The 104625-nt window shown below is 57.7% G+C and overlaps 2 protein-coding genes across 4 annotated transcripts; one reads left to right on the top strand and one right to left on the bottom strand.

Moving 5' to 3' along the window:
• The first annotated feature begins 705 nt into the window (after window positions 1–705).
• AP2A2 (adaptor related protein complex 2 subunit alpha 2) lies at window positions 706–64458 on the top strand. 3 transcript variants are annotated; one of them, XM_032639877.1, is made up of 23 exons: window positions 737–813; window positions 844–998; window positions 25854–25922; window positions 34274–34416; window positions 35777–35970; window positions 39402–39531; window positions 42578–42679; window positions 46333–46441; window positions 47759–47909; window positions 48770–48938; window positions 50089–50226; window positions 51326–51508; window positions 52090–52187; window positions 52578–52809; window positions 52917–53090; window positions 56170–56330; window positions 58941–59023; window positions 60522–60611; window positions 61277–61400; window positions 62356–62472; window positions 62566–62635; window positions 62780–62914; window positions 63699–64458. In XM_032639877.1, exons 2-23 carry the CDS (start codon window positions 932–934, stop codon window positions 63774–63776), a joined length of 2817 nt encoding a protein of 938 aa, XP_032495768.1. In that variant the 5' UTR covers window positions 737–813; window positions 844–931; the 3' UTR covers window positions 63777–64458. The 3 variants fall into 3 exon arrangements, with proteins under 3 accessions (XP_032495767.1, XP_032495768.1, XP_032495769.1); XM_032639876.1 differs by having other exon boundaries at window positions 706–998; XM_032639878.1 differs by having other exon boundaries at window positions 773–998; window positions 47762–47909.
• Window positions 64459–66584: 2126 nt separating this feature from the next.
• On the bottom strand, window positions 66585–90442 carry MUC6 (mucin 6, oligomeric mucus/gel-forming). Its single transcript, XM_032641240.1, has 41 exons — window positions 90399–90442; window positions 90108–90247; window positions 88575–88770; window positions 87707–87858; window positions 87140–87250; window positions 86826–86933; window positions 83616–83678; window positions 83011–83251; window positions 82815–82941; window positions 82430–82520; window positions 82240–82349; window positions 81859–82066; window positions 81550–81672; window positions 81012–81132; window positions 80766–80904; window positions 80574–80678; window positions 80378–80450; window positions 80153–80290; window positions 79731–79892; window positions 79558–79652; window positions 79331–79463; window positions 79008–79257; window positions 78878–78930; window positions 78677–78786; window positions 78061–78212; window positions 77774–77915; window positions 77577–77687; window positions 77039–77224; window positions 76723–76962; window positions 76302–76458; window positions 75974–76117; window positions 75679–75741; window positions 75309–75430; window positions 74974–75103; window positions 73859–74674; window positions 72811–73096; window positions 70490–72625; window positions 70036–70354; window positions 69275–69632; window positions 67062–67164; window positions 66585–66762 (listed from the first exon to the last, which is right to left on the bottom strand). The coding sequence occupies exons 1-41, from the start codon at window positions 90440–90442 to the stop codon at window positions 66585–66587; spliced, it is 8736 nt and encodes a 2911-aa protein (XP_032497131.1).
• Window positions 90443–104625: the final 14183 nt, after the last annotated feature.

Below are 104625 nucleotides of genomic sequence, written 5' to 3'. Positions count from 1 at the left end.
CTGGTTCCAGGTACACGGCCTGGGTGATACCAGATGAGGAAGGATCCTCTTCAAAGCCATTCTGCTTCATGAAGGAGAGCTCGGCAGGGCCCCTTGCTCTCCAAACAAACTCCCTGGATTCTGTGCCTGCCTAGGGCCCTGCAGTGTGCTGCAGGTGGGCCGCAGTGGCCGTCCTCACCGCCACCTCCCCAGGCTGCAGAGGTTCGTGGTGCCAACAGTGGCAAAGGGTGTGGTAGGTCAGTGAGGAATCGGATTCAAGACTGGGCCCTGGTCACCTGGTGCTGTCAAGGGATGGCGGTGGAGAGTTTTCTCGGCTCGCCCTCTGTAAAGAAAGGGGCTGGCTCTGCACAGCCCAGGTGATGTGCAGCAGGCCGGCAGAGCTCTGATGGAGACTGGTCCCCCGAGGCCGGCAGCAAGCTGCCACAGGACCTCGGCTGGGCAGGGCGGTGGGGTCAGGGCGGCGGTGCGTCCCGGTCAGGGGTCGGGCGCTGAGGTGTCTGCTGGGAGTCAGGGTGCTGGGGATCCGGCTCGGTGGAGCCTGGTGGGCGGGGTCGGGGCGTCGGTGGCCCGGGGCAAGAGAACCCGCAACTCCCAGCGCAGCCCCACCCGCGACGTCGGTCTTCTGGGCAGCCCCGCGCCTGCCTTTACGGGCCCGCCACCGACGTGCTCGCCCCCGCGCCGCGGCCGCCATCTGTGGCCGCGCGAGCGAGCGTGCGCGTGCGTGGGGCTGCGAGCGTGCGTGCGTGCGCGCGCGCGGCGGCGGCCCCGAAAGCGGCGCTGCAGCCTGGGGCGGCTCTGCTGAGGCGGCTCCTCCCCGCTCCCGCTCCCGCTCCCGCTCCCGCTCCCGCTCCCGCTCCCGCTCCCGCTCCCGCGGCCCGCGGCTCGCTCCTGCTCCGGGCCCGCCTGCCCAGGCCGCTCCCCGGGCCCGAAGATGCCGGCCGTGTCGAAGGGGGACGGGATGCGGGGCCTGGCGGTCTTCATCTCGGACATCCGCAACTGTGAGTGGCGGGGAGCCGGACCCGGCCTGCGTGGGGTGGGGGCGCAGGCCGGGGTGAAGGGCTGGCCGGCGGGGGCCTTCGGGGACTAGGGTCCGGGGCGCGGACCTGGCGGGCGGGGGTCCGGGGGTTGAGGGCTGGGGTCCGGGGCGCGGACCTGGCGGGCGGGAGTCCGGGGGTTGGGGGCTGGGGTCCGGGGCGCAGACCTGGCTGGTGGGGGTCCTGCGGTTGGGGGCTGGGGTCGGGGGCGCGGACCTGGCGGGCGGGGGTCCGGGGCGCGGACCTGGCGGGCGGGGGGTGGGTGGGAGGCGAGGTGAGGACTTGTCGTGGGGGCGGGGTCAGGGGTGCGGGGTCAGGGGTGCGGGGGTGAGGGCGGCGTTCCGCAGCCGCGCCGGGTCTGTGGCACCGCCGAGGGGCTTCTGGCGAAGGCGCCCCTCCCCAGCATGATGTCATCTCGAGCAGTCGGCCCGTCTTTCTAGCAATGGAGCATTTAACCCAGCGATTTCCAAAACAGCGTGGCTTTTCCCTGGGAGTGGGACTAGCGAAACCCGCGTCTTGCCGGGGAAGCAGCTCCTTGACCTGGGTTCTGGCGGCTTATTAGGCCCTGATTAAAATGACTCGTTCCCGAGGGAATCTGGACACCGGGCGGTGGGGGGTTGGGATGGCTTAGGGGAACTGCTGCTCTGCTCGCTGTCTTCCATCAGGGACAGGGTTCTTAACGACATGTGTCCCCTCTGAGTGGAAAAATCCACCCCAAAAAGTGCAACGGCCGGGTGGCCGGTGGGTGCACTGTTGGTCCACCGATACATTTGACTTTGGTGCGCAGAAACTCCTGTTGCTTTTCAGGTAGCTGTCCCCTTTATCTAGTTAAAAAAATAGACACAAAGCCAGCTTCCTGTCTGGTTTTATTTCTTGTTTGTTATCCACCAGACGTTTGTGGATTTCAACACCTGAGGTTTCGTATATTTTAAAGAATGCTTGTGACTTCATCTACTGGTAAATGCTGTTGTCCTGAACCCTCCCTTGATCCCGTCATCTCCTTAGACTGAAATGGAGGACCCAGACTGTGGAAGGTTAGATTTTCTGTCCCTTCCCTTTCTCTGCAAGAAATCGGTGTGGAAACACACCCTGAGGTCTGTGCTTTTACAAGTCGGGCAGTATCCTTTCTCTCTTTCTTTGCTGTGTAATGTGATTTCATAGACAGTAATATTTGTAATCGTAATGCGTCTTGGAAAGCTAAGTGTGGGTGTGCTACTGCTTCAGGAGACCCCTTGGGCCAAAGCTTAGCCGCCTTAAATTAGCCATCACATCTGTCCTTCCATTTTGGAAGAAAATTGCATTGGGCAGGTCATTGAGATTGAAACCCATTTTCTTGGACAAGTGATCATCTACAAACTAGATGTGTTCTGTGCTGGGTCTGCCACATAGTGGAGACTTGGCTGTTGACTGAGTGTAGACAGACTTTCTCCACCCCGCACGGTGGCATTTGGGGCTGATGACTCGTGCGGTGCTGTCCTGTGCTCTGCAGCATCCCTGGTCTCTACCGCCTAAATGCTTCAGTTGTGACAACCAAAAATGTTTCCAGCTGTTACCCTGCAGGGCACAACCCCTGCCCCCGCCACGCCCAGCCTGAGCCCCTGGTGTAGACCCATGAATAAGACAGTGTCTTCCTTGACAGAGCTTCTGCAAGAAGATGCGCCTAATCCCTTGGAGGGCGTGGGGGGGGCAGCTGTTTAATACGGCCCCTCCTCAGAGCCAGCTTTCCTCGCCGTCCTGTTACCCCCTCATCAGCAGCGGCGCTGTCCTCTCCCCTCAGAGCAGCGTCAGCAGCTCGTGGCCCCGTGGCCTGCCCCCACCCCACAGTGGAAGTCCCACGGGGTGGGGGCCACGTCTGTCTGGCCCACCACGTCACTCTTCCCGGCTGGCAGTGTGGCGTGAGACGACACCCAGTGGATGAGGAGACAGCGCCCAGCTGGGGCCTGCTCTGGCCGAAGGGCATCGGCGGCCGAGGCCGGAGGGTGTGCCCACGGCAGGGAGGAGGAGCAGGTCTGGCTGGAGGTGGGATCTGACAGCGAGCCCTGGTGGGAGCTGCCCCGAGCCGAGCCCTTAGTAGCGGGGAGAGGGGTCCCTGCTGCCCCCTGCCCAGCCGGCTCTGCTTCCCTGTTGTGAGGGTGAGCCAGGTGGCCGGGTTCTGTGGGGAGAGGGCAGCCGGGGCCCTGGCCACGGAGCTCGGTTTCCTCCACTGACACGGACGGGTGGGTTTGGAGCTGAAGTATCACTGAAGCATTTCAGCTCTAAAATCGCAGCTCCCTTTTCCCTTTCTGCACAACGTAGTCTCTTAAATGTCCCCCTTAGGAGTGAGCTCTGCCTCGGGTTGTGCCTCCCTTTGGGATCCGCTGCGGTGGACGGGCTTGGAGGGCTGCGCCTCTTTGCGCTGGTGGCAGTGACTGTGCCCCAGGGTTTGAGAGGTGCCCGTGTCCTCGTGTTCCGTGGAGCTTTGTGGCTCAGGTAGAGAACCAATTCAGTGCCCCCAAAATTAACTTGGGGACTTCCCTGGTGGCACAGTGGTTAAGAATCTGCCTGCCAATGCAGGGGACACGGGTTCAGGCCCTGGTCCGGGAAGATCCCACATGCCGCGGAGCAACTAAGCCCGTGAGCCACAACTACTGAGCCTGCGCTCTAGAGCCCGCGAGCCACAACTACTGAAGCCCACGCGCCTAGAGCCCATGCTCCGCAACAAGAGAAGCCACCGCAATGAGAAGCCCGCGCACCGCAACGAAGACCCAATGCAGCCCCCCCAAAAAAAAAAATTAAGGTTCATTTTGCTCTTTCTTGTCTGTACATTTAAAAAATGCTGACTTTTTGAAAAAATTGCTCTTCTTGCATATTTTCTTTTGCACTCTTCTGCATAATTTACATTCCTTAGAAACCGATTTAGGAAGTATGTGACGAGGCTCCTGGGAGGGACGGACCACCAGGCTGGGGGAGGAAGGAAGGCTTTGGTCTGGTTGAATGTTTCTGCCAAGGCTGGTGGTTGCTGCTTCTAGGAAATACCTGTGTATTCTTCCCTGTGTTTCCCTTCTGGCTCTTCTGAAGGGGTGGGGGTGGGTCACTGCTTCTCTTACGAGACGTTGAAATGTCCTGGTGATAAGTGTTCTCATGCCACATACTCAGCATTACTTTTCTTTCCTCTTAAAATGATTTCGCTCTGTTTTCTTTGGCACCGACACGTGTCAGGATTTTGTAGTTGTGGAATTATTGGAAAGGCTATCTTTGTGGGATTAAAAGGCATTTCTGGGCTTTAAAAAAATCTAATAGACCCGAGGGTAAGATTCCGGAATGCCGTGGGAAAAGGCGTTTTGCGTTACTGTGACCAGAGAGAGGGGCTCTGGCGGGAGCTCTGAGCAGGAGGGGCTCTGTGTTCCTTGAATGTTACTTGCAGGTTCTTGGGCACAAGGCCGGCCTCCCAGAGCTCAGATTTCAAAACTTCTAAGCTGCCAAGGATGGAAAGTCTTTCTGTGAGTCTGTGGCAGACTTGTCTGGCGCTGCGCTGCCACGAAACTGTGTGGTCCCTTCCCCGTGAGCTGGCCTCCGGGACGCCCTGGGGGCCCACGGTCACATGCTGTGCTTCCTCCGAAAGGCTGAGCGGTTCTGAGTTCCGGGACAAGGTGGGCCTCAGGTTTTGGATAATGGGTGGCATCTGGGCTTGTTGTGGAAATGCTGCTGGGGTTCTGAGAAATGGAGCACGCAGCCCTGGTCTCCTGAGGTGCTTGCAGACAGACAGACAGACAGGGTGGGAGGTGAGTTCCTATCAGCACGTCCGTGTGTATCGAGCACCTCCTGTGCTCAGGACTCCTGCGACAGGCACGCACCCCTCCCGTCCTGCCCTCCCTCTGGTCAGCACGGGCGTTGGACACGGACGCCGCATTGGGAGCTACAATGTCCATGCCTTCTGTCAGCCTCTGGCGGCTGCAGCGCGGAGTAAGTTAAATGACTTCGCTGCCAGCTCAGCACGGTAGACGGGATGATACTCACTGCAAAACAGAAATGAGCAATTTCCACTAGGCCACGTGACGCCTAAAATGTTGGATTACAAAACTGTATTTACTGATCTTGGCGTTTTCCCTCTGCAGAATCGTCCTGACTTTGGTATGAAGGTTGACACAGTTGAAACGTGTCATTTTATTAGGAGGAGAATTGCAGGATAGGTTCCAGTGGGCATTCCCTCGTGGAGGTGGGAGCTGAGGCTGTGTGAAGAGATAAGCTCTCGCCCTCTGTGCTGGAGAGAGGGTTGTAAGGGTTCAGCCAAGGTGCGTTGAATAAAGACCTTGTAAGGAGGAAGCGGCCCTGTTTTAAAACGGGGCCTTGGAGACCGACTTGGGAAGAGGACCTAGAAGGGTATGGGGATGGCGCTGTGGGGTGCCAGCAAGGGAGAGGCGAGGCCCAGCCTAGCCCCAGGCGCTGTCACTGCCCACTGGGCACAGCCTCTGCGCAGCACTGTCGGCAGGGCAGCGGAGGAGGGCCAGGGCTCGTGACCACCTAGATGAGAGCGAGGGAGGTGGGGCCACCGAGGCTTCTGCTGGGACGGCGGGAGACATGCAGCTGTGGGGTGGGCCCGTGGTCTGGCCCTTGCAGTTTGTGTGAGTCGGGGTGCGACGGATTAAGGAGGGCGGTGATGTGCCTGCAGCTGCCCTGTGCCCAAGAAAGAGAGGAGCCCCTATGCAGGGAGGCTGACACCCTCTTCCCTGGCGCGGTTCTGGCCCCGTGTAGCTCCCTTAGCCTCCTGGTACCTCAGGAAACAGGGAGTGGCTGGCTGACTGCTGGATGTGTTCATTAAGGCAGAAACTTCTGGCCAGTGGTTTGGGTCAGATCCTGATTCTGTCCCTTTTTCTTTCTCACCTTTGCAAATTGTGGCCCTAGACAGCCTGGAGTCTTCATTTTGCCCGACATTTAAACCCAGTGAGGGAATTCCCTGGCAGTCCAGTGCTTTCACTGACGAGGGCCCAGATTTGAGCCCTGGTCGGGGAACTAAGATCCTGCAAGCCATGCAGCGCAGCCATAACAAACAAACAGACAAACAAAAAACCCCCAGTGAGACTTGCAGGGGTTTTGCGTTCAGCCCTCTCCTTGTATTCGGGACGTTTCCCGTGTGCGGTTCTTTCCACCTACCCCCATCTGCAGGATTGCTTAAAAGTGTGGAGACCAGAACCCAAATTGGGTTGCTTGGCTTGTATTTTGCATTGCAAGGTCAGTTTTTTTTCCTTTAAAATCCTTTCTGACGGCAACAGAAGGGTGACGTGAGGATTAGTTATTTTGTGTACTTAGAGCACCTTGAGCTCCTTAGGGCGGGCAGTACTGTGGGGATTTGTGTTTTGCTTTTTCCGTGGCCAGCCTTCCTTTGTGTGATGGGGTTGAGAGGGCAGTTATGTGTTTCTATTGCCGTTTGAACAGCATTGAAAAAGGGCACTATGTTGATGTTGAACAGTTTTTTAAAGCACAGTAGGAAAAATAGAGCAAGAAAATGAGTATTTTGGAATACTTCTGGATTGCATTTATTGCTATTGAAAAATGCAGTTCAGTAGCTGTTTTGGGGGGGAGGGAGTCTTGTAAGGTACAACCAGATCAGAACCTTCTTTTGAACCTCACTGTGCCTGTGAGAGCGAGAGTCTCCTGGGATGGAGCGCGTGCTGACTTGGGCCAGGTAGTCTGCATAAGCCCTCCTTCCCTGGAGCACATTTCTCACAGTCTCAGGGACTTCTGTCAGTTAGCTTGCAGCTTCTGTTCAGTTCATTCCCGGGTTCAAACTTCCGTCGCCTCATTACTTTGCTACAGTTTGAGTCGTCCTTGCCTGGAGTAGCACAGCCAGCTTTCCCAGCACTGAGAACTTGGAGGCAGAGGGAGGTGGGAGGGTGATTGTCTGAGGGTCCGTTGGTGCTGAGTGGTTCAGTTCCCGAGGCTTGGCTTTTCTGAGGTTGTCGTCCATGGGGTGGGGCCGTAGGTCCCTTGCGTCTATGGCTTCCTGAACTGTCTTACGGGAAAGCTGGTCACAGAGGGAGGAGATGCTCTTTTGTTGGAGCTGATGTCTGTCTGATGTGCATTCTCTGATGTAGCATTTGCTGTAGATCCAATATAAATCTGCTTTGTAAGTAGCCAAGGAAACATTGCTTTTCATATTATGTTCTTGTTGTTTTGCTATAATTTTGATACAACCCCAAGAGTGAAGGGTATTTTGAAGGTGTGTATTTCAAAATTTATTTCTTTATTTTTCTGGATTCTATTTTTTGACATAATTGTTTAATTCATTCATTCGAGAAATCTTTTGGGTGCCCATTGTGTGCTGGCATTATTCTAGGCACCGGGGATTCAGTGCTTAACCAAATGGACAAAATCCCTGTACTTTCAGAAACTTAAATTCTTGTGGGAGTAGACAGAATAAATGACAAGATGGGTTTTTCTCGTTTACTTTGTCCGCTCTCACAAGAATGTGCGTTCTAGCCTCCTGTGTCCGTCTCCTCACTTCAGTGACACCTCTGGGCTCCATTTGGGTCCCCTGTCCCTAGGCAGTGAGCCGGGCAGTCGTAAGGCTCCTCTTGTTTGTTTCCTGACTCTCAGTGACCGCTGTTTTCCATAGTCTGTTGTCCAGTGTCTGAAAACTATTGTTTCATATAATTTTGTTCAGGTTTTTAGTTGCCTAAGGTGGGAGGGTAAATCCTATCCCTGTTTCTGGCCAGTAGGTTTTGGGGAGTTAGATAGCCAAGACGAATTCAGAGGCAAGGTCTGAGCTAGAGGTAAGACTACAGCTGCATTGTTTATAGGTGGCTTTTGATACCAGGAGACTGGGAAGCCGACCTGGGAAGCTGACCGAGGGGGTGGAAATATCACAGGCACTTTACCTTTGTTTACACATCGGATCTTCATGATGATACTGTATAGCAGGCACTAAGTTCCTTCCTGTTTCATGGAGGAGGGAGCCAAGGCCCAGGAGCCCAAGGCCCTGTCTCTGGAGTGGTTGAGCGAGGACCCAGACCCAAGCTGCTGGGCTCCAGGTCTTTCCTCTGAACCACAGTGCTGGGCCAGCTCTCCAGGCGGACGGCCAGAGCTCCCAACGTGCCAGCCCTAAGCAGCTGGGCAGCCTGGGCCAGCGAGGAGGGCTGGTCAGGTGGGTCACAGGAGAGGACTGCGCAGGGCTGAGCCCGACGGGGTGGTTTACAAGAGAAGAATTGGGAAATGAGAGTCTCAGCTCTCCCGGAGCTTTGCTGTAAAGAGGTGGTGACGCAGAGGGTAGAGGGCAGGTTGGCCCCTGTTGCTGCCCTGACACTGGAGCATGCTTTTAGCAGCGCTCAGCAGCACCCCTGTAACAACTCGTGTTCTGCGCATCAGAAGTGGGCACGGCCTGGCAGCGGGGTGCTCTGCCTGTCTCCCAGGCTGAAACCAGGGTCCCTTCTGGAGACTGGGTGACGCTGCTTCCACTCGGTCCCGCACGCCTTCTCTCGCGGCCCCTCCCCGGACCCCTCAGGGGAGTCCCTCTCCAGATTTGGATCTCCCTGACCTCTCCCTCCAGGCAGGGAGAGCCTCCGCTCGGAGGGCTCTTGCGAGTAGACTGGGCTGCTTGCATGACCCGGGTCATTCCCCAGTCTTCGTGACATCTGCAGAGTTCCTTTTGCCCTGGAAGGTAGCTCACGGGATCCTAGTATTGGGGTGTGGGTGTCTTTGGGGGGGGCATTCTTCCTATCACAGTGGGGTCAGGAACACTTTTTTAAGATTAATTCATTTGCTCAGCAAATTACTGGGTTCCTGTTTTACACAGTGAGCAAAAAAACAGATAAGAGTACTGCCATGTGGCTTACGTTCTAGCGAGGCAGACACTATAAATAAGTACAATGTGCAGTGCATCGCATACTATATTAAGGGGAGAATAAAGGGAAAAATAAAAGGGGGTTGCAATTCAGATAGGGAAGCTGGGGGTCAGGTGTCCCTGGAGTGCTGGTGGGCAGGTGGGGAGGCCACAGGGGCTGGACTTCAGAGCCGGGGGACGGGGAGAGGTGCATGGTGGGGATCTTGGAGCCGGTTAGGAGAACTCTGGCTTTCACCCTGTGTGACAGGCCGAGCCAGTGCAGGGTGAGCAGAGGCGGGACTTACCTCTGGGGAGAACTCCTGACTGCTGGGTTGAGAAGAGCAGGGGAGACCGGTTGGGAGGCTCTGAACCAGGCAAGAAAGGTGAGGACCTGCTAGGAGGTGGGAGGTAGACCGTGTTTGTTAGCTGATGGGAATGACAAGGGCCAGGGGGAAAGTGGAGGGGCAGAGGTGCAGGGGGAGGTGGTGCTGGTGAGGGAACAGGCGCCCCAGCCACCAGTGATGGGGGAGGGAGGAGGTGTTGGAGGAGAAGCTGTGAGGGGGCCCCTGGGAAGAGCTGACAGGGCCTCCCTGGGCTTCACATGTGAGGCCAGCCCAGCAGAGCTGGGGGGTGTGTCACCAGGCACGCTCAGATCTCCAGGCTCACCTGCCAGTTGACCATGAATTGGACTCAGCAGGGAGGGGTTTGGCCAGCAAGTGCTTAGATGGAGGAGAAGTGTCGGGGCTTGGTTTATGTGATGGGATTGAGGCTGGTAAGAGGGCGTGAGGACGGGGAGAGGGACAGAGAGAGAGTGGGTCGTAAGTCCTGGGGGCGCAGTTGGGTTCAGAGTTTGCTTACCTGATGTAGTGAGCTGAAAGGACGGGCTATGGGGTCCCTGCAGTGGAGCGTGGGGAGGGTGACGGTTGGCGCGGTGGCCCTGGCGGGGCCAGATCTTCTGAGGAGCCAAGATCAGGGCTAGTGGGTTTGGGGGTCGTTCATCTTGGAATGGCAGGGAGAGGGCTAGGGTTATAGTAGGTGCTTGGGCAGGTCTTCCGAATTATATTCATTTTTGCTATTTTCTTGTCCTCAATTAAATGTTTAAAAAAATGAAAATCAAGAATGTAGTTTAAGAAGTTAATTATAAAACACTTGACCCTCACCTCATTCCCCCATTCTTAACCTTGGAGTCAGTTATTTTCATTTTTATCCATCTCTTCTAATATTTACTTAAAAAAAAATGTGATTATTCTAAATTACATACCATTCATGGGTGTTTTTCCCCATTTAGTCATTATTTATTAACTTCTTACTGTGGAAGATGAGGATTTAACTTAGCTAAGCTTTCCTTTTCCCATTGTCTAGTAGGTCACAATATTTTATCTAACTAATCTGTAATATTTAATTAATGTCTGAAAATATTCTTCTTAGCTGAGAATAACGGTTTGACTCTTTCTCTAATTGAACTATATTTGATTTACAATGTTGTGTTAATTTCTGCTATACAGCAAAAGTGATTCCGTCATACATATATATTCTTTTTCATATTCTTTTCCATTATGGTTTATTACAGGATATTGAATATAATTCCCTGGGCTATACAGTAGGCCGTTGGTGTTTATTCATTCTATATATAATAGTTTGTATCTGCTAATCCCAAACTCCCAGTCCATCCCTCCCCAACCCCCCTGCCTCTTGGCAACCACAAGTCTGTTCTTTTTGTGACTCTGTTTCGTAAATAAGTTCATTTGTGTTGTATTTTAGGTTCCAAATATAAGTGATATCATACGGTATTTGTCTTTCTCTCTCTCTTTTTTTTTTTTTTTTTTTTTTTTTGCGGTACGTGTGCCTCTCACTGCTGTGGCCTCTCCCGTTGCGGAGCACAGGCTGCGGACGCGCAGGCTCAGCGGCCACGGCTCACGGGCCCAGCTGTTCCGCGGCATGTGGGATCTTCCCGGACCGGGGCACGAGCCCGTGTCCCCCGCATCGGCAGGCGGACTCTCAACCACTGCGCCACCAGGGAAGCCCTTTTCCTCAGTTTTGAAGGCATGGCTCTACTCTTAGTTCCTAGTGGTTTGAAATGTTGACATGCTGTGCCCGGCTGTGGCATCAGTGTCTTTATTCATTCTGGTAATTCATGTCCTTCGGCTTGGGGGAAATGTTTTTGTTTTATTTCTTTGATAATTTCTTTTCACTTTCTCCTTTTTCAGTAATCCTCTAATAATAGTTGAAATGTGGACCTCTTGGCTTACATTTTCTTACTGTCTTATCTCTCGTCTTCCATCTCTTTGTCTTTGTGGTATTCTGTTCTCTGTGACTCCGGCCCTTCTGAATTTTTCTTTCTCCTGTCACTTTTACAATTTGAGGGCTTTCTTTTTTTTTATTGAATTATAGTTGATTTACAATGTTGTGTTAGTTTCTGGTGTACAGCAAAGTGATTCAGTTATACATATATATTCTTTTTCATATTCTTCTCCAACATGGGTTATTACAAGATATTGAATATAGTTCCCTGTGCTATACAGTAGGACCTTGTTGCTTATCTATTTTGTGTATAGTAGTTTGTATCTGCTAATCCCAGACTCCTAATTTATCCCTCCCCTTCCTGCCCTTCCCCTTTGGTAATTGTAAGTCTGTTCTCTACGTCTGTGAGTCTGTTTTTTTTTTTTGTAAATAAGTTCGTTTGTATCATATTTTAGATTCCGCATACAAGTGATACCATGTAATATTTGTCTTTCTCTGTCTGACTTACTTCGCTTACTATGATCATCTCTAAATCTGTCCATGTTGCTGCAAATAGCATTATTTCACTCTTTTTTCATGGCTGAGTAGTATTCCATTGTATATATGTACCATATGTATATCCATACCTCTGTTGATGGACACTTGGGTTACTTCCATGTCTTGGCTATTGTAAACAGAGCTGCTATGAACATTGGGGTGCGTGTATCTTTTTGAATTAGAGTTTTCTCTGGGTATATGCCCAGGAGTATGATTGTGGGATCGTGTGATAGCTGTTCTCCATAGTGGCTGCACCCATTTACATTCCCATCAGCAGTGGAAGAGGGTTCTCTTTGCTCCATATTTTTTTTTTTTTTTGGCCCCACGTGCGGCATGTGGGATCTTAATTCCTCGACCGGGGGACCAGGTATTGAACCTGTGCTCCCTGCATTGGAAGTGTGGAGTCTTAACCAGCGGACCGCCAGGGAAGTCCCCCTTTTCTCCACATTTTGAGGGCTTTCTCTCTCTCTTTTTTTTAAATTGAAGTATAGTTGATTTACAATGTTGTGTTAGTTTCAGGTGTACAGCAAAGTGATTTAGTTATACATACATATATATCTATTTTTTAAAAGATTCTTTTTCTTATAGGTTATTGCAAAATACTGAGTAGTGTTCCCTGTGCTATAGAGTAGGTCCTGTTGGTTTTCTGTTTTGTATATAGTAGCGTGTATATGTTGATCCCAAACTCCTAATTTATCCCTCCCTGCCCCCCCGAGGGCTTTATTATTGTCTGAGTGCTCCCTTTTTGGTGGCATCTGGTTCTTAAAGCTGTGTTTTCTTTTGTTTATAAGAATATTGATTGTTTTGGAGTTTCCTTCTCTACATAGCCTCTTTACTCTGAGTTCTTTTCCTGTAGGTCTGTTTTGGTCTCTGGCTCGTGCTGTGAGACCATCCTGGATGTCTGGTGGTCAGTGTCTGTCCTCTCACGTGGACCAGTGTCAGCCAGCATGGGTAGGGCTTTGGTGGAGGCCTCACTGTGTGGTGATGGGTGAGGGGTCTCTGTCTCACGGAGGGAAGCTGTGTGTCAGACGTATTTTTCGGAAGCAGTTCCGGGCTCCTCTCCTGCTCGGTGGGGTCAGGGAGTGTGGGGGGTGTGGCTGCCGTTGTTCTGAGTGTGGGTGTCCCACCGTGCAGGGAGTCTGTCGCTCACTTGTGTTTTTCTGAGTGTGGGGTCTCACCCTAGCACGTGGTGGTGTCACCAGGCCTAGAGCTCCTGTGTTCCTGCTTTTCCAGGGAGTAGGCCTGTTGTCTTCTGCTGGGATTAGGGGTATAGGTGGCCTGGCCCTGGGGTCTGGTGGAGGGGCCTGCGGCTCCTTACGTAGACTTCCAGCTCGTCTTCCTGATAGCCCCCTCCCGAGGCACCTGGTTCTGTGACGGACAGGGTTTGCTTTTTACTGGTTCTCCCTCTTGCGGGCGACCGGGTCCCAGTTTGCTGTGTCAGGCTGAGTCAGTTAACCACTTGGCCATCTCCTTCCAGTGTCCACAGCTGTTGTGGTGACTGCTCTTGCACTCTTGTCATACAGTTTTCTCCTTTTAAATAAGTTTTTGACTAATTTTATATGTTACACACACACACACACACACACACACACACACACACACACACACACACACACCCCAACCGTGCAGACCTTCATAACCTTTGGATTTATACTACTTTGGATTAACCACTCCTTGAGGGAAGGTCTTGGGAGAGAATAGTTTCACTTTCTGCACTTTTACCTTCTACTGCCTAAGTGGAACAATAATACCTTTTATTACAAAGTTAATTTGGGCGGGTGGTTCTCACTATGCAGTTTGTTTGGCACGAGTTTCTAAGCAGAACTTTAAAGAGAACCTGTGACTCTGTGGCACTAACTTCTTCCTTGACGAAGGCAGGCAGGGTGGGCCTTGTTCTCTGCTAACAGAACACTGCCGGCTGTACTTCTGCACACCTACTTCTCATGGTTCAGTTTATAAGGCTCTGAGACCCAGAAATCAAAGCAGGGGAGATAGGCGTCTCATAGGATTTTGTTTCATAGACGTGGTCTGTGTTAATGAGGCAGTTTCTTGCCGGTAGTGGAATATAGTAAATGGAAATTTGTTTCTGTGGTGAAGTCAGTGGATTCTTTTATGGGTAATGATGAGTCAATCCAGGAGAGTTTGGATACCTGACTTTTCCGAAGAGTTACTTTAAACCCTGAACTGAAACTTTTAAAAACAGAAATATTTTTAGAATATACTTCATCATGGTGGAGGATGAAAGGGAGACTGCCTTAGGTAGGGTATTCATACAGGGCCTCTCTGAGGACGCAGTATGTGAGCTGGGTCCTGAGGGGAGAAGGGCTTGCGGTAGTCTAGGGCTAGTTCTGCTTCAGGACCCGAAAGCCAGGTGCAGCTGGAGCGTCATGAGTGAGAGGGAGAGGAGCAGAAAGGAGCCAGATTGCTGGGCCTTGGAGGCCCTTCCCTGGCAGGAAGTCTGAGTTCCTCTTAGGTGTCCTGGAGGAGGCGTCTGAAGAGGATCAGCTGAGTGACAGGTACACCTGTATATGAAGATCACCCTGGCTCCTGTGAGGAAGTAGATCGGAGGAGGCCAGAGCGGAAGGTGAAAGTTGTTACAGTCCATACAAGAGACGTTGGTGGCAGTGGAGATGGTGAGAATAGTGTATTTTTCTGGAGGAAAAATGGACAAGACTCCTTGATGGATGGATGTGAGGGAGAGGGAGGGCCTCAAGAGAGTTTTCTGTTGGAGGTGAAAACGTCACCCGCATAGGTGGCAATTCTGGTGCTCAGTAAATGTTAGCTGTTTCCTAGCTCAACTGCATAAGAGCTCTTGGGGCAGTTTTTAGCACAGGTACTCAGATGTCTGCTGCTGTCATTGAGCACACACTCTACACTGGGTGTGCATTCCTCGCCGGATATCTATTGAGCACCTATTAAATGCCAGGGGCCATAGTGGTGAATAAAACACACAGAACTGCCGGCTCCTGTGGAGCCTACGTTCTGGTGGACGGAGCTAGACAATAAAAAGAAAGTCGTATCATATGTTAGAAGACAGTAAGTACGAGAGAGAAACATTAAGGAGCGAAGGGGATGGGGAACACTGGGGCTGTGGGTTTTCATCTTCAAAGAGGGTGACCGGGATTGGTCTTGCTTTAAAGGTAACAGCTGAGCAAAAGACTTGAAGGCACTGGGTCATGTAGAAATTGCAGGGTGGGGGGTACATCTTAGATAGAGGGAACAGCAGGTACAAAGGCCTTCACTGGGGGGAGAGACAACCAGTGTGTGGAGGAAATAGTAGGAGGCCGTGTGTCTGCAATAGGGAGCCAAGAAGGAGGTTAGGTAGAAGGTTAGGTCGGGGGTATTGGAGGTGGGGAGACAGGGGTCACAGGGCCCGTGTAGCGCATTGTAGAGGTCGTGGCTGTTTTCTTCTCACATGCCAAACACTGGAGATAATGAGACATGATCTCTCTCCTCAGAGTAGCTCAAGCCCTTGTAACGCAGAGTGGTAAGTGTGGGAGATGAATGGTGAAAATGAGGGATGATCAGCTCGGCAGGGTGAGCTGCAGACGGTCAGGAGAGGGTGGGCAGGCGTGGTGACATGGGGTAATGCCTGGGTCAGGTCTGCTGAGCTGATAGGGTGTAGGGGGTGATCCGTGAGAGGGGGGAGCGTCAGGCATCACCCTGCGGAGTGACATGAGTGGCAGCGGGACGCACTCAAGGAGTTGTGGGTGGTTCCTGGAATGAGTAGTGCCTGGTGGGTCGGGAGATGTGGCAGGAGGACAAGGTGGGAGGAGCAGGCCATAGCCAGATCATGGGGAAGTTCTCTGTGGGACGTGGACCATGGACATATCTTAAACAGGAGAGTGACACTATACAGTTTATTTTTTTATTAGTAGAATAGTAATTTTGAATGCGAAGGATGGATTTTAGACTAGGTTTAAAGGCAGGAAAGCCAGTTAGGGAAAGATTGATTGCTCTGGTCTAGAGGAGATAGCAAGGGTCTGAGTCCAGGCAGTAGGAGTGGGAAGGTAGGGGTGGATTTTGGAGATACAGAAATCATAATTGACAGGAGGGACGAATGGGTAAAGTACTCTTTACTCATAGTTGCTTTGACTGTATAGCAGAAATGCCATTTAGTAAGAATGGTAGAGTGAGGACCTCTGTAAATCTACTCCTCCATAAAAGCAGTGAAAACACTGGTAAAAATGGTCAAAATAAACTTTGATGGAACTCTGGAAATGAACCAAAAATTGACATAATCTCAGGAAGATTTATTCAGGAAAAACTGCTGAACCTCCAACTTGACCTACTGTCATTCTCCTCTCCCGTGATCTGTGGTAGCATTGAAAGCCATCAGCCTTGCAGCCATGGTAACTGTGAAGACCAGCAGCCTTGCAGCCATTGGAAGGGACAGATGAGATTTGAAGCCCCTCAAAAGTCCTCTTCTCAGAGTGTTGTTACTCTTGACTGGCCTTGCAGCTTTCTGGAAAAGCCCCATTTGCAGAGCTGTCATTATTTGATCTCACTCGCTGGGAAGAGCACTACCCTTAGTGTCTTTGTGGCAAACGATCAGTGGCAGTTAATATCACAGTTGGGGGCAAACAAGAGTCTGGCCAAAATCTTAGAAGAAAGATACGAAGAATGACATGCTATTGGGGGCTTTGAAAAGCTCTGATAGACTCCTGTGGATCTCGAAGGCTGCACAGAGGCAGGACTGTGTATACGCCTAGGAGAGATCTGAGAGGGCCCTAGTCTCTCACCTCTGTCTAATGTCGAGTCCCTCCACAAATAAGAAGTGAAGGCAAAGGCAGAGTTATAGCTCCCTGGGTACCGAAGGTGTGCCTCAGCACTCGCACAGTTTCTTGGTGTCTGGGACACTTATTAGTTCAACACTTTTAAAGAAATTCCTGACCAAGCATTAACTGACCACTGAGCTAACTGAGCAAAGACTTATAGTAACTGTAAACTATAGGGAATTGTAGACTTTACAGAACTAGTCCAGTAAAGTCACTAAACAAATAACTATAGCAGTAACAGTCCCTGGGAAAGGGGCAGTCTGAATTCCAGGGTTGCCACAGTGTATTACCTGAAATATTCGTTTTCAGTAAGAACTTGTGAGATGCACAAAGAAACAGGAAAATATGGTCTATACACAGGAAAAAAGTAGTCAATAGAAACTATCCTTGAAAGGGTCCAGATGTTGGACTTAATAATACCAGACAAGGGCTTTAAATTGGCTACTGTAAGTATGTTCTAAGAACTAAAAGAAACTGTGTCTAAATAATTAATGTATGTATCTCACCAAGTAGAAGCTCTCAATAAAAAGGTAGAAATTATTTTTAAAAAAACACCAAATAGAAATTCTGGAGTTGAAAATACAATAACTATGAAAAATAAAATAACTATGAAAAAATGAAAAATTCACTAGAGGGACTCAGCAGTAGATTTGAACTGATAGAAGAAAGAAATCAGTGAATTTGGGAATAGGTTTGTTAATATAATTAAGTTAAGATCTCTATTAAGGTAAGTACAGATCCAATCTGAGGAACAGAAAGTAAAAAGAATGAAGAAAAATGAACAGAGCCTCGGAGACCTGTGGAACACCATCAAGTATACTGATATACCCATAACTGGAGTCCCATAAAGAAAGAAGTAGGAGAAAGATGCAGAAAGAATATTTGAAGACATAAACTCCCCAAATTTGGTGACAAACATTAATCTACATATCCAAGATGACTTCCAAATAGGATACACTCAAGGAGATCAATACTTAGACACATCATAGTCAAACTGTTGAAAGACAAAGGAAAAAAAATTTTTTGTTTTTGGGGTGCGCCACACGGCTTGCAGGATCCTAGTTCCCTGACCAGGGATTGAACCCAGGCCACAGCAGTGAAGGCACCAAGTCCTAACCACTGGACTGCCAGGGAATTCCCTAAAATTAAGTTTGTATCAAGCTAGATTGTTTTAAGTTAAGTGTTGATTATAATCCCCAGGCGATTACTAGGAAAGTAACTAAAAAAAAAAGTAAAAGAAACAAGTGAATTGAAATGGTGCACTGAAAAATACTTCTTAATGCAAAAGAAGACGGTGATGGAAGAATGCAGGAACATGACAGAAGACATATATAGAAAACAGCAAAGTGGCAGATGTAAGCCCTACCTTATCAGAAACTAACTTAGATGTAAATGGATTAAACCCTCAAGTTAAAAGGCAGGATTGGCAGAATGGGTTAAAAAAAACATGATCCAACTAAATGCTTTCTTTGAAAGACACTATAGATCAAAAGATACAAACAAAAGATACTAGTGAAAGGAAGAAAAATGATGTGCCTTGCAAATAGTAACCAGAAGAGAGGCGGACTGACTATACTAGTATCAGACAAAATAGACTTCAAGACAAAAATTGTTATTAGAGTTATAGAACATTTTACTGTGGTAAAGCGTCAGGCACTCAAGAAGATATATCAATTCTTTCTTTTTTTTGGCCTAGCCTCAAGACTTGCGGGATCTTAATTTCCCGACCAGGGATTGAATCCGGGCCCATGACAGTGAAAGCGACGAGTCCTACCCACTGGACTACCAGGGAATTCCCAATTCTGAACATATTCATACCTAATAACAGAGCTCAAAATACATGAAGCAAAATACATGAAGAGGGACTTCCCTGGTGGTGCAGTGGTTAAGAATCCACCTGCCAATGCGGGGGACACAGGTTCGAACCCTGGTCCAGGAAGATCCCACATGCTGCGGAGCAACTAAGCCCGTGCGCCACAACTGCTGAGCCTGCGCTCTAGAGCCCGCGAGCCACAGCTGCTGAGCCCGCGTGCCGCAACTACTGAAGCCCGCGCGCCTAGAGCCAACGCTCCGCAACAAGAGAAGCCACCGCAGTGAGAAGCCCGTGCACTGCAATGAAGAGTAGCCCCCGCTCGCTGCAACTAGGGAAAGCCCACACACAGCAACGAAGACCCAACACAGCCAAAAATAAATAAAAATAAATTAAAAAAAATACATGTAGAATTGAAGGGAGAAATAGACATTTCAACAATAATAATTGGAGACTTCAATACCCTGCTTTCAGTAAGAGATACAAGTAGACAGAAAATCAGCAATGAATAGAAGACTTGAACACTAAGTCAACTAGACCTAACAGACATCTATAGACTGCTTCACCCAACAAGTGCAGAATATACACGTTTTTCTCAAGTGCATATGGAACCTTCTTCAGAATAGACTGTATGTTAAGCCATAAAAAAAAGCCTCAGTAAATTTAAAAAGATTGAAATCATACGAAGTGTGTTCGCCAACCACAATGGAATGAAGTTAGAAATCAGTAACAGGAGGAAATTTGGGAAATTCACAAATATGTGGAAATCAAACACCCGCCTAAATAACCAGTGGGTGAAAGGTAAAAACACAAGGGAGATTAAAAAAATAAATGAAAATAAAATCACAACACACCAGGGACTTCCCTGGCGGTCCAGTGGTTAGGACTCTGCACTTTCACTGCTAAGGGCCCGGGTTCGATCCCTGGTCAGGGAACTAAGATCCCCGCAAGCTGTGTGGTGCAGTCAAAAAAAAAAAAAAACAAACCGAACAACCCACAGTGACATCCCACTTCACACACACTAACTAGGATGGCTAGAATAAAAGTGATGGACAATAGCAAGTGGAGAAATTGGAACCCTCGCGCTTTGATAGTGGTGATGTAAAATGGTGCTGCCTTTTGGGAAAACATCTCGTCAGTTCCTCACAGTGTTAGACATAGAATTGTCGTACGACCCAGCATTTCTGCTCCTAGGTGTCCGTCCACTCCAGAGAAATGAAAGTGTGCGTTGACACAGAGACTCGCACACGAACGTTCATAGCAACATTATTCATAAGAGCCCCCAGTTCATCAGGTGATGGACAGATAACAAACTCTGGTGTATCCATATAATGTGATATTATTCAACAGAGAAAAGGGATGAGGTACTGATTCATGCTATCTTGAAAACAATCATTGGGAATTCCCTGGTGGTCCAGTGGTTAAGACTCCGAGCTCCCAATGCAGGGGGCCCGGGCTCGATCCCTGAACAGGGAACTAGATCCCACATGCCGCAACTGAAGATCCTGAATGCCAAAACTAAAGATCCCACACACAGCAATGAAGATCCCGAATGTGGCAACTAAGACCCCGAATGTGGCAACTAAGACCCCACGCAGCCAAATAAATAAATACATATTAAAAAAAAATCACGCTATCTTTTGTAAGTGGTGAAAGAAGCCAATCACAAAAGAACATATAAAGACTGTATTTATATGAAATGTTTAGAGGAGGTAAGTCTGTGGAGGTGGAAAGGAGATTAGGGGCTGAGGAGGGAGGTGTTGGTGCATGACTGCTGTTGGGTGTGGTGTTTCTTTTGGGGGAGATGAAAATTTTCCAGAATTAGATAGTGGTGATGGATGCAGAACTCTGAATATACTCAAAGTCATTGAGTTACATGCTTTAAATGAGTGAATGGTTTGATACGTGAATTATATCATACTAAAGCTGTTAAAATGAGATATACCTGTTAACATTTGTCAGGGTCAAACGTGGTTTTATCTTCTGTGGCATAGCAACTTTTAATTTCTTTGAAATCTTTTGTTCCAGTCTGCTGTTGTTGAGGCTTTCTGCTTGGAGGCCCATCCTTCCTGTGCACAAATGAAGAGAAAACATAGAGAATAGTCCTGATGATGTTCATGACAGTCTCCCGTGGGCAGGCGGCTGCTCTGTGTATGCTTTTTTTTTTTTTGCGGTACGCGGGCCTCTCACCGCTGCGGCCTCTCCCGTTGCGGAGCACAGGCTCCGGACGCGCAGGCTCGGCGGCCACGGCTCACGGGCCCAGCCGCTCCGCGGCACGTGGGATCCTCCCGGACCGGGGCACGGACCCGCGTCCCCTGCGTCGGCAGGCGGACTCGCAGCCACTGCGCCACCGGGGAAGCCCTGTGTGTGCTTTTTGATGGTCATCTGTGCAGCCCTCATCACAGCACTTTGTGGTGCCTCATGTGACGAAGGAGAACTGAGGCTCAGCGAGGTTAGGTTGCTGGCCTGGGCACACGGAATGGCATTCCAGGGCAGGCTTGCTTCCAGAGTTCGCTCTGCTTCCTGCTGTGCTGACCGCCTTCAGTATCATTTTAACAGTGATACCGTCCTTCAAAAATAGGCTTTTGTTTGCTCAATTTTGAGCTTTTGGCTTACTCAGTGAAATCATTTTACATAGAGACTAAACTTTATTTCGACCAAATTTTATTGTAAATTTCAGACTTCCTGCCGTGCGATTTTGGCGGTTTGGTGTGTTAGTTATAATAAGCTGTGATAGGCCCCTGTGCTCTTTGTCTGGAATCAGGCTGTTCCCAGAACACTAGCACTGTCAGTTGATGAGCTCAGCTTGCAGGCAAGAAGAAATCGTCAACCAGCATGTTATTCCGGAAGAACGACCAGGGGCGGTAATTCTAGAAATCCAAGGGCTTTTTTCAAAGCTTGTCCCCCTAGAGTGCGTTCTTTGCTATTTACTGGACGCAAATTGTAGCTTGTTTTTGGCAGTGGTTGTGGGACAGTCTAGGTTACTCATTAGCTACCAGAGCGCCGACATCCACTGTGGGAATTGCCTGTTAGAAGCTTGGTATTTTCTGTGGCTGACAGACCTGCTGCGTTTTAGGTGGAGACAGCACAGGGTGGCAGAGACCAGAACCTCTTCACTGTGGAACGGAGATCAAGCTGCAGGCATGGCGAGGCTTGTCACCGCGTCCCAGCTACACTGGCCGATGCTTCACCCTGTTAGAATGGGCTTCAGAAGTCAGGGTAGGGCAGTGACCTCTCCCGTTCTCCCAGAGCTGATGCTGCATCTAGAAAGATCGGATTTATCGCTACATCTGCTGCCAGCAGTGTGGGGTGGCTGGGCTTCTGTCGGGAGGGAAGTGCAGCTTGAGTGAGCATGAACTGGGGGTGGGGAAGGCCCCCAGGGCCCCAGCGCGTGCGTTTCTCCCAGGTGTCCTCACCACCTGGAGGAGGATGGCAGTTCGGTAAATTTTGGGCATAAGTTTGATTTGAACGCGTTGATCTGTGTGTGGTGTCAGTCCCCCACGGCCATACTCGACTTTCTTTAAAGCCTCACCTTGGACAGGAGTGTGGGAACTGGAGCAATTCCCAAGGGTGTTCCCAGGGCTGCCGCTCAGGCACAGCCTTGCCCCGTCGGGTGGAAGCACCACCACCAGCCAGCAAGGGCCAGCGTTTGTGGGCTTGTGTCCTTGGCCCCCGAGGTCTTGTTTCCCTGTGTGATGAGGGCACTCAGTCCAGTCAGTGGACCAGGTGTCCAGCCCACACCTGAGCCTGCCCGAGTCTGAGGTTTGAGGAAGTCTGATTTTCTTCCTTGTATCAGCTGCTTTTTTCCCCAGATGTTCAAAAGAGTTCTTTCTTCTTCTTTTTTTCTTTTTTTCGGCCGTGCTGTGTGGCTTGTGGGATCTTAGATCCCCGTCCAGGGATTGAACCTGGACCTTGGCAGTGAGAGTGCAGAGCCCTAACCACTGGACTGCCAGGGAATTCCCAGGATTTTTTTTTTTTTCCTTTAAAGTCCAATGGTTTTATTAGAATATGTTTTGGTGTGTGTTATTTGGGGTCGGTGTTCCCAGGTATGTGGTGTGGTTTTTTATGTGGTTTTAAATCTTTTATTTACTTTGTTTAATTTCAGGAAAGCTTTTTCAAATGACGCGCTTTAGGCCGTTCCACTGCCCAGTTGGCTGTCTTCCTCAGGGACTCTTACTGTCCATATGCTGCATCTTTGTCCATTTTCAGTATTTGCTACTTTCTCCTGTATCCTTTATCTCTTTATTCATTTCTTTTTGCTTTAACTCATTTTGTTTCTTTTCATTCTTTTCATCTTCTGTTTCTCTCCAGACCTCTGTTGTGTATATTTGTTCTTCTGTTCCGTTTCTTAATTTATTTATTTTAAAAATTTATTTATTTTTGGCTGCATTGGGTCTTCGTTGCTGCGCGCGGGTTTTTTCTCTAGCCGCGGCGAGCGGGGGCTACTCTTGTGTGCGGGCTTCTCATTGCGGTGGCTTCTCTTGTTGTGGAGCACAGGCTCTAGGCACGTGGGCTTCAGTAGTTGTGGCACACGGGCTCAGTAGTTGTGGCTCGCGAGCTCTAGAGTGCAGGTTCAGTAGTTGTGGCGCACGGGCTTAGTTGCTCTGCGGCATGTGGGATCTTCCCGGACCAGGGCTCGAACCCGTGTCCCCTGCATTGGCAGGTGGATTCTTAATGACTGAGCCACCAGGGGAGCCCTCCTTCTGTTTCTTATTCCTCATTTTTTTTTTTTTTTTTGATGTGCCACGCAACTTGTGGGATCTTAGTTCTCCGACCAGGGATTGAACCTGGGCCCTTAGTAGTGAGAGCGCAGAGTCCTAACCACTGGACCACCAGGGAAGTCCCTCTTATTCTTCATTTTTGAAACGATTTTTTAAATTTCTAATTTACCTGGTTTCTCTTAACTAACGTCTGAGTTTTTCTGTGGGTTTTTAAGTGTCTTCCCTGTTTTTCTTACTGTTCTCCAGCTTGTTTGGAGATAGAGGCTCCAGTGTTGCTGTGGTCTGTGCGCTGCCTGTCTGCCGGGTGTTGTTTTACTTTTTCTCCCCTTCCTTGTCGTCTCTGTGTGGAGTGTAACTTGCTTGTCTTACGTGGAGTTCGTCCTCTGGGCTGTGGCAGGGTTGGGGGGCAAGGTCCAAGGTGGCTTTCCTGTCGCACAGACTCCCTCCTCCACCGTCTTCACCAGGCGGTGCTTCCAGGCTTTCCTGGGCCCTGTCCACCGGTCTCTGTGGCCCTCCCTGTCCCTCGTCACTGTGCCAGCCCCCGGTCACACTCCGCCCCGTGTAGTCCCCAGGGTCTCTTTGGGGCTCTCCCTTCTACCTCCCCTTGCCCAGGTGTATTGCTGTGAGGTCTTGTGGCTTTTAGTAGTTTCCCTTTTGAGGGAACTGTGCTCAGAGATGCGGAGTAATTTCCCCTTGGTTGCAGAGTGAATCAGAGTCTGCTTTTGTCCTTGGACCCTTGTGCCTCTCCTCTGGAGGAGCCTGACCTCCCCTGATTGAAACAAGTGTGTGTGTGTTTGCTATAAATTGGCTGATTTTAAAACAGCTTTGGCTGGAAAGCCCTAGCTTCTTGCCCCAGCCCCGGTCTTGTTGCCCGGAGGGAGTGCAGCTCATCCATTCGCTTCTGTTTCTTCTGCTGGCTACACCTAAACTCCAAACTACATGCTTTTGGTTTTATTTTGTGATTTACCCGTCTGGGGTAGTAGCTATAGATCCCCGTAGTTTGTTTAGCATGTTGCCCCCTATCCAGTACCTCCTAATCTTTTTATGATTTCTGCTCTGGTTCTGACCCGTCTTGACTCTGAACAACACAAGTTCCTGCCATGCAGGGGTCTCTGTTTCCCTTGGGCGTGGGCGGGTAGAGCAAAGTGCGAGTACCGGAGAGCAGCACAGACACACAGGTTCCTGCACCCTTGTGAGAAGCACACGCGCACACAAATGCATACACGCAGGCACGCACACTTGCACACACACGTGGGCCCCAGAGTGCGCCGTGCTCTGTCCACACTCAAGCCAGGCTGTGGGCAGAAGGTGCCCATGACCTTGTTTTCGTGGCCCTTTCAGTCAGGTCAGAAAAGCCTACTTCAGCAAAGGTGTTACTTTTTCAGGAAAACTTAAGAAAAAATTTGCCCTTAACCTGCCGCTCCGGGGCATCAGGCCCGCTGCTCTACATGGTGCCCCCTTGGGTTCTTGGGGCACCTCTTCCAGATGATGAAGCTGGCACAGCTGGGAGCTGCCTCCCCGCAGTGCACTCAGGGCTGAGAAGGAGGGTCAGGATCCCCTCCCTGACCCCCTGATCCCCCCTGGTTCCCCAGATCCGCCTGCCGGGCTTGTTTTGTTAAAGTTCTGCAACCCCCCCTCCCCCCCACTTGGAACGGCAGCTCCTGAGGGCAGGATGTGTTGTTTTAACCTAAGTCCTGGCACCTTGAACAGCATCTGGGGGGTAGCCTGCCTCTGTGCCCTGTCTGGGCCAGGGGCTTTCTAGGGTAGGAGTGGCTCAAAGGAGGGTTCCGTTACACTCAGGCAGATGTTAAACCCTGCTTATTAGCGAGTTAGTCGTGAAAGATAACTGGTGCTGTGGGAGTGCCCTGGGGAGTGGGAGGCTGCCTCACTGCGAGGTGAGATAAGCTCCAAGAGTGGCAGTGACGGAGGCTGGGCGGGTGGGCAGCGAGTCTGCAGGACGGCCTGGTGAGCCCAGCGTGTGGGCACCTGTGAGGCCCCAGCCTGGCAGTGCTCCAGTGCGGGCGGTTGCTGTGGCAGCCTTTCCTTCCCCTGGGAATAGAGTCACCGAGCCAGGGACTAGCCTGGGGAGGGCCTTTAATAGTGAACTTAATTCCTGCTTGCCAGAAGTGATGGAAATTTACTCAAGTGCGAACTTACAACTCACCTGCCCTGTGTGACGATACAACTCACCTGCCCTGTGTGACGAACGGCTTCTTATATGTTTACAGTACTTGTTAGGATGTGTGGCCCTGGAAAAGTCGTCTCTGCTCTCTAGGCCTGTTTCCACACCTAGTCAAGGTGGACTGAAGCTGAACACACATGCCGACGCTTTTTGAAGGAAGGCCGATTTAGCACTAGATGCGGGATGTAGGGGAAGTGGGACTGTCATGTGTTTCTTTAATGTACCTTCCATCCTTTTTTAATATATTGGATGATTCCCAAACTTCATTGGATATTATAAAAGTGGACCTATCAGATTTTGTAGGTTGGTGCATTTCATAAAGAAAGAAAATTCGAAGCCTACAGTAGTTAAACCTTTATAATTTTTAAAATTATCTGTGGCAGTAAAAGTCAATTTTAGGAGTAAACTATTAGCTGCTGATGATAGCTAGCACTGCTTTGAGAGTTTCCAGGTCCAGGACGGTGGCGAAAAGGCAGAGCTAAACATGTGATGTGGGGTGGCAACACCCCTCTCTCCCGGGGGCTTCGTGGACTTGCCGGTCCTGATGGGGAGCAGCCGCACCAGACTGTGTCAGAGCCCGGCTTCTGCCTCACCCACCTCCTGCCTGGCTTCAGGTGGAGGCCGGTTGCTTCTTTCCTTGGGATCCTAAGAGCCGTGATTCTGCATTTAATTCTGATGTGTCAGTTTTGTCAGGGAGTGGGTGTTTGTTTAGAGATCAGTTTAAAGCAAGATGCATTTGTGTTCTCTTTTTTTAGGCAAAAGTAAAGAAGCAGAAATAAAGAGAATAAACAAAGAGCTGGCAAACATTAGATCAAAGTTTAAAGGTAAGTGTTTAATCTTTGTCATGAGATGTTCTTTTGTAAATTTTATAAAGTAGGGACTTAATCTCATCTTTATTTTTTTTCACTTCAAACCAAAGTTAAGGTCTCAGTACAGTTACTGTCCTGGCTTTGTTGGTGTTTAAAGTCAAGCCAGTGGTTATTCTGGAGTCGTTTGATGGTTTGTGTAGAATTGATCAGATAGCGGGTCCCCTCCTGTGACCAGCCTTTTCCTGGAGCTGGAAGGATGCTTGTCTAGAGCAGCTGTCTCCCCACCCCCAGCCCTGGACTCTGCTCCGCAGGGTGCGGGAGCTCGTGAGCCAGTGGACCTGATACAGTGTGCGTCTCGGGTGGGGAACTGCTCTGCGTAGAAGTCCTGCACGGTCACCTGAGCTCTTCCAACGTGGACGTGTCTTCCTCTGCGTTAGTGAATAACGCACCATGTTGTCTAATCCACTCAGGGAGACAGCCTCTCTGCGAGCCAGGTTTTGGGGCGGACACCTCCCCTGAGCATCCTCATTTTGAGGAATTGTCAAGTGTAGATTTTCAGTCTTGGGACATGTTTATGAAAGACCGGTTAATCCCTTAAGCCTTAATTTTTCGGTTGAGTTTTACAGATTTGAGACCTCGTTCAAGTCTCTGAGCAGACGTTAGCCACGGGAGTGGCTGAAATTGCCCAGAAAAAATGAGTAGAGGAGGGGGCCAGGACCAAGACCCAGGGGACTGGGGGCAGGAGAAGACAGGATTTCTGGGGTCGGAGCTTTTTCAGGGTTTGAGAACGGACATCCTGTGTGATCAGATGATGCGAACACTCGTGGAATTTGAGTTGTTACCAACATGTATCCCCTGCTGAGCCCTCGGAAGGTGTTATGCTTTACTGTTAACCAGGCTCAAGGATCCGCTAAGAAGGTCTGTGAAACTCTGAAATCGTATGTGAAATGGTTTGGTTATATGTATTTGTGTGTGTGTGTGTGTGTGTGTGTGTGTGTGTGTGTGTGTGTGTGTATGTGAGGGGTTGTCTATAACTTTCATTGCTTAAAAAATTTTTTTAAATTTAGACTTAACTTTTTGTAGAGCAGTTTTAGGTTCCCAGCAAAATTGAGAGGAAGGTACAGAGATTTCTTGTACCCGTCCTGTCCCCACACATGCACAGCCTCCCCATTATCTGCTTCCCTACCAGAGCGGTTCATTGGTCACAGTGAACCTACATGGGCACGTCATCGTCAGCCCGAATCGATACCTCACGTTAGGGTTCATTCTTGCTGTGCATTCTGTGCGTATGGACGGACGTATCCTGACAGTGCCCAGCGTTATAGTCTCACACAGAGCACTTTCACTGCCCTAAGAATCCTCTTTGCTCTCCTATTCATCTCTCCCTCCCTTCGACCCCTGGCAACCACTAATCTCTTTACTGTCGTGGTGGTTTTACCTTTTCCAGAATGTCATAGAGTTCGAAGCATATGGTTATATGGCCTTTCCCCGTTGCCTTCTTTCACTTAGTTACACACATTTAAGGTTCCTTCCTGTCTTTTAGTGGTCTGACAGCTCATTTCTTTTTAGCTGGATAATATGCCACCGTCCAATGTACCAGTTTCTTTATCCATCCACCTATTGAAGGACGTCTTGGTTGTTCTCAAGTTTTGGCAATTATGATAAAATTGCTAAAAACATCAGTGTGCAGGTTTTAGTGTGGACATAAGTTTTCAACTCCTTTGGGTAAATACCAAGGAGCATGATTGCCCATCACGTGGTGAGGGTATGTGTAGTTTTGTAAGAAACCGCCCAGCTGTCCCCCACAGTGGCTGCGCCATTCGCAGCCCCACCGGAGCCGGGTGAGGGTCCCTGTGCCCCACGTCCTCACTGCATTTGGTGTTGTCGGTGTCTGGATCTGAGCTGTTGCGATGGTAGTAGAGGGATCTCGTTGCTATTTTATCATATGCGTTTCCCTGATGACACGTGTTGTGGAGCATTCTTTCATGTGTTCATTTGCCATCTGTATATCTTCTCTGATGAGGGGTCTGGAACGTCCACTACTTCCTAAAAGGGAGCGTATAATGTGGTGATGAGAGCTAGGCTGCCCTGACTACCCCCAGCTCGCACTTGCTCTGATAGCCAGTTACTAGCTGGGTTACCCTGTTGAGTGACTTACCCCTCTGCGCCTTTAAATGGGGTGCTGCTGGCCTCAGGCTGGGTTCTCTGTGAAGCAGACCCTGTGATGGGGTTGGAGGACGGAAGATTGACGAGAGAGTGACACCACGGAATATAAACAGAGGAAGCAGGTTGGCTGGGGGCAGAGGAGGCCGCAGTTAGAGGCGTTGGTCTGTCAGCGTTGTCACTAGCCCTAGAGGGAGCTTCGGCGTGCAGACTGTCTGGTAGAGGGTCTGGCATGGGCTGGGGACGTCGCTTGGCCATGGCTCGTAAGCCGAGGCAGGCAGATCCTGACCCCGACAGAGCTGACCCACTCCTGGCACCTCCAGGCCTTCGTCGAAGGGGCGGATGATGTCTGCTGCTGCAACTGTGTGCGTGTGTGTGGAAACACAGGCGCATTCCTGGGGAGGAACGCAGTGCCTAAGAGATGTTCACCATGTGGTTAGAAGAGGGTGAATCTTCAAACTGTCTTTAAATATCTGGGGACAAACAAGACTTCTGTAGTTTCTTCTGCCCCCGAGCCTGTCTCAGCTGAGCCCTTCTGGGTAGGGAAGGAGGCTCGCTCTTCTCTGTTAACCAGTTGGCATTTATGGAGCGTGTGTGCCCTGAGTGGCAGCAGACAAGGGAAAACCTACTCCTTGTTCTCAGGAGTATGTGCTCTGGGGGCTGCACTTGCACTTCTCCATCCGTGCTGTCCACCGGAAACGCGGGCACGTGCTGAATTCTCAATCGGCTGGTAGCAACATTAGAAAAGAGTAAGAAGAAGCAGATGAAGCTACATTTAATATATTTTATTTGATTTAGTGTACCTAAAATATTATCATTGCAACATGTAGTCAGTAGCAAAGGTTATTGAGATGTTTTACATGTTTTTCATGCCCAGTCTTTGGAAGGTACCACATGGAACACATGCAGTTCAGACCAGTGCAGGCCAAGTACTCAGTAGCCCCATGTGGCCGAAGCCGCCACATCGGCTAGCGCACATCTCAACCAACTCTTCCACTGGAGGCGGCTTAAAAAGAGACAGTATTAAAACAATCTTGAAAGCATCACAGAGCAAGAAGAGAAGAGAACTCCTGGCCCACGAAAGCAAGCAGAGCACTCATCTCTCTGTGCTGGGAGGGAGTTTGCTAACCCCAGAGGAGCAGCCCTGAAACAGAGCCTGGTTTGGGTGACCTTCAGTGTCTAGAGGGGCGGTTGTCAGTCAGGGTGATTTTGCCCCCAGGGGACAAAGGCCGTCGGGGCTGGGGATGGGCGTGCTACTGCCATCTAGTGGGTGGAGGCCAGGGAGGCCGCCGGACACCCCACTGCACAGAGGACAGCCCCCCAGAACCACCTGGCCTGAGGAGGCCCAGTGCTGAGGTTGAGCAGCTGGGGTCTAGGAGGAGGGTCATCCCAGAGCCCCCAGTGTGAGGCCTTCTTCCATTTTAAACTGAGGCCCTAAAGGCGGCTGCCCTTAGGGCAGGAGTGACCCGGGAGTGAGCCCGTCCTGCCCCAGGCCTGCAGCGGGACTTCACACGCAGTCCTCTGGAGGAAGAGGTTACCATCACAGGCTGAGTGATTCCTCCAGGTAACTTCTCAAGGATGTTGTCCAGCACCTAGTCACAGATAATGAGGCACACAAAGAATCAAGACTGCACAGCAAGAACCAGCAGAGAAAACAGAAACAGAATCACGGAGGCCTCCGAGACCAGATTCAGATTACAATGAAGAACTAGGTTTACTGTTCTTAAAGAAATAAAAGACGAACTTGAAAATTTCAGTGGGAAGCTTGGGAAGTATAAAAAGTGACATAGCACTCTTATTTTGAAATAAGACCAAATGGAAATCCTAGAACCGAAAGATGCAGAACTAAAATGAAGAACTCGGGTGGATATAGCCACAGCCACGTTCTGAAAGATGGGTGAGGAAACAGCCCGTCCTGAATGCAAAGCAGCAGAGTGGGTGAGAGACACAGGCGTGCGGTTCAAAGGCCTGCAGGGTTAAGTGACCTCCTGGGAGGAAAGGGGAGCTGGTGTGACAGAACTTTCCAGAATTCATGAAATACACTAAACCTCAGACTCAATAAACACGGTTACAATAAATAAATAAGATGAAATCTACACCTAGACGCACTATTGTGAAAATGCAGAAACCCAAGACAGGAAATCTTTGAAGTTGCCAGAGGGGGAAGAGATGGGCCGTCTTCACAGGGTCCTTGTGGAAGCCGACTTGTCACAGGGATGGGGGCAGCGGAGCGGAGGATGGTCCCAAAGTGCTGGACAGTAACAGCTGGCTAACAATGTCCTTTAAGAATGAAGCTAAGGGGCTTCCCTGGTGGCGCAGTGGTTGAGAGTCCGCCTGCTGATACAAGGGACATGGGTTCATGCCTCGGTCCGGGAAGATCCCACATGCCGCGGAGCGGCTGGGCCCGTGAGCCATGGCTGCTGAGCCTGCGCGTCCGGAGCCTGTGCTCCACAACGGGAGAGGCCACAGCAGTGAGAGGCCCGCGTACTGCAAAAAAAAAAAAAAAAAAAAAGAGAAGAAAAAAAAGAATGAAGCTAAAAAAGACCTTTGCCAGACAAAAAAGGAGAGTTTCCCATCAGAAGGCCTGTGCTGAAGGAGAGTCTAAAGGATGTGCTTCGGACCAGAGACAAATGGTCCTGGACGCAGATGGAGGAAAGGTGAGGTGGGCGTGCAGGTGAGTGTACAGGCTGCTGGTGGCCCTGGCATCTGGTGGAGTCCTTGGCGGCAGACACACAGAGGTGGTGATGCTCGGGCAGGGCCCGGGGCCTCAGGGCAGTGCCCGTGTGAAAGCCTTGCCCTTGACAGAGCCGGGCCATGCCCTCATGTGCGCTGTCGACCACTGAGGGAGGACATGGCGCCACCTTCTAGCCTAAGCTCGTCTCCCCGGGCAGGCCCAGAGCCCCTTGTAGGTGGGGCGCCCACCCTGCCCTGCCCTGCACACCCGCCAGCCTGCTTGTGGAAGCCACCGAATGGGAGGTCATTAGGGCCGTAGTGGGCCTGCCCTCAACCTTGGAACCTCTAGAAAACAGCTGTTGTGTTGTCCTGCCCAGAGGTGGGAAAATGTCTTCTGGCTGGTGGCCTTCGGAGGTTTACCAGGTAACACACGCTCATTTGCTCATTCACTGCTGGGCGCTCACTCAGTCCCAGGTGCCGGGGTAGAAAGATGAATAAAAAGCGTTTCTGTAAAGAATGTATGTTTTTACAGGTAAAGAAAGACTTGAAAAAGCCACCCCATTTTATCGAGGGAACACGAACGTATACATATGGGGGGGCGCTGTTCCCTTCCCCGCCTGGCGGCCGTCACCTGGCTTCACCACTTGCCGTCATTTTGCCCGTGTTCTTTTTTTTTTTTTAAATAAATTTATTTATTTATTTAGTTTTGGCTGCGTTGGGTCTTCGTTGCTGCGCACAGGCTTTCTTTAGTTGTGGCGAGTGGGGGCCACTCTTTTCTGCAGTGCGTGGGCTTCTCATTGCGGTGGTTCCTCTTGTTGCGGAGCACGGGCTCTAGGCGTGCGGGCTTCAGTAGTTGCGACTCATGGGCTCAGTAGTTGTGGCTCGCGGGCTCTAGAGCGCAGGCTCAGTAGTTGTGGCGCACAGGCCCAGCTGCTTCGCGGCATGTGGGATCCTCCCAGACCAGGGCTCGAACCCGTGTCTCCTTCATTGGCAGGTGGATTCTTAACCACTGCGCCACCAGGGAAGCCTCTTGCCCGTCTTCTTTCATCTTTTGCTCTTCTTTTTTTCCTGGGATATTTTGACAGAGTAATTTTTTAAAAATTGGTTTTCTGAGATACAATTTGCTCAGAATAAAGTTCACTTGTTTTAAGCGTGCGCTTTGAATTTTGGCAAAAATGCACGTGTTCGTGCACCCACCCCCACAGACACAGCAGAGAACATTCCCACCCCCCAAAATGTTCCCTCGTGTCCCTTTGCACCTAACACCCTTCCCAGCCCCCAGCAGCCCCTGGTCTTCCTTCTGTCACCGCACTTCTGCTCTTCCTAGAAATTTCACATGAAGGGAATCGGGCAGTGTGAGGCCTCTGGTCTGCTTGCTGTGACTTACGTTTGCGTTTGGGGTTTGCCCGCGTTGTGGTGGGTTGCCTCACGGTGTGCTGGCTCACCAGGGTGGGCGTCTGGGTTTGTTCCTGTGCTGACGGCTAGGCGTGGAGCTGCTGTGAGTCCTGGTGTGCGGGCCTTGTGTGGACGCCTGGTGTCGTTCCCATTGGGAAGGTACCTGGGGATGGAGTGGCCGGGCCGCGTGGGAGGTGGATGTTTAACCTTTTAAGAACCTGCCACACGTTTTCCAGAGTGGCTGCATCATTTTGTGCCCCCGCCAGCCGTGTGTGAGTTCCCAGTCCCTCCACGTTCTTACCAGCACGTGGTATGGTTAATCTTTTAAATCTTGGTGTTTCTAGTGGGTGTGCAGTGACACCTTACTGTGGTTTTAATTTGCATTTCCCTTTTTTAACAGTTGAATTCAGTTAAGTGCTATGGAGAATGAAGAAGATACCCCAGGTCTGTGGGGATGCTGGGGAGGGAAGAGTTAATACCCTGGTGCCAGCAGTTCTGAAGCATCTCACAGCCCGCAGTGTGCTTTAACTGAGCTCCAGAAGACGACAGGGGCGCCCTCCTTGTCCATCCTTGGCATCTTAGTCTTTTTACTTCTTTGAACATAAGAAGATACTCGTTGAGGGTTAGGGTCAGGGTTGAACGCCAGTCTCAGTGAGAGAAAGGGTGAAAAAGGATCACAGTCAAAAGTCCTCCAGAAGGATTCGGTCACCAGGGCTCAGACGCGTTTCCCTAGAGACACTGGCTCTTATCCCGTGTCGCGGCAGCACCGGGGCCGAGACCCTTGACTGTCCTTGCCTGCTGTGGCCCTCACCTTCTTGTGTGCTTGGCTTTCAAGTGTGTGCGTCTGTAAGTCTCCCAGCGTTGGGCAGGGCTGTGGAAGGGACGCTGGGTCCATGTCCTGAAGCAGCAGAGAAAGCCCCTTTGGCCTCCAGGCAGCATCCAGCACACAGTCTGGCTGGCTGTTCCCTGGGCTCTGAGTGGCAGGGACCACTCTCCAGGGGGTGAGAGGAGGGGGCGGCACTCTTGGCTTGCTTGTCAAAGGAGGCTTTCAGAGGTGATGGAATTCAGGCTGGTCCTTGAGGGGTGGCCGGGCGGGTAGGAGATGGGGGCTGCTGCTTGCCGTGGGCTGCGTGTCCTGCGTCTGCAGATGCTTTCCCACGGAGACGGGGACGGGTCCCAGCCAGGAAGTGACAGAGCTGAGCTCCTCGGGTGCAGCGGGCAGATGAGCGAGTGGGGGTGGGGGTGGGAGCCCGACCTGGTCTGACATTATGTTGTTTGGTCATTGAATCATATGCCGGTCTCCTGCTCAGAAGGAGGGAGGGTTTCTCAGAGCTCCCCAGTGCCAGGTGTCCAGCTGGCTGGCCGACTCGTGATCACTGTCACCCTGGGGAATCTTGGTGGGGTGGCTCTTTCTTCTAGACAACGCTTTGAGGCCGGCCAGCGCTTGTTCCTGGAGCACAAGTGACCTGACCCCCGTACCATGAGGAGCGTTGCTGTCATTGTCTTCCTGGCTCCCATGTCCGGCCCTTGACAGTGTGGCAGTGGCGTCACTGTGATGCCCAGCTCGGAAGACGGCAGCCTTTCTGGCTGTCATCTTTGTAATCTGCTAAGGAGCGTTTTACACTTCTCAGGGGAAATAAGAACCTCTGGTATTTAGAATGGCAGGGTTTAGTGGTCCTTTTTAAAATGGCATCTTATACTCTGCCAGCGACACGTCTTGAAGGTGCCTTGCCGTGATCTCCTGTGGGAGGCGTAGTCGCGCTGTGATTAGGGTGAAGACACAGAAGCCCTTCTGGTCCTTTTAGGGTGGGTGATTTGTTCTAAAACTGGGTGTAATGGAAGATTATTTAGAATGTGTTCGCCTGGCTAAATTAATAAACATGTTTAAAAGATTAAGTTGCTGGTTAAGACAGGGCGGCCCCGGCAAGGTTGTGGCCAGTGGGAATGAGGCCCTGGGGCCGTCTTGGGAAGGCAGGGGTTCCGGCTTCTGTTTCGTCAGGGAAGCCGGACATTAGGATTCCGACGTGCGGCGCCTGGTTTAGCAACACCGCGCGCTCACGACACTGGCCTCCTGGAGGCCGGCCCCTCATGTCCCGCTGTCTTGTTTCTGCCCTGCCCCCGCCTCCATTCTGCAGGCGACAAGGCCCTGGACGGCTACAGCAAGAAGAAGTATGTGTGCAAGCTGCTCTTCATCTTCCTGCTGGGCCACGACATCGACTTCGGGCACATGGAGGCCGTGAACCTGCTCAGCTCCAACAGATACACCGAGAAGCAGATCGTGAGTGCGCGGGGCGGGGGATTCTTCTCATCAGATGGCCGTTTAGTGTCCTGCTTTTTCTCTGCACCTTCCATCTAGTCTGGGGATTTCCCGTGGGTTCCAGTGGGAGCTGCACCAAACCCCTGTTCGACGCGAGGGGTGCCGTTTCCCCTGGGTCCGCCTTAGAGGGCAGGGAAGAGCATTTCCTCAGTGCCTTGCTGACGCGTGTCACAGATGAGTTCACCCAGTGGCCCCTCCGGCCACTGCCTGTTTCTGAACCAGGCCCCACACCCACGTGGTTTAAGAGCCAAGCGCAGGTGGCGGGCCTCGCCTTGCTCCCAGCTGGCCCAGTGCCTGGGCCCTGCCCACCCCAGGCTTTGTAATTGTAGCCCTGCATTCTCTTGGAGTAACCTTATTTGTGTGTTTTCTTGAGTGTTACAAAATAACATTTTCCTCTTGTCCAAAAATTTAACTTACAGAAAGTGAAAAAATACCCTAGATGCCCCAGGAGTTCTGTTAAGTATTGGTATTTACTCAACAGGAATTTATCGAGTGTCTGCCACGGACCCAGCAGTGTGCTGGGGGTCCCTGGAGACATATGACCATAAGCAGATGTGGACCCTGCTCTGTTCCAGGGGGGAGATGGCATCAGACAGCCCTGTACACAAGAGAATAGAGCTGTGGGCAGTGCCCAGTGAAAGAGGCGTGTAGAACCCTCCAGACGCTGAGAAGCGGGTGGCTAATAGGGGGGGCTTCCGGGGGGCATCCTGAGATGAGACTGAGGCCAAGGGGGCACCGGGGACCAGGGCGGACAGAGCCGCGGCACCAGTCAAGGCGCGTACGCGGGAGGGAAGACGGTGAGCTCCTCCTGAGACCGACGGGGGCTGAGAGGTCAGCGTGTCCCTGCGTGGGGAGGGCGTGGACAGCGGGGGTGACAAGGGGCTGGAATTGGGCCTGGTGGTAAGCGGAAGCTGGGGCCCGGAGACAGAGTGGAGAGAGGGGACAGCGGCAGTTGGCCGGGTTGCTGGAAATCGCCGTAGTGGCCCCATTCCAGCTGAGGTGGGGCCTTTCCATCCTTTTCAGGCCGTGCTGAGCACAGGTGCCCATGGATGAGTGAGTGGGATGGGGGGCACCAAGGTGTCTGATGCCGCTGGGGACAGTGCCTCTTGGGTGCGTCCCACAGAATCGTTCACAGCGGAATCCGGGGACAGAACTGGCATTTTCAGCAGAAGGCAGCTGGGTCCCCCGTGGCCTGACGGCCGCAGCGCCCCGAGCAGATGAGATGGTGCTGGGGCTTGCCGACGGCTGAGCACGTCTGCCCGTTGTCTGAGGCACTCGGCTTGTCACGAGCGCTGTGCTCTCTCGCCCCTCTGGAACCCAGGGCTACCTGTTCATCTCGGTGCTGGTGAACTCCAACTCGGAGCTGATCCGCCTGGTCAACAACGCCGTCAAGAACGACCTGGGCAGCCGCAACCCCACCTTCACGGGCCTGGCCCTGCACTGCATCGCCAACGTGGGCAGCCGGGAGATGGCCGAGGCGTTCGCGGGGGAGATCCCTAAAATCCTCGTAGCCGGGTATGTGTCCGGTGCCCTGCTGCTGAGACTGTGGCCATCTCTCACGTTAAACAGATCAGCTGTGTGACTGCTGAAGGATTTATGGAGTGAGCTAACCTCCCCGTCTCACGTCGTACGTGGTGGGGAGACGGGGAGGCCAGGTGAACCTTCCGTCCAGGCAGAGGGAGCGCGGCCGTCCTGCGGGCACGGGGCCCCTTCTCGCCCTTTCGCAGAAGCGTTCACACACCCCAATCCTGAGACTTCCCAGCACCCCACACCCCCACCCTGTCCCATCTGGAGGGGAGCTGAGTGGGGCTGAGCAGGCAGGTCTGGAAGAGTTTCCAGCTGTGCCGGGCTGGGCCACGGGGCGTGGCGGAGGCGGGCCCCCCTCCTGTTCCAGGACGCGCTGCACCTTGGGAAGGTGACACAGCCCACACCTGGGCAGCACGGCTGGCTGAATAGGGTCCCAGCCCAGGGGGCTCGTCAGGACGCAGGGGACTGGGTTCTCTGGGACAACCAGCGAGCAGGTGGAGCAGGACTCGGCAACTCCAGCTCCTCTGGCCGCGGGGGGTGGGGCCGCGGGGGAGTGGGAATGACCCTCAGACAGCGCAGTGGAGAGGCTGGGAGGCTGTCGGGAAGCGCCCCACACCTCACCAGAGCACGTGGGTGTAGACGCCTGGTTCTCAATGAGTGGTGTTGCCCCAGCACGTTTGGTTGTCACCACAAAGGGTGTTTTCCTGGCATCTCATGGGTGGAGGCCAGGCATGCAGCTACACCCCCTACGGTGCACAGAGAATGATCAGCCCGAGGTGGCAGCTGTGCCAGACGGAGCACCTTGGCCGTGAGCAAGAAGCAGTGCAGTGGCAGGGTGGCCACAGGCCCGGGGAGTGTCGGGTGTGTGGCTGCAGGCCTGGAGGAGTGCCACCGGGGTGTCACACCAGTCAGACGGAGGAGCCAGGCTGGAAGAGAGGTCACGGAACTGCCTGATGGAAAAAGCGGTCCCGAATGTGAGAGCTCAGAGGTGGTGGACCCACAGTAGCACGAGCACAGGGGAGGGGTGGCGGAGCTGATTGGAAGCACGTGGAGAACCAAGGTGACACCGTTACACACCTGTGAACCGGAAGACGCAGAGAACATGGCGGGTGCCCCGAGAATCAAGTCACCGAGGTGGGAGAAAGACGTGGTATGATCAGAGTGGGCCGGAGGGGCAGGCGGGGCTGGAGGTTGGAGCCAGTCAGGGGGCAGCTGTGCCTCAGGGTCCTGACCCCCTCCTCCAGCCCCGCCCCTGCCCGGTGCACAGTTAACCTGGCTGCGGGTTGCCGGTCTCTGCTTTCAGAAGCAAGCTCCCTGGGGTCAGAGCTTTTGCTCACTGTGACTGTTGCCTTCTTTCTAGCATTTTGAACAATGCCTGGTATATAGTAAGCGCTCAATAAATACCTGTTGGATGAGTGGAATGTGAAATAGAGGTAATCTCTGAAAGTGTTCAGATAATTCCAGAACACTTCCCTGAAGTAAAGGGTGGATTGCACTGCAGGTTGAAAGGACACAGAAGGGTGTGTGCTGAGACACGGCCTGGAGGGGCGGAACCCAAGGTGGAGAAGAGAGCCTGCAGCAGGAAGATTGCTGAGGGGTGTGCGGGGAGCCTCGTTCTCTCAGTGTCAGCATCACAGGCAGCCGCTCTCGCCCCAGAAGCTCAGGTTGTGTGGACCTGCGAGCCCTCCTTGAAACAAATGACCAACGCTTGAAATCCAGCGACCAAATAGACTCAGAGTGGAGTTGTGGGGACGGAGGTGCCTGGGCGTGGAGCTGCAAGGCTGAGGGCGGCGGGGCAGAGCCGGGAGGTCGGGGAGGGAGGGACGATGGGGCGCCCTCCAGGCCGGGACTGAGCTCTGGGCCTTGACTGGAGACAGAGTTGAAGTTCAGGGGACAGCGGTCTCCTTGCTTCGCACCGTCCTCCGGTGTTCCCACCAGCAGCGGCTGTACGGGTAGGGTGGGCTGCCAGCCGGTAGGCCCCGCGGTAGAAACCGGCCGGCTTCTTTCAGCCGCAGTGTGTGGGCGCAGACGGCAGACACCCAGGAGGCCGTGAGGCCTGGCGGTTGCTGCTGCCTGCCGCTCCTGGAGCATGCAGCGCAGGGCCAGGGCGAGGCACAGGCATCTGCCCCTGCTCCCCAGAGGGTTTACATCCAAGAGAGAAACTTTTACTGAAGTAATTTGTCTTTGGCATGGAATGGGGGGCAGTTTAGGGGTTTGTCATACCCGTTGGGAGTTATTTAGAAATAAGAAAGCTAAAAGGAGGTAAATGGTAATGACAGCCCCCAAACCCTGCTCTTCCCTCCACGGAACGGGAACCCCACTGCTTCTGTCAGCACTTAGGGGGCGTGGACAGGTTCTTCTCAGACGTGTTTTGGTGGCCTCCTCTGGAACGCTCGTCGGTGGGCCTGCCGCTTGCCCGGCCGCATGGCAGCGTTTGGCTAGGGTCTGGGAGGAGGAGGGGTAAACAGCGTTGGGACCGTCGCTGTCCTCGGTCAGCACGAAAACCAGGACAGGAGCCCTCCAGACGCCCCTTGCCCGGCGTGGCTGCGGTTGTTCCCCAGGCGCCCGCCGGGTGTGTAGGGGAGGAGATCTCTAGGTGGACACGGGGCGCCATGGCCGTGCAAGGCTCTCTGATACTCTCCCCTTTGGACTCTGTGTTATTAAGTGAGCTTAAAAAAATACTGCAATTGGGGGCTTCCCTGGTGGCGTAGCGGTTAAGAACCCGCCTGCCAATGCAGGGGACACGGGTTCGAGCCCTGGTCCGGGAAGATCCCACATGCCACGGAGCAGCTAAGCCTGTGCGCCGCAACTACTGAGCCTGTGCTCTAGAGCCCACGAGCCACAACTACTGGAGCCCGCACACCTAGAGCCCATGCTCCGCAACAAGAGAAGCCGCCACAGTAAGAAGCCGGCACACTGCGATGAAGAGTAGCCCCCGCTCTCCGAAACCAGAGAAAGCCTGCGTGCAGCAACAAAGACCCAACACAGCCAAAAATAAAAATAACTAAAAAAGGGATGAAACCAAAATACTGAAATTCAGCTCCTAGTTATTGGGACGTTAGCTGTCAGCCTGCGCAGCTGAGGCCGTGCACGGCACTTGGGAATTGCTGCTTTGACGAGGAGCAGGTTAGCGGGGGCGGGACCCCTTCCCGTCCACCGTGCTCAGGGCGACGTCCGTGGAGGTGGCCCCTCGAGCAGATGGCTGCCTGTCACTGTGCAGGCGTGGTCCCCACCGAGACCCAGCGCGAGAGCTGGGCCTGAGCTTGTTGCGTGGAGAGCTTGAAGCGGCCTTGTCCTGAGTGTCCCTCCAGCCCCCGCACGGGTGCACCTCTGCTTCTGTGGTGACTCTGGGGTATTGTCCGTGGGCTCTGGGCCGGGCTCGCCGCTGTGCCCAGGAGTGACTGCCGTCTGTCTTTCAGAGACACCATGGACAGCGTGAAGCAGAGCGCCGCCTTGTGCCTGCTGCGCTTGTACAGGACATCTCCTGACCTCGTCCCCATGGGCGACTGGACGTCCCGCGTGGTGCACCTCCTCAACGACCAGCATTTGGTAGGTGCCTCTGGGCCAGTGTGCAGCCCCTCCCGTGGAGCAGCCTCTTTCAGGCCAGTGCGGTGCGAGCAGCTGTGTGTGACGTCCGGGATGCTTGGGGCGACGTCCACGACCCGTCCATCGAGCCTGGGAGCGCCTGTGGTTAGGGGTCAGGAGCCCCTGCCCTGGGGACAGGGTGGACTAGACAGGGTCTCTGGCTCACCCGGTCACCAGGCGTTGGAGGGTCTCCAGCTTGCCGGCTGCAGGGACGAACAAGGCACAGCCCAGCATCTTCTGGAAACACTGCGTCCACTGAGGGCTTCACAAGGCGTGCCTGTCTTCACCCTGTTCAAGGCTGTCAGAGGGCTGTCCTGTAGCCCCCCAGGCTCTGGCGTGCAGGCTGCCCAAGGCACATAGCTGGTGCACAAGCCAGGCCCGAGCCCTCCCCGGGTCGCAGGCCAGGGCAGGGAGATGTGGAGTGGTTCGCTGGCTGTGGTTGGCCGTGAGTCATGGGCCCTTGTCCACGCTGACACCGGGAGGCGGGGCCGAGTAGGAAACGATGCTGGACAGAGTGACCTTGTCCTGCCGGAATCCCGCTGTACGAACGAGAGAATCGAGGTTCCACACAGAACTTCCTGCTGAGCTCATAGGTGTTAGCACATTAGCTGGTTACTCCATTGTTTCCCAGAAGAGAAATTTCCCTTAAAGATTAAATGAAAAGTAACCCATCGGCGTATGTAGACTCAGAGACGAGAGCTGGTGGTTGGGCGGCTTGCCTTTTGGGCTGCCCGGCGAGCTGGCCCTCCGTCGTTTCCCACGCTTACCAGGAACGTTCGAGTCTGCATAGGGCAGCCCTTCCTCAGAGGGGAGGGGGTGTCTGCAGGCCGTGCTGCGGGGGCGGGGGCCTCGGCGGGCCTTGCGTGCCGGGCCATGCTCCACCTCTTCGGGTTCAGGCCCTGCCGTGGAGTCAGGCGGCCAGGCTGGAGGCCGTGGGGCGTTTTCCAGTTTTGCAGACGAGGAAACTGAGGCTCAGAGAGGTTGGACGGCGTCACACAGGTCCGGGCTTGAACCCGGAGCCGACGGCAAGGCAGGGCCGGGGCAGGGCCGTCCAGAGCCCAGGTGTGGCGGGGACGCGGCCCAGTGCTCTGAGCAGGCGTAATTGGTTATGGTTCGTGGCATTTTACCAGGAGTTGTCATCACTCCTGCCTTGTCGGGGGAGCTTTCTGCAGCCACATGCCGACAGGTGCCGAGGCCCAAGGCCAGCGACGCCCACACCGAGCGCTTTCCAGGGTGGTGGAGCCGTGTCCTGCCGGCCAGGAGGCTCTCCTCCTTGGACGCTTCTGTGCCCAGCTGTTTGGTTCGCTTTTGTATTTTCACGTACCCGGCTCTGTTGCCAGGTGCACTGCTTGGCGCCTTTGTGGTTCTAGGCCACAGGAGCCCAGCTTGCGTTGGGCGAGGTGGAGGGGCGTCTCAGCCAGCCCAGGGTGAGGCCGCGTCCACCGGCCAGCTCTCCCTTCACCTCTGCTGCTCTCTGCACCTGCTCTCTGCCCTCTGCGGGGCTGCGGCTTCTTGTCGCACACCTCCTGACTTTGCCACCAAAGGTGTGAGATTTGGCTTCTTTGGTCTCAAGGTCAGGAAACCTCAGGAAGAGTGTCACTTGCCCACTCAGAGGGAGCAAGCCCTTCCGAGAGCAGCGGAAGAGGCGGGAGGGCTGTGATGTGCAGAGCCCTGCGCCAGGCCTGGCCCTCCCTTAGTCGTGTGCGGCCCGAGCGGTGTCCCGAGGCGGGAGAGGAGGCGGCCCGGGTCGGGGGTTGGGGGCTGGGGCCCGGCAGAGCCACGGCTGCGTGGGCCCCCCAGCCCTCTCCTCACACCGCCTTCCTGCAGAGACCCTGCGGGCGCACAGGGAAGGTGAGAAGCTGCACCTCGGGAGCCAACCAGCCCCAACTGACTTCTGTCAGAATGTTTCCTGATTCATCCCGCAGGTGAATCTTCCTGGGGAAGCAGGCTGTGTCCCAAACACTCAGAAGCCACGGTGAAAGAGACTCTGCCCTGCGGAATCTGCGTGTTGTAAACGCCTGTTTGTTAAAGCTCTGTGTTTGGCCCTTATCGCCCACTGAGATGTGGACAGTGAGGCCAGTTAGACCCGTTTCTTTAGCGTGGCTTTCGCGTTTCCATCAGAAAGACGAAAGAACAGCACAGCGGTGGCCTCTGATGAGGTCGCTGTGGTGCTGGACCTGACCCCGCCTCGGCTGCAGAAACTCTGCCACCTTCTCCCGCCTGCTCGGGAGTGGGGGTGGGGGAGGGGCGGGAGGAATTATGTGATGATTCGAGGGAGCTTTGCATCTTTACACCCGTTTTTGTCAATGGGTGTCATTCGTTTTGTCTTTTCTTTCTTACATTTGCAAGAGACCTTCTCTACCTAACCATTGTCTCCCTCCAGGAGACATGAGTTACTGGGAGTAAATACTAGTGTCCCAGGATGACGGTAGAGACTCCCCTGGGCTGCGTGGAAGGTCCCCGTGTGCTGAGGCCAGGGTTCCGCGGGGCTCCGTGGGGAGGGTCAGGTCTCGTCCAGGCCCAGTGGTGCTTTCAGGACAGAGGGCAGAGACATGGCTTGGACGACCCTTCAAAATGGGGAAAAATGGGCTTTTCAGTTGCTGTTTCACACAATCTCAGTTTTGGGTTGTAAAGATTGATGTGAGTCTGAACACGGTGTGTCCACCCGGAATGATCTAGATTGGGGCAGCGAGCGCAGAGGCAGGCGATGGGCGGGTGGAGCCTGGGGCCCGGAGCCGCTGCCCCGCGCTGGCCTTCACTGAGGCAGGGTCTGGGCTAGAGGGGTGCTGGATTTCCCAGTGTTCAGAGAGACACTAGAACAAGAAAACAACCTATGTGTGCACCTTGCTTTCTAAGCACATTGAGAGCTGATCAGAGTGGGCTCTAGGTGGCCCTGGGCTGCCTCTGCGTTTGTTCTTCTGCATTTAAAGTTCTGTTTAGAAAAGGAGTTTAAAATGAGAGGGTGTCGTCAGGAGCTTTGGTGTCTAAATGTGTGTGTGTCTCCTCTCAGGGTGTGGTGACTGCCGCCGCCAGCCTCATCACCACCTTAGCACAGAAGAACCCGGAAGAGTTTAAAACCTCTGTGTCTCTGGCCGTCTCCAGGTTAAGCAGAGTAAGTCCGTCGAGGGGAACGGAACTCGGTGGGTTTTGGTCTTAGTTATTTTCTCTAATTGATGTATGTACTTTTTGGAATGCAAGATGTTTGGGTCAGTCTGTAAGTTCAGGGGTGGAAATGTGTCTTGGTTCATAGCTGATTGGCTTTTCTTTCGACCTTTTTTTAAAAAAAAATTTTTAATTAAAAAAAGTTTTTTTTAATCTTTTTAATATATATTTTTTTATATCTTTATTGGAGTATAATTGCTTTACAATGGTGTGTTAGTTTCTGCTTTATAACAAAGTGAATCAGTTGTACATATACATATGTCCCCATATCTCTTCCCTCTTGCGTCTCCCTCCCTCCCACCCTCCCTATCCCGGCCCTCTAGGTGGTCACAAAGCACCGAGCTGATCTCCCTGTGCTGTGCGGCTGCTTCCCACTAGCTATCTGTTTTACGTTTGCTAGTGTATATATGTCCATGCCACTCTCTCACTTTTTCACAGCTTACCCTTCCCTCTCTTTCGACCTTTTTGTCAGAAATGCCCTGTTCGCGCGGCCACGTGCACAGAGCAGAGCAGCTCAGCCCCTGGCCCCACTACAGGGAGGGAGCGTCCTCAAACTGCGTTCAGCGCTGCGCTTTAAATTTTGTGTGACAAGATCACACAGTATATGTTGTTTTATGATTGGCTTGCTTTGCTCGACATGTGAAGTTGGCGAATTGTTTCGAGTGCCGATGGTTGATCCCTGCTGCCGTGCAGTGTCTGTGCCCCACCCGCCTGTGCCTCGGCTCGTCCAGCACTTAGCCATCCCCCTGGAGGTGACTGTGATGGGCCTGCCCCCGGCCCAGCGCCGGGGGCCACCTCACGTTGTGATCTGGTCTACGCTTTCCTGATTATCTGCGAGCTGGGGCAGCTTTGCACGTCTGCTAGCTTTTTGAATACCTTCTTTTGTGAAGAGCCTCTTCAGTCTTTTCACCTATTTTCCGCATGGCGTTGTCTTTTTTGTTGTTTTATAGAAGTTCTTTATTTTGTTAATTTACCTTAATTTTGTACTTATTTATTTGTTTGTTTGTTTTTGGTATGCGGGCCTCTCACCGTTGTGGCCTCTCCCGTTGCGGAGCACAGGCTCCGGACGTGCAGGCTCAGCGGCCATGGCTCACGGGCCCAGCCACTCCGTGGCATGTAGGATCTTCCCGGACCGGGGCACGAACCCGTGTCCCCTGCATCGGCAGGCGGACTCTCAACCACTGCGCCACCAGGGAAGCCCCTTGTATTTATTTTTACATTTATATTTACTTATTTTTTTGGCCACGTCATGTGGCGTGTGGGATCTTAGTTCTCGACCAGGGATCGAACCCGGGCCCCCTGCAGTGGAAGTGCTGGAAGTGAGGAGTCTTATCCACTGGACTGCCAGGGAAGCCCCCTTTATATATTGTAGATATGAGCACTTTGTTGGTTAGATTGGGTTGAACCAAACAAAATTGCCAACTTTTAATCATTGTTGATCTGCAAAGATGCCAGCTTCGTGTAGTTCAGCCTACTCTGTGTTTAAAAGTCTTGTCCTGCTGTGTAACTTGCCGTTTCAGTCTCGTATGAAGTCTTCTATGATCAGAAATTCCACATTTTAATATAGTCAGACTTACTAATCCTTTCCTGTATGGTTAATGTCTTCGTGTCCTTAAATGTCTGAAGTTGTTCCCTCTTCTGAGGGCTCGCGTGCAGGTTGCTGATCCACCTGGGGCAGGTGTCTCTGTGTGGTGCTGCTTTCTCCCTGCAGACTCTGCGCTGCCCCTTGGTCCCACACCAGCGGCCGGGTCTGTGCTGCACTCCGTTGGTTTCTCTGTACATCTTTGCACCAGTGGTGTGACTTTGGGCTAATTTGATGTTTAGTGGGGCCAGTGTTCCCCCACTCAACAGAATCCTACTGGGGCTGCCTTTAATCTGTAGGTCAGTTTTGGGAGAATTCAAATCTATGTAGTATTGAGATTTTCAATCTGTGACCATGGTGTTTCTCTCCATTTACTTAGTCTTTAATTTCTCCCCAAAATGTTTCAGCTTCTCGAGTAGAGGTTCTTTTATTTTTTATTCAACTTGTCTTTATATACTTCATTTAAAAAATGCTATTCTCAGTGGTACCTTAAAAATGTTATTATACAATAGTGTGTGCTGGTTTGCACAGTTGGTTTTTGTATATTGCCCTTGATGTTGGCAATTTTGCCAAACTCACCTATTAGTTTTGGTAATTTATACGTGGATTGCTTTGGGTCTTCTCTGTACCCCGTCATGTGGTCTGTGGACAGTGGCAGTTTTTCCCTTTCCCAGGCCATGTTTGTTTATCCTTTCTGCTTTACGGCTCCAATCCCGACCTCCACTGCAGTGTTGAATATGAGAGATAATCGGTGTCTTGTTTCTGCTCTCGAAGGGAGGGTCTGCGCTGTTTCACTGTTAAGCACGACTTAGGCTGGTTTTGTCAGTGTTCCTTCTCTTTTGCTACATTAAGGAAATTCCTTTCTATATCTTTGCTAACATTTTTATCATTGGTTAACTGGTGAAGCCGTTTGAATTTAGCGTTTTCTTTGTGAGACAACTTCTAATTATGCATTCGATTCAAATTCAGTTCTTGACATTTGCTAACTTGTGTGAATATTCAGACACATTGGCCGGAAGTTGTTCTGTGTGCCGGCTTCATGGTGAGGCCTCCCTTCTCCATTTTGACGCTGGGTATTCGCCCTTTTCATTCTCTGCTTGATGAATCTCACCAGGTGTAAAATCCTGTGTAAGAATTTCTTTGGACTTTGTTGGCCCTGTTTTGATTTTTCTACCTTATTACTTCCTGCTTCTATCTTTGTTGTTTTCTCTGCTTTCTTTGGGTTAATGTGCTGGTCTCTTTCCGAACCCTCGAGATGAACTCTTCATGCTTTCGTTTCTGTATTTGTTTCATTGTGTGCGTTTAAAGCTGTAAGTCTGTCTCTAAGTGTGGTGTTAGCTGCATGAGATGTGTTCAAAAGGCCGGCTGTGTCCGTGCGGTGGCGCGGTCCTTCTTCCACTCGGTGCGCCCGCACCTGCTTCTGCTGGTCCCGTCAGTGCTTTACACGGCTTGGAGTTCACCCACTGCAGGAGTGGCCGCGTCCCAGGTCACTCATGACCTAGTGTCGCCCGCCGCTGCGAGCTTTGTGACAGGAGCCGCTCTGAGCTCCCAGACGCAGGACGTGGGGTGGTGCCGGGCTGCGTGTCGGTGGGCGTGTGCTGCCTTAAGGGACAGTCCCGTGTTCAGGAGGCTGAGGGGGTGTCTGTCCTGCCCAGACTGCGTGGGACAGGCCGGTGGCAGCGTGATGGGAGGTCGCTTGCTTTCGGGCCTGGGCAGCTCACGGCAGGGCCTGTGCTCGGGGCGGCGTGGGTGCAGGGCTGATGACTGAAGGCCTCCCTTCTGCGTTTAATGCACTTTCCCGGTCTAGGCTCCGAGAACTCTGTACTGAGTGCAGCGTCGCTGTTGCGCTCTCGAGGGTCGGGCGCCCAGGGTTTGTGTCCTGCAGGGGAGGGGCGTCATCGCGCAGTGGCCCCTCCTGGGGCCTGGGCGCCTGTGCCCCTGCCCTGCAGACACAGACAAGTGTGCCGCACGTTCTCAGCACACCTGCCCGTGGTGTCTCATCCCCCTGTGCTGTTTTGCAGATCGTGACGTCGGCCTCCACAGATCTCCAGGATTACACGTACTATTTCGTCCCGGCTCCCTGGCTATCAGTCAAACTTCTGAGGCTGCTGCAGTGCTACCCGCCCCCAGGTGACAGCCATGCAGCAGAGGCCTCTCCGCAGGGGTTTACTGCAGCGTTTTAGGGTTAGGTCTCTCGTTTGCTATCTTTAAAGTCCTCTCCGGTGCTGGCTCTTGTCCTCTGGATCTTTCTGTGATGCTGCCATGGCTCTTGGCTTTCCCCAGCAGCTGGTAGAGAAATCACAATTTTGGTACGGCTCAGGGTGATCTCTGCTTTTATGAATAATTCTGGAAACTGTTTGGAACCTTACATCCTAAGTTGTTAACAATCTGTGTAACCTTAAAGTACACATCACGGATGTTGTCACGTTCGTGTTTTATTCTAAAACGTTACATTTGACTAGTATGGTAGGTATCTAGAAACAGAATTTCCTGGTTGAAGAATGCACAAGAGAATTTGTGTTCAATGCTTCCACATTGCCTCTACAGAGATGGTTTTGTTGTTGTAACCTTTACATTTTAATCTTCATTTGTGTTTCTACAAGGTACGTCTTTGTTAAATTCCAGTAACTTTCCATTCTGAGTCTGTTCTATACTAAAGCGTGAGCCGCACGCCCTGCGGCAGAGCCCTCGCGTGGGAGCGGGACCCCGCCGTTGCCTCCCACTCCCGCCCACCGGCTGCCCCTGTCTCCCCTGCGGCAGTAGTTCTCTCTGTGGAACTGACCTCTGCCTCCTTTATTCCGAGACCTGGGGCGACTCCGACCCCCGATGGGGGTGAATCTCATCACCCTCCTCCTCCTTTCAGCCCCCTGCCCCCAACCCCGGGGCGGCTTTGGGAGCCCTGCCCTCCGTCCGCTCAGGTGCGCAGGGCCCGCCTTCCCTGAACAGCTGGTGGTTGGGCAGGTGCCTTAGATGCGCTGCAGCGGTTTCTGGAGTCCTGGTATTTTTATTGCTTTCTTAGTCTTTTTTTTGGTGCGTTATTTCTTTTCTTCTGCTTTGACTAGAACTTAAAAGTTTTCTTTCTCATTTTATTGCTCTTCAGAGTGTTTTCTCTATTTCTATTGGTAATAGCAGGGAGAGGAAAAAACCTTTTGCCCCCCCTTCGAAGCCTCAAACTTTGACATCATGTGTTTTGTCCACGTCTCTGAGATTTTATTTTCCTTGACTTATATAATCTATATTTCAGCAAAAACTTGTGTGTGTTATTTGTGTTAAAATGTATGTGTAGTTACCCTGGCTGGCAGATCCTCTTATTTTAAGCAGCCACACGGTTTGAGTAGGGGTCCTCGCCCTTCATTTTGGGGTTGTGAGATGAAGGGTACCAATACGCAGGCGGGGCGGCCGTGTGGGCCAAGGGGAGCCGGGCCAACGTCTGTCTGTCTCGCCCAGAAGACCCTGCAGTGCGAGGCCGCCTGACCGAGTGCCTGGAGACGATTCTGAACAAAGCCCAGGAGCCGCCCAAGTCCAAGAAAGTGCAGCACTCCAACGCCAAGAACGCCGTGCTCTTCGAGGCCATCAGCCTTATCATCCACCACGACAGGTGGGCCCCCGCGGCCTGGTCCCTGGCGGGCCTGAGGGCGCGGTGCTCGGAGCCGCCCCGCGCGCACTCTGGTCTCAGACCCTCCACGCCGTGAGCGTGACTGCCGTGGTCTCACTTCCCCCAGACGGCTGCCCTGCTTCTCTTGGGCATCCTGCCCGACCCGCTGCTCCCAGGGCCACCTGGGAGTGCGGCATGCGCCCGTGTGTCCTGTGGGCTTTGTTGGGCCGAGGCTGTGGTGGGAAGGTGTGTGGAGGTGGCATGGGGAGGGGAGGGGGTGGGGGTGCTCCCGCGGCCCTGCCTTCCTGCGGCGCTTCCGCCGGGTGCAGCTGCCTGAGCTCTGCGGTCCACGGGGTTGGGCACCGGTGACGAGACTCTCCCTCTCGGAGTGGCCTCCCTGTCCCTGTTAACTCTTCAGAGGGCAGAGTAAAGAGCAAGCAGAGACTTAACGCCGAGTTTCACGCAGTCGGTACTTAAATAGCCAGTAACCTCTGTTATATCATCTCCGTCTGTGCGTCTGTCTCTCGGTGTCGCGGCTTTCGTCCAGCTGTCGGCCAAGCGGGTTCTCTGGCTGAGAGCCGACCCCTGGCTGAGGCTTGGTGAAAGCCGGGTCCCCCTGCCGCCCCCGCCCCGCCAGCTTGGCGTGGAGGCTGGGGGTCTCAGCTGCCCTCGACCCTCTGGAGTCCGGGATTCTGCAGGTGCACTCAGAAATGCTCTGGGGGACGCAAGGCACGGGTCCTTGTGTGGTACCAACTAGAGTGAGCGTCAGGTCTTGCGTCCTGGGAGACCGTGGTGGCCGTGAACGTGGCACGGCCTAGGCCGAGTGGAGGACCCCTGCCCACCCACCTCTCCCGTCCGCACAGCGAGCCAAACCTGCTGGTCCGCGCCTGTAACCAGCTGGGCCAGTTCCTGCAGCACCGGGAGACCAACCTGCGCTACCTGGCTCTGGAGAGCATGTGCACGCTGGCCAGCTCCGAGTTCTCCCACGAGGCTGTGAAGACACACATTGAGACGGTCATCAATGCCCTGAAGGCAAGTGTGCTCTTCTGGGGCTGCCTGGCCACGGGGGCGCCTTGTCCCTGTGTCACTCACGCTGTCACTCGTGAGCTACCGGGGGGTCCCGCGGTCACTTGGGGTCGTGCGCTCGGGCCCCGGGCGATCTGGCCGGCTGCGTGCGTCCCCAGGCGGTTCTGCCCTCTGCCCGCGAGAGACCATGACCACACAGGGCATCTCCCGCTGGGCCTGGCACGTGAGCAGAGTCGCAGTAAAAATTGGGATCAATAGAAACTGTTCGTTTTGGTAGAAGGATGAAATATTTTGTCCATGTCTCCGAGAAAACTCACTCCTTGCAGAAGGATATTTGCTTTTGTCAGGGAATTGAAATTCCAGAGCTGGAAGAGCCAAGCTGAGGTCTTCTGCTCTAACGAGGGTTGGTTCCTCAGGGTCAGACACAGCCACATCCACTGCGTCCCTGCGTGTTAGAAAACTGAAGGCAGATGGGGAAGCTACAGAACCCACTGTCTTGGTCCTGGGCTTACTGCTGAGAACACGTCTGACCCTGTTCCTTTGGGTTTGCGTGTATTTAATAGACATCTTTGGTGTGTGTTTTGAACAAGAGGCCGTACAAAGGCTTGGGATTTCGCTTTCTGGTGTTTCGAATTCCTCCTGGGTGGTTTTGGCATCTCTTTCAGTCACTGCCTGGATCAGAAAGACTTGCTCTTGCCGTGCCTGTGGCTGGGCCCATGGCAGTGCCTCTCATGCTGTCCTGTGCTGGGGAGCGGCCGTGTTCTTGTTTCTGAGGGTCCGGGGTGGGGCTGGGAGCCAGCACGGGGACAGGCTCTCAGGTGACGTGGAAGGGGCCGGTCTGTGACCACACAGCAGGCGGCCTCTGACCCACCCCCTGGGGATGGAGTGTGATCGTGATCGTGGCCGGTCCAGAGCTGCGGGGTCTGAATGCCGGAGTGAGGGGGGCAGTGGGGTGGCAAGTGAGGGGCTCTCGGGCTCCTGGATTTGGGTGCTGAGTGGGCGGAGCTCCGAGTGAGCATTGGGACGGGGGCGGGGGGGGGGGGGTGCCTGAGCCGCCCGGCTGGGGACCGTGGGAGGGCACGTGTCACAGCGGACTGCCACCGTCCCCTGCCCAGGCTCCTTTCATGTGGCTGTTGGCTCTGTGCTCGTTCCCCAGACGGAACGGGACGTGAGCGTGCGGCAGCGGGCCGTGGACCTCCTCTACGCCATGTGCGACCGCAGCAATGCCCAGCAGATCGTGGCCGAGATGCTGAGCTACTTGGAGACGGCCGACTACTCTATCCGAGAAGAGATTGTGAGTTCTGTTGGCCTGTGTGTCGTCACCGGCACCGATGCTTGTGTGTCTCACAGAAGTGCGTCCTTGCAGCCTTGTTGAGAATCTACTACGTATTGGACGAGAGGCCTTTGCTTTAGTTTTTTTTTTTTTTTTTTTTTTTTTTCGGAACGCGGGCCTCTCACTGTTGTGGCCTCTCCCATTGCGGAGCACAGGCTCCAGACGCGCAGGCTCAGCAGCCACAGCTCACGGGCCCAGCCGCTCCGCAGCATGTGGGATCTTCCCGGACCGGGGCACGAACCCGTATCCCCTGCATCGGCAGGCGGACTCTCAACCACCGCGCCACCAGGGAAACCCTGCTTTAGTTTTTTTATCAGCATTTTCAGGGGAGCCTTCCAGTCTTCCAGAATCACTTTGCAGAGGCCCTCCCCCTCCCCCTCCCCCTCCCCCTCGCGTGCGGAGGTCCCGGGAGGCAGGTGCTCAGCACAGAGGGAGCGGGGCGTGCGTGGGCGGTGGGCGCAGCGGGGACACAGGCCGGTGTGGCAGTGAGGGGCCCCCAGCGCCCAGCTTTGGGCCCAGCTCTGGGCTTGAAGGACTCGAAGCCTAGGGCGGTGACAAGGTGGGTGTTCTGGAACGGCGCTCTGGGGTCGTTACGGAGGGTCGACTTGGAGGCCAGAGGGTGTGCAGAGCAGGTGGATGGGGGATCTGGGGCGTGGTCAGGAGGTCACTCTGGGGAAGGTGGGCGTGCGGGTGGCAGCGCGGGGTCCAGGCTCCAGTTGGCGACCGATGCTGCTCAGGGCAGGCTCGGTGCAGGAGGAGGCTGTACCCGGGGGAGGTGAGGGGCCTGCTTTCCGCAGCCCGGAGCAGGTGCCCTGGGGAGCTGGGAGAAGGGCTGTCGGAGCAGGAGGCCCAGCAAGCGCGGGCGGCGCTTTGCCAGCGGGGCTGCCTGGGCTGCGGGCCGGGTTGGGGGGGAGGGCGGGGCTCGCTGTGCCTCTCTCGACACGTCCTTCCACGTCTGCTCCTGGAACCTTAGACTTACGGGCTCCTTTGACAAGTGGGGGTCGCTTTGGCGTGGGTTCAGGCCCTTCTGAGGCCCTCCCTGAGTGGCCGTGCCCTGCAGGTGCTGAAGGTCGCCATCCTGGCGGAGAAGTACGCCGTGGACTACACGTGGTACGTGGACACCATCCTGAACCTGATCCGCATCGCTGGAGACTACGTGAGCGAGGAGGTGTGGTACCGCGTCATCCAGATCGTCGTCAACCGGGACGATGTGCAGGGCTACGCCGCCAAGACGGTGTTTGAGGTGTGGCCCCGCCCCGCCCCCGCCAGCCTTCCCGCAGGCCGGGCTCCGGCACTGCTCCTGCCTCCGCTGGAGTCTCGGTGCCCTCTCTCCCTGATTTCAACACAGCGACCCCGGGTGGGAGGCTCTCGGTCAGCGAGTGGCCTCCTGAGCAGGCTGCCCGGGCTGGGGCCTCGGGCTGGCCTCTGTGTGTCCGAGAGCAAGTGTGGGGCCGCCACGGTGGGTTTGTGGTCTCTGTCGGTGAGGGCCGTGTGCCCCCACCCCTGCCCAGGGCCCACGCGTCAGTTTTTGGGAGCAGCTCTCGTTCCAGGGGTGGGATCGGCCGTGGCCCTGCCCGTGGGGCTCCCCTGCTACTGATCCCTCTGCCGAAGTGGCCAGGAGAGAGGATGGGGCGGGGAGTGCATTCGGGAGGGGCTCAGGAGGCTTTGGGGGCTGCGGCCGCGTGCAGAGCAGGCTCCCTGGGAAGGCAGCCTGAGCCGGCTCTCCTGGCTCGTCACACGGCTTGGTGGCTTTCTCCAGAGGCCGAGCACTACTGGTGCTACCTCTGCCTGGGCACCAGGCTCACCGCGCGTGCTCTTCCGTAGGCGCTGCAGGCCCCAGCGTGCCACGAGAACCTGGTCAAAGTCGGTGGCTACATCCTAGGGGAGTTTGGGAACTTGATAGCAGGAGACCCGAGATCCAGGTGAGTCACCCGGGGGCCGGGAGTCCCGCGTCCAGTGCTGGGCCTGTGCCCACTGGTTCACACCCGATGGCCTAGTAGAGGCCAGCTGATGTCCCGGGCTCCCCAGGACAGCCCGTAGCGAGGGGACATCCTCTCTGGTTGACTGTACAGAACACAGGGATTCTGGGGGGAAAGGAGGCATGGCTGATGGCCAGCGCTGTTCAGAGGGGAGCCTGGACTCGGCCTGGAGCTGGAACGCACAGGTTCTGGCTGAGTGTGGGCTCATCTCCCCGAGTCACTCCGCGCTCGCTCCCCGTCTTGTGGGGACACATGGGGGTCAGGCTCAGGCGGGGTGCTCCAGGCGGGGAGTGAAGCGTGGAGGTGACGCTGTGCCCCATGTGTGCCCCCCAGCCCCCTGACCCAGTTTCACCTGCTGCACTCCAAGTTCCACCTGTGCAGCGTCCCCACCAGGGCGCTCCTCCTGTCCACTTACATCAAGTTCGTGAACCTCTTCCCGGAGGTGAAGGGCACCATCCAGGATGTGCTGCGCAGTGACAGCCAGCTGAAGAACGCTGACGTGGAGCTGCAGCAGCGCGCCGTCGAGTACCTGCGGCTCAGCACTGTCGCCAGCACCGACATCCTGGTGCGCCACGCTGTTCTACTGCCCCCGCCTCGCCTCGGCCACCCTTTCTGGGGGCCGGAGGCCATGGGGCTTCGTGCTGCGCTGACCTAGGGCTCCTTTCCCCCCAGGCGACTGTCCTGGAGGAGATGCCTCCGTTTCCAGAACGTGAGTCTTCTATCCTGGCCAAGCTCAAGAAGAAGAAGGGCCCCAGCACGGTGACCGACCTGGAGGAGGCCAAGCGGGAGAGGAGCGCCGACGTCAATGGGGGCCCCGAGCCCGCCCCGGCCAGTGCCAGCGCTGCGGTGGGTCCCCTCCTGAGGGCCGTACCCTGCGTGAGCTCCTGGGGCACCTGGTCCCTGAGATCCGTGACCCTGGACTGTTGTCGTTGGGGGCGGGCTGACCCAGACGCCTGTGTCTGTCAGCCAGACTGTGTCTGTCGGATGGTTGTCTGGGGTCCGCGGTCAGCTCCCACGTCTCCCCTCGGCTTTGGATTTAGAAGACGTGGTCACCCGTCTCTTGCACGACTACCGTATAGTCCCGCACCCCTCGCTGGTTTCCAGTGGACCCACCTCCTGCTGTCCTCAGAGGTTTTTCACTAGTGAGCGCATTAGAGCGAGCGTCCTGTTCACGCACGATGCCCTGAGGATGTGTCCTTTGACGTTCGTCGAGGAAAATGCCGTTTTGAGAGTTGTGTTTCCTTTCTCGGCTCAGTGGAGGGAGCCCGGGGAGCGGGTGCATTAGCCCTGCTGGGCAGCAGCCCCTGCGGCCCTGCAGGCGGCTCCCGAGGGCCTTGGGCTTTATGCTTGGCCCGTCGGGAGGCAGCCTGGAGAGCTGTGTCTCCCCTCCAGGACGCCGGTGCGGCGCCACGGACGGTGCTGCTTACGCTGTGCGGCGGCCTCTGTGAGGGTGGGCCCCACCGGTGGCGCGTGCCCGCGTGTGGACGGCCCGGGGCCCGGCTGGTTTGCTCATCCAGAGCGTGCTCGTGTCTGAGTCCTGCTGCTCCTTGGGGGGCCGCTTGCCTGGCTCCACGTCTCCTTGTGTGCCCCGGGGCCTCGGGCCCGCCGTGAGGCCTGTGCTCAGACCTGGCCTGGCCCTTGACTTGGGGCCCCGTCACAGCCAGGACCTCTCACCTGAGCCCTGATACCTTCTCTCCAGGGGCGCCCTTCGTGGCCCTGTGGTTGTGAGTTCCCGTTTGTCCTCACGGCTCAGGGAGCTGGGGCGGGGGAAGGCCTGGACGGGGCTGGGGAGTTGAGGCAGAAGCAGCAGGACAGGAAAGAGGCTGGGATCCCTCCTGGCTGGGATTCTCCTCCTGGTGTCTCCTCTCTCCTGTCTTCAAACTCAGAAAGGAGGCCCCGCCGCAAAGTGGCATCGAGATGTCTGGATCTTACAAGAACACCTGGGATGCCTTTTACTTTGGGCAGTAGTGGCCAGAATGCCTTTTATTTAGGGTCACAGGTCATGCCAGGAGGTGATTTTCTTTGTGGCCTTCCTGGGAGCTCGGCTCAGCTGTGGCTTTGGCGTGCTTGCCTGTGCGCCTTGAGGGTGGGTGTCTGGAGGCTGCTGGTCCTCCTGGGGCTTTGGGCTGGCGGAGGAGCCCAGAGCCACCCTGCGCCCTGTGGTGTGCGGCGCTTCGAGCAGGTGTAACCTGTGCAGAGCCGGGTGCCAGGCCAGCTCCTGGGGGAGGGTCTCCCCGAGTCCTGAGAAGAGGGGGAGGCGGCGAAGCGGCGGGGGGTCCCAGTGCTGCAGGGTAGAGCCTGCACGTGGGGTCTGGGGAGGGAGCAGGCGTCTTAGCGGGGCCTCCCGAAGGAGCAGCCTTGCTTTTGTCTGTCCGTGTTTGACTTAATGGGACAGAAGGGTTTGCCTACTTTAAAAAGCGTTTGCACTGTTCTTTGGGAACCAGTGGAGACATTGTGCAGTAGGTGGCAGAGGTGCAGTGACCTCGTCAGGCTGTGGGTTCTGTGGCCCAGACAGAGGCCTTTCTCGCGTCACTCACAGCAGGCTTGGGGCCCCCCCCCCTCGGGAGCAGCTCCTAACCTTGGGTGGGCGGGCTCCCGAAGATGGCCTCGCTGGCGGGAGGCTGTTGTGAGGGGCTGTGTGTGCGGGAGTGTCATCCCAGGTGCAGGGCCAGGAGCCCCCGTGGCCATTTCATCGACTCTCCCCAATGGCGCAGAAGCTTCTGAGGAAGCTTGACAGCTCCTCTGGGGAGCCCGGCCTGGCCTGTCAGCTCTACCCAGGAGCCCCTTTCACCCGGAGCCGCCCGCTTCCGGGCCGCTTCCGGCCGCAGGGTGGGCCTGGCGCGCTGCCTGCCCTGGAGCCCCAGGAAGGAGGGCCCGGCGCTCAGGCCCACGTCCTCTCTGCGGGACGGGACACGTGTTCTGTAACGCCTCTTTTGTCTCAACGTGGAATCCATACAGAAGATATCTGCCTACGCGTGTAATGTTTTAGAAATTCAGTGCAATGCTCTAAATATGAAAGGGAAACAAGTAGTTATTTATGCTAATGTAGTGATTCCCACGTGTACGTCCTCCGCATGGCCTGAGGGCGGACTGGCCAGTGCCCGGGGTGGGTGCATCCACACTCCTGAGAAAGAAGGGGCGTTGGCCTCCTTTGGCTCTCAGCGTGGCTGCCGGCGTGGCTGCGTTCCTGGAAAGATGAGTGAGTGCTCAGTAAATCCGAGCAAGGTGTTCACTGCAGTGACGAAAAGCAGCTCTCGGATGTAGTCTCAGGTGACTGTAAGTGGATATTTGCCCTCGGGAGGGTCCAGTGGGACATTTAAGAGTCATTCCAGATGAGTTCTCACAGGCCTGGTTCTTGCTGCGACAGGGACCTCTCGGTCCTCAGGACCTTGCGCGTTTCTGGACTTGTGCACCCGTGCAGGGGCAGCGCCAGCTCTCTGTGAAGCTGGTGGGGGGACACCTGGGGAGTGAGCGTATGATGAGCTGCACTGTTGTGTGTCCTGTGAGCTTGGAGAGATTTCGGAAGGGCTTTGGCTCGTGTTCTTTGTCTTTGCCTAGGATCAGAAAGCAGCTGTTCAGGTACAACGTTCTACATCAGCTACACTTCGATAAAAAAAAATAAAGACAAAACAAAACAACGAAAAAAGCAATTATTTAAAAAAAACCCTGTTCTGCAGGCATTTTGTCTGCTCTTCCTCTGTAACGAAGTAGAACATAGATGACTAAGGCTGCGCCCTAGTAAGCTGCTGGCTTGTACTTCTTTCATCTTTCCAGACTTCTTCACATGGTTGACAGTGACACGCACAGTCTTGTCTCTGAAACCAGACACTTCTTTTCGGGGTGTGGGTGGGGCGCAGGCCCTTGCGCTTGCCTGGCGTGGTGCCCAGAAGGGTCTGCGCTGACCTTCTCCTTCCCTGTCTTCCAGTCCACGCCCTCTCCGTCGGCAGACCTACTGGGGCTCGGGGCTGCGCCCCCCGTCCCCACGGGACCTCCACCCTCCTCCGGCGGGCTGCTCGTGGACGTTTTCTCAGACTCACCCTCCGCGGTCGCTCCCCTGGCTCCCGGCTCCGAGGACAACTTCGCCAGGTAGTCTGCCTCCTGCATCCGGAGGACAGGGGCTCCCCCCGCCCGGCCAGGCCTGCACCCTGGGCGCCCAGGGAGGGAGGAGGCTCAGGTGCTGGGCAGGTGACGGAGTGGTGGGCGCCCTGTGTGCTGTCTGCTCCCGTGGGCTGCGCTTGCCCTGCAGGACGCTTGTGCTCTGCTCTCCGTGCTGTGCCCCTGGGCTCTCTAATCACGCCCCGTGTCTGCCCTCCAGGCACCTAGCTTTTTCTTGAAGAAACGCTCTTCAGTTCACAGTCACTGCTTTGTCCTGTGGGGTCTGCTTCCAAGCCTGCTTCCTGCTCCTCCGCTGACCTGTTCCGTCCTTGTCACCTCTGTCTGACCGGTGTCCCGATGTTCACACCCCTGCTGTGGGCCAGCAGAGTCCTGCGTGCGGTCGACTTGGCCCCGTTCCCGCACTTTGAAGGCGAAATCCCAGGCTGCTCTTCCCCGCGCTTCGCTGCGTGGATCCTGCCCCTTTTCCCTGCTTGCTGTCTGCCCCTCTGTCTCTGCTGATCTAGATCCAGCCAGGAGGTGGGGGGCTCCCCCTCCGAGAGGAGAGCGGGTGTGAGTTCTGTTGTCTCCAAGGAGCGGCTGCTCGTCTTGGTCTTTGTGACCGCGGAAGAGTTCTTGTGGTTTTCTGGTTTCTCCAGTCTCTCTCCGTTCGCCCCGCACACTGACTCGTATTTCCTGTCGCTTGTTGGAAGTGACTTGGGGAAGGGCGGGTTTGCAGTGCCGCCAGTTGTCCGTCTGTGGCGGAAAACAGACTCTTTTTCTTAAACTGAGGTATAGTTAGTTGGTTTACAACATCATATTAGTGTCAGGTGTACAACGTAGGGACTCAACTCTTTTAGGTTATATTCCGTTTAAAGTTATCACAAAATAGTGGCTGTATTTCCCTGTGCTGTACAATATATCCTTGTGGCTTATCTATCTTATGCGTAGCAGTTTGTACCTCTTACTCCCGTACCCTGTCTTCCCTCTCCCCGCTTCCTTCTCCCTGCTGGTGACCACTGGTTTGTTCTCTGTATCTGCGAGTCTGTGTCTGTTTCGTGACGTTCGTTTATGTTTCCGATTCCACATGTGAATGGCAGCATATACAGTATGTGTCTTCTCTGTCTGACTTATTGCACTTAGCGTGACGCTCTCCAAGTCCATTCATGTTGCAAATGACAGAATTTCATTTTTGTATTGGCTGAGTGTGTGTGTGTGTGTGTGTGTGTGTGTGTGTGTGTGTGTGTGTTTCATCGTATATTATACCACAACTTTATCGACTCATCCGCTGACCGACACTTAGGTTGCTTTCGTATCTTCACTTTTGTAAATAATGCTGCTGTGAATATTGGGGTGCATGTATCTTTTCAAATTAGTGTTTTCATTCTCCTTGAATATACCCAGGACTGGAATTGCTGGATCATGTGGTAGCTGTATTTTTAGTCTTTTGAGGAACCGCCATACTGTTTTCCAGTGTTTCACCAATGTACATCCCCACCAACAGTGTGCAAGGGCTCCCTTTTCTTCACGCTCTTATCAGCATTTGTTATATGTGGTCTTTTTGATGATGGCCGTTCTGACAGGTGTGAGGTGTTGTCTCTTTGTGGTTTTGATCCCCGTTTCCCTGACGGTGAGTGATGTTCGGTATCTTTCATGTGCCTGTTGGCATATGTATGTCTTCTTTGGAAAAATGTCTGTTCAGGTCTTCTGCCCGTTTTTTAATTGGGTCATTTGGTTTTTCGATATTGGGTTGTATGAGCTGTTTATATGTTTTGGAAATTAAACCTCTTATTGGTCTTACCATTTGCAAATATTTTCTCCCATTCAGTAGGTTGTGTTTTTGTTTTGTTGATGATTTCCTTCGCTGTGCAAAAGCTTTTAAGTTTAATTAGATCTCGTTTATCTTTGCATTTGTGTCCTTTGCCTTAGGAGCAGATCCAAGAAAATATTTGCTGCGGTTTGTGTCAAAGAGTGCTCTGCCTATGTTCTCTTCTAGGAGTTTTGTGGTTTCAGGTCTTACATTTAGGTCTTTAATCCAGTTTGAGTTTATTTTTATATGCAGTGTGAGATGTTCTAGTTTCATGCTTTTCCACGTAGCTGTCCAGTTTTCCCAGCACCAGGGGAAGGGAGAGCAGGGGAGAGGGGAGGGGAGGACAGGAGGGGCAGGGAGGGCCGCCTGGGTGTGGGCGTGGGTGTACGTGGCCTGCGGACAGCCCCGGTGGAGGCCGTTTGGAGGCCAGTGCCGCGTGTCAAGTGGCCGAGCCTGTGGGCCCACCTGAACAAACGTGTGTGCTTTTGCCGTGGCGCGCGTGTCCTGCGTCAGTGGAAGCTGTTCACGCTTGAGCAGCACCTTCGTGGAAGGCAGACGACCTGCTCCTGTGGTCGTTCCTTGCTTGTGCCGTGTCACCCTCTCGACTTACCTCCCATCTCTGGTGGGCGCTTTTAATGGTGTTCGTCGGAATATTTGCTGCTTTTCCCTTCCCTCCTGTCCCAGAGAGGTTTTCCTGGTCTTAGTGTTCTTTAAACCCTTTTTCGAAACTGATCTTGGTATTTTCGGTGGGTGGGTGGCTTTGAGTGACTCACATGCTGTCCCTTGTCCCCCAGGTTTGTCTGTAAAAATAATGGTGTGTTGTTTGAAAACCAGCTTCTTCAGATTGGACTGAAGTCTGAGTTTCGGCAGAATTTAGGTATGTATTTTACTTCACTTAATGAAAACTTCTCTTAGAAGTTATGAGGAGAAAGTATTTCCAAATCACAAATCTCAAAAGGGTCTAGTTTCTAGAATATATAGAGGACTCCAAATCAACAACAGAAAAACAACCCAGTTAGAAAATGGGCAGAAGTCTCAGACGTTTCTCTAAGGAAGACATGCAGGCGTCCAAAAGAGCATGCAAAGGCGCCCTCCGTCACCAATAGTCTGAGAAATGCAGTCAGACCCATCGAGGTACCACCTCATACGCATCGGCACGGCTGCTATAAAAAACAAAACGAGGGTTGGCGAGGACGCAGAGAAATTGGAAGCTTGTGCGCTGGCGGGATGTATTTGCTGCTGTGGCAAACAGTCTGGAGGTTTCTTAAAAAGCTAAAAATAGAACTCTCATATATATGACTTAGCAATACCACTTCTGGGTATTTACCCAAAAGAATTGAAAGGAAAGCAGGGACTGGAACAGGTACTCACACGCCCACGTTCACAGTCACCAAAAAGGTGGAGGCAACCCAAGTGTCCATCCATTTGAGTGGATACACAAAATGTGGTTTAAACACACAATGGAACATTACTCAGCCTTAAAAAGGAAGGAACTTGTGACACAGGCTACACAGGGTGAACCTTGAGGACATCACACTCAGTGAAATAATCCAGTTACAGAAGGACTAATCCTGTCTGATTCCACTCCCTAGGGGTCCCTGGAGGAGTCACATCCACAGAGACAGAAAAGTAGACGGTGGGGCCCAGGGCTGGGGGAGGGGAGGGGAGTGAGTGTTCATGGGGACAGAGCGTCCGTTCGGGAAGATGGAACGTTCTGGGGATGAAGGTGGGGAAGGTAACGCGACCACGTGAATGTGCTTCGTGCCCCGCCCTGTGCGCCTAGAGATGCTGAGACAGTAAATTGCAGGGTATATAGTGTATGTTTTACCACATTTTTAAAAAAAGCTTTCTGTTCCCCCCAGCCCCCCCAAATTATGCCCACTGGCTACTGGGGCCGTTGCCGAGGGGCCCTGTGGGCTGCTGGCCCCGCCTCCCTCTTGGCACCATCGTGGAGCCTTGTCTGCGGAAACGAGTGGAGGGTGGGAAGGCAGCGTGTCTGCCCCGCGGGGCCCCTCAGACTCCTTCTCACTGAGGATGGACGGAGGTGTTCGTTTCTCATTGGATGAAGGGGTTAGACTCCAGGCCACGGTGGCGTCACCCGGGAGCCGTGGTGTTTCTTAGGCTGTCGGGGAGGCCTGCCTACCTGTGCGTCCTCTTCAGGAGATGTGAAGTTCACATTCCATTCTGAATTCTGAGGGTGTAAAGACGTTCACAGAAGTCTGTGTGGCGGTTTCTGCTGTGCTGGCTCCGAGCCCCCCAGGTGCCGAGGCCGAGGGCTTGGGCGTCACTTGTGTGGGCCGGGGGCTCTGCTTTCCTCCGTGCAGCTCAGGAGGCTGTGGCGTGTCGTGGGAACAAGCTACTTTGCTTCCTTCTAGGGCGGATGTTCATATTTTACGGTAATAAGACCTCCACGCAGTTCCTGAGCTTTACTCCTACGCTCATCTGTTCGGACGACCTCCAGGCCAATATCCTTGGTTCCGTTGCCCCTAGGCCCCTGGCAGAAGCGGGTGGAGGATAGACTAGGAGGGCGTTTCCAGGTGCTGTTAACGCGGCCTCGGGGTACCTTCCCACACTCAGGTTGCTTGTTTATAACGCTGGTGAAGTACATGCAGGCCTGTTCCGGCCTCCACATCCGCTGGGGCTCTGGTCTCCTTGGGGAGTCTCCCAGGGAGCTGCTGCCCAGGCAGAGCGAGTGATGGGCCACCTGGGACGAGCTGCGACCGGAGACGGTCCCATATAAATGACAGAACTGGGACGTGAGCTTCTCCAGCCCGTCAGCCTTGCCATCCAGGTGTCCTGTTCCCGCGATGATGGGCTGCCCGGGTAAAGTGAGGGCGAAGGAGGCCCAGCTTGGCCACTGAGGATGCCGCCTTCCCTGGAAAAGCCGTGAAGCAGGAACCTCCTTACTACAGGCCAGATCTATTTTTATTTTAAGATAAACACGCTTTAAACGTGGACCGTTAAAGCTAAATGTTTAAGTCATTAAAGACACACGTGTGGCAGGTTTCGTCCGAGGTCAGGATGTGAGCTCCGACTCCTGCCGGGCCCCTTCTGGAGCCTCTCTGAACTCGGGGCTCACTGGGCTCAGCCCATGTTCCCAGCGTCGCCGCAGCTTCCTTGACACATGTACATCTGAGCCTGCAGACCAAGCCTGTGGACCCCACCGTGGACGGAGGCGCACAGGTGCAGCAGGCTGTCAACATAGAGTGCGTGTCCGACTTCACCGAGGCGCCCGTCCTCAACATCCAGTTCAGGTGGGAGCCCCGGCCGAGGCAGCAGCCGCTCTTGCTGGACGTGGGGGTGTCAGGCTGGGCCGGCACGTGGCTGTGACGCGGGACCTCTGCATCCTTCCTTCAGAGGGTGTGGTGAGGACCGAGGGGTGACCTGCCGTACACACTCCAGAGGCGTCTGCTACAGGGGGGTGTGGGAAGTGGGGGAGGGAGAGGGTGCCTGGGGTCTGGGGCGCCGGGTGGGCAGGGCCTTCTTCCCAAGGCCCGGGGCTTTCAGGCGAGAGACCGAGGGGCCTGTCCCGCTGCGGGCGCTGCGCAGCCTGCGGCTCCAGAGGCCAGCCGCCCGGCGCTGGGCCTACCAGGGCCTCGTCTGGTGTGTGAGCGCCTGTGTGTTGTACTCTGAGCGTACACGCCGGCTTGACTGTTTTTTCTGACGTGTCTGTGTTGCTTCTCGGCTCGTTTCTGCCATCTTTCAGCAACTGTGGTAGAGTGTGCATCCCAGCCTTCCCTGTTGGGTATTTGTAAGGTTAAATTTTGAAAAAGCACCTTTCCAAATACGAAGTATACAGAGACCTGCAGATGGTGTACTTTGTAAAATTTAGGGAAATAGACGTGCAGAATTTTTCTTTCATTCCGTAGGCACACCGTTTTCTTTTAGTCTTTTCATGGAAAAAAGAAAAAACCCACACGATTTAAACTTGGAGTTGTAGGACACGGACTGCTGGGGAACGGGAAGAGGCGGCGCCTGTCCCCGGCGCTGCGACCGGCCCAGCAGCCTCGGCCGGGGGTGGCGGGGGCACGTTCCCCGACGTCCTTGGCCATCGATGACGGTGCGCCGGAGATGGACCAGCCTCCCTGGAGCCCTGGGCCGCCCGTCCAGATCTCTCCGCCCCGCCTTTTGCACGCAGCCCCTCTGTGCCCTGGAGGTGGCACGCTCGGGACGTGGACTCTTCCCAGCGTGCCTCTGTGTTGCTCACAGGTATGGGGGAACCTTTCAGAATGTGTCTGTGAAGCTGCCTATCACACTCAACAAGTTTTTCCAGCCCACGGAGATGGCTTCTCAGGATTTCTTCCAGCGCTGGAAGCAGCTGAGCAGGTGAGTGGCGCCCTGTCCCCCCACACCGGGTGGGTGGGGGGCCTCGGCTCTGGCTCAGCTGACGGCACTCGCGCTGGCCTCGGTTTCCCACAGTCCCCAGCAGGAAGTGCAGAATATCTTCAAGGCGAAGCATCCAATGGACACAGAGATCACCAAAGCCAAGGTAAAGGTCTTGCTGTGGACGTTCCCAGGGTCGGGACACGACCGGAGCCCTCAGAGGAGGCTGGCGGCTTCTCCCCTCGGAGAACCCTCCACCTCTGCTGGCGCCGATGCAAGGGGCTCCTGTTTCTCCTGGTTCTTCCCACAGATTATTGGCTTTGGTTCTGCACTCCTAGAGGAAGTCGATCCTAATCCTGCAAACTTCGTGGGAGCCGGTATCATACACACCAAAACCACCCAGATTGGATGCTTACTGCGTTTGGAGCCGAATCTGCAAGCCCAGGTCAAGCCCCTTGAGGGAATCGCCGAATACGCTTACTTTTTTTTTTTTTTTTAACTGTGGTGTAATTCACACACAGTGAGATATGCAGATAGATCCCAGATGTGATAGTTTGATGTATTTCGACAGATGTGTACACCTGTGTAACCACCACCACCCGTTGGCGTGTGTAGCATTTCCATCGCCCCAGAAAGTCCTCTGGCACGCCCGCATCAGCCCCGGCCTCCCTAGGAGGCAGTGCCGTGTGGCCAGCGTGGGACCCGCCTGGCCCCAGCTCCAGCAGTCACCGTGTTGCTGCTGTACCCACGGTGGGCCCTCGTGGAGCACGCAGCCCTCCTTTGTGGGGAGTTGCCACTCTGCTTTGCCCAGCCCTCCTGTCGATGGGCATCAGGCTGCCCCTGTTTCAGGAGGCATTGAATACGGCTGCCGCAGACATCCGGACATGCCTTTGTGTGGGCACGTTTTCATTTCACGTGGGGAACACTCGGTGGGATTGCCGGCTCGTGGGGTCTGGGCACGGTCAGCGTTGCTGTTCTGACCGCGATGCGGGTGTCAGACGCCCACCGGCTGCGCACGAAGTTTCCAGTTGGTCCACGTGCACGCGAGCACTTGCTGATGTCAAACTGTTTTATTTTTGCCACTGAGAGCACGTTCGTCGCTTGAGCCCGTCGACAGTGGCACCTCCAGGGAAGGGCTGAGCAGGGGGCCTTGAGGGGCCGCTGGGCGGGGCTGGCCCCGCAGTGTCTGCCCTGGCACCGCCACTGACCTTCTGTGTCCTCTGTTTCAGATGTACCGACTCACGCTGCGGACGAGTAGAGAAACCGTCTCTCAGAGATTGTGTGAATTGCTTTCGGAACAGTTTTAATCAACAAGGACGGAGGGTCAGGCTCCTGTGTCTGCGTTTTTCTCCATCTCCACTGTCGTCTTCGTTGCCACGCTGCAAGTCCATGCCCTGTCTAGTGTCGCAGCCCCGGGTGCCTCCCAGCCCTGCTTCTCTGGCCTCGTCCCTTGTGGGGATGGATGGGGAGCCTGTGTGCCGTTGAGGAAGAAAAGGCTCAGCCTGGACCCAGCCGTCCTGCCAAGTCAGGAGGAGAGGGGCGTGGATCGCGGGATCAACTCTTATAGAAATCAAGACAGTTCTGTGGCTAAGTCTACAAATTAAAGGGAATGTAGAAGTTTGAATGAAAATGGAAAGTTGTTTGAAATTTTATCAAGATGCCAATGCTGTCTTACTGACAGTTCATCTCTGATGCTCTGAGAGGAGAGGCAGCGTTCTGTCTGCCATGGCAATAGATCTTGGCTACTTGGATGGGAGACGGGGAGGCAGCCCAAGGGCTGATGGGTATGTCTACACGGGACCCAAGCGCCGACCTCGGCCAGGGTGAGAGCACAGTGCCTGGGGGCTTGCTGGGGCCGGGTTCTGAATCTAGAAGTTAGACAGGGTTGTGTTCTCAATGACGATCAACAAAAACACGTATTCTGGCTGGATTTAATTCTATTTTCCTTTTTCCCAGCACTGTGTTCTTAAAGCGAGATTTGTAAAGCCATCTGACTGAGACCTTATGTGTGCAGTGCCGGGGGGTGGGGGGTTCCTGGTGGCTCTGGAGGGGGTGTACCTAACCTCATGCATCTTTGGGTTTCAAATGAGTGCACTGTCACCGCAGTGGCCCAGGACTGGTTCCCGATTGTGATGGCAGGGTTTGTCGTGGGCCAACAGAGAAGATTTCTGGAAGGCGAGCTGGTCTCTTCCCCGTGCAGTGACCTAAATGTGCCGGGGTCATGACTGCAGGCCAGGGTGCTGTGGACCTTGGCCGGTGCAGTGGGAGGAGGGGGGGCCTGCGTGTGGTCGGGAAGCAGAGAGCAGAGTGGGGATGAGCTGGCACCTGTCCCCCCACCCCTCCGTGTGCGCGGCTCTCACGTGCCGTCCCCTGCGCCTCGAGATGCCGAGGCGAGGCCTGTGTCCTGTTAGCGGCAGATGCGCCAGGTGGGCGGCAGGCACAGGCTGCAGGTTTGTCCTCGACAGGCACGTCTGCTTTCGACACTGAGGGGCCCAGGAAGAGCTGGGGCCCTTGTTGGTTACCCTGGTTTTCCAGCAGGGACTGGGCTCCCCGCCGCGCGGTGGGGAGAACCACGTGGGCCAGGGGAACACGGTGGCCCTGTGCCGTGGTGCGGGTCGCGGGGAGGCAGCTTCTGGGAGTCGCCATGTGGGTACTGGGGCCCCCCACACTGTGGACGCCCCACTCAAGGTTCCCACACCCACCACCCTGTGCAGCCCCTGCAGCGCGCAGGGGTGGAGGTTGGGGCTTTGCGCATGTGGTGGCAGCATGGCCTCTGGTGGCACCGCTGTGCACTGCAGATGGATGGCGTGGCCGTCGTGCTTTTGTTCAAGGTGCGGGACGGTACACGGTTCTTGGGCTCCAGTGTTTGGACTGCCAGCCCGGGGCTGGTTTCTTATGTCAGCCGACGCCCTCCCTCCACCCACCATTCTGGGCGCGCGTCCATCAGCAAAGAAGAACAAATGCTGGGGTGGCGATTGGAACGTGTGTGGTCTTTGGAGGGAAAGGCGCCCGGCATACGGCTCAAGGTCCCGTCCCGTGGGGCCGTGTGGGGCGCTGAGAACCAATGACGCGGGCCCGTCGTCCGGAACCTGTTCCCCAGTCACGGGGGTGGAAGCTGAGGCGTGTCGAGGTGACATGCCTTTTGCTCTGCACTTGGGTTCAGGACGTGGGCTGAGCCTGTGGGACTCATGCTGGTGGGGCCTGCGGCCTGGCCTTGGCTCCCCCCACTCCGTGGTGCGCGTCGGGGGCCTGCCTTCTGGGGGCCTGCATCTAGGGGGCAAGTGGGCCCAGGGGTTCCTTCTTGGGGGGCGAGCCTGCCGAGTTCAGGCGGGGTGACCCCAGCCACAGGCAGGGTACAGGGTCCCATGGGACGGAGGGCCTCACAGGAGAGTAGTCCTGAGCTGGGAAGGGGGAGAGGGGAGGCCGGGGGCCCACAATGGCACCCCTTCTTGGCCCATACTTGTGCGGGTCCGACCCCGTGAGCTGGACGTGGGTCTGGGGACTCACAAATGCCCGAGGGGCGCGGGAGATGGCAGGAGCAGAGCTCAGGAGCCTTTGTGCCTTGACAAGTGCCAGTTTATTTGTCGTCTGTTCATGGTGGGCTCACGGTGCACAGTGCCTGGTGCCCCCTCCCTAGGGTGAGCTTTGCTGGTGGGCAGGCGGTGACGCTTGCCTCTCCCTTCCCTTCCCCGACTGCAGGGCCCCTCTCCTCGCTGTGACCCGAGCCTCTCCCCCACCCTTCTCTGCTTGGGCGGCCCCCGTCTCCCCAGGAATCCCCTCTGCAGCAGCCTTCCTCACTCCTGCCACCGGGGGTGGGGTTCTGGTCCCAGCAGGACGGGAAGGCTGCCTTCGGAGGCCGGGAGGCTGTGTGGCTGGGCGGTGGGCAGTGCCCTGTGCAATCCCGAGGCTGGCAGTCCAGTGCGGCCGGCTGGGTTTGGTCAGGGTCTGCGGGACCCCCGCCTGCAGCCCCTTTCTCTTCAGGTGCCCGGGTGAGCTGCGTCTGAGGGCTCTTTGAGGCCATGCCCTGTGCCTAGGAAAGGGGCTGCTGGGCACAGTGGGTCGGGGTGAGCGGGTGCCGGCGGCGCGGCTCGGTCCTCGCTCCTGGGGCCAGGTCTCTAGTCTCCGCAGCGCTGGGAGCGGCACGTGCAGCTGCTGAACAGCTGCAGCGTGAGCGTCAGCCGCCGCCCCCTCACCCTGGGGTCCGGGCAGGGCAGCACGAGCTGCTTCTCGTGGGAGCTGAGGGGGCGGCAGCAGCTACACTTGGCGTCCACTCGCATGGTGTCAGTGTTGAAGCTGCGGAGGGGCGGTGGCGGGGAGCGCAGGTCAGGCCGGCGGCCTCGGGAGCGCTCCTGCCCCTCCCCGGTCGCTGCGCCTTCGCGGAGGGGCTGGCCTTGCGTCGCTGACCTCCCCGGCTCCCAGCAGGTGTGGTGGAGGTGGGTGCGGGCCGGGGCCACCCGATGGGGCAGCATGCTGCCTGGGCCGGGACCTCTCAGGGGATCTTTTCCCCAGCTCCCACCGGGAGCGCCTCTGTCGAGCAGGGCGGGTTCCAAGTCCGGGAGCTGGACAAGGGCCGCACGGGGCTGACGGCTCACCTGGCCGAGGAGGCGCAGACGCCCTCGCAGCGGGTCACCGTCACGTTGGCCGTGCACCCCTGGTAAGTGACCTCTTCCTCAAACTCCCTCACGCTGCAGGTCCCTGGGAGCCGAGAGGCAGGCATCAGATGGTGGCTCTGTGGTGGGGCTGGAGAACAGGTGTGGCCTCTGGGGGCGCCACACCTGGCCCTCTCGAGGGCAGGAGCTGACACACACGGCTCTGGGCCTCGGGTTTTTAAACCCCTTTTCCTGTGGCACGGTGGATAGTGCCGGCGCCACCAAGGGAAGGCTGCCAGCTGCCTGACAGCTTAGATGATCTGGGTGCGGCCGTGTGGGCGCCGCCAGCACGTTAGTGCCCACCGTGGCGTCTTCCCTGGGTCCCCACCCTGCACTCGAGCCCCTGCCCCAGGCCTTCTCCCCTTGTCCGAGCCCCACTGAGCTCAGACCTCATGGCTTTGCATGGGAACAAAGCCTGATAGCAAGTCTCTCACTGTGTTTTCTTCCTGAAAGTTGGCTACACTGGGAGTCCCCCAGGGTCAAGGGTTTTCTCAGAGGACGAGGCAGATTCCCAGCACTGGCCCCAGCCTCCCTCTCTACCTCCCCTCCTGCCCTGACACCAACCTGTGGGCACAGGTGTTTCTGGTCTGCTGGGCTCAGTACCTGCGGTAGGGATGGGGTAGGATGTCAGCATCCCCTGAGGGCACGTTTGGCATCACAAGAGCTCCCTGCAGGGCTGTGGGCCTGGCTGTGAGCTCCGTCCTGCATCTGTCCCAGTGGGACAGACTGTAGCGGGCGCCCTGACAGCTGGCAGAGCATTGCTGCCGTTAGAAACTGCCAGTGGGACTTGAGTGAGAAAGCAAAGCCTGCACGGTCTCTCCTGCCTTCCCACCTGCCCCCTTCCAAGGCCTCCCTGTGGCCTCGAGCCTGCCCTGCTTTTCCACTGGAGGTGGGACGAGAGGCCTGGCGGGCACGGGGGTCTTCCCTGTGGCTCCCACTGCCCCCAGCCCTCCTCCCCTCCTGCTCTCCTGCTCCCTCGCCCCACGCCCTGGGTCGCCTCTTCCTGGGCAGTCTCCACCCAGTCCTTGTCCCACAAGAGAAAACACATTTTTTTTCAATACCGTCCTGCAGTGGTGGACAGTCCTGCTGGGGGAAGGCTGGGGGTGTGAGAGGGGAGCCCGCTTCAGGGGACGGGTGCCGTGCAGGGGAGGGGGTGTCCTTGGAGGACAGGGTGGGCTTAGGCAGGCCTGGGGCAGGAAGGTAGAGCAGAGCCGGAGGCATCTGCAGCACTGAGACCTGGGTGGGCGCCAACCCTGGAGTGCAGGCGCCCCGGCCGCTAGTCCCAGCTCGGGCCCCGACGATCACCTGGGGTGAGGCGCGTGCCTGCTTTCTGCAACTGGGGGGAGGGTTGCGAGAGTTGAAACTCAAGGTCCTTCTGAGCTCTGCAGAGGGTTGCCGTGGAAGGCTGCTGAGGGAGGGTCACCTCAAAGGGAGGCCAGGACTGCAGCAGGGACGTGGAGGGGTGGGAGGCTGAGGGAGGCAGGTGCAGGACAGTCAGGCCCTGAGGTGGGGAAGGGGGCCACCTGGGAGAGGCCAGGTGCCCATTTAGGCCAGACTGGAATTCACTGGAGCTGTGCCCTGAGAAGAGGGGAGAAAGGATCTGGGACCTGGCCAAGAAAGGCTGAGGAGAGACCCCGAGAACATGTAAGCAACATACAGCAGAGGACAGGCTGGAGAGGGGGTTGGGGGAGATGTGACTTGGCCACTGCCTGCTGGTGGGGGCCCTGTTCTTCTAGACACCCCCAGGACACAGCTGAAGCACCAAAGCTCAGAGGCCTGGAATGGCACTCCAGGGCTGGTCAGAGGCCAAGCTGCGGCTCCCCCAGGCTGTGCCCGACCCCGAGTCTGCTCAGTGCCCTGCACTGCCTGGCCATCCCCAGGCAAGGGAAGTGAAGGCTTTAGGGGGAGGAAAGGAGACACACCTGCTGCAAGGGCTGGGCCAGCCTCTGTGGGTGTGTGCAGGTCATGATGGGGTGCAGCAGAGGTGGGAGCAGAGGCCGAGAGGCAGTGCCCATAGGGTCATCAGGAAATGTGAGGGGACGAGAAAAGGCGGAGATCCCATGGGAGTGACCCAGAGTATTGTCCAGAGTGGAGAGGCAAGACTGAGAAGAAGCGTGCGCCACGGGTCGTGAGGTGGCTGCAGAGACGTCACTCACCTGGAGAGCTGGGTAGAGATGTGACGAGAGAGGAGATGGATTGGCCCCTGGTGGAAGAGGACCCGGCAGTGGGAAAGGAGGCGCTTCCATGCGCAGTGATGGAACCGGTCAGGAATACGCTGGCCGGCAGCCTGGTGGTACTTGGCTGTCTGGTGGTGAGGTTGGTGGCTGGGGAATTTGGGATGGCTGTCACTCCCAGGGTAGAAGACAGGAGGCCCTGCGTGGGGGCTCGGGTCGTGAGAGAGGTGAACTTTGAGGTAGTGGACCGAGAGGACAGAGCTGAGGAGGTGGGCTTGCTGGCTGTGGTCTGGGATGTAGACAGGACCATGGTACTGGGAGTGGGGAGAGGGGACAGCGTGGGAGAGGATGGGGGTGAGAGGGAGGGCCTGACGGACACAATGGTTGGCTGGGGAAAAGCGGCTGGCAGACAGGGGGGCTGTATGTGATATGGTCACGGGTGCAGAGGGCGAAGGGCTGTGCGGAGCTGAACTAGCGGTTGGGATGCTCTGTGAAGTGGAAACTGCCGAAGGTGATGGGGAATATGATATAAAAGGAGGAGTGGTGTGTGAGGACGTGTGAGAAGGAAGAGAGGAAGTAGTGGGCAGGGAGGAGAGAGTGGAGGTGCTGGATGAAGAGGAGGGGTAATGTGGAAGGTTCGACACAGAAACAGAAGTGGTGAAAGGACTTTGGCTTGGGTTTAGAGGAGATGGAGAAGATAATGTAGAGCTAAAGCTAGAGCTTTGTGGTAGTGCTGTGCTGACTGAGTTCTGGGCTCGGGTGGTCTCTGTTGTGGTCTTTGTCAGTGGTGGGCTGTGGGTGTGGCGGTCTCTGTTGTGGTCTTTGTCAGTAGCGGGGCTGTGGGTGTGGCGGTCCCTGATGTGGTCTTTGTCAGTGGTGATGTTCTGGGTGTAGCGGTCCCTGTTGTGGTCTTTGTCAGTGGTGATGTTCTGGGTGTGGCGGTACCTGTTGTGGTCTTTGTCAGTGGCGGGGTTCTGGGTGTGGTGGTCCCTGTTGTGGTCTTTGTCAGTGGTGGGGCTGTGGGTGTGGCGGTCCCTCTTGTGGTCTTTGTCAGTGGTGGGGCTGTGGGTGTGGCGGTCCCTGTTGTGGTCTTTGTCAGTGGTGGGGCTGTGGTGTGGTGGTCCCTCTTGTGGTCTTTGTCAGTGGTGGGGCTGTGGGTGTGGTGGTCCCTCTTGTGGTCTTTGTCAGTGGTGGGGCTGTGGGTGTGGCGGGTCCCTGTTGTGGTCTTTGTCAGTGGTGGGGCTGTGGGTGTGGCGGTCCCTCTTGTGGTCTTTGTCAGTGGTGGGGCTGTGGGTGTGGTGGTCCCTCTTGTGGTCTTTGTCAGTGGTGGGGCTGTGGGTGTGGCGGTCCCTGTTGTGGTCTTTGTCAGTGGTGGGGCTGTGGGTGTGGTGGTCCCTCTTGTGGTCTTTGTCAGTGGCGGGGCTGTGGGTGCGGCGGTCTCTGTTGTGGTCTTTGTCAGTGGCGGGGTTCTGGGTGTGGTGGTCCCTGTTGTGGTCTTGGTCAGTGGCGGGGCTGTGGGTGTGGAGGTCTGTGTTGTGGTCTTTGTCAGTGGCGGGGCTGTGGGTGTGGTGGTCTCTGTTGTGGTCTTTGTCCGTGGCGGGGCTGTGCGTGTGGCGATCCCTGTTGTGGTTTTTGTCAGTGGCAGGGCTGTGGGTGTGGCGGTCTCTGTTGTGGTCTTTGTCAGTGGTGGGGTTCTGGGTGTGGTGGTCCCTGTTGTGGTCTTGGTCAGTGGTGGGGCTGTGGGTGTGGAGGTCTGTGTTGTGGTCTTTGTCAGTGGCGAGGCTGTGGGTGTGGCGGTCCCTGATGTGGTCTTGGTCAGTGGCCGGGCTGTGGGTGTGGCGGTCTCTGTTGTGGTCTTTGTCAGTGGCAGGGTTGTGGGTGTGGTGGTCCCTGTCGTGGTCTTTGTCAGTGGCGGGGTTCTGGGTGTGGCGGTTCCTGTTGTGGTCTTTGTCAGTGGTGGGGTTCTGGGTGTGGTGGTCCCTGTTGTGGTCTTTGTCAGTGGCGGGGCTGTGGGTGTGGTGGTCTCTGTTGTGGTCTTTGTCAGTGGTGGGGCTGTGGCTACGGCGGTCCCTGTTGTGGTCTTTGTCAGTGGTGATATTCTGGGTGTGGCGGTACCTGTTGTGGTCTTTGTCAGTGGCGGGGCTGTGGGTGTGGCAGTCCCTATCGTGGTCTTGGTTGGTGGCGGGGCTGTGGGTGTGGTGGTCCCTGTTGTGGTCTTTGTCAGTGGCAGGGCTGTGGGTGTGGTGGTCCCTGTTGTGGTCTGGGCTGTGTGTATGGCGGTTCCTGTTGTGGTCTTTGTCAGTGGCGGGGCTGTGGGTGTGGCGGTCCCTGTTGTGGTCTTTGTCAGTGGTGGGGCTGGGGGTGCAGCGGTCTCTGTTGTGGTCTTTGTCAGTGGTGGGGCTGGGGGTGCAGTGGTCTCTGTTGTGGTCTTTGTCAGTGGTGATGTTCTGGATGTAGCGGTCCCTGTTGTGGTCTTTGTCAGTGGTGGGGCTGGGGGTGCAGCGGTCTCTGTTGTGGTCTTTGTCAGTGGTGGGGCTGGGGGTGCAGTGGTCTCTGTTGTGGTCTTTGTCAGTGGTGATGTTCTGGATGTAGCGGTCCCTGTTGTGGTCTTTGTCAGTGGTGATATTCTGGGTGTGGTGGTACCTGTTGTGGTCTGGGCTGTGCGTATGGCGGTTCCTGTTGTGGTCTTTGTCAGTGGTGATGTTCTGGATGTAGCGGTCCCTGTTGTGGTCTTTGTCAGTGGTGGGGCTGGGGGTGCGGCGGTCTCTGTTGTGGTCTTTGTCAGTGGTGGGGCTGGGGGTGCAGCGGTCTCTGTTGTGGTCTTTGTCAGTGGTGATGTTCTGGATGTAGCGGTCCCTGTTGTGGTCTTTGTCAGTGGTGATATTCTGGGTGTGGTGGTACCTGTTGTGGTCTTTGTCAGTGGTGGGGCTGTGGGTGTGGTGGTCCCTATTGTGGTCTTTGTCAGTGGTGATGTTCTGGGTGTAGCGGTCCCTGTTGTGGTCTTTGTCAGTGGTGGGGCTGGGGGTGTGGTGGTCTCTGTTGTGGTCTTTGTCAGTGGTGGGGCTGGGGGTGTGATGGTCCCTGTTGTGGTCTTTGTCAGTGGTGAGGCTGTGGGTGTGGCGGTCCCTGTTGTGGTCTTTGTCAGTGGTGAGGCTGTGGGTGTGGCGGTCCCTGTTGTGGTCTTTGTCAGTGGTGATGTTCTGGGTGTGGTGGTACCTGTTGTGGTCTTTGTCAGTGGCGGGGCTGTGGGTGTGGTGGTCCCTGTTGTGGTCTTTGTCAGTGGCGGGGCTGTGGGTGTGGCGGTCCCTGCTGTGGTCTTTGTCAGTGGCGGGGCTGTGGGTGTGTGGTCCCTGTTGTGGTCTTTGTCAGTGGCAGGGCTGTGGGTGTGGTGGTCCCTGTTGTGGTCTGGGCTGTGTGTATGGCGGTCCCTGTTGTGGTCTTTGTCAGTGGCGGGGCTGTGGGTGTGGCCGTCCCTGTTGTGGTCTTTGTCAGTGGTGGGGCTGTGGGTGTGGCGGTACCTGTTGTGGTCTTTGTCAGTGGTGGGGCTGTGGGTGTGGTGGTACCTGTTGTGGTCTTTGTCAGTGGCGGGGCTGGGGGTGTGGCGGTCTCTGTTGTGGTCTTTGTCAGTGGCGGGGCTGTGGGTGTAGGCTGTGTTTCTGTGACAGGGACATGTGTCGATGTGGGTGGGGTGCCAGTTGGCTTTGGGCTGGAGGAGGTAGCGTGGGACTCTGTTGACGTGGTGACTCGGTGAGAGGTTGGAGCCACCAAGGAGGTGGCAGATGGTGACACGTTGGTGGGAAGCGTCTGTGGGTGTGATGGGGTGGGGTAGGTGGTGGCAGTCCAGAAGGGTGTTCCCGTGGGCGGACCTGTTGTGTGGGTGGTAGTGGGGACAGAAAGGATGGGGGTGGAGTGAGTGGTGATAGGGGTGTGTGGCATGGGGAGTGTGGCTGTGGCGGTGTGTGTTAGGGGGTTGGATGCAGAGTGTGTGGTGTGACTGGTGTTTGCCTCGACCCTAGCAGTGGTGGCTCTTGACAGTGGACTGGTGTGCATTGTGCTGTGGCCTGTGGTGCTCTCCGGGGGTCGTGGGAGGTCCGTCTGCTGTGTCTCCTGGCTGACAGAGCTTTTAGGGGTCCAACGGTGTGTTGAGAACGCTGTAGAAAACAGTGGTGGTCAGTTCACTCCTCCTCGTTACCCTGCCTTTGGGTGTGACTCATTCATCACCCACACCTTCCACATCGTCCTCCTCCCGTGTGGCTTCTGTGTGTCCCTGGTGGTGTGTCCAGGAGTTTTCTGAATGACTGTCTCGTTCCTTTCCCAAGCCCCACCCCGGCATTCTCTGTGGACCCTTGTTGCCCTTAGCTGCTTGTAGTGGGCTCTGGGGTCCCTCCCCGGCAGCCCTGCATGGCTCTGTCCCCCAGCGCTACTCTCAGGACGGCCGTTGTTCAGGTGGGCTCGGCTATCCCTGCGTGGCTCCCCTGCCGCTGGCCTTGGGAAAGGGCTTCTCTTCTCGCCTGCCGTCAGGGTAATCGGAGGTTTGGGGCCCTGCCCCAGAGTTGGGACCTGCACTTGGGTCAGGGGACTTTTGGAGCCCTGGCATCCTCTGGGGCCTGTGGATTCCCTTGGTGGGGGTGGCCGTGGTGGATGGGCGCTTGGGTACCGTGGCGGGGGAGATGTGCAAAGAGGAGCGTGCTGAGTCCAGGCCAGCTGCTGCCTCCCTCGGGCCTGAGCTGGTCCTGTGTGGTCGTGGGGGTGGCCCAAGGCTGCTGTCTTCCACGCGGCCCCTCACAGCTTGGGCTGGGCACTGGGGCTGCCCCGCTGAGGCCCCTCTGTGGGACAGGCAGTGGTGGCATGCTACTTGCAGGCGACACTGTGGAGGTCCCTGATGTTGCCGGGGTTGGCGGGGCTGCTGTGGTTCGCGCTGTGGACCGAGCTGTGACCGTGTGGCTGTGTGTGGGAGGATCCTGTGGGCTGTGTTGTGGCTTGGGTCACGGTGCGGTGCCGTGGCTGTTGGCCTTCGAGTGGCCGTGGTGACCGGCACCGATGTGGCCCGTGTGGTGACGGTGGAGGTGGTTCGAGGTGAATCTGCAGGGAACAGCGCCCGACATCCCTTCAGCCCCGTCCGCACTGCCACGGGTGCTTCCTCACCCACCCCGGGGCCCTGGCCGGGGGCCCTACCTCCTGAGAAGACTGTGGGTTGTGTCTGGGTGGTGGGGGCTGTGGCTGTGGCCGTTGGCGTGGCCGGAAGGCTGGGTGTCTGGATCGGGGCCTCAGGTGTGGCCGGGGAGCTTGGCGAGGGTCTGGTGGAGCTCAGCCCAGTGGTGCTGGGGGTCACTGTGGTGCTGGCCGCGGCTGTGGTGGGCCTGGTTTCCGTGCTGTGGGAGCCTGAGTGTGGCACACATTGTTGTTGTTGGGTAGGGAGCTGCTCTGGCACACCCTTTGGGAGGAGCCCTTCACTTCCCTGCTGGGCCCCCAAGCCACGCGGGCCGGGCAGCGGCCCTCATGGCAGTGGGGGCTCCCGGCAGGGCGTGTGTCCTTTGGCCCTGCTGTGCTTGGTGGCCAGGCAGCAGGGCCCAGTGGGGCCTACCGAGCCCCTCCCGTCTGACTTCCTGGTCAGCATCTGCCGCCCCCAATGTGCCGAGCAGCCCAGGGCCAGCGCAGCTACACCCTGCCCCGCCCCACACCTGCAAGCCTGGCTGCGGCCGCTGGGCGGACAGACACAGGCTGGGCTGGCTGCAGCCTGGCTGGTGGAGCCGGGAAGGAGCCCCGGGAGAGAGCCTGCTTCACCTCGGCACCTTGCATGTGTGCAGTCACCTGCCGTGGGCAGTGGCACGGTGGGTGATGACGCCGCAAAAGGAGGGGCGGTTGGCGGTGCCGCCTCCCCGCCCCGTCTCCGCCTGCCTGGGCCCTTCAGAGCCTTCGGCTGTGTCCCCAGGGTGTGAGGCAGAGGACACGGGGGATGGAGCTACCGCAGAAGTGCTGGGACCCCTGCTCCCCGTCTTCTCTCCCCTCCTCCCACCTCTGCACTGATGGCCTGGCAGGGAGTGGAGGGGCCAGCCGGGGTGCTGCCCAAGGGTAGCTGCAGGTAGTGTCCAGTGCCCACTGGGCTGCCTGCTGCTGAACTCCCAGGAGGTCCCTGCTCTGCACCCACACACCCCAGCAGGCTGGCGGGGCCTGGGTGTGCCCTGTGGCCGCAGGCTGGGTGAGTGGATGTTTGGGGAGGGGAAGAGAGGCGAGGGCCAATCCCTTTTCCTGTGTCTCTGGCTGCCCTGGTCTCTGGCTGTGCCCCTGGGGAGTGGGGGTGCTGGGAGGCTGGCCAGAGGTTTGGGTAGGAGCTGCGAGCTCTGGGCGGGGGCGTGGGGGGCTCTTGGGCAGTGGACTGAGCTTACTGCATGGCAAGCACATCCCCTTGTCGTGATCGAAGTACTCATTCTGGGAGCAGTTGTAGCAGCCTGAGGGGGGTGTGCAGAGAACAGCCAGACCTCAGTGTCCAGAGCCAGAAGCCCCTCTTCCCCAGGCCTGGTGGCCCCCCCAGCCCCGGCTCTCCTGGCCTCTCCCCCGATCCCCAGGCGCAGGTGCCTGCCTGGGTCCGCACTGTCAGACACACCCCCACATCCCACCCGCCAGCAGTCCCAATCCCTCCAGGCCTTCCCCTCCTCCCATCTCCTTCTCTGCGCCCAGTACCTTCGATGTTGGTCCCCGGGAAGCTCCGCAGTGACGCGGGGCAGAGGCACGGCTGGTAGTGCCATGTACAGTTGGCCTCCTGGGCGTACTGGTACTTGCCGCCGCCCACCTGCGTGTGGGTGTTGTAGAAGTCGCAGTAGATGGCTGTGGGGAAGGGCACCGTCAGGCGGCAGAGCTGGCCCGGGAGCCCGCACCTGCCAGTGGGCTCAGGGTGCCTCTGCCTCCCTGGGGGTGCTGCCCGCCCCCCGCCCCCTGCCCCGGGGAAGCGCTGCAGCCGGACATTCCGCCTGTGGCCCTGCGGAGGCCTTTGGGCAGGAGTGGGACTCACGGCAGAAGTCTGGGGACCGCCAGTCCACGCACACGCCCTTGTCCACGCAGGCCTTGGCGTAGGCGGCCACAGCGTCACACAGGCACTCGCAGTCCCCGCCGGTGTCACACCCACACGTGTCGCGCACGCAGGCCTCATAGTAAGGCAGGTGGTACACCTGCAGGGGCCGGCCCTCAGCGTCAGGGCGGGGCCAGGCTCCTCCCGGCTAGCCCTCCCCTGGTGGCTTGGCCGCTGAGCCCGGGGCGCCGGCCAGGGTAGGACGGGCACGGGGGGGGGGGGGCACCTGGCCCTGACGGCTTGGCCGCTGAGCCCGGGGCGCCGGCCAGGGTAGGACGGGCACGGTGGGGGGGCACCTGGCCCTGACGGCTTGGCCGCTGAGCCCGGGGCGCCGGCCAGGGGAGGACGGGCACGGGGGGGGCACCTGGCCGTGGCAGGCGGCGAACGTCTGGCTGTTGATGATGCTGCACTTGCGCTCCGCCCAGGAGCGACGGAAGGTGTTGAGGCTGCAGGGGTCCTGCGTGAAGGTGGTGTCCCCGCACAGCGGGCTCTCCTTCCAGGAGTTCACGAACTCCAGCTCGCTGGACGCCAGGTACTTGCTGCGTGTCTGGAAGTCGTCCTTCATGTTCCCGTTGTAGTTGCCGCACAGGCCGCAGAGGGTGCCCTGCGGGGGCTGGTGTCAGGCGGCCGCGGGCAGGGCCTCAGCACTCGCTGGGGCTGCGGGGCAGGGGCGGCGGTACCTGGGAGGCACGGGCGATCTTGATGAAGACGGTCATGTGCTTGTTCCAGGTGAGGGTCAGGTTGTACGTGCTGCTGATGGTGGCGTCCAGCACCAGGTGCATGGAGCTGGCCTTGACCCGGAAGTGCACGCTGGGGTCCTCCCCGCTGACTGTGTAGTTCCTATCCGCCAGCATGATGGACAGGCCCTGTGGGGTGCGGCTGTCACAGGATGCCTGCCCACGTCCTGGGTGGCCAGTAAATGCCGCTGGGCTCTGCCTCCCGGCCTGAGCTCTCCATGGCAGGGCCAGCCCTGGCCTGGGGGGGTCTGCCCTCTAGAGCCTTCTGTCGGCAGAAGGTTCCAGAACATGCTGGAAACTGTGTCGAGGACTGAGGGTCAGGCTTGTGGGAGAACCCCTACCTGCTGTACGGTTGTCCAGTTCCGGGGACACTGCTGCCCGTGATGTGGGCGTGGAGGCCAGGGCACAGGGCCGTGAGGGCCCCGAGAGGCCAGGCCCTGGGGCCCTGGGGGGAGGTTGGGAAGGCCACCCGCCTGCTCACCCCCAGGAAGATCTTGATGGCCCGTGAGCAGGTGACACCCGACTTCCCACACACGACATTCTCTGTAAGGATCTTGAAGGTGGGCTGCGAGTCGCTGGCACCACAGCTGTCCTGTGGGGAGATGGCGCCGAGGAGGAGCCGGCTCTGTGGACCCCTGGGCCCCCCATGGCCCCCCTGTGGCCCAGGCCAGCACTCACTGTGGCCAGGATATACTCGCAGTTGCCGTCGAACACAAAGCGCTGCCCATCGAAGGTGACCACGTGGCCCTCCCCGTAGAGGGTGCAGGTGGATGGGCAGTGGGCACTCTGCTGGCACGTCCACGTCCCCCTAGAGCAGATGCTGTGGGAGGAGCAGGGCATTCTGGGGTGACGGGCACACGCACCCCCGTAGGACCCTGACCTCATGGGTTGGTAGGAGCCCCTGCCCGCCCCAAGGGCTTAAGGACAGTTGGGCCACCAGGTCTGTGGGTAGGGCTGTGGCTCACCAGCTCTTGCAGTCCGTGTGGAGCTCGGCGCCCTGGGGATAGGAGACGCCTGCAAACTCGCATGGGCACTCCTCGGGGGGCACACACTGTCCGCCGGCGTTCTCGTAGAGCCCCTTGGCACAGACACAGCCAGGCTCACACTTGGTGGGCACCTGCAGGGAGGAGGGTCAGTGGCCCCTGGAGGGTGGCCCTGCTTGCTGCCGCTGCAGCCCTGGGACCTTCTGAGACTCCCCAGCGTTCTCCCCAGACCTGCTCCCTGCGTCCGTCCTGCTCTGGGCCTTCCCTTAGCACAGCTGCCCCTCTCTGAGGGGCATCACCTCTGCGGCATGGCTGGGCTGGTGTACCCTCACCCCAAGCTGGCAGGGCCCACGGTCCTCAGGGAGCCCACAAAGGAGCACAGCCGGCGGCCACGCCACCGGTCACGCGCATCACGGGACGGTGGGGATGGAGCATGGCCCGCCTTTCGTGAGGGGTCTGTGGGACTCTTCTTGTGGGCCAAGGAGAAGATGTCGGGGCGTCCGCCGTGGGAACGTCTAAGCCAGGGTGTCCCCGGCACCCCGGGCAGTGGAGCCTGCCCTTCGCGGAGCACTCTTGCCCTCGCTCCACCTGGTCTTACACAGGGGGTGCCGGTGGCTAGCATCTGGCAGGTGGGAGCGCAGGCTGCCCCGAACTTGTCCTCCGAGGACTGGTTGCAGGACTGGAACGTCTTGGGGGCCGAGCAGGTAGCTGCAGAGACAAGGGGCATGGGGTGAGGTGGGCCCAGAGGGGCCGAGGCACCCACAGTCCAGCTCCGCCAGCCTCGGCTACAGCTACGTACCCAAGAGCATCTGAGGCGGTGCCGGGCAGCTCAGCCGCCCATTGGCGCAGTAGCTGCAGGAGAGAGGCCCGTGAGCGCCGCCTGGGCTGGGCTGCAGGGCGGGCGGCCACCCTCTGGACCCCTCGCTCACCAGATGACGCCATTGACCATGGTGGACTGGTCGGCCAGGATGAACTTGGAGCTGTCCAGGAGGCAGGGACACTGGGCCTCACGCACACACTCAGCCTTGTGGTTCAGGTAGGTGCCCTCGGGGCAGTTGCAGCCGTCCACGGGCACGGCGCTGGGGTGGCACTCGACCTCGCGGTCGGACAGAGACAGGCACGTGCGGTCACAGGCCTGGCTGTCGTAGCTGAACGTCTGGTTGCCTGTGCAAGGGGTGCCTGCGGGGGACCCGGAGTCAGGCCCGGTGCGGGGGTGTGGTGGGTGGCACCAGCCCCGCCGGCCCATACGCACTGCAGTTGTCCACGCAGCTCCTCCAGCCCTGGAGCAGGATGCCCCGTGAGGCGCACGCGAGGGCGTAGTCGCCCAGGGCGGCGCAGATGTGCGGGAAGGTCTCCTCGTAGTTGCAGGCCTGGTACACACACCTCTGTGGGCAGACAGGGGCCGTGGGTGCCCACCCAGGACCCCGAGGGTGCCCCCTGCGCCACCCCCCCGCCCCCGCTGCCCACGGGGCCGCCCACCTTGTAGAAGGGCTTGGGGTCCACGGCGGCATGGCACTTCTCGAACACCGTGCCCTTCTTCACCAGCACCGCGCAGTGGGTCTCCGCGCACACCTCTGGGGGGCAGGCCGGCGTGGGTCAGCCGTCCGCCGGGGCCTCCCGCCCACCCCGCGGCTCTCCTGGACGGCACTCACTGTTGAGCTGGCTCATGGAGCAGGGGTCGGTCTCACGCTCGCGCGCGGCTGGGCAGTTCCCTGCCCGCCAGGAGTCCACGAAGAGCGAGGCGGTGCCCTCGGTGATGCCCACGCTGGTCGTGAAGTCGTCCGTCGTGTCCCCGTTGAAGTTGCCGCAGAGCCCTGGGCCGGCCGGACGTGAGGGTGGACCGGCCCAGGCCCCTGTCCTGCCCCGCCCTCCCCAAAGCCCATCTTCTCCCCTAACCACACCCCGGGCGAGAGGCCATGGCTGGCTACACCCCAGGGAGGACCAGCCGGCCAGGTGGAGCTGGCCTGGGCCGTGAGTGCCCGACACCCTGGGTCAGTGCAGGGCTCTGCTGGGCCCCTCCTCTTCTGGAGTGGCTGAGCTGGGCAGGGACGGGGCAGCTGGGGGAGGGACTCACCTCTGGTCTGGCCTCTGAACTGGGGCCCGACAGTGATGTACACTTGGAACAACGGCCACAGCTGGATCACGAGCTCCAGCCCGAAGGTGGTGACCATTTGCAAGTGGGTGGATGTCTGCCTGAAGACCGTGATGTTGCCTGAGGGGATAGGGGCCTCAGCAGGCGGCCTGCTTTGGGAGCGGGCTCGTGAGGCCCCGGGTGCTGGGGGGGGAGCTGAGGACGTACGAGTCGCATACGGCAGCCACTTGGTGTCTCCGTTGTTGGTGATCACCTCGTCCTGAGAAATCACAATTTTGTCCTGCGGGGAGGGTGGCCGAGTTACGGGGGGCTGGGAGTTGGGGCCAGGCAGGGTGGAGGGGGAGCTGGGACGCATCTGCTTGGGGCCCCGGGTGGGCGCAGGTGGCAGGCGGGGTGGCCTCACCTGGCTGGACACGTAGATGACAGCGACCAGCGATGTCTCCGAGTGCGAGTACCCAGACTTGTCGTACACGGCCATGAGCGAGCCCCCGTCGGGGAGCTGGGGGCTCTGGGAGGAGGGGCGGCTCAGCACAGGGGGCCCGGGCTGTCAACGGCGACCCGCCGTGGCGGCCCCCAGGCGGAGGCTGCTTCCTACCTGGAGGAGGATGTAGGTGCAGGTGCCGTGGAAGCGGTAGGGCCTGGCGTCGAATGTGGTGACGAAGGAGCCGCCCTCCAGGGCGCAGCGCCTGGGGCAGGGCTGCTCCACGCACTCCCAGTGGCCCCCAGAGCACCGGCTGTGGGCGAGGAGGCGTGACCCAGATGGCCCCCAGGGCTGAGGCCGCAACATCCCCCTCCCTGCCCCCAGCCTGCCTGCACGCCTCTCCTGCTGCCCTGCGCTCACCAGGTCTGGCAGGCGGCTGTCGTGACCTCCCCAGGGGCGAAGACTACCCCACTGAGCATGCAGGGGCACTGGGGGACAGGCACGCAGCTGTGGTTTTTGGAGATGTCGTCCAGAACCATACCTGCGGGAGAGGGGCTTCCTGGGGCTGCGGGGCGCGGAGACCCCTCCCGCCCTCCTGCTGGGCAGCCCCTCCCCCACCCTGTCCCGCCCGGGGGGAGGGGGCTGGGGGTGCCCCAGGAGAGCCTCCGCCTTCAGCCCCGCCTGCCTCGCCGCCTCCCGCCCTCTCGTGCTAGGTGCCGCTCCTCATTGGGCAGCGGGCCCTGTCCAGCGCAAACCCCGCCTCTGCCCACCACCTTACTCCCTGCTGACTGGCACATGCGGCCGTGGCCCGGGGCGTCTGTGAACACCGTGAAGGCAGAGCCCTCCCTGGGCCAAGTACCCGCAGAGTGTCTGGGGTTTCCGAGCATGGGTGTGGGCGGAGCGGATGCCCTGTCTCCAGGCTCCTTTCCAAGGGTCCTGGGAGAGCAGCTGTCCTCACCTTCCGGGCAGAAGCAGCCGAAGGTGCAGAAGCTGGAGCAGCTGTGCCGCGGGTTGGAGCAGGTCTGCACGCAGGTCTCACCGCACTCCTGGTACACCTGGTTGGCTGGGCACTGGCCCACAGCTGCAGGCCCATGTGGCCCTCGTGAGAGGGGTCGGGCGCCCAGGGCCTGGCCACCCACCCGACCCTGGCCGAGGACTCAGGCCAGCCCCTCCTCCACCTGGGTCTTCTCTGTCTCTCAAACAAGGGGAGATTGGGGGCATCGTGTCTGGGGCCCTGGCCCTCCCCCCGACCCTCCCCAGGACTCACAACAGAGGCCAGGGCCCCGCCAGCTGTTGACGGGCTGGCCAGCCATGCTGCACTGGCGCGAGTACTCGGATAGCGTGGCACAGCTGCAGTGGTGCCGGCCGGGCTGGGCACACGTGGCCATGTCCGCCTGGCAGCTCAGCAGGAAGGGCTCCTTGGGCACGTTGCACTCGCGGGACACCAGGGTCAGCAACTGGATGCAGGTCTGGGCCTGGGCACAGGGACACTCAGGGTCATAGGGGTCAAGGCCACATCCCACACCACGCGTGTGACTTGGCAGTCTGGGGGTGTCGTTGGCCTCGGGACCCTGCCAGATCCCGTGAGCCAGCCCCACCCTGGCTGAAGGGCCCCCTTGGCCCCGGGGAGCCCGACCGCCTCACGTACGTTCTCTGCCTGCGGGACCCGGGGGCTGGGGATGGCCTCATAGGCACAGATCTCGTTGGGGTCATCCAGCTTCTGGAGGGCGGCGTACTTAGGGGGTTCCAGGAGTTGCCCTGGGGTGAGGGGTGGGGCAGGGTCAGCACCATGGTTGCTAGGCCACAGAGGGGTCTCCCCACCACTTCCGCCCACCTACCGTCCTCGCTCAGAAACTCATTGGCCTCGTTGCCGTCGAAGTTCCCACACAGCCCACACATCTTGCCCATGTGCTTCTTCTCCACCAGGACCTGGAGGGGTCAGGCACCGCCGTCGGGTGGGCGGGGAGGCGCACAGGACTCCCAGGGCCCCAGGACCCCTCGGAAGCTGCTCACGCCTGCTCCAGGGGCCCAGAGCACCCCTCACGGGGAGGGTCCTGGCGCCATGCCACCCCAGGGTCTGTCCGCCCGGCTTCTCCCAGGGGACCTCCATTCGTGCTCGCTGGAGGGAACTGAGCCAACAAAAAGCCCAGGCTCCTGGCCGGGCTCAGGGCCCCAATCCCCAGGAGGGCAGCTCCACCGCCCAGTCCCCTGACGCGTCCTCACCATGAGGTGGGCGCCTGGACCCCACATGACCACCAGCTCCAACTCCAGCTGCTTGGCCACCAGCCGCACGCTCTGGCCGAAGGGTGTGATCTGGAGCCTGTTGCTGGTGTAGGGCAGGCTGACGACCCTGCAGGGTGACAGCAGTCAGCGGCCGCCCCTCGGGGCCCCAGCCGCCCGGCCCGACTCTGCAGCCTACCCCACGTCCTTGATGGAGATGACCGCCTTCCGCACAGTGACCACAGAGGCCCCCAGCTCCACGATGACCCGGGAGATGTTCCCGCTGGGCCCTCGCCGTAGCTGCACGCCGAAGGTGGACGAGGCATCCTTGCACATGGCCGCGAAGATGTAGTTGCAGGTCCCCGAGAAGTCATATGTGTGGCCGTCGAAGGTGGTGAAGTGGCCGGGCCCCCACGTGGAGCACCAGCCCCTGTCTGGAGCTGTGGAGGGAGCGGGCGGGGTCTCGGGTGGGGCAGGTCTGGGGCCCCGGGGAGCCCACACTGGCAGACAAGAGGCCTCCCAATTTCCAGGCCCTCCTGGGGTGGGCGGGAGAAGGGTCCCGCGCCCCACACCCACCCCCTGCCTACGGGAGCGCAGGCCTCTGTTGTGGTTGGGGTCTGTGGCGCGTGAAGCTGCAGCTTAGCCCCCATCCAGCAGGGGGCAGCAGGGGCTTGTCTCCCCCAGGGGAGGGTGGTCTGAGGCTCTTCCATAGCTGGGGGCCCTTGTGGAAACACCAGACACGGCTACCCTGTAGCAGGGCCATGGCCGGTGGACACAGGGACAGTGGGCTGCCGTGACCCTCACCTGTCTGCGGGGAGTCCTTCAGCCTCCGGAGGCCTGGGGGCACCAAGGAGCTGTCGTCCAGACCTGCGTGGACAGAGCCCGCGGTCAGTGTGGGGCTGCCCAGCTCTGCTTGAGGGCTGTGGCCGGCAGCGTGTTTCGGGTGAGCCAGGCCCAGGGCACGGCAGGGAGTGCGGGGAGTGCCAGCAGGGCTGCTCCTGGGCTGCACAAGCTCCGCCGTCCCCGCCGTCCTTTCCTTTGGTTGCCTCAGAGGGACCTCTCTGAGCTGTCACCTGCTGGGGCTGGGGACACGGTGGGGATGAGGCCCCGCCTCCAGGCACACGCACGCGTGGAAGGGCAGTGAGTGGGCGGCGGCCGCAGGCGCTGGGAGCCGGGAGGTCCCTGCGGAGATGGGGTCCCGAGAGTGGGGCTCAGGGCTGGGCGAGCTGGGCCCCGGCTGTCCGTGGCGTCGTCTGTCCCGCGGCACCTGCAGGTCTGCCCGCCGGGCTCCAGGCACTGGCTCGCTCCCCAGAGAAGCCCGGGCACCGTGCACACAGGTGGCGTGTGATAAAGGGGCTCCTGGCTGCGCTGGCTCCCAGTGGGCTCCCGTGTGGGCCTCATGGGGGGTAGTAGCTGCAGGTGGGGGTGAGGAGCCCTGAGCCCAGAGGGGTTCGGTGGTCTGCAAGTGGCGGGAGGGCCAGGGAGAGCTGGGCAGGGGTGCCCGGGCGTCTGTGGGTGACTTGGCCAGCGGCATGCCGCTGTCCGGCTACACCCGCCGAGTTCCCAGCCCAGCCCCCCTCGGGTCCACTCCCTCTGGGGTCTGTGCGCGTTCTGCCACCAGCTCAGAGCCTGAGTGAGGCTGAGGCCCGCGGAGGACTCCTCCCTCTTCTGGGCCCTAAAAGAGGCTGTTTCTTTGCTTCCTTCCTCCCTGTCAGCTTCCCGGTGCTCTGGCCGTTGCCGGAGAAATGCCCGGTGACGCTGCTTGCGGCGACTGTCGGGGCAGGAGGCACGGGCCCAGCCTCACCTCCCCTCTCCCTGCCCTGCTGCAGTCCTCCCTGCGGCCCCGTGGGCCCCGTGGGCCCCGTGGGAGATGAGGCCCAGCGCCGGCGGGTGGCAGAGTCATTGCTGAATGCGGCCCCCGGGGTCCCGTCCCTGCTGCTCCCCGCCTCGCCCCCTTTTCCCCAGGGTCTGTGCCTTCCTGGGTGACACTGACCTCCCGAGTCACGGTGCTGGTCGCTGCTGGTGTTGTTTCTCTGGGTGACGCCAGGGAGCAGGCACAGGGTCCCCAGGCCGGGCGGGAGGTGACACCTGGCCGCCTTCCTCTGCAGTGCCCACCACGCCCGTCCACGCCTGGGGCCCCTCCTCGCCTCACCACTGGCCCCCCGATGCCTAGAGTCGCGCCCACTGTTCCCCGAGGGCCACTCCCAGGTGCCCACTCGCAGCGGCTCCTCCCGTGCTTCGCCTTGTCACCCAGCACCAGCCTCCCGGGCTCGCTGCGCTCCGGCCCTCGGCTCTGCCTGGTCCCCGCCCGGCCCTGCGGCCCCACTGGCTGAACGACAGCCCCCCAGCGGCGTCACTGCTCCTCGCCTAGGACTGTCTGAGCTTCCCACCGCGCTCAGCTCCCTGGCTGGGACCTGCGGGGCCTGCAGGGTGGGCCGGTCCGCCGCCCCTGGCCTTTCTCAGCCCCTGGATGCGCCCTGTGGTGGCTGGGGCACACGCTGTTTGTTCCTTCTGCACGTTTGGCAGCCCTGCCTGCCCTGCCCGTTCTGGGTCAACCCTGGCCCGGCTCAGGGGCCTCTGTCCCTTAATCCCCAGCCCCCAAGATCCTGATGTCTGAACTTGTGCTTTGAGGCCTCTGGTCCAGGAGGGCAGGGCCTGTCTCTCGCTCCCCGCCTCCCCACGCCAGCACGGAATCGGTGCTCAAAGAGTATTTGCTGAAACGTGGAGAGGCCCCACCCCTGCCCCGTGCAGCGTTCACAGCCTGGACCCCCATGGCTCCCCAAAGCCATGCCCCTCACTACACCGGCTGGCCTACACCCTGCCCCACTGGCTCCCGAACACCTCCCTTCTCGCCCTGGTTCTGGGTCCAGGTCTGGGGGTCCCCAGGGCGAGGGATGGGCCCAGGGAGGCGGCCTTGGATGGGCAGGGGTCCTGAGTGCTCAGAACCACCCCTCGTGGGAAAGCTGGGGTCTGGGGGGTGGGGAAGGGGCTTCGTGGGAGGCAAGGGGTGGAACGGGCCCAGGGGAGGCCTGCTCTACTCGGAGCCCCCAGTCTGCCCCCAGTGCCTGGGCCGTGGCCAGACGGCAGGCCTGGCGCTTCTCCCTGGCTGCTAGCTGAGGCTGGTGGGGCTCTGGGGCCGCCAAGGAGCGGGCAGTGGGGCAAGGACCTAGGAGGCAGGCAGGAGGAGTCCCGCTGGCTTGGAGACCGGAGCTCTGGGGCGGGTGCCTGCAGTCGGCAGGAAGGGGCTTCCCCTGGGCCATTGGACACCCCTTGGGGCCGGCCCCTCCTGTGGGGCGGGGCTGGGGTGAGAGCCTCCTAGACCTGCGGCATCTCCCGTGCCTGGGTTGTTTGGCCGAAGGGACCTGGGGGAGGAGGAAGGGGACCCCCGTCCCAACAGCCCGATGGGTGGGGCGGCCCCTTCCAGCCTCCCAGGTCTTCAGTCCTCACGGCAGCCACACGAAAGGGAGGCATCGCCCGCACTCGTACAGACCTAGAAACTGAGGCCCAGAGCCCACTTCGTGGTGTGTCTGTTCGCAGCCAGGACCCAGTGGAGCCGGGGTCTCTCCCTGAGTTTTTGGACTTCAAGGCCCACAAGGACCCCTTCACGCCCTCTGGCTGCCCCTTGGGGACCCCCAGAGGCATCTTGGGACCCAGGGCCCAGTGGGGAGAGCGACAGGGCCAGGCTCTGAGTGCTGAGGCCCCAGCACTGTCCCTGCCTCGCACGCCCACGTCTGCCACACCCACTACTGTGGAGGAGACTGCCCGTCCCCTCTGATTCCCACGGGCTGGGCCAGGCTCCGAGGCCGCCGGCGGAGACCTGGGCCTCGGCAAGTGTGGGGCAGCCACAGAGCGAGGAGAAGCCTCCCGGGCCTGGCTTCGCCTCCCATTCCCATTCATCAGTGTCCCCACGGCCAAGCCGCAGAGGCGAGAAGGCCTGGGAGGACTTCCCACGTGCGGGAGCCCTCTGAGGGTGTCTGGCCGACCCTGGTGCACGGCCTGCAGCCCCCCACTCACCGGCGCTGAGCAGGGCACCCCCGCAGGAGAGAAGCAGCAGCAGCTGGGGCCCGAGCATGGTGCGGAGAGGACAGCGGCCACCACGGGGCACTGGGCAGGCTGCTGCACCTGTGCGGCCCGAGTGGCCTCCCCCGACGCCTTATATAGGGGCCAGGGGCCCTGCCCCACCCCGCCTGCTTGTGCCCCACGCTCCCGTCCGGTAATTGCCACGGCCAGCCAGTCCAGTGGTGGCCAAACAGGATCTGGGGCGCTGCTTTATCAGGACCTGGCCTTCGGAAAATTCTTCAGCGGGCAGCGGCCCCGTTGTCACTCACCTCTGAGCAGGGGGCTGGCACACACCCTCCGGGGCCCTGCACACATCTCCGGTGAAACCTCAATTGCCAGGGGTCTCCCTGGGGGTCGGTCCAGCGAGTCAGCGTGGGCACCTGGGGACTGAGAGGGGGCTTGTCCAGGACGTGGGGGGAGACGCCTGGGCACCCCCTCTAGGGTGCTACACAGAGAGCTTCTGGGGGGTGCTTCATCCTCACCTGGACCCAGGACCCCTACAAGGTGCCTGCACACTGGCCCCCACCCCCGCCTTGGGAGGAAAGACTGCCCAGTGGCAGGGACTCTCCAGAGGAGGGCAAGCCCCTCGGGGTGGGGTCCCGGCTGGGGGGCGCTCACGCATGGGCCACTGGCCCTGTGGCTCAGATGGAGGCCTCCCTGGAGGCCTGAGGAGCTTGTGGGGCTGACAGCACATCCCTGGGGTGCAGGGCCTTGGCTGGCCAGCTCGTTGTTGGAGACCCCCTTCTCAGCTGGCCGCCTGGGACTTCGGGTCGTGGGAGGGGCGGAGAGGTCCTGCTGGGCCCCGGGGCCCCTAATTAACGGTTGTCTGAACCCACATGGCTCTGAGCTGCTTGCTTCAGGCACGGCAGGAATGGGGCAGCCTTGGGGGGGCATCTCCTGTGCAGCCTCAGGGTGCCCGGCCCGCTCAGGCAGAGAAGCAGGGGCTGTGCCCACACCCCCCTGGGAGAAGGACAGAAGGACATGGCTCCTGGGGGAGGCACCCTGGGGAGCGGGAGGCCGGTGAGGCCGGTGGGCACTTGTCCACGGGCAGCTCACACGCCCGCAATGCGAGGGGTCAGGGCGAGGGTCAGGGTCAGGGTCAGGGTGAGGCGTGGGTCGGGGCACAGGTGTTTCGAATTTTCCACGGGACTGTCTCGCAGTCAGGGGGCAGGGCGGGTCCGACCTCCCCAGGGCATCCTGGCCCTGAGTAGGAGCCCCGGGGGCCTGGCACAGGGAGCTTCTGCCTTCTTGAGGCGGTTCTGCCCCACATGGACCTGGGCTCCTTCCACAGAGACTGTGTCTGGGGCCTCCCCATACCTCACAGACCGTCCAGCTCCGCGGGGCCACCCGCTCCCGGCTCAGAGGTACAGAAGATGCTGTGTGTTTACCTTAAATAAATGTTAGTTTTAATAGAAAGTTGTTTTAACAGGAAACAGCTTTCGGCGAGCTGCTGGCCTGCGGGTGCCTCAGCCCTGGGGGGCGGGCAGGCAGGTGGGATGTTCTGGGCACCCTGTTCTCTGTCATTTCTCCACGATGCTCTTGGCACCCCGTTCGGAGAACCCCAGGCCTAGGAATGCAGGGCTGGGCAGAGGGCGTCCCAGGGAGGCCCCCCTGGGTGCCCCTACCCCGGACCCTCCCAGCCGGGGTCCCTGCAGGAGGGATGGTGCTGAAAGGGGCCTGTGGTCTGGGCATGAGTGGGCTCACGTGGCCGTCTGCCTGGGCGTTGCCGAGGGGCCTCCGTGGAGGCTCCCCCTGCCCTCGGGGAGCTCCTGCTCACAGCGGGACTCGTGCAGCTCCAGACGGAGGGCCAGGGAAGGCTGGTGGGTGGGGCCCTCAGCCCTGGCCAGAGCCCCGGGAGGGTGAGCACACTGTAGGCCTGCAGGGAGACGGCCCCTCGGACCTTGGGACAAGCAGGGAGGCAGGCGCTCCGACAGGCCACCCGGGCCGTCTCCCACCAGACACAGCCATCCCCAGGGCCTGGGTGCAGCCCACGGTGGGCAGTTCGAGGCTCCAGAATGGGCCGGGTGGGGCTGTCCCCCAGAGGTCCCCTGCCACCGGGACCGGCTATGGGATCAAGCCCCAAGCCTTTCTCTCTCATGGCCCCCGTTCCATCCCTCTGCCCTGACCCTTCCGGGCCCCCAGCTGCTTTAGCCCCTGCCCGGCAGGCGCCCGACCGCAGGGCCTTGGCGTCGGCTGCCCTTGGTGTCCCACACACGGCCCCCAGATGTCCCCTGGCTCCTCCCCTTCCCTCTGACAGCCTCCCCTGTCCCCTTCTCCAGACTGCGCCCTGCACGTTGGGTGCTGTGGTGTCTCCCAGCAGGTCCTCCCCCCATGGGCCCGTCCAACTGTTCTCCGTGTGTCCCAGCACCTGCAGGGGGCCCACGCCTCGGGACACATCAGGGGACAGGTGGGGCAGACTGTGGTCTCCGGACACTCCTGTGTCCTGGGTGGGGTGGGGCTTGTGGCAGGCAAGGGGCTCCCTCGTTGGGGCCCAGGCTCACCTCCCAGCAGCCTGAGGGTTGCAGGGGTGGCCCTGGCTGGTGTGGGATGTCACTGGATTGCAATCGGCTGCCCCCGGGGCCTGGATCAGAGGCCCATGTATGTGTGCGTGTGACTTGGTTTGAGTTTCCTGGGAAAGTTGTGCCGTGCGGTCCAGGATCTGTCACCGCAGGCGGCCCAGGTCCTGAAATTAGCGGACAGCTCTGACCTTTCAGCGTTGCTGGCACCCGGGTCCTGTTCCCTCCCAGCAAGGCGGGGCTGAGGCCGCTTTTCCCTTTCTACACAGTGGTTTGGCGGGAAACCACAGAGCATGGCATTGTTGTCTGCTGACCTGGGGGTGCTGGAATGCGCTGAGCAAATGGTGGCAGGGAGATAAGCATGTGTGTGGCCCTTGTTCGCCATTGTCCCCTTGCAGGCTGGGCGACAGGAGCGGTCCCGCTGGCCGGCCTCAGGGAGCGGAACCCCGGACACACGGGTGATTGTCTGCCCTCGCTCCCTCCGCCTGTGTGGCCAGTGCCGTGAGGCAGGGAGCCCGAGGGGGCCTGAGCCCTGGCCGAAGCCTGCTCTGAGCCTACCCCCAGCCCCAGAGCCTAGTGTCCAGGAAGAGGGCCCTACACACCGCTTCCAGCTTCCTACAGCCCCTTCCTCGAGACCCCCACCCTGGAGCCAGCTGGGACCGGCCACGTGAGGGCTGAGAGGGAGACCCAGGCTCTCCCCGCCACATCCCAGCCACCTTACCTGCAGCTCCCTGGCCTCCTGTCCATTCCTTGGCCAACTCCTGCTTCTCGCTGGCCCTTCTAGACCCCCATCCTGAGCTGCTGGGATCAACGCTGCCGGGCAGAAGTGAAGCCACTGAGCCAGGGACACAGGCGAGGGGCCTGGGCAGCCAGGGAGGGTGCTGCAAGGGGCTGGGGCGGGCCATTTCTCTGGGGGCCCAGGGCTTCCTTGCCAGCCCCAGCGCCTACCCCTGGGTCCCAGCTCTCCCCCAAAATTCCTGGGCCTGGATTTGGGGTGTGTGCGGCCCCCCACCCCTGCAGGGCAGCCCCGGTGCTGACTGCTGCCCACAGCCCCATCGAGTAGCTGTCAGATGGACAGAACTTCATGGCTGTGGCTGCAGGAGGGGGCTGAGGCATAGGACTGGACCTGGGACAGGTTAGGGGGTCCGGGTTGGGGGAGTCACTGCCGCAGGCTTGGTGGAACCGTGCTCATGGACAGGCTCAGCTCCACCCCTCTCCTGTCCAGGGCCTCTGGTCCTTTGTGTATATTTTAGGTGCCTGGCCCTGTGCTGGGGCCTGATGGGGGGACAACAAGGGGGCTGAGGGGCAGGTTGAGCCATGGTGGGCTGGGAAAGCAGGCCTGGGGCTGGATGCCCACCTGCTGCCCAGGCAGCTCGGGCGGGATGGGGGCCTGGCCACCTGCTCCTCCCACCGGGGGCGCGTAGCTGGGGTCGGGGAGACGTGCTCCCAGGAGGCGGCGCTCGGCCCAGCTCTTTGAGCAGCACCTGGGGTGCCCCCTGGCCCCGGTGCTGTGAACGACCCTCCCCCACCCTGAGTCTGGGCACCTCTGACCCCACGGGGTGGAGTGGCCCCTCCCGACCGGCACCCACCCCCACTCCCACCCCACTCGGGACCTGGGGCTGCCCCTCAGGGGCTCCGAGTCACGTTTCTCCTGGGCCTGTCTCCCCGCCAACCCCCGGCCTCCAGCCCTGAGCTGAGGGTCCCGAAGTCTCCACCACCTCCAAAGGTGCTGGAGGCGACTCTGATGTCTTCAGCTTCTGGCCAGAGCCCTGTGCCCGCTCTGCCCCTCAGCTGCGGGCCGGCTCAGCGCGCGTCCCCGGCCCCCGCCCGTTGCTGTGCTGAGCTGAGTGCCAGCGGATGCTGGGTGGAAAGCAAACAGATAAGGCTGGTCAGGAGCAGCGGGCCGGGAGCCTCACCCCAGGCCAGGGGTTATCGGGCTGCTTGTGGCTCCAGGTGCGGACGTGGCGGGTACTGAGTGTTTGCTCTCCGCCGGTGGCCGTGAGGGGCTGCCGGCCGCCGTGGGTGTGACCCGGGAGCTGGTGGCCAGGTGGTGGTGTGGGTGGTGCACACGATCCGTCCCTCCATTGGGGGGTGGGAGGGTGGCGGGGAGCACATGGGGGGTGTTCTCAGCAGGGTGTCCGGGTCGGGCAGCTGAGCAGAGCCCCGGACCGGGTGGCTCGCCCACACACACTTCTTCTCGCAGTCCCCCCGGGGCCGGGCTTTGGTGAGGGCTCCTCCTGTGCCTGGTGGGAAGAGGGGGGAGGGCATTGATGCCATCGTGGGGCCCCACGCTCACGACCTTATCGCCTCCCAAAGGCCCGATTCCATCACCCTGGGGTCAGGGCCTCAACGTATGAATTTTGGGGAAACACAAACGCGCAGCCCCAAACAGGTGGTACCAGGTTGTGGGGGGCTGTCAGGTTGGAGGGCCCTGAGCAGCCCAGGAAGGCTTCCTGGAGGAGGTGGGCTAGAGGAGGGACAACCAGGCCCTCAAAGCCCGGGGTTGGAGCTGGGGTGGGGAGAGGCCCTGCCGAGGCCGGAAGTGCCTGCTTAGTTGTGGGGACACTGGTGAGGGGGCCGGGGCCAGGCCAGAGGGTGTCCTGGGCCTAGCGTGAGCTGGGAGAAGTGGGCAAACTGCAGATGGGCGGCAGGGTGGGGGTCCTGCACGAAGTGGTGGGGCAGCGATCCAGGTACCCGGCGGGAAGCAGGGAGGGCGGGCAGGGCCGGGTCGGGAGGGGCCCAGGGCCAGGCTCCCAGGCTTACAATGGCCAGTCTGCCTGGCTGGTCACGGGGATTCAGCACGTGCCATACGGGACCAGGTGGACGTCCGGGGCCTCTCATGCCAGGCACTGGCCCAGGGGAGCCCTGGGGCCCAGACTTGCTGTCCAGCGGCCATGGTGTCGCTCTGGTCACCTGGGGGAGGTGTCATGCAGGTACCTGCAGGCCTCAGACAGCGAGTGGCCGCTGGGCTGTGGGCACGGAGGCAGTTGCCAGGGGCTCCAGAGCTCGCGGGACTGGAGGGCCTAGCCTGGGTCGCAGGGAAGGCAGCCCCATGGCCCGGCCCTGGGACCGGGGGGGCCGGTTCACCTGGGAGCCTGGCTCGGGGCTCTAGCACCTGCTGTATACAAGCCGTGGCCTCCGTGGCCTCACTCCACAGCGTTTCAGATGGGAGGCAGGCGCAGGAGGGCTCAGGGGCTGCCGGGGCCCCAGTCCCAGGCCAGCTGCAGGGGCACGACACCCCCCAGCTGCTGCCCCGTCTGCTCCAGGCTTGACGCTGGGTCCCTGTGACCCTGTGATCTTAGCGTCTAGGGATGGTCTACTGTAGTTTGTTAAGTGTGCAACAGCGTGATTTCTAACACACACACACTACACATACCTTAATGAAAAAGTGCTTTACTGATAAAAAATGCTAACCATCATCGGATCCCTTAGCAAAGATCATTAATCACAGGTCACCGCAACACATATAATAATGAAAAAGACTGACATCCTGCGAGAATTACCAGGATGTGACATGGAGAAACAAAGTGAGCAAATGCTGTTGGAAAAATGGCGCCAAGAGGCTTGCTTGGCGCAGGGTTGCCTCAAACCTTCAGTTTGTTTAAAAAAAAAAAAAAGGCCCGTGAGCCATGGCTGCTGAGCCTGCGCTTCCGGAGCCTGCGTTCCGCAACGGGAGAGGCCACAACAGTGAGAGGCCCGCGTACCGCAAAAAAAAAAAAAAAAAAAAAAAAAAAAAAAAGCGTGATATTTGCCAAACGCAATAAAATGGGTCTGCCTGTCCTTGAAGAGTTCCGTTTGATCAGCTTCGACCCAAGCACACACCCGCGAAAGCATCACCACCACCAGGACAGCAGTCACCTCCTCCACCCCCAGAAGCGTCCAGTGCCCCTTTGGGAGCGACCCGTCCGAAACCCGCAGCAGCTGCGGCCCTGCTCTCTGTCCCTGCAGAGTTGTTTGCATTTTCTAGATTTTCTTGTAAATAGAATCATACAATATGTACCTTTTTGGTCTGGCTTCTTTCACTCAGCTTTTTGAGAGAAATTATGTTGAGATTCATCCATGTCGTAGTTTGATCCAATCGTTGGCTCCATTTTATCACTGAGCAGTACTTAATGGTTTGTGTGAGCCGGCCTGCTTCTCTGTCCCACACTGGTGGCCACTGGGATGTTTCCAGTTTGGGGCCGTTACAAATAGAGCTGCTGGAACAGGTGTGTCTGGTCTCACTTGGGCATATGCTCCTGTTTCTCTCGGGTAAATACCTGGGGGTGGCATGGCGAGATTGCACGTTTGGCATCTGTTGGAGTTTTTAAGCCAAACTGTTTTCCAGGGTGACCCCACCACCTGCATCCCCACCGCCTGCATCTCTGCCAGCCACGGATGAGATTTCTGGTTCCTCCGCGTTCGTCAGCACTTGACACCCTCAGTCTTTCAAACTTTAGCCATTCTTACAGGTAGTGGCGTCTCGTACACACGTGCTTACTCACCATCCCTATGTCTTCTTTGGTCACGTGTCCTTCAAATCTTTCCACATTAGAAAAATTGGATTATTTACTTGTTATTCAGCTTTGAGGGTTCTTTATCTATTCTGGATAGAAGTCCTTTACCGGATAGAGGCTTTGCAAAGATTTTTCTCCTAGTCTGTGGCTTGTCTTTTTATCCTGAAAAGTATCTTTCAAAGAGCAGACATTGTTAATCTTGACAAACCCAATGTACCAAGTTTTCTTCTACGGATTGTGCTTTTCCAGTGTTGCGTCTAAGAAATCGGATTTTATCATGAAGTGACCTCCATTATCCCTGGTGATACTCTTTGCTCTGAAATCGGCCTTGTCTGATGTTAACAGTTGTCCCTCCGTTTCCCTCCCATCTGTTTGCATGTCTTTTTTCCTATCCTTTTACTTTGAACGACTAGTGAGCAACTAATAGAGGAGCCTTGCTTTTTTTATGCAGCCTGACAACCCATACCTTCTTATTGACACAGTTCAGTTAAAACCCACCATCTTGCTGTTTGTTTTCTATTTCTTCCATCTCTTCTGCCTTGTTTCGGATCCACTGAGTATAGTTTTTCACAATTTGGTTTTTACCTCCTTTGCTGCCTTCTTTGCTGGAATCCTTTGTCTTGTTATTTTTGTCGCCTTCAGGGTTATAGTGTTTTTGCCTTGACTTGTCAGATCCCACCTTTAGAGACACAGCATGTGGGATGAGAACCCGCAGTGCTGTGCCCCCTTCTCCCTCCCGAACCCACGCAACCATAGGGTGTTGTTCGCTTCTGCCTGAACCTCTCCTGTGCGATGGTGGCACATCTGAGAACACTGTCACCTTGCCTCTGTTTTTGGAAGATACTTTTCAGGATGGTCGCTTCTTTGTCCTTTTCTCTGCTCGTTTCTGTCGTCACCTTCTTTGTGCTCCCCCCTCTGGATTCTTTTAAGAGTCTCTTTTCATCACTGGTTTTGAGCGATCTGGTGATTTGTCTCGTGTAGTTTTCTTCACGTTTCCTGTACTTGGGGGTGTTGAGCGTCTCACGTCTGTGTTTCGTTATTTTGGACAAATTTTGGCCATTATTTCTGCAGTCTGTTTTCTGTCTCTCTCCTTTGTGGAGCCAGTTACATGTAAATTAAACTGCCTAAAGCTGCCCCACTGTTTACTCACGAGCTGTTTGTTTTTGGACTCTCTTGTCTTTCTGTTTCATTTTGGGTAGTTTCTGTTGCTGTGTCTTCAGGTTCACTAATCTTTTCTTCTGTCAGGTCTAATTGGATGTTAACCCCTCCAGTGCATTTTTCATCTCATACGTGGTCATGGTTTTCATCCCTAGAACTGTAATTTGTATCTTTAAAATATATCTCTATCTATCTGTCTACCTATCTATGTATCCATCCATCTATCCATCCATCCATCCACCTATCTATCCATCCATCTATCTATCCACCCACCTATCTATCCACCCACCTATCTATCCATCCATCCACCTATCCATCCATCCACCTATCTATCCATCCATCTATCTATCCATCCATCTATCCACCCACCTATCTATCCATCCATCCACCTATCCATCCATCCACCTATCTATCCATCCATCTATCTATCCATCCATCTATCCATCCACCTATCTATCCATCCACCTATCTATCCATCCATCTATCTATCTATCAATCCATCTATCCATCCACCTATCTATCCATCCATCTATCTATCTATATATCTTCCTGGTCTCTGCTTAACATGGTCAGTCTTTTCTATGGCTTTTTCAACACAGGGAATACAGTTATAATAACTTTTAATGTCTTTGCTCATTCCAACATCCATGTCAGATTTAGGCTGGTTTCCAATGACTGATTTTTCTCCTGATTGCGGGTTGAATTGTCCTTTTTCTCTGCCTTCCTGGTACTTTTTGGTCGGATGCCAGACATTGTGCATTTTACCTCGTGGGGGCTGTGGATAGTTTTGTCTTCTTGAGCTTTGCTCTGGGACACGGTTAAGGTACGTGGATGCAGTTCGGTCTTTCGGGTCTTACTTTTGTGAACCATCAGATGGGGCTGGAGCAGTGCTCTGTCCAGGCAGGGCTGGGGAGTGTCTACCCGCTGCATTGTGATCCTGAGGCTTTCCAGCATTGCCTGGTTGGGCGCGGGGGCGGGGAGGCTGCTCCCTGCCTGTGGGAGCCCTGGCCACTGCTCTCTCCGGTCCTCGCAAGTGGCTCCTCCCAGCCTGGGCATATCCTCCCTTGTGTGTCCTGCCCTGTGGGTCTCGGGCAGCTTCTGCCCACCCAGGGCTCACTCTCTGCGGCCCTGTCCTCTCTGGCATCCCCTGAACTCCAGCTATCTTGGTGTCCAGGGGACTCAGCTGAGCTCCTCCTGGCCCCCTCCCTGCACCTTGTCCTGGAAGCGATCTCAGGGCGTGGCCCGGGAAGCTGTAGGGCCCCCTGGTGCATGCCCCACCTCCCCTGGGATCCCTGCTCTTCATTGCCTGATGTCCAGCATCTTGACCACTGTTGTTTCACATATTTTGTCCCATCTTTTAGTTGTTTCAGGCGGGACTGAATCCAGCCTGTGTTACTCTTTTTGGAAGTTGGAGCTGGAAGCACTTGATGAGATGGAATCTAAAAACCTTATAATGTGGTTCATGGTCACTAACAGAATGTGGGCAAATGCAGAAAAGTAGCCGGAAGATAAGCGCTGCTCCGCGGAGTCCCTCTGCCCAAACCCACACCCTGTTAGCCATTAGCCCTTTGCTGTGTCTCCTCCTGGCTGTTTTCTGTGTGAGACATTGGGCAATACTGTTGTGACACCTCTTACTTTTCCAGGGCGCCTTCATGCCTGGAATTTATCGTCTCCCGGTTCTAGAGGCTGAAGTCTGAGACCCAGTGTCAACAGATTTGGCTCCCCTGAGGCTGGGAGGGGCATCTGGTCCACAACCCTGCTCTTGCTGCTGCCGCTTCCTGGTCACCTTTGGGGTTCCATGGCCTGTGGACACATCACCCCCATCTCTGCCTGCATCTTCACGTGGCCTTCTCCCTGTGTGCGTGTCTGACTAAAATGCTCACTCTTTTTATAAGGACACCACTCGTATAGATTAGGGCCCACCTGTTCCAATGTGACCTCATCTTAAGCAGTTGCATCTGCAAGGACGCTACCTCCACGTCAGGTCCCTTTCTGAGGTGCTGGGGGTCAGGACTTCGACCTGGAAATTTGTGCATTTCCACAGGAGGCCACGTACAGGGACTCCTCTCTCCTTTGGAGACTGTTTTGGGGGCTACCTTGTGCACCTTGTTCATCTCTGTGGGGAGCGGGTGGGGCAGGCCCATTCTTCCCAAGGCTCTGCCTGTACGCTCCATCCTGCAGATATCTTGGACCACTCTCCCGAAGGAGATGCCCATCTCAGGGGGTCCTACCCGATGTTGCTGTGGGGCCTCCAGAGGGCCATGGATACACCCTCTGAGCTGGACCTCTCTCCCTCAGGCCTCCCCACCCGCTGGGGGACCACGCAGGGTAGGAGTCTCCCCTCACCTCCTCCTGGGTATCACTGAGATGAATGCGGTGCCCCCAGGTCTGGGCCTTGCTGTCCTGAGTCAGCCCCCAGCCCTCTGGCCGTAGCCTCACTGGGCACACACGGCTTGTAGAACAAGGGTAGGCTTCCCAGCAATAATAACAAGAAACATGGCAATGGCTGCTACTGCAGTCCATGCTTACAGCCCTGTGCCGGGCTCTGCCCTTTGAGTGTTTGTGGCTGGTGGGGGCACCTGGAGTCCGGCCCTGCCCGCTGGGCCCCGTTCCCGTGCTGCTGCCCCCGGAGTGACTCTGGCCCACAGGTGACGGGGTAGGGCAGTTCCCCCCAGCTGCTCCTTGAGAGGTTTCTGTTGACTCTACCCCTTGCCAGCTCTGTAATCGGCTAGAGCAGAGGCCACATCCGCTTCCTCGAGGCCTGCGCACAAGGAATGTCCCTGCTCCCGCGGTGCTGTGTCACTAGGCCTGGCTCCAGGTCCAGCTCTGGGCCTGCTGTGTGGGGCTCTGGCCCCTCCTGGGGGGTCACCGCTCACAGCTGCACTCCCCATCATAGGAAGTTGGGACACCAGAGGCTCTCCGTACGGTCGCTGTGCCGAGGCCAGACGTGGCCATGCCTGGGGAGGACAGACCCCCTTTCTGAGGGAGGGAGGGGCAGATTCTAGTCATCCAAGCTTCACAGCCCACGGGCGGGGGTGGCGCTGTGGCCGACTCCAGGCAGGGTCCCACCTCTTCCCACCCCCAGAGCTGGGGCCATCATTCCGGGCACTTCTGAACCCTCCCACGTCCCCGGCCCCAGGGGCTGGCCACCGGTGTGGCCCTTCTGCCTGCATCCTGCCCCCTGGCTTCCCAGGGAGGGGCTCAGGCCAGGTGGGCCCCAGGCAGCCTGGTCATGAAGGGCCTTCTAGGGTGTGGGCTGAGGCCTCAGAGCCCTGACTATCCCCAGGCAGCTGTAGGCAGAGCCCCAGGGCCTCCGGGTGGAGTAGGGCTCCCCTCTGGAGGAGGGAGGTCGCCAGGATGCCCAATGGCCTTCCGTGCGCACATCTGGCCAAACGTCAGGAGTTTCCCCTGCACCTGCTCGCTGCTGCCCAGTTCCCCAAGCACAGGGTCAGAGATGGGCGGCCCTCTGTGGGGCAGGGCCGGGCAGGGAGGCCTCGGGGCCAGGACGAGCAGGGCTGCCCAGCTGGGGAAGGGTCCCCATCGGGTGTAATGCTTAGAGTGACTGATGCTTCCTGACCATCACTGCGGATGAGAGAGGCCAAGGTCGGGCAGGAGGAAGCGGAGGGGCCGACTCCCTCCGGCCCAGCCTGTGTGCCTGCCTCGCATGCAGGATGCAGACCCGGCAGCAGACGGCGCCCACTTGTCACAGGGGCCGCGGTACAGAGACAGATGGGGTCAGGTGACCGCGGGATGCCCTCTGACCGAGTGCCCCCCACTCCGTTCCAGGGCCGCTGAGGCCCAGAAGCAGACGCAAGGAACCTCCGAGTGGGCGTGGTCCACTCAAGCCACGCCCACGAAGGTCCGTCCAAGTGGGCGTAACCCGTTCACTCACAGCCAACACCCACACACGCTCGGGCCCGCCCACGCTCCGGCACACGAGGGCGCTCGGGCAGCTCTCCGCCTGGAAGATGTGCGGGCACTAGGCGCCGCCTGCTGCACATCGGCATCCCGCGTGCCTCCTGCCTCCGGAACCTTCCATGGGCCGGTCGCGCTGGCCGAGGTGTGGGCCTTCCCGGATGCTGAGACCCTTCCTGCACACCCGGGACTGGGAGGGGGGTTGAGCTCCCTGCACGTGTGGCCGCAGGAGCACCCAGTGCCCAGAGGAAGCACTGAGATGGGCAGACGAGGTGGCATCGGGGTTGGGGGGCAAGGGACCGCCCGGCTCCGGGGACCTCCGGGCCTGGCGGGCCCTGTGTCGGGCTCCAGGGGGTCCCAAGTTCCCCATGGCTGTGCCGAACCGCCCTTGCTTTTGGAAGTGCAGAAGGGGCAGCTGCCAACCAGACTGCAGACACAGGAGGCCGGTTCCCCGCCTGCGCTGCTCATGGCCCCCCAGGGTGATGTGCGGTTTCAGAGCTGACCCCCGTCCACCGCCAGGTCCCTGCAGACCCCCAGGCTGGCAGCAGCCCCCGCCCCTGCACCCCAGACTAAGGCTCCGCCTGAGTCTGTGGGGATTCCCCCCCAGGACCCTGTTCCCTCCCTGCAGCTTGCCCGCAGCCCCAGGGCCACTCGCTGGCCAGAGGGCGCAGGTGGGGGCACGAAGTGGCGGCCCGCACGGGGGCCCGGAAGCGCCACAGTGTGCAAAGGAGCCGCCCTCGGCCGCCCGAAACCTCAGGCTTTTATTGAGCGGCAGCTGGATGCATGCATGCTGAGGGTGCGAGGCCCGGGAGCAAACGGTGGGCTGGGCCTGAGGGCCAGCGAGGACCTGTGGTTCCAGAACCAGCCCCCCCCACCACATTCACTCCCAGCCCACGGCGCCTGGGCAGAGCTCCTCTATCCCCTCCCCCTCCCACCTTACCCCAGCTGTTTGGTGCCCCTGCAGGCTGCCTGGTTGAGCTACTAGCAGGTGCTTGGGGGGGCGTGTTGGGAGTGGGTGTGGTCATCGTCCCCCGACCCAGCCCATAGATGGGCCTGGAGGAAATGATTTCCCCGGTGATCTTACCTGTGGCTGGAGGAGTGGGGCCACCAGGCTCTGCATCTCAGGCCCACCCTGGGGCAGAGCCAAGAAGGACTGCCTCGGCCCCAAGGACCCATCCAGCTGTTAAGGAGATGCCTGGTGGCCCCTGCCTGGTGGCTCTGGGCCTGAGGGCCCTGGCTGAAGGGAGGGGTCAGCTGGATGTGGCTGGTGTTCCCCTGCCCTCGCGAAGGATGCAGGGACGAGGAGGCGCCCCCAGCTGACCAGTGGAGGCCCTGCCGCAGGGGTGGGCTCCCGGGTCCCACCCTGCTGCCCTCACTGCTTCCCAGAGCAGTGCATCCCGTCCTTTAGTGGGTGACGGTGGTCCCGGGTTCCTGATCCTAATTCCCCCCCTTCAGGTGTCACCCTTGCTACACCTGCCCTAAATTCCCACCCCAAGTCCCCTTGGCTCTAACACTGTAGCCCTCAGACCCAGACCTGTGCCCAAAGCTGTACCCCTTAACCCCCAGCCCCACCCTCACCTCCCTTCCTAAATCCCCCCCACCCACCGCCCTCTGGGCTAGCATCTTCCCTAGCCTCAGCCTGTTTAACACATGGAGGCTCAGGGGAGGCAGGTGGGTCCCCACTGCGTCTGCACCCCAAGTGTGTGACCACGTGCCTCCACCCGGGGCGGAGGGCAGCCTGGACCGTGGGAGCGCCTGTCCTCTCTCTGTGACACTGCCCCTGATTCTGTGAGCTGGATGGGGGGACAGCTGGCCCCCAGGATCCCCGGCTGGCTTCTGGAAGATGCCGGGAGGAGGGAGGGTGGTGGCGTTGGACCTGTGCCCCAACAGGACCTGGCCATAAAGAGGCGGGGCGGGGGCTTCGGCGTGGACTGCTGACCCTCCCTGCCAGACTTTGCCCCCAGCCCGGCCCCCAGCTGTCAGTCCTTCCCAGGAATAGCCACCTTTGTTTGTTCCTTGAGAGTGTGGGTGGCATTGCCTGCCTGCCCAAGCCCTGGCAGGCTCCTCTGTGGGCCTGGGGAGGGGGCCAGCAGGCGGCCGGGGCTCCCCTGGGGGCCCTGGGGCTGCAGGCGCAGGCCCTCCCCCACCCAACAGTGGGGCACAGGCCTGGAGAGGCCACCAGTGACCAGGCAGGCAAACAGGCCCAGAAAAGGCAGGGCCTGCGTGCGTTCACTCGGCCAGCCCTGAGCTGGGATCAGGGCCTGGGGTCCATCCCTTCCACGGCCTGGCCTCGTCTTGGATTGAGGAAGGTGGGGTCAGTTGAGGCAGAAATGATCACTTTCATATTTTAGTTTGGAAAGAGGCCACATTGGGGGAGGATATAGTGTTTCTTCCAGCTCCTTGCTGACTGCCCCTGGACAGGGTCCCCACCCAGGCATCAGTGTTCACCTGGGTGATTCTAATAATATTGTCAGGTGATGCTTCGTCTCAGCCACTGCCCAGCACGGTCCCCGAGACATTTTTTTGGGGGAGGCTGAGAGCTCTAAACTATTTTCATAACAAGACCAAGTGAGCTGCCGTTTTCACTGGGCTCCCGTGGCACAGATGGCGCAAAAGCCCCAGTGGGTGAAGCTGTTGGCTCAGCAAGGATCCCGGGGTGGCCACGGGGCAGGGCCCCCCCGTCTTCCCCACACACTCTCCCAGGGAAAGAAGCGCTTTCAGCAAACGCTCCGAATTTAACTGACCTCAGTCTGGGCCGTGGTGCAAGCGTCCCGCTGCGCTGGGCTCGGGTGACGGGCGAGGGGTGAGAACCACTGACCGACGGGCCGTCGTTGTTCACACCGGGGTTCTTGGCAGATGTTTTCTCCAAAATGACAAAAACAGCAGACAGTCTTTGTTGCCACAGTAAACTCGAGCTCTCTAGTGGGAATGAGAATTTTGGAACGTGCCAGCATCAGCGAGACGGCTTCCCGACCTGAAGGCCTCTCTCCGAGCTTGTGATGTTGGTGTGAGTTCCACGTGGACACGGAATGGGAGGCTCTGAACCAGCGTTTTCCAAACGACCGATGCGCCACGTTACAGCATCACGGCGGCCAGAGACCCGTCCACGGAGCGAGACGGACTGAGGGTCCCCGGAGCCCCAGTGAGCGGTGCACGGGGTGGGCTCCCGGTCCAGACTGCAACCGCCCCGAGAGACGCCACGTGCTGGGGTTTGGTGTCGGAGCAGAGGAGAAAGTCCGCGAGGATCCCAGGAGGCTGCTCATGTGCTCCTGCCTTTCCAGCTGCAAGTCTGGGCGAGGCCGGCTTTTCTCCGGATGCTTCGACCAAGACGACATTTCCCAACTGACCGAAGACAGACGCGGTGACGACGTCCAGCTGCCGCTGAGAAGCCTGACGTCAGGGAGGTTCGCAGAAACGTGTATTCATGCCACGCTTCCTACTGAATTTTTTGTTTTTTGAAAATATAGCTTGTTGGGGTAAAAATGTTATTTATGTTAGCGTGTAGTGTATTTACTTTATTTTTAACTGAAATAGACATTTAAAGATTTTCTCAGTTTTATTGCCTAACATGGCAAATATCAAGAGATATCACCCTCATAAACCAGAGCTCTTTGGGGGCTCTCCATGCTTTTTAAGGTGTAAAGGGGTCTTCAGGTGGAGGAGTTCATCCTGTCCTGCTGGGGACCCCCTTCTTGCCAAGCACAATGCATATGCTCCTTCTTAGGGGGGTCTCTGACCTTGGGGAGTGGCAATGTCGCCCCCATGCAGAGGTGCTGACCCATCTGGAGCACCACACGATAGACCTGCCCCTCCCCGGGGTCCCAGCTGGGGGCTGCTTCCCTGACCTGCATTTATTTATTTATTACTTCAAATAAATTTTCTCTCTCTTTTGAAAAAATTATTCTTTTATTTTGGTAAAGTACACGTAACGTAAGATTGACACTTTTAGCCGTGTCTAAGTGCACAGCTCACGGGCATGAATCACACTTGCACTGCTGAGCAACCTTCACCCCCATCCGCCTCCAGAACTTGTTCATCCTCCCGAACGGACGCTCTGTCCCCATGAAACACTCACCCCCCTCCCCTCCCCCAGCCCCGGCTCCACCGTCTACTTCCTGTCTCTATGGATGTGACTCCTCCCGGGACCTCATGTGGGTGGAATCAAGCAGGATTCGTCCTTTTGTTTCTGGCTTATTTCACTGAGTGTCCCCAAGTGTCCCCAATGTCCCCAAGATTCATCCACATTATAGTACGTGTCAGAATTGCCTTCTTTCGTGTACCCATTCGTCCGTCAGTGGACACGTGGGTTGCTTCCATGTTTTAGCTGCTGTGAACACGGGTGTGCAAGTATCTGAGTCCCTGCTTTCGCTTCTTCTGGGGACGTACCCAGAAGTGGGATTGCCGGATCAAATGGTAGATCTGTTTTAAATTTTTTGAGGACCCTCCGTACCATTCCCACAGCAGCTGCACCGGTTTACATTCCCACCAACAGCGCACGGGGTTCTGGTTTCTCCACATTCTCGTCTGCACTTGTTATTGTCTGTTTTCTGGACAGCAGGGCAGCCTGGTGCGTGTGCTGCCCTGGCCTCTAGCTTGAGGTCCATTCCTGGCGGGCCCCAGGGCTCAGACCAGGCCCCTTTGCCACCTGCCAGACGCTCCCGCGCCCCACCCTTGCTGCCTCCTCTTCCCTGGGGAGCCCCTGTCCTTGGTTCCTGTCTGCTCAGAGGCCCAGGGGTCCTGCCAGGATGGGGTGTCCCGGGGTCTCCTGCCCCTAGAAGGGTCCTCAGAACTTCCCCCGGGTCCCAGGTGTCTGTGTGTCTTGAGTCTCAGAACCGAGGCCTGGAGAGCAGCTGGGGTTCAGGCCCAGGCCTTCCCGTCCTGTCAGGGAGAGCCCCAGCCCCCAGCCCCGGGGGATGGGATGCTGGATGTGGGCCCCGGAAACTGACGTTCCCCCGTCTTTCCGGTGTCCTATCTTTCCTGTTCTGTGTGATTGCGTCAAGAGGTCCCCGAGGGGCAGGAAGCAGGCGTTTATCGCCTTGGGCGAGCCTGGCCTTGACGTCGCTGTGAGTGGTGTGACGGCAGGGGTTTGGAGAGACGCCAGACACGCTGCTCCTTTCTGAGTGCCGGCCGTGCTCTACCAGCCCAGGAGCTGACATGCAGACCACCGTCCTGGCTCCTACAGAGGGGCCACACCCCGGCTCCCCCGTCCCTGCCTCAGAGCCCTGAGCCCCTGGTGCCCCGAGGCAAGGGTTCCTGCGCCTGCCTGTGTTTCCCTCGCGGTGAGCGGTGGATGAAGACGGACACCCCGACCAGCTGGAGGCCACAGGGCTTCTCAGCAAGGGGCGCCCACCGCCTGGCCCAGGGGCAGCTGGTGGGCGGGCTGACGGGGACCTTCGTCCTGGAGGAACGTGGCGGGTCTGCGGGGCTGGCGACACCCTCGCTGGGTGTGATGAGCCTTCAAGGGTGTTGCTGGGTCTCCTCATGCCCTGGCCCGCTGGGCGCTCCCCTCTTTCCCTGGCTGTCACCTTAGGTTGTTTTATGGGCTTGTTCTCCCAACAGTATATCGGGGAAATGAAATCAAACATTAGATATTCGCTGAGAACTTGATTTTTAACGGCTGTGGGCTGTCCTGGGGTCCAGCCTCACGGCCCTTCATCCATCCAGGCCCGG

The sequence above is a fragment of the Phocoena sinus genome, chromosome 8 (genome assembly GCF_008692025.1).
Source record: "Phocoena sinus isolate mPhoSin1 chromosome 8, mPhoSin1.pri, whole genome shotgun sequence".
NCBI lineage: Eukaryota > Metazoa > Chordata > Mammalia > Artiodactyla > Phocoenidae > Phocoena > Phocoena sinus.
The sequence above is the reverse complement of the archived record's forward strand: the minus strand, read 5'-3'. Positions and strand labels throughout refer to the sequence as shown.

Bases quoted from the DNA above. Each gene is read 5' to 3' on its own strand.
- AP2A2 (XM_032639876.1), top strand. From the start codon at position 932: ATGCCGGCCGTGTCGAAGGGGGACGGGATGCGGGGCCTGGCGGTCTTC. The intron at 39,532-42,577 runs GTAGGTGCCTCT...GTCTCCTCTCAG, and splicing joins TCCTCAACGACCAGCATTTG to GGTGTGGTGACTGCCGCCGC. The intron at 51,509-52,089 runs GTGTGGCCCCGC...GCTCTTCCGTAG, and splicing joins CCGCCAAGACGGTGTTTGAG to GCGCTGCAGGCCCCAGCGTG.
- MUC6 (XM_032641240.1), bottom strand. From the start codon at position 90,442: ATGGGGCTGTGGGCAGCAGTCAGCACCGGGGCTGCCCTGCAGGG. The intron at 79,464-79,557 runs GTGGGCGGCCCC...GTCTGCCCACAG, and splicing joins ACCCCAAGCCCTTCTACAAG to AGGTGTGTGTACCAGGCCTG. The intron at 77,916-78,060 runs GTGAGCCACAGC...CTCCTCCCACAG, and splicing joins CACACGGACTGCAAGAGCTG to CATCTGCTCTAGGGGGACGT.